This window comes from Diceros bicornis, chromosome 18, assembly GCF_020826845.1.
Source record: "Diceros bicornis minor isolate mBicDic1 chromosome 18, mDicBic1.mat.cur, whole genome shotgun sequence".
Lineage (NCBI taxonomy): Eukaryota > Metazoa > Chordata > Mammalia > Perissodactyla > Rhinocerotidae > Diceros > Diceros bicornis.
In genome coordinates this window covers 49,660,409-49,782,304 of record NC_080757.1, presented here as the reverse complement: position 1 = coordinate 49,782,304, position 121,896 = coordinate 49,660,409, and the positions used below count along the sequence as shown (strand labels likewise).

Here is a 121,896-nt window from a genome sequence, read left to right as displayed (position 1 = left end):
GCTTGATCCCTGGGGATTGCAGACTGCATTTCTTCCTGGCCCTGGACTTGCTCTCATATGGTGGGCAGATGAGTTCCAGCAACAGACTGGTACCTAAAGCCAAACTTGCTGAATTACTGCTTCCCTTTTCTGTCTTAGAACCCATCTCTTCCCTTGGGGATTGGCAGGAGAAATGACCATTGCTTTCAGAGAGATCAAATCTACACTCAGGATATCAGATTCCACACTGCAAGCCCAATATTCATGTGTAAAAATTCACACATACAGTGCAAAGTGGAGAGGGGGCTTAAGAGGACAGGCTTCGTTAGGTGCATGGAGGGGGTGGATCGGGCCAGCCAGGAGACCCTTTCCAATGGGTGATTGCCTAGCCTCTGATGAGGATACTGAGTGAGTGAGATCAGCATCTATGTCTCTGCCTTATGAGACTCCCTTGGAGCCACACCCACCTGAGACTCAAAAATTCTTAAGAGTTGGTAGAGATGGAGAGGAGCATTTGAGAGTAGCGTAGATCTCATCTGCAACATCTTGGGCCATGGCCTCTATGAACACTCCAATGACACCCAGTTCCCTGGTCCATGAGATAACCTATTTAGTTTATGGGACAGTTCTAGTCACTAGAAAGTTTTTCCACTGAGTCCTAAATGTCTTTATGTAAGGATGTCCCAATTCAGGTTTTGCTAATCCTTGGCAATCTTTGGTGCTGCAACATGAATCTAACAGATACAGAAGGACCTCCAACTCCCATCCAGTGACTCTGTGGTCAGCGATGTCACATTAGTAGTATTTACACCACAGAAATCAGCAACGCCACAAATCAGATCTACCCCCTGCCAAAACCAAAACCAAAACCCAGAAACCACTGCTTACAAGCCACTGGCTGCCCATATCCTTGGTGAAACTCATTGATTGGGAGGGGATGTAAGATATGCACCAATTATCACAACCCAAGTCGTAAGTGGAAAATGCCACATGTGTGGCACAAACTCAGTGCCGAAGGAGTGAGGGGGAGGGAGGCACGTCCTCAGAGAGTGCACTTGATTTGGGTTCTGAAGCAGGGGCAGCAGAGATAGGATTTCATTTGTCAAAAATACAGATGAGGGGATTTTCAGCAGAACAACTGGCAAGAGAAAAGACCTGAAGGTGAGAAAATCCACCACATGCTGGAGAAAAAGCAAATTTCAGGCCTAGCTAGAAAAGAGACTTCATGTTAAAGAGGAGTGAAACTATGGCTGAAAAATCAGATTGGGCCAGACTCTGAAAGAATGAACCTTATTAGGAGGAAACTGGGAGCCACTGAAGATATTTGAGAAAGAGAGAGGCATTACAATAGCAATGCCTTTGGAAAATTAATTCTCTGAGTTTGCACTTTGAAAAATTGAGATATAATTCACATACCATAAAATTCACCCTTTTAAAGTGTACAATTCAGCAGTTTTAGTATATTCACAAGGTTATGCAGCCATTGCCACTATCTAATTTGAGAGCATTTTCATTACCCCAAGAAATTTCATACTTATTAGCAGTCACTTCCCATTCCTCATTCCCCTAAAGGTTTGTACTTTTTATAAAACACCAGATTTGGTGTCTGTAAAGTGGCTTGAATTTTGAACCCAGAAGGGCTGTCTACCAAAGATAAAGAGAGAAAGGTAAAGAGCAGAACTAGCTTTTTCCAAGGTTCAAGTGATATAACCAGACATCTCTGTCTCTATGCCTCTGTATCTCTTTATCTATTGAGAGAGAGAGAAGAGAGAGAGGAGAGAAAGCAACATTAGATCCATACACAGGAACAGAGAGAAATGAGCATGGGTGAAGTCGATCTTCAAATGCAACGTTTGAATAAAGTGGAAGTTATGAATGTTAAAAAAAAATTCTTCAAGGGTTAATGTTTTTATTTTCTTTGCATCTCCTGTATCAGCCGTCTTCCTGTACCCTTCCAGACATTGCCATTCCTGGGAAACCAAGGGAAAAAGCAGAAGGGACAGTTACTTTGGAAAATCCCTTGCTTTGGAAAGCCTTCAGCAAGACATGTGCTCTCTGCTGCCCTCTGGGCTCTCCACAAAGGGCTATGATGGCTGCTGGAAGCCGGAGGAGGGGCTGGGAACCCCGGGGCTGTGGTGCCTGAGCCGCCCCACGTAGGCCGGGGAGTGTCTGGGCGTCAGTAGAGGATCCTCAGCTGGCGTGCAGTCTGTTTAAGCATCCTTCGTAGGATGGGCATGTTTGACAAAAGAACAGGACTTCACAAGACTAATACAAATGGGGTACACCAAGTAGTGCATTTTCTTGGGGTCTCTTCTCCTAAGGTGGGTGCTTCTTGCCCCTCACCCCACTCCTGTCTGATCACTGGTGGTGGGAATAGTTGGGCATGTCGACAGGAGTGCTCGGCTCTTTTGAATGTCTGTCACATGGAATCCCATTTTGGGGTGGCTGGTCGAAGTCCAGAGGGGCCTCGCTTTGTCGGGAGCAGAATCCCACTCTGCCAGCCTTCAGGCTGATTGAGCTTTTTATTCTGCTTAGAATACTGAAGTCATATATTTTTAAAATCGGAGAGGACTTTTGAATTCATCAAGTTTGATTCTTTTTTATTACTAGTGAGAAACTAGAGAACCAGAGAGATTAGGTAGCTTGATCAAAGTCACCCCTCCAACTAATCCATGGTGACAGAAAGCAGATCAGTGGTTGCCTGGGGATCACAGGGGGAGGGATCAGAAGGACACAAGGTGGCTTTTGGAGGTGATGGATATGTTCCCTATCTTGATCATGGGTGTAGTTTCACACATATATACACATATCAAAACTTATCAAATTGTACACTTTAAATACGTGCAGTTTAGTATATGTCAATTATACCTCCATAAAGCTGTTAAAAATAGTCACGCATCTGGTCAGAGGCGGAGCAGGGATAGAACACACATCTTGTGCCTTGAGGCCTTCACACTTCCCCTGAACCCCAGCGCTGTCTGAAAACCAAAGCCTATTTCAGTTGTGAAAATGCCTTTTCCCCAATGTGATTTTTTAAAACATCATAGTTCCAAATTTTCTATAATGAAAAATAGTAACACCCTTGACAAAACAGCAGCAGGTGCCATCCAGCAGTTCCACCCTGACCTGGTCCGTAGATAGAGAGAAGTGTACCCCACGGGGTTGGGAGGAGAGTGGGGCAGAGCAGGGTGTGATTTTGTTCCATTTGCCTATGTTTATCTCTGGCAATGCTTATGAAATGTATCATCTCTGGATGCATCCAGACAATTTAGGATAAAAAAGATAAGGATGGGTTTTTATAGGACTGTACTTTGTGGTGTAGCTGGTGGCCCCCACTGGGCCAAAATAATTTCTGAACAATCCCTGGATGAGGAAGAGGAAGGAAACCTTCCAGAAACGTTCTAATTCCTCTTTTTCTCCCTCTCTCCCTGGTCAAACGCAGCCAGGGCCATCAGGTGTGGCCAGCTTCCGAGATTTAAAATAGCTTCTTTGTGGGAAAGGTTAAAGAACAGGGAGAAGGGTGGGTGTACTCCACCCACACTTGGCTTTATTGCCGAACTGGCGCTGACCAATGGGTGCCCAGAGAGAGTCTGTCCAGCCGGCCCAGTGTGCTCACTGCATGGAAAATAAGGCTTCTGGTTTCCCTACCAGAATATGTTTTCACGAGCATTTGCCTCTCTGCAGGAGCTAGGAAGAAACATGCACGCATTTTCCTATTATTTTTTAGAATTGCGAATGTAACACACACTTGTAACAAATTCAAACAACACAGAATCATGTGAAAGGCAAACAGGGGATAGAGCATGAGCAATGAATGGCCCAGGGGGTCAGATGAATTCACCATGATTTCTGTCCATGTCAGGGAGTCAGGGAGACATTAGCGCAGGCGTGGGAGGTGCTGTTACCGAGTTGTCCGAAGTGCCTGGGGATACAGGATCAACTCTGAGAGCTGTCCTCTGGGTGTCCACACTACCAAAGACATTTAACTCACTGTGCAGCTTCCTCACGTTTGCCTCCCCTGAGTCTCCCACCCCGGATCCTTTGCCCTTCTCTGCCTTGCTCTGTGCTCTAGAAGACTGACCCTAACAGATGGCATCACCGGGACTCTATTGCCCTCTGGCACTTGGACGGAAAAATGGGAGGCACCAGAAGGAGAGAGAGTCGGGGTATTTATTCCCCCGGTGTCCTCTCTAACAATGGCTGTGTCCCTTCAAGACGACGGCCCTGTGTGGTAGCCCCTTCACCAGGGCTCCAGCCCTCCATCCCTTTGGGCCTGGGTAATGGCAGTGGCTTCCCACGGTTGCTATTCTCTGGTCATCTCAACATCCCTTAGTGTTCCTTAACCCTGCCCCACCTCTAAGAAGGTCTCTGCTTGGAAGTGGTCTGATGCATCCATCATGTTGCAATTAACTGTTTAAGATTCTTCTCCCCTCCCAGTCTGGGAGGAAGACACAAGAGCTGGGAGTGTGACTCTTTAAGCTCTATCTCCTCAGCACTTAGCACAGGGGACTCAACTAACTGTTGAGCTGCCCAGGGGTTTGGGACATTTTACTGGAAGGTGACTTTAGACCTGGGTTTTAAAGGGCACTGCTGTGTGGATAACCACATCATTGTGCCTGATGAGGTTTATCCTACAGGGGACAAGGTCTAGGCCCACCCAGATCTCATTGTATAGTATCCAGGGCAACATGGCCCTAACAATTTAGGTCCTGAATCACACACTTTTGTTGATGAGGAGGAGGACACTGACGACAATAGTGATGACGATGACGATGACGAAGTCCACTTACCTGAATGAGTCACGGGAGATTTCATTTTAGCACTGTGTCCCTCTGCCATAGTGCAAGATATCTGCTTTTCTGGTCAATCTTTTTACTGAGGTGTAGTTTACAGACAATGTCATGTTCCAATTTGAAGAGTACAGTTGGATGAGTTTTGAGAAACTTATTTACTGTGTAACCACCACTCCCATCAAGATATAAGGCATTTCTATCACTCCAGAAAATTCCCTTATGGCCCTTTTCATTTAATCCCTGATCCAAACTCTCCAAACTCCTCTACCATCAAAGCTAACCACTGTCCGATCCCTCCCCACCTCCCTCTCCCCAATCTCCCACCACCTCGTGTCCAACAAATTCCTTGTTGCCGCTCTCAAACCGTAGTGATCCCCGCCTCTTGTGCTTTTCTCTGTGATGTACCTGCATTTTCCCTTTTCACCGGTTAACTCCCCATCTTCCTTTAAGAATCCTGCTCTAGGAAGTCTCCCTGATCTTCTCTTCTGCTCAGGCTGGATGAGGTGCCCTGCTACAAAGTCCTGTAATGCAGGGACTGGATCTCCACCATATACAGATTGTGCGTCATAACATTTTGTTCAAATGTTCTTCTCCCCTGTAGCCCGTGAGCTCCTGGAGACAGGGACTGGGTCATATTCTGCTTTGAATTCCTGACTCTAGCACAATGCCTGGCATGCAGTATGTCTGTTGTTTAAATGCATAGGGAATGAAGTCAATTATTTTTTTCAGGACGCTAAACTTTTAACACCACGTTATGCATTGATTGCAAGAAACAAAGACTCAAGATATGTGGGAGGATTCGTGAAGATATATGTGCCCTTGGAAAGGCACGGAGCCAGGTTAGCCCCGGGGATGCTCTGTTGGCCTTGTGGCCCCTCGGCTGCTCTCAGCCTGTTTAGTTTGTTTGCTTCTCTTTTCCGATTGGCTTCCTCTGCTCGCCTTTAGTTTCTGCTTCCTCGTGAGTTCACCTTGCATTCGGCCTCAGCTTCCTCCGGTCCCAACTAGACCTCTGCCTGTCTCCAGCTGACACTGTGAAGGTAATAATCCAAGAAGCTCATGCAAGCTTTTCCCATCTATATAATGGTCACATTATGGGCCGGGGACTGGCTGCTGGGTCACATGCTCAGCATCCCTGGTCCAATGAGCTGAGGGGGTCCCACAAAACGTGCTTGCTTGGAGAGCACGGCCTGATAGAAGAAGCAGTGTGGAGGAGAGTGCCAGGCACTCTGGGGGCCCTCCTATCCTATTACCGAGCAAAGTTCCCTGTATTTTTGCCCCTCTTTGCTCCTGAATAATTTAAATTTTCTCATCCTTGATCTTAGGAAAGCCACTTATCTCCTTTCTTCTTAGGTTTTATAGAATTTAAGGAACATTGAAGCTGGAAAGAAGCTCGTAATTCATCTGTTCCAGCATATCCCAGTGTGTGTTCTTTTTTTTTTTTTTTTGTGAGGAAGATCAGCCCTGAGCTAACATCCATGCCAATCCTCCTCTTTTTGCTGAGGGAGACTGGCCCTGGGCTAACATCCGTGCCCATCTTCCTCCACTTTATATGGGACGCTGCCACAGCATGGCCTAACAGGAAGTGCGTCGGTGCGCGCCTGGGATCCGAACCCCGGCCGCCAGCAGCGGAGCGCATGCACTTAGCTGCTATGCCACCAGGCTGGCCCCCCGGTGTGTGTTCTATATAACACTAGGCCCAAAAGATGCTGCATAAAATAAGTCAGGATATTCCAGCACTTTCCTTGGAGCTTAGCTCACACCAGGAACATACTTCTCAGTGGCCTAGTTTGCTTGGCAGGATCTCTGGTCTTCTGCGTGGACGGACCCCTGTAGGGTCCAGCATCCTCTGGATGAGTGAGTGTTGTGTGAATGTGTGTGTGCACACGCACACGTGAGTATGTTTCCTGAGAAAGCATCCATAACTTTCATCAGATTCTTACAGGTATGTATGACCAAAAATATGGATGAGAACCACTCATCTAAAGTGGACATCCATTGACTATGCCTTTCTGAGTCAAAGTCTTCTTTGTTAGCTTCCAATGTAAACTTTTTATCTGCCCCAATTGATAGCCATCCAACTTGTATAAATAGGAAAAGGTGCTTTATATGGCAAAACTGGAAACGTCCTGTTGATTACTTAGGAGGGTCATCCTTTTATTTTCTAGATAGGAAAACACTAAGGACCAGAGAAGTAAAATATAATTGCCTAGACCAGGTAGCTGGCCCAGCAGGGACTACAACTTTCTCCTGTACCTCCTTCCTTTCTTTTATTAACCAACATCTCACCAATTCCACTTATGATTTATTTTCTCTATATATTTCCAAACATTTGTTGAGGGCCAAGCACTGTGTTACACATTTCCCGGTTAAATGATATAACCATTCTTCTGTTGGATATTATTATTCCACTTTTTATTGTCACTTTTCAGACAAGGAAATTGAGGCTTAGGGACTTTAAGGAACTTGCCCGAGGTTGCCCAGCTGGCTAGCGGCAGAGCCGGGATAGGAAAGCCCGTTTTTTCCACCGCGCTAATTAATGAGCGGCTTTGTCTCACTTCTGTGCATAACTCCACCCCGGGTTAAAAGGCTCGCCCTCTGCGACAGATCCTTCACTCACGAGTCCGGGACACGCGGGTCTCACCTGAGGCTCCCAGTCCGGGCGGAGCCGGACGCCGCCCCCTGGCGGCAGGTGGGCGCAAGCGCAGCGCATGCTAATAAGCCCGCGGCGCGGCTCGCTGATTGGCTGGCGCGGATTCCAGCTGCTCTCCGGGGGCGTGTGCCGGGCGGGAGTAAAGGGGGCGCCGACAGCAGCAGCCGCCCCGCCCCGCGCAGCCGGCTCCCCCCGGACGCCAGGGCGTGTGCGGGCTCGCTGGCTCTTGCACTTGGGGGCTTTTCCTTTCCTCTCCCGTCTGTGTTCTGGTTCTGAATTCATCCAGGGTCCAGGATGACAATCCGACACCAGGGCCAGCAGTACAGGCCGAGGATGGCATTTCTCCAGAAGGTGAGCGTGGTCCCCTCCCCGGGACCCTGGGAGGTGCGCAGGGACCCAACTCTGGGAAGTGTCCGAGGAGATGTTGGGAGGCTTGGAGCGTGTGGGCAGCAGTGGAGGAGTGGAGGGCATCCCCTGTGGTCCGTTAGTGCCATTTATGCTATTAAACGACCTATTTGCTGTGTGTGTGTCTTTTAAAGACTATAATGATTAGGTTTCCTTGTAACCTGTTTTTAGTGAAGAACCTGAAGCCAGAGGCGATGGTCTGCTGGAGGCTGAGAACAACCTGTTACTCTGGAGAGGAGGGTGCCAGAAGGCACTTCCGCCGAGGCTGTGTCAGATTTGAGCCAGTCTCCTGATATTGTTATAAGGCACCCAGATGTTAAATTAACATTTTTGCCATTTTTCTGATCCCAAACTGCAGTATTTTAGAGTAAATGTGTGGTGTGGTGAGTGTGTACACATAGACCATGAAAAAATGGTGTGATTTGTGGGATAAAGGGACACCCCACTTCCAGCACCCCCAGATCCCACATTCGAGTATGTGTGTTTGTGTATCTCCGGTGTCTCTGTGTTGGCAGCAGATGTCAGAACCTTTTTCCTTCTGTTGCAAAGGCTTTCTCAGACCTAGTGGCCAGGCACAGGTGTCCTGTGGACATCTGGGAGGTGGAATGCACCTTGTAGGGTGGTGTGTTTGGGGACGAAGTGGCTCATTTTGTTCTGGGCTTTTGAGATAACCAGTGTCGAAAGAGATCGACAGAGGATTAGGTCCCAGGTCACTTGTCTACCCGTCCCTTCACAGCCACTTTTCACAGTGCAGTGTCCACCTTCTTAGGCTTATCCTGTTGAGTAGAATTAGCTCAATGCTTTGTGACGAGCTGAGCCCTGCCCTGGGCCCCTGGGGCTCAGCAAATTGGCTGATTTACCCAGGACTTTCAGTGCTAAAACCTGGACACTCTCAGGCACACTGAGCAGTTGGTCACACTCGGTCCACCTACTTCCAGAAGCTTGTGCTCATATTCCAGGTGGTAGAGGTGTGGGGATCATCCGTAAAATGGAGAGGCGGGGTGTTGTCTCACTCAGAAAGAACCCTTAAAGCCTGTATTGCAGACACCACTTCCTAAGAGCAGAAGAAAGCGCCCAAGCCCAATATCTGCAAGCCGTAAGTCACCTTCCAGGATTTTCTCAGGGTGCTTTCTCTCCCAGGCAGAGCAGCTCGGGCTTGGAGGCTCAGGGAGTGATTGTCTGGAGTCCTTCTGTTTGTTTTCTGAATCTTGGACATTCTTTTCCATCATTTTTCTCTCTTTACCTTGGCCTTCTGACTAGTGTCTTGGTCTCCAGCCTCCCCCTCCCACCCCAGCCTCCCCTCCTCTACCCCAGCCTCCCCTCCTCCACCCCAGCCTCCCCTTCTCCATCCCAGCCTCCCTTCCTCCACCCCAGCCTCTCCTCCTCCACCCCAGCCTCCTCCTCCCACCCCAGCCTCCCTTTCTCCACCCCAGCCTCCTCTCCTCCACCCCAACCTTCCTTCCTGCCCAGCCTCCCCCTCCCACCCCAGCCTCCCTACCTCCATGACATCCTTTATAAGCACACTGGTTTTCTTTCCTAAACCAACGCTTGACCTGAAATCCTCCACTGGCTTCTCATGTTCACAGGATAAAGTCCAACCTTCTCTGCCTGGCCACTCAGGGTCCTGCTCTGACCCCTCTCTCTGGCTTTACCTCCCACTGGCCTTCCACACCTGTCCTCCAGGGAAGTGAAACAAAGCAGCCACAGGCACTCAGTGGGGCTGTTGCTCAACGACCTGCTCACCTTTCTAGGAACCCCACGTCCTTTCATGCTTCAGGCTCCTCTACTGGGAAAGCCCTTTCTCACCTGCCAAGCTCCCACTTTACCTCCTCCCAGCCAGCTCAGCGGCCTCTCCTCTGTGAAGGCTGGTTCTCCCCACCCCCCAGTCCTGCAGAATGACTTCCTTCTCTGCCCCACAGACTCTGCCCGCACCTCCAGGACTGCTCTTTCCCCTTGTCTTGAGGGGAGGGACCCATCTGTCTGTGTATTCCGAGGTCCTCAGTCAAGTCACAGAGCTCCTGAGAGCAGGTCTCAAGCCCATGCCAGGGGGCCTTCACAATGAGCCAGGTGAACTAGATGTCCGGCCTTCTGGAGAAGGACCCAGACCAAAGGAATGTGGACCTGGGTGCAAATGTCCTTCACCACTCAATGAATATTCAATGAATATTTATCAAGTATGCTGTGTCCCCAGTGGGAGCCTTGTGTGCATTATCTCATCTATTCCCTAAGATAGAAGTTATTATCACCATTTTACAGAGAAGGAAACTGAAGCTCAGAGAGGTGTAGTGACTTGCCCCAATCATATGGCCACAAAGCGGTGGAAGCAGGACAAATACAGGACTGACCGTCATCTGTCGCCATGTGTGATACAATGCCATGAGCTCTCCTCTGATGTAGGGTGGAGTGGAGGCTGTGGGATGTACCTGGGGGACCTGGAGCTGAGAACTGAGGGGTAAATGGGGGTTCTAGGCAGAGAGAAAGAGAAGGATGTTCCAGGTAGAGGGAACAGCATGTGCTAAGTGTGTGTGTGGTGACACACAGTGGCCTACCTCCTATGGCTCTGGCACCTGTGGGCTCTTGTTCTAGTGCTGGCCCATCCCCCTCTCTGATTTCCAGATCACTATCCCAGCCACTGCCAGTTGCTGCTGCCCTTGGGATTCCCTACAGGATTGACTTTCTTGGTGCCTCGTGGAGAAGCCTTCTGTTAGACTGATTTGCTGTCTTGTGTGGGTTCTGGCATCTCTTTTTGCTTGGAAGAGGAGTGCAGAGACAGGACTATTAGGAGACCTGGGCAGAGTATGGTGTCTTTTGCTGGTATCATTCTTTCACTCAACACGAATACTTCATCGTGTGCTTATGTGCTCAGCTCTGTGCTGGTGCTGGTGACACTGTAGGCCCCTTCCTCCCGGGGCTTAGAATCTAATAGAGAAAGACATGTATAAATAAGGAGAAAGTGTTCCATAGGTCGTGGCAGACATCGTTAGAGCAGATATATGTAACACAAAGCAGGGAGCGGTCCATTCTACCTGGGCTGGGGGAATCAGGACAGGTTTCACACGCGGGGTTGTCACTGAGGTGAGGTACGAAAAAGTAGTAGTTTTTTTTGCCAGGAGGATGGGAAGTGACATTTTAGGCAAATATAAAACACAGAGGTGTGAAAGAGCATGCTGGTGTGGGCGAGTCCTCAGAGGGCTAGCTGGCCCAGAGTGGGCAGGAGGTTGGTGGACGGAAAGGCTGATGGTTAAGAATGTCCCGGAACTGGGGGCCTTGCATGTGGCGCCGAGGAGTTTGATGCCTTCTGTGTTCAGTGAGAAGCCGTTTGATGTTTTAAAATCAGAGATGAATAAAATGAGCTGGTTTAAATGCTAGAAAGATGATTCAGATTAGAGGGTATGAACGCTTCTCTACCCTGGCTGCACTTTAAAAATATTGGTATCAAGTGCCCATCTTTTTTTTTTTTTTTTTTTGTGAGGAAGATCAGCCTTGAACTCACATCCATGCTAATCCTCCTCTTTTTGCTGAGGAAGACTGGCTCTGAGCTAACATCTATTGCCAATCCTCCTCCTTTTTTTTTCCCCCCAAAGCCCCAGTAGATAGCTGTATGTCGTAGTTGCACATCCTTCTAGTTGCTGTATGTGGGACGCGGCCTCAGCATGGCCGGAGAAACAGTGCGTCGGTGCGCGCCCAGATCCGAACCCCGGCCGCCCGTAACGGAGCGCGCGCACTTAACCGTTAAGCCACGGGGCCAGCCCTCAAGTCCCCATCTTTAAGAGTTTCTGACTGACTTACGAGGTAAAGTCATTAAGTGGGGTGGAGCCCAAGCATTGGCATTTTTAAAAAGCTTCCAGGTGGTTTGAATGTACAGCGAGATGAAAGCCCCTGGGGTATTGGGCAATGTCTGGAGACGTTTTGGGTAGTCACAGCTGGGGAGGGGGTGCTGCTGGCATCGAGTGGGTAGGGGCAAGGATGCTGCTAGATGTCCTACAGTGCAAGGACAGCCAGCCACACCCAAGAATGATGGGTCCCAATGTCAGTAGAGCTGTGGTTGAGACCCCTGGGCTGGAGGACACCCTGGAGGCTGGAGACGTGCCAGTCGAGAGGTGGATGCCAGGGAGGCAGAACGTGACGGTCCAGAAAGGAGGTGAGGTGTTCCCATGAGGCAGGATTTATTGGGTGCATAAGAGATACCTCAGAAACAAAAGCAGAGTCAACAGAAGTTGGCCGCTATTGGCCCGGTCGTCTAGAATGCTCCCTGGGCTTTTGACCGGGGTGGGAAGAGCAGATTTGGGGGAAAGCCTACTAAGGACAGATTAGGGTATGGTGCTCGTGAGGGTCTGCGGGGCGCTGGGTGAGATGGCCGGGAGGTCAGTGGCCGCTGTGTGGCCAGGCTTATTAGGAGGAGCACCTTCTCCTCTGTTGGCAAAATAACCCCATGATTCTGGGTCACTTTCCCCATCTTTGTACAGAAAAGTACTAATTATTATCATCCCCCTGGGAGCCTTCTCCGGCTCACAGGAAAATTCCAGCCCTGGAGATCTTACACAGTGAGTGACAGCTCCTAATGCAGGAGCGGCGTGGGTGTGGAGGGGGTGGGCCTCAAAGCCATGCCTCTGCTCCTTCGTGATGTCGGAGTTCCCCGACACGCCTGCAGTCATGCCACGGCTCGTTGGCATCTGAGAGAGGAAATGTGGGGCTCACACCCATCATCCCCACCCCCAACACAGGGTCCCACGGGGTCCAGTGGCGCCTGGTTACCCGGCATTTGTTTGTTGCCTGGGAATGAGATGTGGTCCTTGGGAGGCGCGGGGAAGCAGAGTCTGGGTAGGAGTGGGCCCTGACATTTGGGGTGGGGATGGCCGTCCTCTCCCTCATCTCTGGAGGGACGCCCATGGGGCACCAGGAGGAGGGTGTGAGGATTGGTAGCAGTTTGGAGCAGAAAGGCAGGGGCTTCTCGCTTTCTGGAGAACTTGGGAAACAGGTCGAATCTCTCCTCTCTGCCATGGGCAAAGGGGTTTTCTGATTGAGGTGAAAGACAGAACCCAGAGGCTGTCTGAGTTTGCTGGGGCTGCCATGACAAAGTACCACACGCTGGTGGCTTAAACAACAGGAGTTTATTACCTCACAACTCTGGAGGCTACAAGTCCAAGAGAAGACAAGGTGTCAGCAAGAGGCCTCTTCTGAGGCCTCTCTCCTTGGCTTCAGTGGCCATCTTCTCCTGTGTCTTCATATGGTCTTCCCTCTGTACGTGTCTGTGTCCTAGTCTCTTCTTATGGGGACACCTGTCCTACTGTATTAGGGCCTACCCTAATGACCTCATTTTAACTTAATTACCACTTTAAAGACCCCGTCTTCAAATACAGTCACATTCTGTGGTGTTGGGGGTTAGAACTTCAACATATGAATTTGTGGAGAGGTGGGGAGAGACACAATTCAGCCCATAACAGTCTCTCCAAATTTCCGTGTTGGGTGAGTGGGAAGACCCCTCAGAGGAATCTATATGAGGAAAGTTCTGAGGCAAATTGATCAGAATCCCAATGGGCCGAGCCCCCTCAAAATGTTCTCAAGGCCCTTGTGATGTTCCCTCCTCCTACCAGCCCTTCCTTTCTGTGAAGAGTGACACACCTGCTAGAAAGAAACCTGACTCCCCTCATTGTGTTTTTAAAATAACTCTCATTATTCCTCCTCTGAAGGTTATTTTCAAACTCTATATGACTAGATTTTTTTTTTTTTTGTTTAATGATTAGAGAAGGAATCAAATTCACTGACTTTCTCTCGAGAAACTCAGGTTTCTAACTTGTAAAGTGGGTGTCTCTTTCTTCTTCAATATATGGGCCCCCTGTTTCCGTGGAACGCTGCTGTTTCATCCAAAAAAAATTTTTTTTAAACGTGGGATTTCAACTGACAGCTAATGAGGGAAAGGGGAGGCCTGGCTCTCACATCAGGAAGTCGGGCACTTCTTGGAGTAGCGTATAAATCCACCGCTCACGGGCAGTTGGGAACTCCGGAAGGAGTGACTCCCGCAGCCCGTGGCTCCCTGGTCCCCTGGCCGGGTCCAGGAGAAGGGGGCCGCCTCCCGGCCCCCCACACCCTGCTGGGGTCGTCTCTGCCCCCTCGCTGCTGCGGCCTCTCGGCTGCCCCAGGGGCCCGAGACGCTGCCGGGCCCTGACGTTTCAGAAGGCCAAGGCCTGCAGCTCCGAGTGGAGAGTTTCTGTTCCAGAACTATTCTGTGAGCCAAGAGAGTGTCGGTGCGGGTGAAGCTCGCGGTCAGTGTGCACGAGGAGCCCCGGCCGGTCTCCCCGTGGGCTGAGCGGCTGGCGCTGGGCCCGGAGCGGCCTCGACCGTGGCTCAGCTGCAAAGGCTGGGTTAGCAGCAGAGGTTGAAAGAGGAATCCCCGCCCTCAGCACTGACTCAAGACATCATCCCTCACCCCTTCTCTCCTTGGAAGGGTGGGAGCCTTCCAGCTTCAGGAGCAGGCTGGCTGAGTGGGAGGTGGCAGGTGGAATTTTCCAAATCACGGCTCCCCTGCATGACCCTTTACCTCCAATGCAGCCAGGTCAATCTGTCTCTCTCTCTCTTTTAGAAATTTTATTTTCTTGTGGTAACACTTAACATGAGACTTAATAACACTTACTGTGAGAATCTCCCATCTTAAATTTTTAAATGTACAAACAATATTGTTAACTCTAGGTACAGTATCATACAGCAGGTCTCTAGAACTTATTCATCTTGCTTAACTGAAACTTTATGCCTGTTGATTAGCAACTCCCCATTTCTCCCTCCTCCCAGCCCCTGGCAACCACCATTCCACTTTGGGATTCTATGACTTTGCCTATTTTAGAACCTCACATAAGTGGACTCATGCAGTCCTTCTGTGACTGGCTTATCTCACTTAGCGTAATATCCTCCAGGTTCGTCTATGTTGTCGTATATTGCAGAATTTCCTTCTTTTTAAAAGCTGAATAATATTCCATTGTCTGTATGTGCCAGATTTTCTTTATCTATTCGTCCCTCGATGGACATTCAGGTTGTTTCCACATCTTGGCTGTTGTGAATAGGGCTGCAGTGAATATGGGAGTGGTTATATCTCTTCCAGATCCCAATTTCAATTCTTTTCAATAAATACCCAGAAGTCGGGTTGCTGGATCATGTGGTAGTTCTATTTTTAATTTTTTGAGGAACCTCCATGCTGTTTTCCATAGCAGCTGCGCCATTTTGCATTCCCACCAACAAAGTACAAGGGGTCCAATTTCAATCTCTTCACTTTCCTGCATAGAGAAGCCCAAGGCCTTCTCATGCCATCCCTCCCCTGGAGGACAGCCCCTTCCTCACTGGCTAGGAAAATCTTCCTCACCCTCTATGCACACTTTTTTTTGGTCATCTCAGCCATCCTCTTCTCCTGGCTCTTATTTCCATCAGTACTTTCCTTATTGTTTGGTGCAGAATTCAGTCTGCAATTGCTATCTAATAAATACTTGGTACGTAGAACGGAACTGAGTGCTTTATTTATTTATTTATTTATAAGAGTCTTTGAAGATTTTATTTATTTATTTATTTTCCCCCAAAGCCCCAGTAGATAGTTGTATGTCATAGCTGCACATACTTCCAGTTGCTGTATGTGGGACGCGGCCTCAGCATGGCCGGAGAAACAGTGCGTCGGTGTGCGCCCGGGATCCGAACCCCGGCCGCCAGCAGCGGAGCGCGCGCACTTAACCGCTAAGCCACGGGGCCAGCCCCGGAACTGAGTGCTTTAAATGGTTAATCTCATTTAATTTTCACAACATCCGGCTGATGATGTAGGTACTATTGTAATCGCTATTTTACAGAGAAATGAGTCTTAGTGAAATTTAGCAATTTACCCAGCTTATGTGCTGGAGCAGGGATTTGAACTGAGTGTTTTCTGCGCTCAGATCCCTAGTGTTTATCTTAGTTAACTTTTTATTTTTGTACAATTGTCTTCCCAGCTCTCCGAGGACTGGGAGTATGTCTTTTACCTTGTTGTGTCCCCCACAGTGCTGGGCACTTAGTATGTGCTCAACAAATACCTATATTTGATTGGTTAGTAGAGCTGGATTTTTATTCCCAGGCATCTAAACACAGCCCTGCATGCAGAGTTTCAAAGGTGCATTAATTGTACAAATGCTACTAATATTAATGATTCTAACAGTAACCACTAATGTATATCTCTCCTTATAAAGTCTGTATCTTTATGCTTATATAACATATATCTGTCCTTATAAACCATTTTTACACAATTACTGAATTAGATTCTAAGAGATTATGAAACTGTATCAATCAGTTGGGCACGTAATGTCACTGTTCCCATTTTATGATAGAGGAAGGGGATTCAGAGAGGTAAGTGAGATCCTACAGTTAGTAGAGAAGGGAGACCCACTGAGGCTGTGAGAACCTTGGGTTCTTTTTCTTTGGACCACAAGCAACTCCACCCTCTAAAAGGACTTCGTAAACTGTAAAGGGCTGTACAGGTGGGGAGTGTTATTTTATTAAATAGCAGGACAGTAACGATGATGTAACCAAGTTAGTCACATCGGGAGGAAACAGGTGGGTCAGTGAGCTCTCTCGGTTTGGGCGGTGGCTAGAACGTGGACAGGTTGGGTCCGAGGTGAGACCCTCATGAGGATATGGCCAGCTGTGCCTAGCCGCCCTGACCTCAGGAGAGGGCTTCCGGCTGGAGACGGACGGGAAAGGTCTGTGTTCCTGCTTGCTCGTTCATGCTCTGTGTTTCTGCTCCTACCGCCCCTTGAGCCTGGAACGCCCTCACCCACCATCCTTTTCCCTTTCTGCTGCCTAATTCCTATTTATCTTTTTAAGATTCTCTCTGAGCATCCCCCCTCCTGACTCCCTCCTGGCACTGTCGTGTTCTCGTGACACCATGGACTCGCCTTCCTCATTGTACTTCCCATATTGTCCTATAATATCCTTGCACCAGACAGTGAGCTCCTTGGGCTCAGAGACCACATCTTCTTTGGTTTCCCAGAGTCAATCATGACTGCATGGTTGTTGAATGACTGACTGACCATTTGCAAGGGAGTCTGGTGGAGTGCAGGGTTTCTCTATCAGTGAGGGGTTTCCTGGGGGAACATGAAGTTTGAAACCTCTGCCTGTGATGCTTTGTCAAAGCCAATCACCAACACTGACAAGAGAAACACTTGGGTTGTCTTTTTATGCCAACCCCTCCAGTTTGTTTTAAAATATCCTTTAGTTGATTTTATTCCCATTTAATTTTTTCATGTGGAAAAACACTGTTTATTAATAAAAATTAAAAAATACTCTAAATACAATCAGGGCTATCCTTGTGGCTGTCTTCCTGCAGTTCAGTCTTCCTTGGGCAGTTCATTGATTCTCTTTGGCTTCAACTCTCTCTTCGATATTCGTGACTTTGATTCATCTCTCTGACCCTTACCTCTTTTGAACTTGGGACATTCATTTCCAGTCAGCTGCCAGGCATTTGTGTACATCTCAGCAGCCCTTCACAGTCAACATTCCAAAGCAGAAGCTTTTGCTTTCAGAAAGTGTTCCTTGTGCATTTTCTATTTTGGTAACTGGCAGCTCTGATCATATAAGTTATAAACTTTGCCACCCTACCTGACCCAGTCAGTCACTTGCAAGTGCAGTTGATTCTAGTTAGCTAGAATTAGAACCAGGGGTCTGGAAACCATGCCTTCTTATCATCTTCCCTGCCGTGGCCTTCATTTATTCATTAATTCAAGCATCAGCTGATGATTGAGTACCACCTGTGTGCCAGGCACTGTTCCAGGCAGGTGAAATACGGCATCAAACAATAACAGACAAAAGACCTGCCCCTGAAGAGTTACTTTCTAGAAGCAAGGGAGACCCACAATAAACAATGTAGTGAATAGGTAAATTATTTCGTATGTTAGAAGGTGAGCACTATAGGAAAAGCGAGTAGGGGATCAGGAATGCCAGGGGTAGAGTTCAAGGTTGCAGCACTAAGTGAGATGGTCAGGGTGGGCCTCCTGAGACTATTAGAAGAGGAAGGAGGGGAGGGAGGGAGCCATGTAGATCTCTTGGGAAGAGTGGTGCAGGCACAGGGAAGGGCCAGAGCAAAGGCCCTGAGGCGGAGGCTGGGAGCGTGCTTGGCGTGGTCAGGGAGCAGCAAGGGGGCCAGTGTGGCTGGATTGGAGGGAGCCAGGTGGGCAGTGGTAGGAGAAGAGTCAGGGAGGAAGGGATCTCAACCACATGGACCAGTAGGGGAACTTTGCCTTTTACTCTGAGTGGAATGGCCCTTGCAGGGTTTTGAGCAGAGGAGTGACACATTCTAAAATAATTGAAAGACTCTGGCTGCTCCACTGAGAACAGACCGAGGGGTAGAAGTGGCAAGGGCGGAAGCCCCAGCATTTCTTGTCTGGTAGGGTGGGAAGTAGCTTTGAACAGATGCCCTGCTTCTCTCTACCGTGGCAAACCTCTTCATACTTCAGTATTCCTCTCTCTGTCGTGGGCCACATTTCCAAAATGCAGGCCAGATTATGCTGTTCTCTAGTAACAGCTGCTGGAACAAAATCCAAACTCTGGGAGTGGCGTTCGAGGCCCGTTGTGATCTGGCTACCACCTGCCCTTCCAGCTTCCCCTCCCACTGTTCTCTGTTCCTCTCACACACCGGGCCCTGTCATCCTCCCATGCCTTTGCTCGTGTTGTTCTCTCACTTTCTATGCAGCAAAATCCTTTTTTGGTTAAGTCCCATCTTCTCTTAAAAGCCTCTGCAGAGCCTCCAAGTCAGAATGAATCTCTGAGCTCGCACACCCAGGGGGGAGGGGGTTTGTGTCTGTGAAGCACACATCTAGTTCTGTTGCACTGTAGTTACTCAGTGCCTCCTAGGTTGTAAGCTCCTGGTTGTAAGCTTCCTGTGTTCATCTTTGCATCTTTGTGCCCTCAGTCTGCAGAAAGGGCCTAACTCAGCTTTGGAAATGGTTCTAATCAACCAGCTTTTTCGGTTCTTTCTTGCAGATTGAGGTGCTAGTGAAGGACATGCAGCACCCAGAGTCGGGGGTCAAAATGCAGAACCAGAAGGTCCTGGTCACCAGCGTCCCTCATGCCATGACAGGTAATGTATCTCATGATTTAGTCTTGGCCTGGAACAGACCACACGCAGGAGTTGGCAAACTATAGCCCATGGGCCAAATTCGGCCCGCAGCCTGTATTTGTAAATAAAGTTTTATTGGAACACATCCACGTCCCCGTTTATGTATTGTCTTTGGCTGTTTTTACACTACAATGTTCAGGAGAGTTCAGGAGTTGTGCAGAGACCGGATTATGGCCCACAAAACCAAAAATATTTGCTTTCTAGCCCTTTACAGAATAAGTTAGCTGGTTCCTGGACCACAGGCTCCTTCTGAGGAAGGGGTCAGAAAGGAAGGAGAAGAGCGCTCAATAGGTCACTTCCTGAAGGCATTCTTCCCAGAAGGTCATTTAAAAAACGTTTACTGTCACTTTTTTTTGTTTGCCTTGTTTGTTTTATTTTCACGAAACTAGGTAGCAGGAAAAAAATACTATTTGGGAGAAAAAAACTGACCTTTGTCTGTTCCACCCTTTCCTACCTTCTAATGTATATTCAGACCCTTCCTAACTGCCCCACGGGGATAGTGCCGATGTCTCCTTTCTCTGGACGTGGGATAGAGAGCTCGTGGAGCATCATTTGAGGATATCAGCAGAAGGGGCTGACCCCAAAATAAGAATACCTTTTGATTAATATGTTGCATATGTTTTATGATTTTGGATTTGTAGTAAAGAGTATATTTCCTTCTGGGGCATATTGTATGCAGTAGCAGACTGCTTCTCAAAGCACAAGCCTGGGACTCACTTTCCTGCTGTGCTCCTTGTGAGCCCTCCCTCTCTACCCTACCCATGACCTGACTATTCATTTTTCCTTCAAGGTGCCCTAGTCTTTGCAGAGGCAACCTGGCTAACAGTCTCCCATTTCCCTTTCTGACTGCGTGCGAGAAGGAGTGCCCTGCCAGCAGTGTGTCACTCAGGTTTCCTTGAGTGCAAGCAATGTGGCTAGTTGGAGCAAAAGAGGAATTGATTGGAATGGAACGGGGTAGCTCACAGAGGAAAAGGAATCTCTGACAAACCAGACTTGGGAAAGGCTAGGAATCAGAGTAGCCTAGAAACCCAAAGAGCAGGGATCGATGGGCAGACTTTCCAGGGTGCCTCTGTTCTCCCCCAGCGTTTCAGATGCAGCTGAGGCAATTCTTCCTGACAGCATCCCTGCCCCTGCCCCCTCTCTGCTCCTGGTTGTCATTAATTCTGGCCTGAATTCTCCACTGGATTGGAGAGCCATCCAGGGGAGATAGCTTGTCTTGCTCTTCTGGGTGACCCCAGTGCTTAGTATAGCTGTGGGTCAGGGTGGAGGTTTAATAAAAGTTTATTGAGGGGGCCGGGCTGGTGGCGCAGCGGTTAAGTGCGCGCGCTCAGCTTCGGTGGCCCGGGGTTCGCCAGTTCGGATCCCGGGCGTGGCCCGATGCGCCGCTTGTCAAGCCATGCTGTGGCAGCATCCCGTGTAAAGTAGAGGAAGATGGGCTCGGATGTTAGCCCAGGGCCAGTCTTCCTGGGCAAAAAACGAGGATTGGCATTGGATGTTAGCTCAGGGCTAATCTTCCTCACAGACAAAAAAAAAAGTTTATTGAATGTGTGACTCAGTCCTGGTCCAGCACTGTGCAGAGGCACTGGACATCGAGTCAGGCACCCTGGGATTGAATCCTTCAGGTCCCTTTTTCTAGCTGTGTCGCCCTGGTCTCAAATTTCTCATTTTAAAAGCAGAAATAGCAATCCCTGTCTAAGAGAATGGTTGCAAGAATTAAATGAGATAGTACTGTGCAAGTTGTCAGCTCTCAGTGATGCTTGATGGGTGGCGATGGTAGCAATTTTCTGCACTGTGTCAGTTGATACCCACAATAAAGTTGGGGATAGGTATGACCGTCCGCTTTTTGCACTTGGGGACATGGAGACACAAAGAGGTTCCGTAACTTGTCCCCATGTCACTAAGCTCACACATAGCTGAGCTTGGAGTTGAATCCAACTTGTGACTCCAGCATCCACGCTCTTGTCCACTGTCTGTATGTGTGAGCTGCTTTCCTTCTCTTTTTTTTTTGGTGAGGAAGATTGGCCCTGAGCTAACATCTGTTGCCAATCTTCCTCTTTTTGCTGAGGAAGATTGTTGCTGAGTTAACATCTGTGCCCATCTTCCTCTACTTTATATATGGGATGCTGCCACAGCATGGCTTAATGAGCAGTGTGTAGGTCTGTGCCCGGGATCTGAACCCGCAAACCCTGGGCTGCCGAAGTGGAGTGCACGAGCTTAACCACTATGCCACCAGGCCCACCCCTGCTTTCCTTCTTTGCACATGGGGCGCACTTGGTTCCTGGATTTGGGCGAGGCTTCCCTCCCCCCACCCCGCCACCCTGCCATGTTTTCCCTTGTTCCTCTTGCGTGGGTGACTTCCACCTGCTGTCAGAACAGAACACAGGGAGAAGCCCTATCCTGTAACATCAGCACTAATAAAAGCAAACTTGGGTAATCACATCCAACTCCTCAGATGGCAGGTGACCCAGGGCTTCTGGGCATGAAGGTGGCTGACATGGGAGCCTGCCATGCTATCAGCACAGACCACATGGTGCAGATGCTGGTGGCCCTGTAATCTCATTTGATCTATTTCAGGAAGCAGTCCAAGTGGATGAGAAAACCCTCGGCTCCTTGGTGGACAGCGCTAATCAGTCCGCCGTCTGCCTGGATCTCGCTTGGTCTGCATTCCACCGCGTAGCACTTAAAGAGAATTGGAGTGGAAAGTCTAAAACACTCAGTTCCAGGGTTTTAAGTAGGATTTTAGATAAAGAGTTTTGCTTTTGAACAGCCAGCCAAGGGCAAATAAAGCTAAGAGCAACAGAGGGGAACGCATTGACAGCAATAATGGTGGGCATGTGGGCACTGAGAGAGATAACGGCTGGACATTTGTGCTCCAGGGTGTGAATAGGAAGGGAAGAGTCACAGGTTGTCCATCCCCAGCCATGCTGTGGGCAGGTAGTTAAGCTCAGATAGCACATGTGTGGGCCATAAGGGCCCTTCCTAGAGGGTACCAGAAGAAATGCCCCTTACTACCTCCGAGGAGGGAAGTATCATTTGCAACAGTCCAGCCACAAGGACACAGGCAGTGGGGTCTCAGACCCTGACCCTCCTGCTTGACGTGTTTTCTGGGCTGGTTCTCATGCAGGCAGAGGACCCAGCTCAGCCTTTGTAAAACAGGCTAAAGTTGCTGGAAAATGTGGTCATTGGTGTTTGCGAGATGGCGTCTGAGTTGGGGTACTTGGTTCCAGGACTTCTCGTCTTTCTTCTGAGATGCTGCTGCCCTCCTCCTACAGGAGCATGTTTAGCCAGAGAGCCCAGGTTGAGGAGGAGGTGCACAGCTTCCTTGGGGTCCTGCAACAGCCCTGGACTTGTTGGTGGAACTTGGCTTGCCTTGGTCCTTAGATAAATCTGAATCCCTAGTGGGTGGGTGGGAGGGGTGCACATTTTCTCCTGATCTTTTCCCCGTCTGCCTCTCCTGCTTTTTCTCATGCCAGTCTTCACTCTGCGTTGTTCCCAGGCCAACCCCTAGGACTTGCCAGGCACAGGGCAAGAGTACAATGGAGCCCACATTCCATTGTCCATACATCAACCTACAAAGTGTTACCAAAATATGTCCCATCCTCCTGCTTTGACACACGTACCTTCACAACGACCTGGAAGGCCAGATTTGATGCAGAATTCACTGACTCCTGAGAGTTCTGTCCGGGAACATGGGGGCGCCCCTCACCTCCTGCCCACCCCCACTTCTCCTCCCATCCAGGCTCTGATTTACTCCCATGGGTCCAGGCTCCATCCAGAGCCCCACAGAGTCCGATTTTTTTCAGTGTTAAGACCTAGTCTGTTTACTTCCTGTCTGATGAATGATAGTCCACACACAAATTATTGCGGATAAGAAAATAAGTATCCAGAGAGAAGTAAAGCCTGAGGGTATGTAGTGGGGTTAAGCTGGACATCTGGCTGGAGTTAGGTCATGGATGGCCCTGAATTATGGGCTGCAGGGTTTGGACTGAACATAGTGCGGAGGGTGGAGGGGAGTCCCTGAAAGTGTTGAGCAGAAGAGGGACCAGATTACAGCTGGGCAGGGAGGAGGAAGTGTAGTGGGAGGCGTGGAGGTCAGAGGATGTGTTAGGAGGCTCTGATGATGGCCAAATACTTCTGGTTTACAGGAAATGATGTTCTACAGTGGATCGTCCAGCGACTTTGGATCTCCAATCCGGGTGAGAGCTCAGGCGGAGCTCAGTTACCAAGGACCACTGTGTGTGCACACCGTGTGAGAGTCTCTGGAGGGGAGAAGCTAAATGGAGGCTTAGCCTGTGTCTCTGAGAAATTGACATTTTAATTGGAAAGACAAGGCCTTCCTGTGTAAAACAATCAGAGTCAAAAGTGAAGGCATGATGATTGGGGGACAAAATTGTTGTTTCATACAAAATATCGAGAGCATGTAAACAACAAGGGTAATTGAGGAGGAGTCGGTCAAGAAAGACTTCTTGGAGGGGGTGATGTGTACACACACCTGGTCTTGAAAGGAGTGATGCTTGTGAATTGTGGAGGGGAGTTTGGAGGGTCTGCCTTCCTGGAAGGGGAAACTAGCAAGAGCAATGCTGTAGAAATGGAATGAACAAGAAATAGAGTGATAATGAGGGGAAATTGGGAGAAATGATTTCAGCTGAGGGTGGAAGGCAATGGAGGGATGGGAGTGCATCTGGCGTATTTGCAGATTCCAAGTTTTATCTGGGAGATAGACAATAGGAAGCCATAGGGGATTTTTGAGCATGGTAGTGTGTACGATAATCATATGTAAGCTAGGATGTTTGACAGCAATTTGAAGGGTGGATTAGAGCAGAAAGGATCTGGGGACCAGACTTCCCACTAGAAAAAAGGCTGTTGGTACAATGAGGTACCAAAAATGATCTGGTCTCTGATGGAGGGAGTGGGACATGAAGAGGGAGGGTTGGAGGGGAAGTCTTCCCAAGCCTTGGAGACCGAGCTATGGGATGAGATGTGGGTTGGATCCTTGGGCAGGGTGGGCCTGGGGGACTGGAGGGATGGAATTCTCTCTTGATGATGGAAAGATGCCTGCTTTCATTGGTGCCTCTGAGAAAGAACCAGGAAGATTTTCCTACAATTAATGCAAATTCAGAAGCAAGGCTATGTTTCCAAACAAACCGGAGGGGTGTGGGAATTAAAGTGAGGTGGGGAGGAGCTGGAGGATCTGGACTTGGGAGGCAGGCAGAGTTGAGCTTGGGATAGAAGTTGATGATAAACATGGCCTCCCTTTCCCTTCTCTCTGAGTGAAGAAGTATCTGTTGGTCAGGCAGAGACATTTTCTTCCTACTTCTGGGGCCGTCTCCAGACCCAAAGGGCCTGAAGACGCTTCTCTAGGATTTCCCCAGCTGTCACCCCCAACGCCTGCTGTGGTCCACCTATGGCATCTGTTAACATTCGGGTTCACTGGCTCTCCTCTGACTTGCTGAGTTGTCATTCCCAGGGGTGGCTGGGGAATCCTCCTGTTAGCATGCTCCCTACTGATAACTGTCCACAGCCAAGTTCAGGAACCACTGTCCTCACTCCTTGGAGGAAGGGCTATTAGGATGGGGGCATCTCTCCTGGAGTTTGGGGTTTTGTGTAGGGGCTGGACAATGAGCTTCTGCCTTTGGCCTCTGCTCCTAACTCCCATGTCTGAATTGCTTCTTTCCAGAGGCACAGAACTTAGGCAACTTTATTGTCAAGTATGGCTACATTTACCCCTTGCAAGACCCCAAGAATCTCGTTCTCAAACCTGACGGCAGCCTCTACCGATTTCAGGTGAGTTTCGGCCTTGACCTTGGGTGTTAATGTGGGGTTATTCTTATCCAAAAGGATAATTGCTTGGCTTCATATCCTCACAGATCAGGACTTTAGAAAGGGTCGAGGGGGCTAAGGTAGTTTCATCTCTTAAGCCACAGGGTTGGGGCTCCAGGGGGTCACAGTGTTTAAGTGTGGTTTCCTGGTTTCTTTTGTAGACGCCGTACTTCTGGCCCACTCAGCAGTGGCCGGCTGAAGACACAGACTATGGTAAACTCCACCCGCCATGCCTTTGGTAGTGCTTAACATGCTGCTTATTTACTCGCTGCATTTTGGTGACATTTGTCTTGCTGTCATCATAACCTTTATGTCAGTTCACATCTGTATTGAGAGTGTTCCCCGGGGAAGGGACCGGGTCTGCTGAGTGTTCTGTTCACCAAGCTGAGCACAGCAGCCTCACACATAGAAAGGCTGCAGATGCCGTTTTGAAATATGATGGCGATAGAAAATGTCATGTTTTCTTTTCCAGCCATCTATCTAGCCAAGCGAAATATCAAGAAGAAAGGGATTTTAGAAGAATATGAAAAGGTACAGAGATACTTTCAAATATAGGTTATTATAATTGAGTGGAATATAGAATATAGTCTTGAGCTGTTTTGTCTTTGTTCCCTCCATTATACATTCATATATACCCTCATCATCCATCCATCCATCCATCCATCCATCCATCCATCCGTCTGTCCACCCACCCATCCACCCCACCATCCATCCATCCATCCATCCATCCATCCATCCATCCATCCACCCATCCATCCGTCCATCCACCCATCCATCCATCCATCCATCCATCCATCCACCCATCCATCCATCCTTCATCCATCCATTCATCTGCCCACCTACCCATCCACCCATTCATCTATCATCCATCCATCTATTTAGAAGCATCTCGCTGAAGTAAGTTCTTCCCCATGTCAAGCTTCAGTTTTTCCTGCTATAATTTAAGTCCTTGCCTCAGTGGCTACTGGGTACACAGTAGCTACCACCTTCCTTTTGCTGTGCCCAAACAATATGACTTAATTAATATGCACGATAATGTATATTACATGATGAACAGATTTGAATTTGCGTTTGTGATGGGAAAACAATAGTATAGACTTTTGTTTTACTTTAGATGAGTCAGATTTCTTGAACAACACATCCTAACCCTCAAAAGGCTAAATTTCTGGGCAGATGGCAACAATCTTGCTGTTTTTATTCATTACAAACATGTTTTTAGAAGTGCCAGCATCACACCAACACGAGGGCTTATCTTTGTGGATTTATGATTTTCTGTTGTTGCATATTGAGTTTCCATATTCTTCCCCACCCTGTGCCCCTCTTCCTAGTCAGATTTGGGATACATTTATTAAAAAAAATATCCAGGCCAAGTTGTGGCCTTTCTTGTGGAGGCTCTTTGAGAAGTTGGTGCTAGTTGAATGAACACCTTTGCAAAGCTGGGGCGGGAGGCTGTTTGACCTTGTCTGTGGTTGCATTAGAGCTAGGGGCAGCCTGAGTGACTTAGGGCTTTCTGCACATGGCACATGTCATGGGGGCAGTGTTCTCACTTTATTTTCCTTCTCTAGGAAAATTACGATTTCTTGAACAAAAAAATTAACTACAAGTGGGACTTTGTCATTATGCAGGCTAAAGAGCAGTACAGGTGAGTGGATGGTCATGTTCGTCCTCTCGTTGTCCTTCCTCCCTCCCTCCTTTCTTTGTTTCCTTTTATTAAAATAAACCTTTATTGGGCATCTCTGTGTCCAACATGGGGCTAGACATAAGGACTACAAAGACACAGTCCAGTGGGTTGGGCAGACGACAAACAGGCCATGGTGCTACGGTGAAATGAGAGCCACAGCAGAAGGAGCTGTGGAAACGACGTTGAACCTAGAGGCTGCGTGGGAGGTATCCAGGCATGGGGTGGTGCTGGTGGATGGAGAGGAGAGGTTGGGTAGAAGGAAGGGTGTTCTGAGCAGACAGAACCAGAGTTTGGAGGCAGGAGAGTGCCCCCTTGAAGCTGGAGCAGAGAGTGCAAGGCCTGGAACTGGCAGAAGTGAGGCTGAGATGTTGGCAGGAGCAGGTTGTGAGAGGGCTTTGTGCTGAGGGCCACGGGGAGCCACAGAAAGATTTTAAGCAGGAGAGAGATATAATCAGATTCACATGTTAGAACCACCCTCAGGCTCTCATTTGCCTGTGTTCACCTCAGAACTGGAGCTGAGAGTCCCCATGAGGGCTCTGCCTGGTCTATGAGAGGCAGATGTAAGTGCTGAGGAGAGTGTCTTGAGTCAGGACGACGTTAGGCTGTCGTAACAAGCAAATGAACCACCAGGTTCATTTCTTACTCATGTTACATGTCCACTGTGGGTCAGCTGGGGCCCTGACATGCTTTGTGTCCACTCCAGGACCCATGCTGAAGGAGCAGCACCATCTGGGCTTTGCCTGTTGCTAGAGCAGGGGGAGAGAGAGCCCATGTGGGTCACAAGTGATGCATGTCACTTCTGCTCACAGTGCATTATCCAGAGCAGCTCATCTGGTTATGGCTTGGAATTGGAGTAGTGGTGGATTAGTTAGGGTTCTCTTGAGAGACAGAATCAATAGCATGCATATATATATATATAACGAATTAGCTCACGCATTTATGAGAAGATCCAAGACCTGCAGTGGGCAAGGTAGAGACCAGGAGAGCTGATCGTGTAGTTCCGGTCTGAAAGCTGGCAAACTCGAGACCCAAGAAAAGCCAATGTTTCAGCTTGAATCTGAAGGCAGGAAAGGACCAATGTCCCAGCTCAAGGCCATCAGGCAGGAGGAATTCCTTCTTATTTGCAGGAAGATCAGCCTTTTTGTTCTGTTCGGGTCTTCAACTGAAAATACCCTCATCCAAAAACACCCTCACAGACACACCCAGAATAATGTTTGACCAAATATCTGGGTACCTCATGGCCCACTCAAGTTGACACATAAAATAACGACATTTCTTGTTGTCTTCTTGTAGTCTCTGGGCCCCTCCATGTGGTCTAGCCTGGGCTTCCTCACAGCATGGCAGCATCAGGGCCGTCAGATTGCTCACAGGTGGTTGGAGGCTTCAAGGGCAAATATTCCAGTGAGGAGGGTGGCAGCTGTTCCGCCTTTTACAGCCTAGCCTCACAAATCACAGTACCATTTCCGATGTACTCTATTGATTGGAACAGTCACAAAAACCCACCTGGTTTCAAGGGGGTGGAGTAGAGGACTTAGATCTACCTCTCAGTAGAAGGAGTGTCAAAGAATCGTAGACCTATTTAAAAACCACTACAGTGGCTCTTCCTGATTCTGCATTATAGTATGTTAAACGTTTACTTGTAGCTCATAATGCAGTCTGTAATTTTATATTTATTTCTTGACTATTTATGTAATGTTTAGACCCAAAGCCACTCAAGGGCAGGGAACATGTCTGTGTATTAGCCAGCTCAGGCTGCCTTAACAAAATACCATAGATGGGGTAACTTAAACAATGGACATTTATTTTCCCACAGTTCTGGAGGCTGGAAAGTACAAGCCCAAGGTTCTGGCAGCGTTTGGTTTCTGGTGAGGACTCTCCTCCTGGCTTGCAGATGGCTGCCTTCTTGTGTCCTCACATGGGGGAGGGAGGGAGAGAGAGAGAAGCTCTCTGGTGTTTCCTATTACTAGGGCACTAATCTCATCATAAGGGCCCCACCTTCATGACCTCATCTGATTACCTCTAAACCCTAATTACCTCTGAAAGCCCCCATCTCCAGATGCCATCACATCTGGTAACACATGAGGTAAGGTCCTCAACATATGAATTTCGAAGGGATACAAACATTCAGTCCATAACAACCTGTTTGGTCCACCAGTATACTCCCAGTGCTTGGAATGTAGTGGGAGATCAATAAATAAATGAATAAATGGATGAATAATTGATTAAGTGATACTGTTGCTAAAAAAATCATAATATGACAAACTAAAATAATTCCTTGTTTACTGGCTCTCTTGGATTCCACTCTTCACAACTCTCCTCCAATAACATCTGTCAGAGAAGCTTAGAAGAGCAAAGCCACAAAGGACCATTAGAGTAGATTAGCCATCAACTCTGTTTACAAGGTGTCCAGCGTTATGGAGATTCCACAGTGCCTCAGGCGTCTGTGGCTCATCATCCTGAGGACGTGGGGCAGTTAACCTAGTGGAAAATCCAGTTAGGTTGGCAAGGGGAAGTTGGAGCGACAGTGTTTATATTTAATTTCCAGAGGTTGGCAATACACCCCAATGGAATGGCGCTCGTCACCCGTCTGGCCCTCTGGATGCTCTGGTGTTACTCACGATACATTAGCTGGCAACTCAATCCACCGACTGTCTTGTGGAGGGCGTGTGCGTCATCCCACGTTGCCTGGGAAAACAAGCACTACTGAGTGCGAGCGCAGGTCGCTGTGGAAATGGCGGTGCCTGGGGCCCATGGCACCATAATTAACGTCGCCTGGCTCCTGTAGGAGGAGAGTGTAGGATCACTTCCTATCCATAATGGGAAAGGGGCAGACTGAGAGACCAGAGGGAAGATAAATAGCCTTTTACAATAATAAGTTGGGCTCAGAAAAAACCCTGACTTGGCACGAACTCTTTGAAGTGACGGAGTGGAACTGACAGGTAGAGAGACATGAGGACTCCCTGAGGCCAGCATTTTCCCTGTCACAAGCTCTGGCATTGCTTGCTGCCTGCTTGTCTAGATGTTGATTATGATGTTTATCAAAGCAGGGAAAAATTAAGAAGCCAAATGGTCAAGTGTTAGCCCAGAATGTGATCCACGGTCACTCCAGGACCGAAGTTGGTGGAGGTGACTCGATTCTAGGGCTGGTCATGGTGGCGTGACTGCATCGCAGCACAGTGCTCTCGGGCAGACCTGGCTCTGGGACCAGACCCCCAGTTTAAGTCCTCCTTCTGCTACTTGCTGACAGTGTGACTCTGGGTGGGGCATTCAACTTCTCTTTGCTTCAGTTCTCTGAACTGTCAAGTGAGAAAAGGACACTGGGAGGATTAAATGAGTTAATACATGTGAAAGAATTTCACAGAGTACCTAGCACATAAGTGTGAGACTAGTGTTTGCTATTTTTATTGTTATTATGGCAAATATAGATTACTTGGGTATATTGAGAGAGTGGTCCAGGTCATCAAGAGTGGACCATCAATGAGCAAAAGATGCAAAGTCTTATTGGCCTTCAACATGGCTTTTGGCTTTTCAGGACTGGAAAGGAAAGGAATAAAGCAGACAGGTATGCATTGGATTGCCAGGAGAAGGCATATTGGCTGGTCCACCGATGCCCTGTGAGTATTATCCTTCCTGGCTTCACTCATCTCTTTTTGTGCCTCCCCACCCCCACCTTGTATTCACCATCCCTTTTGCTGGCTCATCTCCCTCTGGGGCTAGAATTGAACCAGCAGGAGGAGCTGCTCAGTGTTGGGTTAGCATCCAAGTGCCTCTTGGCTGGAAGAGGAAATACGCTGTCTGGATGGGGTCTGCTTGTGGTTCATCTGTTGCTGTCAGGACTAAGTGAAATTACCTAAGGGAGGGACCTGCGTGAGTTTGTCTTTTATGAGGGCTAGGACTTTTTTGGGGGAGTCAGGATATCTTGGGAAAGGAATATAAGAAGAAAAAACTAGAACACAGGCTCCAAAGCAGAAAAATAAAATACTATAGAGAACTGACACTCTGCAGAGCTAAAGCCGTGCCTCATGTCTCTTGCTCCCTCTCGTTTTCCTCTTCTCGATCCAGTCCCCAGTGCTGAGATGGGAGGAGATGAGAAGGAATAAGTGTGTGCTAAGCCTCATTGCTTAGAGCAATTGCTTCTCTGGCTTTGGGACTTAGTGGCCTAGAGAGACAAGCTGTACGGAGTGATGTAACTTGTCACGGCTCGTCATTGGGAAATGATGGCCTCATTCTCCAGCATAGAGAAGCAGGCTGTAACCCTCCCCCCACCGTGGTTAACTCTGCTGCCTCAGTTTCCTCCTGGGTCAGACCCCTGTGCTGCCTACGGATCATGGGAGGTGGGAGATGTGAAAGGGATTCTGGAAAGTGAAGAGTTCAAAACAAATATTCTTCCTCCTCCTCCTTTAGTTTCCTTGCCTGCCAGGTAACCGAATTCTCAGAACCAGAGAGTGAACTGGGTCAGTCATGGTGCCAAAGCTTATGGATTTTTGAACTGCAAACCCATTAGATTTTGGCCATTTTGCTTATTTTCTTTCTACATTCAGAACAGTTTCCTGGGGCCAGCCCCATGGCACAGTAGTTAAGTTTGGCACACTCCGCTTTGGTGGCCCGGGTTCGCAGACCTACACCACTCATCAGCCATGCTGTGGCGGCAACCCCTGTATAAAGTGGAGGAAGATTGACACAGATGTTAGCTCAGGGCTAATCTTCCTCAAGCAAAAAAAAAAGGAGGAAGACTGGCAACAGATGATAGCTCAGGGCTAATCTTCCTCAGCAAAAAAACCCAAAAAAACAAAACAGATTCTTGTAAGGAGTCATCTGTGGGGGCATTGGTTTGGATGACTTCTTGCCAAAGTTAAGGTCCTAAGGTTGATCCCCAAGAAGCTTGTTTTGTTTTGTTTTGTTTTAGCGCTCCTTGTCTAGGTAGGCCAGTTAGCCAATGCTCGACACGGGCCCCTGGGGGCTGGGTGACAGAGTGGATCACTGAGCCCAGGGTCCTGGAGAAACGGAACCAAGCACACGCCTCCCCGTTGGTAGCTCAGGAGTGAGATATTTGTACGAGAAGGGAACTGTACATTGTTTGGCCTGCATTTGGGCATCTGTTCCTAAAGAGTGAGCCTTGGTGAGGATAAGGGCAAATGGCAGATAAGCCACTCATTTGGCAAGATGCCCTGGTGCCCAGTGGCACTGATGACTGAGGGAATCCTGCTCCTCGCAGGGTGGAGAATGGCTTCCATATGACCTGCAGAGACCCCAGGGTGTGAGAATGCCAATTTGAGTGTGTTCCTTGCAAAGTGACATAGACTGGCTGTGCACACGATCTGCCCCGGGTCCCTGTCCTCTTCTCTGTCCATGCAACTGGGAGGCCTATAGGGCACAAAATGAGAAACAGATGTTCTGAGTTCTCCCCAGTTCTCCTGGGGTAAGCTCTCAGCTCTCACACCAGGCAAATGGCTGAGTGGCTCTTCGTGATATGATATAGAAGTACATAAACATGACAACATGTCTCTGTGACCACTACTTCCACCGTCACCACCCCCTTCACCGCCTCCACCTCCCCCACCTACCCCGCTTTTTCCACCTCCATCACCTTCATCACCACCATCACCATCAATGTCATTGTCATCGTCATCATCGTCATCATAATGTCTTCGTGCATTTAAGGCCTTTTTGTAACCTCCTTGGTCATTAGAGCATTGCATGAGTCACTGCTGCTCTAACAAACGTGATGCCAGGGTTCAGATGTGCCTGGTGCCTCTTCAATAGCAGAGTGAGGCTTTGATGTACTCGGAGCAGTTGTAAAACTCCTTGGGCACAAAACTGCTCTTCACATCCACTCTCTCCCACTGCAGCTCCCTAAGTCAAAACTGGACCAGTGAGTCAAAGATGAGGCCAGAGTGCCTCCAGATCCTGCTCTTCTGGACTTTCTTAAAACACTCAGCCTCTTGGACGCCTGAGAGGTTAGGGTTAGGAACGTGTTCCGTTTGAAGAGTGTCCTGTTTGAAGTCTGTCTCAGCCTAGAAATTGAGCAATCTGCTACTGACAAACCCAGGTTTGCTACTGACAAACCGAGGAAGCCCAGGAGCTTAGGGACTGTCAGACTGTCTCCAGGAGACCCAAACAAACTGTCAGTTCAGTGGGAAAAAAGCCAGCCAGGCAGACAGAGCATTTGGCTCTGTGGAGTGTGGAGCAGTCAATATGTGGACTGACTGTAACCCACTGTTGTGTGGGACACAGCTTGCAGCTACTGAACTGATTCATTCCCCTGTTCATTTGACTGTCCATTAATCCACGAAACCTTCATGGGGCCCCGAATCTGTGCCAGCTCAGAGTTAGGTGCTGGGTATAAAATAACAGCTAACAGTCATTGAGCACCTACTGTGTGCCTGTGTTAAGCTCTTGGCATGGATGATCCCATTTACCTGCTGATGCTGTGAAGTAGGGAGTATCATCATCCCCATTATTCAGACGGGGAGATCAAGGCTCAGAGAGGTTCAGTAGCTTGCCCAGCGCTGGGATGTGAATCTGCATTTGTCTGGCATGCTGCTGCTGTGGAAGGTGCATCCACGTGTGGTCTGCTCTCCTAGCTCAAGGAGCTCAAATTTCAAATTGCCAGCACTCTCCCAGACATAAGACCTAAGTGCTGAGGACATGCAGCGAGGGGTGATTGATTAAGAGAGGGGGAGGGATGTCGTGCCAGGTGTTGTATCAGGGATATCATCACAGGCAGGGGCCAAGGTCAGATGTGGGTGGTGGTGGCTGAGGGATGTGACCCCAATCCCCATTCTGAGCCCAAATGCCACGTATCGCTCAGCATCCTGTAAGGAAGGAAAGTGACGGTCCTCTCCCAGGTTTTACCCAAATGGAACAAAGTACAGATCTGAGCAGGATACAAACAATAGTTAATTGTGTAAATAAACAGAGGGAGAAACAGTTCCTTTAGAAAAGTCATTTTGGGGCCTTCTGTGCATCTTTGCTGCGCCATCTGTGACTTCTGTGTCTCCCGAAGACATGGTCCACTGACATGTGGACCATGGATATGTGGAGGATATGGTCCAGGGACAGAGGCTGCCTTTGGCAGTGTGCACTCTAAATCAAGTGGTCACTTGTCTGAATATCAAGATAAGTGGCCTTTGTTTCAACCACAAACGCAGACACTCACCAGAGAAGGAGATGTCTGCTTTCCATTTCCTGTTGAGGTTGGACTAAATGTCCAATGATGGAGAATGGTGAAATAAATTAAGATATATCCACAAGATGGAACACTGTGAAGCTATTAAAATAATATTTTCAAAGGCCATTTATTGACCTAGGCGAATGGTCTGACATATAACGTTACATCAGAAAAATAGGATGGAAAACTCCATATACTCTCATCCAAATTACAAAAAATTTGACGTGTATTTGGTGAATGCCCACTCTGTGCCAGAAGCTGACTAGGCAATGGGAGTATTTGAATTGTGAGCTGGGACAGACGTGGCCCATGCCCTCAAGGAGCTTACAGTCTGGTGGAGAGACAAAGACTAAAGCTGTTGCACAGATGAGTGTGTACTGTACAGAACGCCAGGACAGCTCGTGAGAGCTGGGGGTCCTGCGTCAGACTGGGGGTCTGGGACACCTCTCCGTGGAAGTGACATTCAAGCCACCATCTGCTTGGAGCCAACTTCTCCAGCCTTTGAATCGAAACTCGTCTTCCCGTTTCAGCCTCATCTCTCTCTCTTTCTCCTGTTTTATTTTGTTTATAAAACGATTTGGTATTTACTATTTGTTTTCTATCCCATGCACCAAAAGGGTCTGAACTGATATGTTAGGGAAGAGCATGATGATGAGAGAAAGAAAGGAGAACAAGAGAAGGGACGGGAGGGACACAGTAGAGTGTCCCCAAGAAGTGTACATTGGCTCCGCCTGGCCCTGCTCTGAATGCTGCTTCTGGGAATGTGGCCTCCTCGTGGAGCAGCTGTTGGGGGTACAGAGGTCCTTTTCTAATCTGAATTATGAGGCATTTAGCAAATTGCCTCTTTGGCTTGTGCCCAAGGGATGTTGTCAGGGCATCACACCCTTGCATTCACAGTTCCTTCAGTTGAAGGGGAAGGCCTGGTCGTCCCTGGAGGGCTTCCTGCACGTGGCACTGTGGCTGAATGCGTCTGCATGCCTCCTTATCTGCTGGCAGCCCGCCGCAGGGACGCCGATTGCCCTGTTTTCTGTGCACTGACTGTCAGTTCTGGGTTATCTTCATTCAACCATCCTCTTGAGTGCCAGAAACTGCAGCAGCAGCAGCTCTGGTGACCATCTGGGCACAAAGACTTTATGTACCTGATGAATGAGTGAATGAATGAATGGAGCCTGGAAGTTTCCCAAACCAGCAGACAGAAAGACAGCCCCCTGGGAAGTTTTGAAGGTAGGGCACTGGGATAGGACCACAGTTTGATCCAGAACAGCTGAGACTTACAGAGATGCCAAGAGGCTGCAGGAGCCCAGGCAGCGGGACAGCCAAAGGAGCGCGCCTGGACGTTCTGTAGAGCTGAGGAAAGCCACGAGGGGCTGCCACCGGACAGGCTGGCAGAATAGTAAAGCCCATTGGGTGGCTACAGCTCTGCGAGTCCAAGGCTGTCTGATCTGGGCAGCTGAGGGCAGCCCTGTGCCGATTACCGTTATGCAGGTGTACTGTTGAGCACCAGGGCAGCTGAATTTATTTCAGAGCTGGTTCAAGTTCAAAGGAAAGAGTTGGAGAACTAATTCAAGACTCGAGCAGACAATCGCACTGAGGCTGCTGAGGCAGTGAGCGCCTGTGGAACAGCAGCCAGCCGGTGGTTATAAGGGCACCATGGGCATGGGCTGTGTGTGTGAGTGTGTCAATGTGTGCATGTATGTATGTGAGAGTGTGTATGTGTGAATGTGTAAGTGTGAGACTTGTGAGGGTGCCAATGTGTGAGCATGTGTGCCTGTGTGTGAGAGTGAGTGCATGCTTTTATGAGTGTGAACATGAGTGTGAGTTGTGTGAGGGTGCATGCATGTAAGTCTTTGAGAGTGTGTGAGACAGTGTGTGTGTGTAAGTATGACTGCATGTGAGAGCGAATGTAGAGTGTGAGAGTGTGTAAGTGTGAGTTGTATGAGCGTATATAAGTGCATGTGAGTGTGTATGTGTGTGTGACTGCATGCTTTTATGAGTGTGAACATGTGAGTGTGAGTTGTGTGAGAGTGCATGCATGTGAGTCTGAGAGTATGTGAGATGGTGTGTGTGTGTAAGTGTGACTGCATGTGAGAGTGAATGTAGAGTGTAAGTGTGAGTTGTAAAGTATGAGAGTATAAAAGTGCGTGTGAGTGAGTGTGTATGTGTGTGTGAGGTCTGTCTTCAGTTACCCTGGAGGACTTTCTTTGTACCAGATGGAGGGGCAATTCCTAGAATCCGCTTTAGGCAAAGGCACTGATTCTGATGACCCCGCCCCCCACCCCCATGCTGGGTTAGATCCCATTGAGGGCTTGCTTGGACTCCTCATTGTCCCTTCATAGCACTTGTCACAACTGTAACTTGTTGTTTGTGTGATTAATTCCTGAGTGGCTGCCTTCTCCAAAAAACCGGAAGTCCCTTGAGATGCCTGCTGGAGAGGCCTCGAGGCTGAGGTCTCTGTCACATTCACCAGGGCTGAGCACTAAGTCAGCCATAAATATGTGTTGATTGAGGTCCACATGTAACAACAGGGTGAGGATAGCGCTCCCTTTCCCTGTCCTCCTGTAGACCCAATTTTCTGCTTTTTTCTTTTTTCTCCTCTTTGCCTGGGCTGTATGCCCAGTGTTTGCCCCTATGGTAGCCCACTAAGCTAAGTTGCCAGATTTAGCGAATAAAATAGAGCATGCTATGTTAAATATGAATTTCAGATAAACAGCAAATGATTTGTGTCCCAATATTTTTATACGTGTTGTATATTTATATGAAAAAACATATGGAATATATTTTTATATGAAATTGTATATCAAAATGATGTTTCTCTGAAATTCAGACTTAGCTGGGTGTCATTCATTTTATTTGGCAACCCTGTCTCTGAGCTAAAAATGTGCCTGATCACGTTGACGAGGCTGAATCTGTTGGGGAGAAAGCCCAGTTGCTTCCTGCCTCTGCTGCAGTGTAGTCAGTCTGGTTTATGACATGTGTTGAGCACTTGATGGGTACCTGGCACCCAACTAACAGAGAGGGAAGTGAAAGACCCAAATTGCTGGCCTCAAGGAATTGAGAGAGACAAAGCAAGACTGGCTGGAGAGTTGACTGCCCGATGGAGAAGGGAGCTGACAAAGACTGAGGCCCAGGTTTGAGCCAAGCCTTTACATACATGATCTTAGGATGAATACAAGCCCTTGCTCAGTAATAGCTACCCTCTGATGAGAGCTTCATAGTCTATCTTGTTAAATCCTCACAAGAACCTGACAGGTAGGAAGGATCGTCTCCATTTCTCAGAAGGGGTAGAGAGTGCAGAGAGGAGAAGTAGTTTCCAAGATCTTGCTCATAGCTAGGAACTGGCAGAACCAGGATTAGAACCCAGAGGTGCTTGACTGAAGCCTGGACTCTCTAAAGCACTGCACTGTAGGGTGGGGAAGAGCACTGTGGGAGGAGTTAGGAGTCCCATGTGCTAATCCCAGTGAACTCTTATTGAGTTTGAGTGTCATCCATCCATCCATCCATCCATCCATCCATCCATCCATCCATCCATCCATCCATCAATCCATGCATGCACCTATCCACCCAAACACCCATCCACCCACTCACCCACCCAAACACTCATCCATCCACCCATCCATCCACCCATCCATCCATCCATCCATCCATCCATCCATCCATCCATCCATCCATCCATCCATCCATCCCACTGTGTTAAGTTCTGGGGATGCCATGGTGGCAAAAGAGCCGCATGAAGCTCACCAGCTCTCCCAGAGGGTCTTACATACCCTTGTAGCTCCCTGTGGGCTAGGCCACAGCTTAGTCTCACAGTTGGCAGCTTAGCCAAGACCCAGAGTTAATCAGAAACTGGAGACTCTCCCAGTAGTGGTCCTTATGTTGTTTTTATTCCATTCAGCCAGGAATGAACAACGTGCTGGACTATGGCCTGGACCGAGTGACCAATCCGAATGAAGTTCAGGTAAACCAGGTAAGTCCCTGCTGCATACTTTGGGGAGGGGCTAGGTCAAGTTCTTAGGCTGGGAAGGTGTCCACATGTCTATTATCTATTTGTGTCTGTTAGCACAATGGTATCTCCTCTTTGAGACTACCAAAGAGAGGGCAACTTTGGGCTCTGTGATGTCAGTGTCAGGGAGTGGGGAGGCCATGGCAAGGGTCTTGGGTAGAGAGAATGTAGAGTGCAGGTCATAGAAAATGGGATCTAGATAGTTTCCAGACTTTTCTGAGTCACTCACCCCTTTGAAAATCTGATGAAAGTTATGAACCATTCCACCCAAAGATGCACAGACAGACGTTTTGCACACAATTTCAGCCAGTTCCATGACCCTCACAAGACTATAGTCTCCAGGCTCAAAATCCTTGAATCAACTTTGGGTTTAAACCTTAACCCACATGACAGGAACTGGAAGGCCATCCTTTCTTTTGCATCTTAGTGAGGTGGGATCTTTGCAAAGATTCTCCTATGCTTTTGTTTTAAAAGGACACTTTTCCCAAATAGGCTACCATTTATGATGGATGGCAAATTTCCTGTGATGGCTTTTTATTTAAAGAAATGCAGTTCATAGCTGTGGAAACAGTGAGCATCCAGGTTAGGGTTTCTCAACCGTGGCACTATTATTTGGGCCAAGTGATTCTTTGGGAGGCTGTCTTGTGCACTATAGGTTGTTTAGCAGCATCCTTGGCCTCTACGCACTAGATGCCAGGTAGCTCCATGCCTTTCCCTGCCTGTCAGGACCTTCCCAGTCCTGACCATCAAAAATGTCTTCAGACGTTGTTGAATGTGCCTGTGCCGTCGGGGGGCAAAATTGCCCTGGTTGAGAACCACTGATCCAGGTAACTAGCCTGGAAACCATTTACATTAGTCTTAGATGGTTTCATTGCTTTCTGTCTGGCATTGTCTTTGGGCAGCAAGGGGTCAGGGATCTCGTTAGCTTAGTGTGTCATCTCTCAGCTTTGGCAGTACCTTAGGCCTGAGTGGGAGCTGGGAGGGATATACCGGGAATGAGGAAGAAGGAAGCTGAAGGGGAAGGAGGAAGGAGCAGGAAAAAGGTGGCGAGGCAGCTCTGAGACAATGTGTACTTTTGTCCACTGAGACCTGGAACTCAAGATGGCTATGGGAACCCCCCACCAGTGCGTGAGACAGAGGCCCAAGTTTAGGGATGGAGGCCATGTGGAGAGAGACGCCGAGTCCCCAGAGGGCGTCACCCCGGGGAATCGCTAGGTCCCTTGTCCACAACTCAGAATGACCCTTCCTTTGATATGCATGTGGCACTGTCAGCCTTTAGCGGCCTTTTCTACGGCCTTTTCTACGTTCCCCTAGTCAGATGACAGATAATTGCTGAGGCCTTGTCTGCTTGGTTGCCATGGAAACAGAATCATCAAGGAAAATACTGAACCCGGGTGGAAGATTTGCTTTTTCTATGGATAACAGGCAGCTCTGGCAACCTCTCTGGTGTGGAGGAGGGGAGGGTAGAGGTGGAAAGAACATCGGTCACTCTGACCACAGCCAGCCAGGATGTCGCTCGTGTGTGTGTGTGTGTGTGTGTGTGTGTGTGTGTGTGTGTGTGTGTGTGTGTCTTAGTCAACGGAGGGGGGACCTTTAACTTCAGCTCTGGGAGGACAGCTGAGGAGCCCAGCTGCTCCTTCCTTGGTGCTACTTTGGGGTAGCTTCCAAGGAGTGTGGCCAGAGGCCCCCTCACAGAGAAAGCATCTCAGGCTCACTGGCGGTCAGGCTAGGAGGAGAACGTGCCTTCGGCTTTCAAGTCCATTTCTTGCCAGATGCTGGCAGTGCTCTCAGCCCAGTCAGAGCGCATGAGACCGAGGGCCGTCTCCCCCGTGGTGACGGGTGATGTTGGACATGGAGTGTGCTTCCTCTCTGTTGACCGTTATCTTCTCTGTCTCTCTCTTCCGCCAGCTCTCTTTCTCCTGTCTGCACTCTGGCTGCTGTGGAGCATTGAGAAGAATAAAGAACCGTAATTCCCATGCAGGGGCTCCCCCCAACCCTCCCCTCGGCCAGCCTCAGCTGGTGTGTCAGATCCAGCTGTTAGAGAAATGGAGGCTGGGTGTTTTATCTGTCTGCAGCATTTCCCACAGTTCGACTAAGGGTCCCCCGTTTTTCCATGAGGGGAGAGGAGAGGGTTGCGAGAACGTGAGGTGTCTCCATGAGGCCCTGGGAGTGCAAAGGTTTCAGATTTTTGTCTCCTTTCAGAGAAGAGCTCACAGTGCTGGTTTGAAGAGAGAGGCTATTTCTGAGACTTACTAAATTCTTGAAAAGATATCTGTTTTCCTTAAATGAAGGCAAATAACCCCAAAGAAATAAATACCATCAAGTGTGAGAAAAGAGGCTGTTAGGTTGGCAGATTTCTAGAGCCCTGGGTGACCCACTTCCTCAGGCTGATGGCTGCTGGTCGGTGTGGCTGCCCAGCCCTGGGAGGAACCGACCGGGGGCCAGGGGTCACACCCAGAGAGCGTGTCCTCTCTCAGTTCCCATTCCTTGAGGCATATGGGCGTGCCAAGTATGCAAACCACCACCTTCCCTTTATTTCAGAGAGAGTCTGGCCCTGCAGTGAGGAGACTGAGTGGTGGCGGGGCTCTAGCCTGGCTGTGGGCAGTGGTGTGCCCCGGGCTGCCCCTTCCTCCCTCAACCCCGACAGGGTTACCATGGTCATTTTGTGATGAGAGTCAGTGGGGTGTGCTGAAGAGAGCTTTGACGTCAGAATGAATCCCGGCTCTGCCACTCCCTGGCTGTGTGATCTTGGACAAGATCTTGACCCATTCAAAGCCTCAGGTTCCTCATCTATAAAATGGGCATTGCCGTAGTTCCTTCCTTGGAGGATTAATTGAAATCATGTATGCGAAGTGTCTAGAATGGTATCCAATATGTACAGATGCTCTACAAATAGTAGCTATCATTGCTGTTATCACTGTCACCATGCTGAGAGAGAGAGAATAGACCCTAGACCCCAGACCCCATTTTCGAGGGCTGTTCCTAGCCAGTCTCCTCTTCTGTTCTTACACTTTCTCATACTTCTGCACTGTTTGGAGGGGGAGGGAGGAAGATACACACCAACTCCAGCCTCCCTGCCTCATCCAAACAGCTGCTGAGAACAGCACAGTTTACACAGTTTTGGGTAAAAGACAGGAATGTGGCTTCACCGTATCAAATACCCTGCTCTGCACAGTCCTCAGCCTGGAGCCGTCAGTGAGAGAAAGCCCCCCATATACTCTCACCAACAGGGGACAAACAGCTTTCTTCTTGTGGCTCTTGTGTGACTGGCGCTGGCTAGGAAGGGACGACTCTAATGGCTGACTATTTGCTGACCGCTCTGTATGTGCCAGGCGCGGGGCTAAGAGCTTGACACCCGTCACAGTCCAGTTAAGACTCACCTCACGAGGTAATGAGTATCACTAGCATCTCTATTTCACAGATGAGGAGACGGGCCGGGAGAGTAGAACCTCCTCCAGGACACACGGCTCGAACTGGCGAAGCAGCATTTGAACCTCAGCTGGTGGGCACCCGAGCCCACTCCATATCCTGCCTGATGTGTTCTGTGTCCATTATGTGGCTTCTAGAAGCTTTGCTGGATTTCATTAAATGCTTACAGCAGCTTGGTAAGAGAGGTAGCGTCAGTTCCATATGTCATGTAACGAAACAGGAACAGAGAAATTGAGCCCAATTTGCCCAAGCTGGCCCAGCCGGGATTCACATGTAGGCCTTCCTAGTTCTACAGTTCTTGCTCTTCCTTGATATCACTCTTATCCTCCTCCCCCCTTGCCCCGAACCATGCCGTTGGGTCCTGCACCCAGGGCCAGTTTCTTGGGCAGGTGACCTGTTCACTGGCCCAGGGCTCCACACTCAGCAGGGCCCCACACTTGTTTTCATGTTCCCCTGTCACTGTCTTAAAATTCTTAGTACTTTTTTTTTCACTTTGCACTGGGCCTGCAAATTGTGTGGTCCGTCCTGCCTCCACCTGATTGGGAAGGACGTGGGAGGACAGATGCTCACTTTAGATGGTCACAACCTGGAATTCTCCTCTCCTTGGCCAGCTGGCTGCCTCCTTTCTCTTTTCCTGTCTGCCTTGCGTTAACCCCTTTAGTTCCCGGATTTCCAGGTTTCTGACGTTTGACCCTCTCTCTGCTCTCAGCGCCCCTGTGTTGCCGGATTCCTCATCTTGCATTTCACTCTGGCTTGCCCACCCTCACCTCTATTTCTGCACGGATTCCTGCCTGGCTGCCTGATCCCAGGGTCCTCACTTAACCCTCCTCTGGGCTCCTGCACTCCTGTCTGCAGTAGCCCTAGAGCATGGCCCTGACCCCTCCTGCCCTGTGACAATTGTTTGCAGCCTGCATCTGGGTTTCCGGGTCAACAAGCTGCCCCAGAGCTGTGTAAATAAGCTTTAGATGTGTCCCTATTTGGGCAACTCTGCAAGCGAAAAATAATAAGCTAGAATTCCAAGAATGCAGAGCATTTGAAGATTCCTTAGGCAGAGTATCTTACTTTAGCAAAGTGTGTCACTCAGATGAGGAATAAAGAAGTGATTTCACTCCAGGAGGGCCAGCTGTTGAGAAAGCAGCGGATTTGTGCATGAATTCCAGGGTGAAAAAAATGTGTTTCTTATTTTATCATGAGGTAGTTTTCTTTGAATTGCTTAGAAATGTGCGTGCACGTGCGTGTATTTTTTAATTACTTCACTTTATTTTAAATTAATATTTCTTATGGCCTTGAGCTAAATAATAATAAGATTGATAGGTTTATGAGATTTGGCAAATAAAAATACAGGATGTCCAATTAAATTTGAATTTCAGTATACTGCAAGTAACTTTTTTTAGTGTAAACATGTCCCAAATATTACATGGGCATCCTGTATTTTATCTTGTAATTAGGGCTAAAACTGTAGCATGCATATTCTCAGCAGCAGTATATGAACCCTAATCAATGCCACTGTATGTTGAGTCTCTGCTGTGTGCCAGTCACTTATGTCTATTATCTCATTTAATCCCTTTTTTTTCTATCTCCTTTTATGAATGAGGAAACAGAGGCTTTGAAATGCTAAATAACTCATCCAAAGTCAGGTAGCCAATAAGTGAAAGAACCAGGATTTTGACCTTGGTCTGATCCTAAAGCCGTACCCTTTCCTAAGCCTTTCCCACCCCTCCATCAAATTCTCTCCATCTTTTAGAAGAGTCCAGAACCCTCTCCCCCACAGCTCTAATACACCCCTAAAGGGACAGGGATCCTTGCCTGTCAATCTAGAGGAAGCTGATCCCATGGAAAGCTATTTTTAAAGCTAGAAATAGATGCTAAAATCCATGTGGACAATCCAAGATGGAGATGGAGAAGCCTCAGATTCAGCCAAATCTGCTGTAGTCGTCGGATGATTCTGGGAATCAGACAACCAACAGCAAACCGTACCACCGAGGCAAAGTCCGAAAAGAGGAATAAAATCAAGTGAAGTGAATAAAAATATCAAAAATTTTAAAACCCTGAGGACTGAGATAATGGCCCTAGAAGCAAATATATTAGGCCAAAGTCAGATCGTGCTAAGTAGACTAGAAATGAGTGTGTGTGTGACTGACTTACAGGGCCGGCTCCCCGTGAAGCCCAGAGAACATCAAAGCAGACTGAGAATCTGGCTCATTTTATCTGTGTTCGTCCACTCAGGAGCCCGTGGTCACAGCACAATGGCCAACAGGAAGCTTTATCCTGGGTCCTGGGCATTTTGAAGGAGGGTATTTATGATGCTGGCTCTGAGCCTAGTGCAATTGCGGTCTTTACCTTCATTAGTGTTTTTTTCCCAGCTTTATTGAGAGATCATTGACGTATAACATATGTAAGTTTAAGGTGTACAATGTGATGATTAGATACATATATATATTGCAAAATGATTACCACAATAAGGTTAGTTAACACTTCTATCTCCTCACATAATTACGATTTGTTATGTGTGTGTGTGGTGATAACATTTAAGATCTACTCTCTTAATAAGTTTCAAGTATACAATACAGTATTGCTAATTATAGTCACCATGCTGTGCGTTAGATTCCCAGATCTGATTTATCTTATAGCTGGGAGTTTGTTTTACCATCATTAGTGTTAATTAAAGAGTGTTTCCGGTGTTTGGGTTTCATTTGTGATTGGGCCTCCAGCTCTCCTTTGGTTTTAATTTTAAATTAAATGGTTGGACAGAGTCATTCCATTCTGTAGTGTACTCAGCTTCAGGGCAAGGAAGGAGTTGGTGATGAGAGCAGGCTATTTTCTGTTTCTCTTGGGTCCTTCCTCAGCTTTGCAAAGGGCAGATCTAGGTTTGAATCTTGGCTCAGCCAATTACCAACCAGGAGATGTTGAGAAAATTGCCCGTCACTTCACAGGACCCCGTTTCCTCAACTAAAAATCAGAATAATAAAACCTTCCTCCCTTAAATTTGTAAGGTTCAAAAATGGGTCAATTTGCTTTGCATTAATTACTAAGTGGTCATTGTTATGAAAAAGTCCAGCTTCCGCTTTGAGTAGAGGGCATAGAGCAGTAGATGCTATTCTTAATAATGTACTTCCCCATGACTCTAGCAGAAGACTCTGACTATGTTAGATTTGAATGCAAATCCACTCTGACCCCAGGGTCCTTTTCCGCCTGAAATTGTGTGTTCTAAAACAGTGTCTTGTGGTGGGAGAGAATGGGAACAAATAATCAGTGTGGTTGCCAAAATATTTGAATCATTTGGGGAGTGTTTTCAACTTTTTAAGTGGAAAAATATTCTATTAAGTTTAGACTACATCTCCATTTTCCTAGACCTCTGAGTGCATGGCAAATGCCTTTTTTTTTGATATTTATTGAGCATCTACTCTGTACCACACATCATGCTAGGGAAGATAGACGTAATAGCCCTGCCTAGTGGGTCATATGTATATTAAGCAAAGAGTCACACAAACAAATGTATAATTAGAATTGTAATAAGTGCTATGAATGAGGAAGTCAGGGTGTGTGCGAGTCCAAAACAGAGACCTGGCTGAGCTTAACGTTTCTGAGATAACTCTCCCTGCTCCTCCACCCAGGAAAAAGGATTTTCTGTGAAGAGCAATTGTATAAAAGCAATCTAATGAAGGAGAATGAAAGCCAGCATGGATTAGGAAGGAGAGACGAGTGTGAGACATTTCGGATTGGACGTTCCTTCATTCCTGGTCAATGGACTCTGGGCCAGTACTTATTTTGCTAACTGGAGAAGGGAAATAGCATTTTCCTTGGACTTCTAACTCTATTCCAAGTGAAGACTTGGTAGTGTTAAGCAGCAAGGATATTAGCAGCCAGGAATTAAGATGATCAACTTAAAGTATAAGAGTCGGCACCAAGCAGCCCCTGGACACAACCAAACCTAGGAAAACTGGGACTAGAATCAGCAACTGTGCCAACCTCCAAGAGTTGCATGGGGCAGAAGAGTGACACCAAGGGAGCATATCAGATTGTAGAAGATTTTAGTAGGAGATAGGTCTGAACGATTTCCAGGAGCTTCTAAGAGCCTAAACATGGAGCCCCTCTTGGAGCCATTCTTTCTCTGCTGTAACTCAGCAAGTCCAGAGAGAGGGCGCTCTGTAGCTCATCCCCAGCATGAACTTGCTTCCGTGAGAGGATGAGGCCCATATGATCTTCCACATTACAGCTCAACTCTGGGACTCAGCTTTCAGTGGATACTGGTCTCAAGTCTTTTAATTATGTGCTTGATTTTTGGCAGTGTGGCTCTTTTTTTCCAACTTGTGGTATGGGTCAGGTTGTTACGAATACTGAGGACTGAATCTCACCATTCATTCAGAGCTCTCTTCTGTGAGAAAAGGAGCAAACACTCCAGCTCCACGCTAGTTTCCCCATCTTCATCTCTCAGTCCATATAAGATGGTTCTGTAGGCACAATGGTAGATTGGGATCAATCCCAAACCTAGTCTTTAACACATCTTGGCTTTTAGGAGAACAGCGTAAAGTTGTGGTGGTGAATCATATCCCTTCCCTCACCAAAGCTCTTAGTTGATTTGATTCTCCAGTGGTTGTGTAGAATAGAGTGGAGGTGGTGGTGATGGGGAAATTCTATCTTTTAAATGAGAAAAGATGGACAGTTTCATGGGGAAGGATTTTTATTTTTCAAATGGGTATTTGAACTGTAATGATTTAATGACATCTGTTTAATGGCTTTTGCTTCTTTGTTTTACAGAAACAAACAATCACTGCTGTCAAAAAAGAGGTAATCAGTCCCCCAGTTCCAGGGAAATTTGATTTTAAATTGGCTAACAAATTATATGTGCTTTGGCTTTATGCTCTGCACTCAGAATGAAATGAAAACCATGTGTAATGTTCAAACAATTGTTTCCAAATTAATGGACAGCACGAATGGCAAAGCATCTTTTGTAAGATCTGAATGGGACTGATGCTGCGACTCAGGATCTGAAACAGTCTCAGGAGGCACAGATCTGAGGGATGTGGGAGCTAGTGCTGCAGTGTCTGCGTCCCCACCCTGGCCCTCCTCCTCTAGTTACAGGGCCGTTCAGAATGTGTCCAGGGTGGGGCCTTCCCTGTTTGGCAAATATTGTATCCAGGGCCCTGGAACAGACTGAGCCCGGGGAAGACAGAGCCCTGGGAAGCATTGGCCATTGGGGTTAGACATGCTTTTGGCAGAGGCATGTGAGGGAAAAGCTAAGCATCTATCCCCATGTCTTTGTTTAATGCTTCTTAAAAAATTTTTTTTATCATTTGGTGCCTTTTCTCAGGCTAACACATGATGGGTTAAGGAGGCCCTTTATTTGGAGTTTGGGGTCACTTTCTACAGTGGGCCTGCACCCTGTTGGTACTGAGGTGGCTGGCTTGAGGGAATGGATTGGGGTGCTGTAATGGTTAAATGGCTTCTGGTTCTGGAGGCCTTATGTATGTGTCAGTGTTAGTGACACTCATGGGTGGGGAAGTTGGATATCTTCTAGCAACTGTGTCTCTTGCAGATCATGTATTACCAGCAGGCCTTAATGAGGTCCACGGTGAAGTCTTCGGTGTCCCTTGGAGGGTATGTCCCTGATGTGTTGGTCTTGCTAAGGTTTGAACAGTAGGTTGACAAGAGAAGAACTTCTGCTTGAAGGCAAAGTTGAAGGTCATGACCTGACTTAAGATCCTAAAGGATTCTGAGGGACAAAACCAGTCTCTTGGGGGTTAAGTTCCTAGTTCTTCACTCACCGTGAGTCTCCAGGTCTCATCTTGGGTTAGGCAAAATCAGGGGTGAGTGAGGTTCTGTACAGGTCTGTTGTCTTTCTTGGAATCCACTAACGTATGAACGGGGAAGGTGGGAAGAGTCAAAAGTTCATGGACTAGAGCCTATGGGGATCCGTGATAGCCTGTGTTCCTATCATTACCCACTCAAATTTGTTAGGGATGTGTAGATTATGTTTACTGGTTCAATGTACTGTTAAAATGTCCATCATTAATTTTTGATTTAAAATCCAATTAGGGTAAATTGGAAATTTATGTTTGATTTATTGAACATTCTGGCTACCCTGATCCAGTCCCCCATAAGACATTATTTGGGAGACACAAAAGGGGTTAGTGTCCCCCAAATGTAAGGAGTTATCCTTTTGAAATGTGAAATTCATTTTGGGACCGCCTTACTGACTCTGAGATTTTTCTGCACACATGAAAATGGACTTGGCTGATTCCTGGGGAGGCACAACGTGACAAATCATTTATTCTGACTGTGTGAGACTCGGGGAGTGGTACTGATCAAGATGGAAGATGCTGTGATTTGTCCAGTGCCTTTCTTCCAATGCTGTTAGGAATTAGGCTCTTGTAAAAACCTTCTTATATCTTTTTACATCTTCCCAAATCCCTAGTTTGCAAAAATACTGCCTGCCTGAGATAATGTGCCCGGACCTCACTTGCATTTTTCAACCACTTCTGTCTACTGCTGCTGAGCTGGTCACAGATGAGAGGGCACCATGCACTCAGCAGGCATCCACTTTGGGTTATAATGATACTCATTTTTCTGTGATAATGTAACAACTGCCTACTCTGATGTTCCAGAAACCCAGCTTCGTGAAACCAAACAGAAAGGATAATGAAGGAGACTCAGAGGCTATTGGATGCTTCTTAGACCCACTTTCCAATTTTTATTTGTCTGAGAGCCTCATTACCCATAATTTTGAAATCATTAGTGTTTGGACCTGTGGGCAAGTTTTTTTTTCCTTCTCTTCCGCTTCTCCACTGTAAGGGTCTGATTGAAGAATAAAAGAGTCTTGGGAGAAATTAAGCCAAGGGGCTTGAGTTCTGCACAGAATGCAAACCCAGTGCTCTGGTTTATCTCTAGGGCATCAAAATCCTGTGGCCGTGGGCAGGCTTCATGGCAGATGCATTATGTGTATACCTTGGATGCAATTCCCCACCTATGGGGTGCAGGCCTGGCGGGGTTTTCCAGACTGCCAGACCACCAGGAAACGTGTTGACTCAGAAGGTCTAACTCAAATAGAAGGAATTAGTTCTTGCCCACCTTTGTGAGTGTGGGATTCATACCTCGATGAGACCACAGATTTTGAATAGTGGGTCTAGGTTCCCACACCTAGGCCTTATCCTGACAAAGGGTGCAACCCAGTGAGGCAGCGGAATCTCAGCGAGTCCATGGCAACCTCGTGCTTCCAAGATGGCGCCGAGACACCTGTTTGAAGACGTGCAAACTGTGTTGGCTTTGAATTTTGAAAATTCATGATAAAATGTGAAGAGGCCATATTTTAATGAAATAGGTACAGAGATACTACAAAGGGACTGGGTTGGGAGACAACATTGCATTTCACAAGTAGAGTAGGGACAGATCTTGTCAAATACTCGCCAATCTCAAGGGCCGTTAGAGCATTTTCCTAAGAAGACAGTAATAAGTATGTAACTAAATCGATAAAGGGAAAGGAGGACAGGCTGGTCAATCAACCTGAGTGTTGATTTAGTCTCTTGGGTGTTGAACTTCTAAGAAATCGTTTTCCATTTGCTTTTCAGGATCGTCAAATACAGTGAGCAGTTTTCATCCAATGACGCCATCATGTCAGGCTGCCTCCCCAGCAATCCTTGGATAACAGATGACACCCAGTTCTGGGATTTAAATGCCAAATTGTATGTATTTGATATATTGTTTTTTTAATAGCTTTTTGAGTTATAATTAACGTGCCATACAATTCACCCATTTAAAGTATATAATTCAATGGTTTTTACTATATTCATAGAGTCATGCAACCATCACCACAGTCCATTTTAAAACATTTTCATTACCCAATTAAGAAAGCCCATGCCGTTTAGCTGTCTCCCCCCAATACGCTTCCAGTTCTAGGCAACCACTAAACTACTTTCTGTCTCTATGGATTTGCTGTTCTGGACATCCCATATAAATGGAATCAAACTGGCTTCTTTTGCTTAGTATAATGTTTTCAGGTTCACCCATGCTGTAGCATGTAACAATACTTTGTTCCTTTTTATTGCTGAAGAATATTCCATTGTATGGATAGACCACATTTTGTTTATCCATTCTTCAGTTGATGGACATTTGGGTTGTCTCTGCCTTTTAGCTATTATAAATAATAGTAATTAAGCTGTTATGAACATTCATGTACAGGTTTTTGTATGGACATATGTTTTCATTTCTCTCAGGTGTATACCTGGGAGTGGAATTGCTGGGTCAAATGATAACTGTTTAGCAATATATTGTTTTTGAAAAGAAGATAATCATCTTTATGGCTTTGCATGTTGGTATCTAATTAGAGTCAGGATGAGTTCATGGAGGAAGGGCCCTGAACCTGCCTTGACAATTACACCACTTGCTCCTTGGATCTGTTGGTGAATTTTGAACAGTTACTGCTGCTGACTGGGCCTGCATAAATCTCTTGTTTGGAAGAGGGGCAAAGACAGAAATGCAGAGGGAGAGTCCAAACTAACAAAGGAAGGAAGAAGAGAGGGGCATAGATGTCAAGTCAGAGGGAAAGGTAGAGGAGAGGGAGAGGGGAGAAGGGGCTGGTATGAGGGTATAAGACCACAGCTTAGGTCAATGCCAAGGCCATCACCACCTGAGCCGTGAGGAACATACAGGTAGCACAGATCCAGCCGGGTAAGCAGGGTCCCCTTTCACCTGTCCATGTAGCCTGCTGTGGGCAGCTGAGGGGTTACAGAGGGCACTCCTCTGGGCTTTGGGGTCACTTGTCTACTAGTAACTGCAGAGCTGAAGACTCTGGAACCACCTTCTGGGGAGCCTTCCCTCCCTCTCTTGGGGCTCTAGTTATTAGGATGGCTTTCTGGAGCCTATGCCTGTCTCCCAGTGTGTCAGATAAGAGAGGTGAATCTCCTTGTGGACAAGGTTGGGCCGAGTTTGACTCTCCATGGAGAAGGCAGAGCCACCTGGCTGAGAAAAGGGTTTCCCGGGAGGGCTTGGGAAGAAGATGTGGGCAGCTGCTGGATTTTAAATGAAATGGAGAGCATGGTCTAGACATAAGAGCTGGAGATTTGCTGGTGAAAAGAAGAGGGGTGATGTTTTATGTAGGAGCCATGATCAGAGGGGACTCGGTGGATGCCAAATGAATGCCCCATTCAAAACGGGAAGTCTTCTTAATGGTTTAGATTTTAGAGCAGTATTAAAATTACCTAGGAAGCTTAAAAAAACAAGCAAAAACCAATGTCCAGCCCTTACCCCCAAAGCCTCTTATTTGATTGGCCTGGGTTACTCCCTCACCCCCAGCAGTGGTTTTTAAAAGCTCCCATTGATTTTAATGAGCAGCCAGGGTTCACAAGACCGATTTACTGCTTTGGCCCCAGAGTGGGCCCTGGACCAACAGCATCAGCATCCCCAGGGAACTTGTTAGAAATGCAGATGCCTGGGCCCCACCCTGAATCCAGACCCCTACTGAATCAGAAACTCAGGATGGGACCCAGCAATCTGTGTTTTAATGAGTCTTCCAGGTGATTCTGGTGCACGCTGAAGTTTGCATACCGCTGTTTTACTCCGGGCTCTGCTTCTACTGTGTGAGCCTGGCCAAGTATTTAACCTCTCTGAGCTTTGGTCTTCTCAGACATAAAGTGGGGATGGCAATATCCAGCCCACGGTGTTCTCTTAAGGATCCAATGATGGATGTGTAAAGCATGGTGCCTCACAAATGGTGACACTCTGTAAATGGCAGCTGTTAATGTTACTATGGTTTTCTTATTGTCTTCACGCTGTCATTATGGAAAGTGTAAACTTGCTTGGCTGACGTTAGATCCCATAGACATGAATTGTGTCTGGTCACGGTTCCAGCTTCTATGTCAGTGGGAAACGTGGTGTCACGGACTTGGAAACCTGTGTTTCCAAAGGGCTGTGTTGGGTTACAGAGAATTCCATTAGGAATAGGAGAAAAACTATTTTCCTGATTTTCTGGAATGTTAGACCTCAGCTAGCTGGGCTCGAATGGCCTACCTGGGATCAGGGAGACCTTTCAAAACATGGGAGTGGAGTGGGACTTGCATCTTAGAGGAAGCTCTGGGACAGGGTGCATAGATGACAAATAGCGTCTACTGGGGGCGTATGGCCTGACACAGGTACAGGAGGAACCGCCCGATGCTGGTCTGTCCCATGGGGAGGGGCAGCTGTGCGGTGGGTGACAGGCAGTGGCCACAGCGCCCGTAATCTGTGCTGTCTGGAATTCTCTCCTGGTCTGGTGTGGCAGCCTGACTCAGCTGGCCTGTCTCCACAGGCCTGGAGGAGGTATTCGTGTTCTTTTGCCATGAAGGCTAAGGGAGCGGCCAGAGTGGGAGGCTCTCCTTGTGGGTGTCCTTCTCACCTTTGGGGTGGCCAGCTCCTGATACGAGGCCCAGGGGATTTGTCCGAGGCTGTATTTTCCTAGCAAGTGATGACTTGGGTTGTATGTTTGTGCAGGGATGGGGAGTGGGGGTTGGAGTGGGTTGAGCCCTGGGCTGTGGGATTAATGGAGATTACAGGGGCTAAGGCCCCCACCCCGACCCAGGCCACCGCCCAGCACAGCGCCTCCTCGCATTGAGTGTCTGGTGCATTTACGATTCATCGTCCTTGCAGGGTGGAGATCCCAACCAAGATGCGGGTAGAGCGATGGGCCTTCAACTTCAGTGAATTGATCCGAGACCCCAAGGGTCGACAGAGCTTCCAGTACTTTCTCAAGAAAGAATTCAGTGGTGGGTCTTTGATTTTTTTACTAAAATTTTTACTTTCAGAAACACTCCTGTAATGTCTAGCAGAGGGTTTCGAGGATTGCTCAGCAGATGTTTTCACGCCTTTGCTTGTGTGTGCTCTTAAACAGGCGCTTCTCGGACCCGTCCCTTTCATCGGTTCCAAGAGGTTCCGCAGCCATCTGCTCACCAAATCCACGTTAGCATTATTCCCGTTTCCAAGGGCTCTGTCCCCTCCGGCTGTCCTCGCCTCAGGTCACCAGCCCCAGAGCTCCTGCCTCCCTTGCCGCTAAGGGCAGCTCCTCAGGGAAACTTGACAAGAAGGGAAGCGGAGAAAAGCTTTCTCTTTTTGTCTCACAGCCTGGTTTTCTTCAGCTCGGTGCTTCTCTCCCCTGGCTGCACATTCAGTTCGCTTGGGGATATTTTAAAACACGTTTGCCTGGATCCCATCCCCAGCGGTTCCTTTTTTATTGGTTTGGGGTGGAATCTCCGAAGTTTTGCAAACTCCCCAGGTGATTCTAACATGTGGCCGTGGTTGAGAACCACTGCCCCCGCTCCTGGTCTGCTTCCTTCAGGGTCTTAGGAGTGTGCGGATTTAATGGGTGGGGCCCTGCTTTATATCTCATCTCTGGATGTCTCACCGTGGTAGGCACTTGCAGCTTCTTAAATATGTTGCACTGAGGAACCCGTGGGGAAACCAAGAGGCCAGATTAGAACCAGTTTCATTAGGCTGCGCAATCAGTTGGCTTCCCCACCTCTGTTGAAATGTTTACTCTTATGGGATTTGTTTACTTCCTTACTGAGTCCCCAGCCCTGGGGAGCGTCACATTTGAGTCTCGACACTGCTCACTACATAAGACCCGCTTGTCTGTGGGGTTGCTCCTGAAACTAATCCCACGGCACATGCCATTAGCCCATTTGACTAATGCGGCACATTACATAATAATATGAACTCTTGAAAATCTTTCTCTTTAATCAAGCCTAATTGCCATGATATAATAAAACCCAGAAAAGATGGATGGGAAAGGGAAGTTCTCTTAGCCTGGGGCCAGAAGCAACTGTCAAATGAGTGGATAGGGTGCCACCTAGTGGCAAAGTGACAAACCACACCCTGAGCTTATGGCACCCACACATGACTTAGTAACAGTGAGAATCCATCGAAAAGATTTCCCAGCATTATTAAAATAGCAGTACCGTGATATCCTCATGAGATTCCCGAGGCTTCGGGTATGAACATGGCAGATGAATCATCAGTTGATTTGATTAAAAATTTTTAGTTGAGCTATAATTCACATACCATAAAATTTACTCTTTTAAAATGTACAGTTCAGTGGTTTTCAGTATATTCATACAGTTATGCAACCATCGCTACTATATAATTCCAGAACATTTTCACTATCTCAAAAAGAAACCCCTTACCCATTAGAAGTCATTCTCTATTCCTCTGCTCCCCACTTTCTCCCTCCCCACCAGTCCTAGGCAACACTGATCTACTTTCTATCTTGATAGATATGCCTATTCTGGACATTTCATATAAGTGGAATAGTACAATATATGGGGCTGTTGTCTTCTTTAACTTAGCATAGTATTTTCAAGGGTCATCCATGTGATAGCACGTAACAGCCCTCCATTTTATGGCTGAATAATATTCCATTGTATGGATACACCACATTTTGCCTATCCATTCCTCCGCTGATGGGCGTTTGGGTTGTTTCCACCTTTTGGCTATTGTGAATAATTGCTCATTTAATTTTAACCCTGAGCAATGAACTGTCTTTTGCCATGGGCAAGGTGGTCTACATTGCACTTGATGTAAGATGATTGGCTGTCACTAAGAGCATCGCTGGTCTGTTTACTCCTGCCTGTGATCTCAGTCCTAAGAACATGCTGAGGAGGAAGGACCTGTATAGGGGTAATGGGACAGACCTCAACTAGTTTAGAATTCTGCAGCCTTTTCCCGTCTGAAATACCTGGGAGCTTTCCAGAAAATACTGTGAAAGGAGAGGAGAGGATGCTGTCGTCTATTTCCCCACGTCACGGCATTCCGTGATTTACACACAAACACACGCACGCACGCACACACATACACACACACGCATGCACACACACACGTGCACACACACATATATGCACACACATGCGCATATAGGCTCTTGCTCTCCCACTAGTGTGACCATCTTTATTTTTTCAGGCAAAAATTTCCACCTGGGATGACTGTACCAAGGTATTCACAATATACTTAGGTGCTGGGGAGAACGGGTTAGAGAACTTCAAGTTGGAAGAGAATGAAGGTTTGGGAGGAGTTGGGCTTTCCTTCTGGGCCCAGAGGAGCAGAGTCTCTCTGGCTCAGGTGACCCCCTGTGGCCAGGCCTTCCCTGAGAGTCAGTTCCTCAGCATCGCTGCTCCAGCAGCCTGTCTGTAACCAGCTGGAATATGCCCTGTGAGGGGCATAAAAGATGGGGTCTCTATGCACAAATAAAGCAGGCAGAAGTCATGCACAGTCATTGGACATGAGCAAGATTTAACAGGGGCCTTTGTGAAGAAAACCTATTGCATAGCGGTAGGTGTGTACAAGCCTAATCTATGCGAACTTGTTCAAACGAGATTTGCTACAGCCGAATACCCGGACCAAAAAAACATGACAGACTGGGGGTCAGTAGGAGCTCTGACATGTGTATCGTTGAGGAAAGAGCCGGGTTCACAGCAGACGTGTATGGCTGCGAGCATGGTGGGTACCAGGCTAGTTCATTTCAGAGAACATGTGTGGAGCCATCAGTAGGTTAACAACGCTCTCCTGGGCCCTGGGAGTAAGATGTGGCTCCTTCTCTCAAGGAGTGTTTTGTCCAACCTCACAATGTACCGTGGGTTGTTTTCCAGAAGGGGTGATGTTCACCACGCCGGGGAACTGAGGCTATCCCAGCTGACCCATTTCTTTTCTTTCCCCTTTTCTTCTCCCAACTTGTTTCCTGTCTGTCCTTCGTCTGTGTGGACCCCTCCTCCCCACGCAGGGGAGAATCTGGGATTCTGGGAAGCCTGTGAGGATCTGAAGTATGGAGATCAGTCCAAGGTCAAGGAGAAAGCAGAAGAGATTTACAAGTGAGGATTAGCCAGATTGTTGGGGGCACCTCCCCTTGGGCCCCCACTGGCCACACCACGGCGTTTGAGGTGGGGACGGAACAAGAGGTACCACGTGCCTCATGTCAGCGTCAGTCGCTGCCCCTGTCAGGCTTGGGAAGGCTTGGGGTTCCTCTGAAGAAGGCCTGGTGTGGTGCGTGACGGGATGCCCCTGCTTCTAGGGGATGTGCTTAGGAGTCTAAAAAGCCAGCTGCCCTGAATTACAGCCCAAAGTGCTTTGACTGAACCCCCTTAGGCCTCCTGAGAGAGGGGTGTGTGTGTGTGTGTGTGTGTGTGTGTGTGTGTGTGAGAAAGAGCAGAGAGACAGTAGGTGAGATGGGAAAACCCATTCCCCAGGCCTTCTTAGAGAAGTGAAGACCATGAGGGAAGGGAGGTTCCCCCCAGTGTCAGTGACAGTGAGTCCAGCTTGGGGTACAAATGTGGGCCATCTCTTTTTTCTCACTAAGTGGCTCTAGTCCCCACTTGCTCAGTGTAACAGTAAGTCTGTCCTTCTCCAGGCCTGCCTCTCTTCCAAATTACCCAAGAGCCCAAGGGTTCTGCTTCTAGTGGCCAGGTAGAGGGAAGGGGAGGTGTGATGAGACCACCGGTGTTGCTGAGATGCAGAGCTGCTGTAACCTGCACCCATCCCCGCCCCCGCAGCTGGGAGGGTGCTCTGGTGTTGCTGTGGTGGTATCCTTGCCAGTCCTTCTCTCTGCACCAGCCATAGTGGACACCAGCCTTGGGCTCTGAGGGCCCAGCGCATTTAGTTCATCCTCACATGCTTAGCTGTGGTTCTCGAAGCCCAGCCACCATGCTGGGCTGGAACCAGCCCTCTGCAGCCACCAGACTGTGGTGCTGAGCTTTGGGCAGCAGGCCAGACACACCTCTCACCCCGCCCCCTCCCGGGCACTTATCCTTTTGGACCTCTGGGGTCCGTCCTTCAAATGGACTCAGGATGGACCATCCCACTTTTCAGAGAAGTGCTAACAATCTTGCAGTCTCACTCCTCATACTTAGAGGCTCCTGTACTTTCTCAAAAATTTGCCCACCTCCTCCCACAGTGGGGGACTCTGCACACCAAGAGAAATGAGGGAGAGGGGTCATTGCCGTTCCAGGAGGGTCCCGTGACATCCTTGCCCAGAACGGTGGTGCCCGATGGCTTCGCACACTACGACACACGTGCGACTCCTAATTCCAAAAATCTGCTGCAAGGAAGCTTCCTGCCTCCACCGTTACAGCAGCTTCCTTCCTCCCCAGGCTCCCTGGTTGTGTATTCTTAGTTTGAATTCCACAATTTTAATGTACAGTTAGGAGTGTGGCCAAATATCCACATGAGTATTTCTAACCCCACAACAGCTCAGAATGGGAAATATCAGAGAGCTCCGAGGGCCAGCATCCCAGCTGGAGCTGCAGGACTCAGGCAGTGTGGCCGAGTCAGGTTCTCATGGGGGCCGTTGGTAAGGATGCTCAGGTCATGAAACCTCTGGGTGCTGGGATTATGGGCTGCCTCCCAACTCAGCATTTGAGATTCATCACCCGACACTCTAGACTGAGCCAAGGGAGAGTAGAGGCCCCAGAACACCTGTTTGGAGGTGTCCTAGCCTGGTTCCAGGTGGGCCTCAAAACCTGCTGAATAAGTTGGAGGCTGGATTCGTCACCCTGACGGCTAGGGCCTAACCCAACCTGGGTTACCCCACCCCCCTTTTGCTCTCTCTCCTAGAGGTCGGGAACACCAAAGTTAAATATTAATGTTCCCAATACTGGCTGTTTTCTTGCTTCTAGGAAATGTTGCTTGACAGCCTGTTCAAACTCTTTGGTGTTTCTTAAAAAGGGACCACTTTTATCCTGATGACCTGAGCCATGTCCAGCCCTCCATCCCAAGCAGCTGTGAACTTTTTATTAACTGACTTGGTTTAGCATCTTTCGCTCACATTTTCCTCCCTGGCCCAGGCTATTCCTGGCCCCAGGGGCGAGGCGGTGGATCAACATAGACGGCAAAACCATGGACATCACTGTCAAGGGGCTGAGGCATCCCCACCGCTACGTGCTGGATGCTGCGCAAACCCACATTTACATGCTCATGAAGAAGGTAGGTGGGATCTGTGCCGAGGATACTCGGGCCAGGAAGCCCTTCCCGCCCCCGGTACCTGGAGAGTTCTTTAGATATGGGAAAAAGGAAGATAATACGTGGTTACTGCTTTGCTGGTTTTGGGATGCAGGTCTCTTCCTCCTGTCCTGGGCTGGGACCTCCTTGTGTCCCCAAGCTCACTGGCCAGGAAGGACCACCTGCAGAAGCTGTGTGCATTCTTACAGGCCTCTCCCTCTGCAGTTGTGGTACAGGCAGTAATGATATTGGTCATTGGTACTCAAAGACAACCCATGAGGTTGGCATCAATTCTCCAGAGTCCAGTAGTTTGCCTAGTCTCAAAGAGGTGGAGCTGGGGTTCAAACTCGGGTCTGCCTGAGTCCAAAGCCTGAGCTCTTAGCTGCTACAATAGAGTGGTGGCAGTTCTGGTGGCCCTGGCCCCAAGCAAATGTAACATGTGGGGGGTTCAGTATCTGAAAGAGAAAAATTAGGTGTGATGATGGCAAAACCCTGTGAGAATTCAGATTACCTTCTAGATTGTTAGTAAAAAGTGAACATGGTGAAAATTTTCCGGAAATTGTTAAAAAAAAATAAAGGGAACTTGAAAGAAATGTCTTAAGAAATTAGAATTTGGGCCTCAGAGTTAGCGTTAGAGAGGTTGTCTAGTGTGGCTCCTATGTGGTGCCATCCCCAACAAGACTTTCTTCAGTAGCTTCAACTTCTCAATTACTCCTTTTATGGCAGAGTATCTCTAGAAACTTCATTATTCTGATGTAGGTTTGTGCAAATGGCCAACTTTTATTAGCTTCCTGTTTTTATATTTCTTTTATTTCATCTTTTATGTGTATTTTGTTATAAGAATATATGTATAAATACACTTTTATATGTGTATTTTGTTTTTATGTGTGTTTTGTGTATTTTTACTTTACTTTTAAAATGTGTAATAATTTAGAATTTTCACCAAACCAGATCAGCCATATTTTTTTTTACTATTTATTTTTCATCAGTGGATTTTCTCTGTGTTTACCATATTAGAAAATTCACAGCAAAGTTTCTTTAATAACGGTCTTCCTTAATGTATTTTAAAATACATTTTGATTCTTAAAAATGTGGTTTTCATACACCCTTTTAGGGAGACACTCAGAGAAGCCAGCTACTAGCCAGGACAAAACAGAGTCATGGATAACTTAAGAAAAGAATGGTATATATGTTTATTGGACTCTCTGTCGCTATAGGCCACGTCTGTAAACTCAGCATGACCCAATGGTTCCATAATCCTTATTCCTAGACTGTTTCCTGGTTCTCACTTAGTCTTTAGAATGGTACTGTTTCAATAAATTAAAAATATTCTCAATATGTTGTTGAGAAATTCTCACAGTTGTTGCTGTGGGCTTCATCCCATATTTGTTACAACTAGAGTTTTCGGTTGGCTTAGAAGTAGCCAGTGTTCATGAAGCCACTTCTCTGAACCTGCCCAGGGTCCCAGGAAATATGCACACAAGAGGAGTCTGAGCCTGGGTCTTTTTTTTTTTTTTTGTATTTTCTTGCCTTTGTGCCCAAATTCAGGGCAGAAAGGGATGTTAGTGGGCTTCGAAGTGGGTTCCATGCTCATGGCTGCTCATTTTCCTTGGAAGAAGGTGTGTGGAGGAGGTTGAGCGCAGGTGTCCTCTTCTCCCATGCTTGCTTCACTGGAATCCCAGCTGGATTTTAGTGGGGGGTGCTATAGACCACGGTTCTCTAACCTCAAGTGCAGCAGAATCACTCGGAGGCCTGTTAAGACTCAATTGTCCCACCCCCAGAGTTTCTGATTCGGTAGGACTGGGCTTGGTCCGAGAATGTGCATTTCCAGCAAGTTGCCAGGTGAAATTGATGCTTTTGGTCTGGGGACCACACTTGAGAACCATTGCTTCAGACACACACCGAAACGCCTTTCACACAAGGAGACACATTCTCTTAACTTCGCCATCTGACTGCCAAGAGAGGGCTTGAAAATGGCAAGTGTATTCATTTGTTTTGACACTTTCCCGCTTGTAATTACTGTTTTTCTCTTGTTCCCACTAGGATTCTTATGCTCGCTATTTAAAATCTCCAATCTATAAGGAAATGCTGGCCAAAGCTATTGAACCTCAGGAAACCACCAAGAGAAGGCAAGTGGAATGGCCTGTAATTACTGGTTGCCTGCTGTTTTGTTTACAGAGAAGTGAGGGACTCTTTCAACCAAATGGCTGTCATTGAGATATTTGCTTGATGAAAATATTGGAGACTAGGAAGTATATCTAAGGGTGTGATTGCCTCATTGGCTTCATAATGCCCTGAAATCACCCTAGCAAGATTTCCTTAGTAATTACTGCCAGTAAGTTTTGTTTCCGTAATGCTGATTTGAAAGTGTTTTGATTATCAGACTGATAATTACCCTTATCACAAATGGAAGCATCTCATTGGTGTTTTAATTGTCATACTTCTCCACCTCCAAGCTGATGTATGGGAATTAATTTAGCCACATCCTGGTATCCGTAACATCCTAAGACCTTAGAGAGAATAGCAGATTGCACCCCAAGAGAAAATGGTAGACTGTCTAAGCCCATTTTGAAGTCCTTAGACATTCTAAGGATCCTGCCTTTTAGCAAGTCTGTTAGTTAACTCGCTTCTTCTCATCTTCCTCATTGGAGATATAGATCATCTCATCTGGCTGAGCCCTTGGGCAAAGGATGAGATAATGTTCAGAGAGGTAGTTTGAACTCTTCTTTTGGGGGAAAAAGAAAACTCTGTAGGGATTGAAGATTCAAAAGAGTAACCAAATGACTGCTTGAAAAGGACGTGGGACTTTGGCGGAGGTTTTCCCAGCGCCAGCGCGTGTCCTGTCCAGGCATGGTTAGTAAACGTTCCTGCGCGTGCCAGCTCAGCCCACGCTGGGCTCTTTTCCAGCACCTCCAGTCAATTCAAAAGAGGGTGATTGGACCAGAGCCTTTATCAAAGGAGCTGTAAAAAAACCTCCAACTTGTTTTCATTCTTGAGGATAATGGCCCTGTTATGAAAAGGAGAGAAAGGAGGTCTTTGTGGTGCTGTTCTTCTAGGTTTACCCAGTAAGGAAGAGAGTTGAGTGTCTTGAAAGCTTCTCCTTTAAGCCGCAAGAAAGGGCTGTAATAGCTCCATTGGTTCTGCCAGAAAGTAGGGGAAAGAGAGAGGAGTCTCGTACTCTCTCTCTAGATATTTTATAAGTTGGGGCAGACCTGAGAAATCAGCTGGTATCTTCTCCTGGGCCCCCTGGGTGCTTTGAGTGCTGGGGTGGCACTAGACCATGGAGGCAGTGCTTGGCTGTGGGGTGGGGTGTTGCAGTCTGGCAATGTCACTGATACCGTCAGTGAGAATGCACGTGTGAATGCTTTTCTGAGGTGTGAAGCTCGGCCTGTAAACACGTGGGGATTACAGTGGGTGTGAGTTTGTTACATGACTCACAGATGAAAGACAATGTATAAAATTTAACTTTTCCGGAACAAGTTAAATCGAGCTCCAAGCCTCCCCTTTGGCAGGGCTAGTGGGAGACCCAATATCAGGCATCACCTACTGGTGGGGGAGCCCTCTTCCTCCCTAGGGTGGATACAAGAGTTCTAGGGGCTTATGTTGTCCAGAAATATGGGGAGGTCCTGAGTTTTAAGTCTGCCATTGCTGCTAAAATGCTTGTTTTCCAAGCCTATAGGGGGCTAGGCTGCTCACCATCCCCTGCATCCCTCAGGCGCCTGGAGCTTTGTCCTGACCCCCAAGCCGTGGTAGAGAGAGTTTGGTCCCAGGAATCCACGTTTGGCTTCTATAGAAGGTTCTGACTTGTCTGGCACATGCGTACAGTACCACCAGCTCACCAACCCACTTCAGGCCCCTTCCCCCTTTCTTTGCCCATGGAGCCCTCTTGGGCAGCCCAGTTCTCTCCCTCCTTCTCAGAACCTTCGCTTTTGAAAACAAATGCTGCAACTCTCCCCTGAGGCAGGAACCCTGGGCTTCCAGTATCCAAGCCCTTCTTGCCCCTTCTTTCAGGAAGAGCCTACAGGAAGTTGAGATGACAAATTGATTTCTAAACATTGTAGAAGGTATGTCTGTAATCATCACCATCCAAGCAGTCTTCCTGAGCCTAACCTAAAATCTGATGGCAGTTGGGACTCGCTCTGGTCCCATCCTCCAGGGGGGGAGAAAAGAGCTAAGATTGGACACGCGTCTGAGGACTCCACTTGAGGTTCACAGGAGAATGAGGGGACAAGTCCAGATTCTGGCCTCCAGCCCTACTTCCCACCAGGTGTTAGTGTCATTGTTGGGCAAGCAGTGTGGCTTTCTGCCACACACCAATCCTGTCCTTCCTTCCAGCTCCGGCCTCCCGTTTATGCGGCGTCACCTGCGCTCCAGCCCAAGCCCCGTCATCCTGAGGCAGCTGGAAGAAGAAGCCAAGGCTCGAGAAGCAGCCAACACGGTGGACATCACCCAGGTCATGAGCAAGCTGGACCGTAGGAGCCAACTCAAAAGAGAGCCACCTCCTAAATAAATCTGCAATTCCGGGGTGGGGTGGGGTGGGGGTATGCACTTGGGAGAGGCAAAGAAAGAAAGACAGAGTCAGAGTCTAGAGGATTCCCTTCCCCGTTAGTGGGGTGGTGGGGTAGTCAGGTTCACCCCATATTCCTCTGACCTCCATCGTGGAGGACTTCTCAATACCACAGCAACTAGAGCTAGTCTTCCCTCCAACTCACCAACGGATGGGGTTGGCAATCGTGGGGGGAGGTCACCTGACGCAGTTGCTGTGTGACACCTGTCTTACCTTAGGGAGTTCTTGTGGTGAGAACCAGAGAGAGAACAGGTTGCTTTGGATGCCACCATTTGCTTTGAAAATTAAAAAGAAGGCCTCTCTCCACCCTCAAGGATAGTTCTTTCAGGCATGTTTGTTTAAAACAGCTTAGTGAAGCTGCTCATCCCATCTCTCCAGTTAGACTCTGCTTCTAAAGCAGTCTGAGCTCCTCCAAGGGCTAGTTGCAGGGTTGCCCCAAAGATGTGCTTCCCCAAGACTCCCCTGTCACACCTGCCTGGAAAGGCCCTGCTGAGATGTTTCTGTTCAGCTTGTTCTCAGTCACAGTTATTGAGGGCCGATGGGCTCCCTCCTTCTGTCTTGTCTCCCCATTCACTCATACATGCTAGCGGGATAGGTACTTGTAGGAATGAAGGGCTCAGGCCCGAGGCCTCCAGAGCAGTCAAGGTGAGATGGCCTTCTGAGGAGCATCATTTTGGGTAAAGGAGAAAGGCGCTGATGTCTCATTCACGGAGGAGGGATGGTAGATATCTGCGACATTTTCAAGATGAGTCAGAGTCAAAGATAATACTCTCCGGGATATTTTCTAAATGTTGGTGCTTCCCTCCTCTGTAGCTGTAGAGTAGGCCAGCCCTGTGGTCAAGGGTGGAGGGGAAGACAGTTAGAACTCTGACCTTGGGAGGCCTACAAGGTAATTCTTGAAGTTAGCCTTACCTCATACACCTCTGTAAGAATGCAAAGGAGATGGAACAAGTTGGTGAGCCAGGGACCGACCTTGCAAGAGAAGACTCACTTATTCAACACATTTACTGAGCTCCTCCTATGTGCCAGACATTGGTGAATAAAATAGACATGGTCCCTGGCTCATGGAGCCTATAGTCTAGGACTGACAAAAAATAACAAAGCCAGCTGTGTCAGGTAGCTGTTACTGTGTAACAAATGACCATACAACTAGAGTGGCATACAACAATAAGTGTTTATTGTTCATGCATATAGGGTCATCTCTGTGGCTCTGTTGATCTTGGTGGGGCTCATTCCTATGCCTAGGGGTTGATCTGCAGTGGCCTAGGCTGGGATGAGTGGAAAGATTCTGCTCTGCTTCCCATGTCTCTCATCCTCTAACAGCCTAGCCTAAGCATGAGCCTATGGTGATGGCAGAATTGCAAAGGAGTGAGTAGAAACGCGTAAGATTCTTGAGGGGTAGGCTTGGAACTGGCATGTGGTCTCTTCCACCTCATTTTGTTGACCAAAGCAAGTCACAAAGCCAGCCTAGAATCAAGGGATGGGGAAGTAGACTTTATCTCTTTAGTAATAGAAATTTCAAAATCTCATAGCAGAAGACGTGCAGATAGGGAGGGGTGAAGAATTGGGGCCATCATTGCAATCAACAATATAAGCAAATATGTGATAAAACCTGTAGAATGTGTTATAAAGGAAACGGATGTGGTGCTGTGATAGGGAAGATGGAGGTATGTAGACTAAGGAAGCCTCTTCAAGGTGGTAACAGATAAGAAGAGGTTGAGAGAGAGTTGGCCATACAAAGGATGTGGGCTGGGTGGGGAGAAGTTCCCAAGCAGAGGGGACTGCGTCGGCAAAGGTCCAGCAGTGGGAAATGGCCCAGAGTGAACTGAAAGGGCAGGGGAATGGAGCCTGATGGACAATGGGGAATGGTACAAGAGGAGGTTAGAGAGGTGGGCAGGGCCAGGTCATGGAGGACTTTCTAGGCCATTGTAAGGAGTTTGTGGCTCTTGGTTTCGTGTTAGCAAAATGATTCCATCACTCTTTCCATTTTCCATGCTCATGGACTAGATTATATTCTGAAAGAGCAACTAGAGATACACTCTGTTCATCTCTCTTTTGAAGACTGTTGGAGTCCCCCAACTCAGAGAGGGCACCCCAAGCAGAAATTTCAGGTAATGAACCATTGTAAACTGAGTGACAGGAGGGGAGGGACCATATCTATCTTACTCACCACTTGGAGCCTAATGCCTGAGTCCTAGCAGTCCTAGTCTGCATAAACATGTGTTACATGAATGAATGAACGAATGGATGAATGAATGAATAATTGGAAAGAGCCTTGGATTTAGAGAAGGTCTCTTGGGCTCTGGTCCTGGTTCTACCACTAGCCTTGTGGTCTTGAGCAGGTCACTTCACCTCTCTGTTTCCTGATTTGTGAAATGAGGGATTGGGACCAGATCCAAGCTTCTTAGAACAGATTTTGTGAATTCCAGGAGGGTACCCAGCCTGAAGCATCAATTTTACTTGAAGATTTGGATTGAGAGGAAAGTTAGGTAATTTTTAAAATTTCACATTAAAATAATCATGAATATATTATGAATTAGAATGCAAAATGTACATTAATTTTTTAAGATAAAATTTGAGACATCAAAGATAGTTCATGCTTGGCTGTGGCAGGTTCAGGCGTTGCCCTCAGACTCCGGGGAGAGCATGGTTACCCCAGCTCTCCTACTGTTTGTCCTACTTTTGTGGGAAAGTTTGAGAAGCACGAAACCAGAGATATTTGCTATCCCTTCTAGTTACCTCATATGAGCTGAGATTACACACCTAGCAAAATGGTAGTGAGGATGGTGGGGGTGTGGAATACTTCATGAATTCTCCAGGTTACATACTGTGTCTTGTTCATCTTTGCTCAACCATCCACCATCCCATTCCCCACATGTGAGACATGTCTGCTTCACATGTCTCTCATCCTCCAACAGACTACCAGGTGCTCTGTGTCAGACACATAGTAGGTATGCCACACATATTGACAGAAACCTTCTCAATGTCAGATGCACAAGGATCCCACAATCTAATGAGAGATGCAGGCATGTAAACAAAGTAGGTTGTCATTCTTTATTGGATGAATGAGTAAATAAGTGTTTCAACATTACCCATCTAAAGGGAGGTAGATGATAAATGGCTTCACTCCTGGATGGTGGCTATTTTGTTGCGCAAGTGTATTTTAAACACCTGTTTTGTGTAAGGACCAGTGGTGGGTGCTATGGCAGATATAAAAATGGACAAGATGTTCTCTGCCTTCAAGGGGCTGACAAGGGTGCACAGAAACAAATGGCTGTAACAAGAGGCAGAATGCCATCGAGGCTGGGGGTTGTCCAACATGCTAGAAGAGCACAGAGATGGGAAAGTATGGTTTGGCCTGGGGGATTGAGGGAATCTACCAGGAAATGCTCGTGTTTGGTTGTAAAGGAGCCACAGGTCCTACCCAGTTTTGAGGTTTTGTAAGTGTCTGCTGCTAGACTCCAGCAGGTGGCAGCTGCTCCTGCTGGCTTTGTTTCTGTGCATCAAACATAACAGTAGCCCTGCATGGCCCATTCGAATCTCAAATAGCGTCAAAAATAGTATTTATTTGGACATTATTATTGATACATTTAAATCATTATGATATTCTCTATTATGCCATATACTTAGGCACCATCTTAATTCCTTAATGCCATATTTTAAATAGCTTGAGTTTCTCTACCCATAGTAGTGTATATCTTATGCTAGGATATAAGTTATGCTATAAGGCACCAAGATTTCCTATGTAGAATTTCATTTTCAAGCTTGGCTTTTAGAGAAAGACTGTGTTTGTTGTGAGAGTTGAGTGGAGACACAAGGGCTCGGGACAAAAAAATACAAGTAGAGTGCTTGGGACAATGCCTGGCATATAGTAAGTGCTCAATATATGCCCGCTGCTGTCATCATCACAACCATTATTGCCATCACCATCACCATTACCGTCATCCTCACCATCACCATCATCATCCTCACCACCATCATCACCATCACCACCATCATCCTCACTGTCACCATCACCATCATCATCAGAACCCTCATCAGCAGCAGCACCATCATCACTGTCATCATCACCATCATCATCAACATTTCCTAGTAGTTTCCTGGTCTTAGAGTAAGCTTGTGCTTTCTTGCATCTGTCAGTGTTGTCCAATACAGTAATTGGTTATTATTTATTATGTAAGGCATTATCTGAGATGTATTTAAAGCATTGTTGACATTTTACTTTTTTTCTCAGAGTCTTGTATAGCTCTGAGGGACCCAGGGACCTCCCAGCTCTCCAGGGACCATTAAGAGATATTTCAGGGGAGGAGAATGGGGAGTTAATGTCATGTCCTCTGTCTGCAGCTCCTAAGAGAGGGCTGAGCAGTAACAGTGTAGGGGTTGGTCAGTCCTTTGGTCTGAATTTCATGGCTGCAGTAAGGGTCAGTTCTAACTGGGAAGGTCTTGTACTGGGCTGTGACAAATGAGATGACTGTAGGAGAAATGATGTGTTCACCCACGAGGATTTTTCTCCATGAGGCCAATTTTGCTCATTTGCTTTTGGGAACAGTGGGGAAAGGGAGACTGAGAAGGCACTGGGAGGGGGGACTGTGCACACTGCATGCTGAACATGAATGCAGCCCTTTCCTCACCTGCCTGCTCCCAGGAAGTGGGAGTTCAGGTGGCCACAAGTCCCCTTAAAATTCTCAGCCAGCTTCTGGACAGAAAGTGAGTTGCATCTCTTTGCACCATCTGCTTTGCCTTTCATTGAAAAGCCTGTGACTGTGTCCTCATGTCAATGTACCTGCTCCATTCCGTGCTCCTCTCCCCCTTCCCTTGGTTCCATTGCATAATAAAACAGCAGCACAAAACCAAACCAAACCACGCTCTCCTTCACTGTGTCTCTGCCGTGTCACATTTCTTTGCCATGTGCCTTGCATGCCACTGCTTTGCTGCCTCATGCCAATGGTGGGTGTGCCACAGGCTGGAGGAGCTGGGTCTCCACGCACAAGCCCCTGGAGTCTGTGGGAGGGGCCAGGCTCATGGTGGGAGCAGGTGGAAAAGGCATCCTGCTTAGAGTGTCCATGGCCAGTTGGGCTAATGGGTATTTGCCCAGAAGAAAGGACCTTCTTGGGCAGGTAAGTGAAGTAGGACAGTGACCACCTTCCTCACCTGTCCTGTCGTTTGTCCTGGAAAAGAGCCGGTGCTGGGGGAGGAGTAGGGAGGGGAGGAGGGCACAGAACTGGGTGGGGCTATATGGAGTGGCTTGCCCTGTCGTAAGCGGTATGATCTTGGTCAAGTTATATCATCTCCATGAGCCTCAGTTTTCTTATCTGTAAAGTAGGGATTATAACAGGAGTTTATCACAAATTCTGGGTAACTAGGATTTAAGTTAATGAACCGGTGGTGGGGGTGTCAGTCAATTTGTTGAAGGAGGAGAACTTTGATGCCCCTCTCTCTCTCTTAACAAAGCCTGTTTCCTAGTTTTGGTGTTTCGGCCCACTCTCCAGGACCCCAAGTCCTATCCGAGACCCATAGGCAACAAGATGGCAATATGAATCAGAAGAAAAGCAAGGGCTTTTGGGTTATCCAGACTTGGGATCAGATCCTCACTTAGTCACTGTACTAGTTATCTATTGCCGCGTAACAAATCAGCACAAACAACCACCATTTATTAGCTCCCAGCTGGCCAGGGGAGACGCAGCTGGGTTCTCTGCTCAGGGTCTCACGCTCACGGTGTTGCCGAGCTTTTCACGTTCTTATCTGGAGGCTCTTGGGAACAATCTGCTTCCAAGCTCATTCAAGATGTTGGTAAGACCCACTTATCTTGTTGTGGGACTGACGGCTCCATTCTTTTGCTAGCTGTTAGCAGTGAGCTGCTCTCAGCTTCTGGAAACTGTTCGAATTCCTTGCCATGTGGACTCCCTCCATCTTCAAAGCCAACAATGGGGAATTTCTCCCTCACTGAACTCCTATCGTGCTTCAAACCTCTCTGATTTGTTTCTGGTCTCTAGTCTCAGGTTCATGTGATGAGGTGAGGCTCACCCGCGTAATCCTTTTTTAAAGTCACCTATGCCGTGTGACATAGCCTGACATTCACAGTTCACACCCTCACTGAAGGACAGGGGCAGGAATCTTAGAATTCAATGTACCACAGTCACTGGTTTTGAGAGCCTGGGGAGGGTAATGAACCCCTCTGGACCTCAACGTTCTAATCCTGAAAATGGGGTGGTTATAGATTCGCAGAGTACCTAGCACATAGTAGATGCTTAGTAAATTATAGGCCATACTCTTTGAACCAACAGTTGTCTCCCAAATCTTTAATCAGGGCCCAGCCTTCACCCCTATTATTATTATTATTCTTTGCAGACTGTGTCTAAGTGGAGACACATGTCCTATGGGAAGGGAGGCGTTAGAAGCATCGTGCAGAGCTCCACAAACTTACTGGGTGTAATAACAAAACAACGACCTTGGGTGCTGGTTAGAAGATGCTTTCCCTGAGTCACAGCCCCTGAGAGTCCCCTTCAGTGGGTCTGGGGTGGGGATGGGATCTGCATTTGTAATGGGCACCCTGGGTGATTCTGATGTGCTGATCTACAGGCCTCACTGAGACATCAGCCAGCAGTTACACGTGAGCCCTGTGGAGTCAGCGACCCTGATTTCAAAGCCTGTTCCCCAGTTCCCAGCAGCATGTCCTTGGGGCTCGGCTTCTCAAAGCATTAGTTTCCTCATCTGTAAAATGGGTATAATAATAGCTGCCTTGCCAAGGGGCTTGGGGAAGTAAATGCGATAATCCCTGTAAAGTGCTCAGCCCAGAACCTCACATTTGCTGAGTTCTCACTGCATATTAACAATAATAATAATTATGATTCGTATAATGATGCAGTGGCCCCAGGCCTGGGCCTTGGCTCTGATTTGTCGGTCTGTGGATGTCTGAGCAGGGAAACAGAATCAGTGGCTCCCAGATGCTGTTTCAGAATGGAATCCTGCTTGAACTTCAGGGAGCTGATGGGAGAGAATGAAGACCACTCCCCTGCCCCCACAGCAAAGCCTTCTGTGGCCTCCTGGCCTTTCTTTTCCTCCAAAAGCCATTCTTGGATATGCCTGTCCTTTCCTTGTCAGGTTGGGCCTGGCACACTCAGGTGACCTGAAAACTGGGCCACACTCTGCGGAAGCAAGCGGCCTCCAGCTCAGTGCCCGGAGCTGCCCTCCTTCAGCCCCAGGGCATTGCCCGGGCCCCGGGGGCAGGCAGGTCCCTCTGAGCAGGACGTCCGTGTGGCTGTGGCAGTTTCAAAGAGGGTTTGTTCTTCACTGAAGTCATTTCTGATTCTCTCTTGGAGGCGGTCTTGGTGCCTCTATCCCAGGGAGCCGCCCTCCCTGCCAGGACCAGCATGTCCTCCAGCTCTGCTCATGCTGGGCTTTGATGTGATGCATGGCCACAGCAGGCCTTTAGGAGGCGACACAACAAGCCAGGCCGGTGGGTCCATGCCCTCTGTGAAGGCCTGGTGACAGCAGAGAGCCTTCCTGAAAATTCCCATTTTAACTTTCTCTGTGGGCTCAGACAAAGCTCTCTCGGGCTCCTTGCACTGAAGACATGGCTGACCCTGCGCTCCTGCCCCAGTGCTCCAGGACTCGGGGGCCACGGCGGCCCAGGAGGTTGAGACATGCCCCTGGCTCCACCAGTAAACTCCTTGTCCCGTATTTCCTGTTTCCTCCTCCCGGCTTGTCCCGGTTCCATACTCAGCCTTTCTTCCCGGCCCCTGCTCTGCCCACGGGGGGCCTGGCAAGTGCTGGGGTGAGAGCATCCCCACAACGTGGTCAGTGTGGACATGGGTAGGGGTTCCAGACAAGGTGGGTGGTCTCAGGCCTGGAAGAGTCAGCAAGGCACGAGCTGGGACTTCTGCCACCTCCACTGCTCTGTTAGAAGTGTTTTAAATGCCTCCAGTCCTTAGTGTGGAAACCAAGGACAGAGAAGGGATGAGATGGCATGTGGCGGATACTAACGAGCAATGGTTCATTGGGGGACGGGAGTGGAGGGGCGATTGGAAAGTCAGCCTGACCATACCCCAGCATCCCAGGCCTGGAAAAAGGTCACTCTGTGCCCTAGGATGCAACTGCCCAGCTCTGGGGACTGTGGCTAGGGCTTGGGGACAGGCAGGCCACTTTGCAGGAGGCCTCTGCATGACTGTGCCATCATCATAGGTGGCTTGAGGTATCCTTCCCAACTCCCCAGCAGGCAGCCATACCAGGCCTGTGCCCTGGGCACTGGAAAGGGCCAAGTTAGCAGGGGGTGGCTCACGGGCCTGTGGACTAGCCGCACCACTCACTCTGAGCGTTCTCTTTCCTTCTCTGCAGCCGGGCCAGCACGCTGCTCCCAGCCCCCACCTGGCTGTGTACACCGGGACCTGCGTGCCCCCCTCTCCTTCCAGCCCCTTCTCCCCCTCCTACCGCTCCCCCAAGAGGCCCTTCCCCTCACCAGGCCGCTTCATCCGGCGGCCCAGCAGCACCGTCTGCCCCTCGCCCGTTAGAGTGGCCTTGGAGAGTTCCCCGGGCTCGGAGCAGAAGGCGGAGGCCAGCGGATCCAAGGCCCAAGGTGGGCCTGCCAACACCGAGAGCAGCGAGGCCTCCATCGACCACTCCCAGCCCCGGCCCCCACGCAGGGCCCCTCCCAAGGCCCGCATGGCTCTGTCCTTCAGCAGGTTTCTGAGACGAGGCTGTTTGGCTTCACCAGGCTTTGCCAGGCTCTCACCCAAGTGCCCCCCTGTGTCCCATGGGAAGGTGCAGCCCCTGGGGGACGTGGGCCAGCAGCTGCCCCGGCTGAAACCCAGGAGAGTAGCAAAGTAAGAACCAGAGGGGATTGTGCTGTGTGTGTGTGTTTGTGTGCGTATGTCTCTGTGTGTGCATGTAGTATGTCTGTGGTGTGTGTGCATGCATGTCTCTCTGTGTGCATGTATGTCTGTGGTGTGTGCCTGCATGTCTGTGCACGTATGTCTGTGGTGTGTGCATGCATGTCTCTGTGTGTGCATGTATGTCTGTGTGCGTGTATGTCTGTGGTGTGGACCAAGGCCCTGTGTTGTGAACATGGTCTAGAACCAGGGGCTGGGGAGCTGGGTCACGAGGAGGATTCTGGGCAAGCAGACACCACAAATAGGCCATTTAAACCCCTTGGCCACTAGACCGCTTCCAGAAACTCAGCGTTGTCCTCCCCTCTTCTTGAGAAAGAGGAGAAGGAATGGGTGTCTTTCTTTTCCACCTTGTTTTTCCTTCTATACTCTTCCACCCACCCCGCCCCACCCCCAAGAACATTAGTCTAATGAACCCATTGCCTCGTTCAAGCGCAGGCAAGGTCAGGGGCAGCAGTGGGAGCCAAGGGTGGTGGGAGGCTCGGGGCATGTTCTGGGGGCCCCCTCCCCTGCCTTAGGTGCCCTCGCCTCACCCGCAGCCCTCCTGTGTTCACCCGCACAGACTCTCAGAGGGGCGTGCAGGGTCTTGCTCCCGCAGTGGTTTCTGTGAAAACGACAGTATCCAGTCTCTGCTGGGAGGAGGCCCCTCCACCTCCATTTTGGGTGGGGCTGCAAGCCTGACCTCTGAGAACCCCAGGTGCCCTGAGACAGCTCCTTGGGGCAGAACAAAGGCGCCAGGGGGCACATGGTAACTCCTGGACCAGTGACAGAAAGAGAAGTAGTAGACAATGCAAAACAGAGAATCAACCTCCCGCTTCCTTTGGTTTTTGGGGACACAGTCAAGGGCACCCCTGCACCCATCAACGTGCTCCTGGGTTTGGCCCTGCCTGGTCTTGGAGAAGGAAGGCACCACACGAAGTCTTAGGTTGCCATGGATACCTGAGTATTCACAGGCTCTGCTGTGCAGTGTGCTTGAGGGGACAGCCAGGAGCAGAGTATATGACCCACTCCTGCCTGTGTCAGTTGGGGGAGGAATAGGGGGAGTCAGGATCCAGGGTGAGCATGTCTATTGATTCTTCCCAACTAACCCTGCTCAGGGAATGTTCTAGATTTGCAACCACTGCCATGCCGCACACATGGGCTTTGGGCTTTTAAAAGGCTCTTTTCTCAGGGGCCACCACTTCATCAGAGGCAGTTTAAAAGTGTTGAGGATTAAGTACTGGTATGTCCTATAGGAACATCCCAAATTCATCAAAATCATAAAAATTCAAGCCTCTGAGAAATGAAAATAAAGTGTCTTCTGAATTATCTTACTTCAGCATGAAAATATGAGTCCCCTCTCCACTCCACTAGAAGGGATCTACTGAGCCCATGGCTGCACACACAGCTCTTGGCAAATGCACCTGTGTGTCACTCTTCTCCAGCGACATCAGGGTAAGGTGGGGATGTGCTGTCCCTCTGCCCCCACACATTTGCTTTCCTTTTGTGCCTGAAGCTTTTTCCAGATCAAAATGGACCTGCCTACGGAGAGTGGGACCTGCCTGATGGACTCGGAGGACACTGGGACAGGAGAATCGGGTGACCAGGCCACAGAAAAGGAGGTCGTCTGTCCCTGGGAGATCCCGGCCGAGGGGAAAGCTGGCTGAGCCTGGGGCCTTGGACCAAGAAGATGCTCCTGGCAGATGCCACTGAATGGGGCCTCAGGGCACGCTTGCTCTAGAACCAAAGTGCATTAAGATCATATTTCGGGGCCGGAGAGACAAGATGGGGTGGCTTATGGGGAAGAGTGAGCTAGCTGGTCTCCCAACAGCTGACTCCTTCCCTTCCTCCTGACATTCCCTCCCTTGGGCAGAAGAAAGGCATGTGGACCAGAAGACATTCCTTGCTGCCTTAAAACCGATAAAAGGTTAACTTGTAAGAGTCTCTTGGATTGGAATGTTAGTGTGTGTCTGGTATTATTAGTTATTTATGAGCTATTAATTATGCGTTAAACTCATGTCTTCTTTGGTTTTCTGGGCAAAGGGACATTGAGTTCCAAGAACTCCTTCCCTGTCTAAATTGGTATGTGCATGATATTTTATCAATGGAGCTCCCCAAGGGGATGCCCCAGGGTGTGGCATCAGGCAGGAAGGGGGGAGCTGGGGAAATTCATCTTTCTAGAATGCCAAGTATGTTGTTCAGATCCACCAAGAAGCAGATGCCAAGACGGGATTAGATGGGCAAGGGATTTGTTGGGGGAAACGCCTGTGAAGGATACAGGATGGGAGCTGGCGAAGGGGCAAGTGCTTTCAGACCATGCAGGTGCAGGGCTGACCCCTGGGGAAGGAGGAATGGGCAGGAAGAGTCTCAGATAGCAGCGCAGTTCCAAGAAAGTTTTGGCCACGCTGCTGGGGTGTCCTTGAGCCAAGTCACTATTGGAGGGGTCCTGTGTCTTGTGGGAATGGTTCTGCGTTAGTACCTTCACCACGCAAGGTCATTGTCTGGGAGTGCCTTTGGGAAGCCTGGCCCTGGCATGGACGTGCTGGTGGCCATCAGTCCACATGCTCTTTGCAGCAGGAGATCTGAACTGCATTTTCATGTTTGCTGCACCCAGCCAGTAGGCACCTCTGGAGGTTTGGGCCTCAGTGCACCCCTCCCACCTCTTCTCCAGTTATTCACTAGACAAATATTTATTGAGCCCCTACCATGTGTCAGGCACTGTGCTAGGCCCTGGGGATGCAGCTGTGGGTAAGGCTCTTTGCCTCATGGAATTCATCTAGAGCAGTGGTTCTCAACCAAGGGACACCTTTGCCCCCAGGGGACATGGAACAGTGTTTGGAGACATTTTTGGTTGTCAAGATTGGGGTAGGGAGTGCTACTGGTGTCTAGTGGGTAGAGGCCAGAGGGCTGTCCTCCTGCACAGTGCACAGGACAGCACCCTACCCCTCCACAACACAAGATTATCTGTTTCAAAATATCAGTGCCGCTGCTGAGAAATGCCCTATGCTGCTGGGCATGTGCCCCTTGTCATTGGTTTCTGCCCGAAGTCCTGGAGTGTTGCTCCAAAGGGTCCTGCTGGGATCGTAATTGGATTGGACAGTGGGTTGAGACAAAGGGCTACTTGGTGAATAAAATAGTTCTTAAAAGTTGCATGGAAAGTCCTCATAGGAAAAAAATTCAAATGGTTTGGCAAACCACTCATTATGCCCCTCCCTTTAAGTCTCAGCTTCATCAGAATTCAATTAGTAGATAAGAGCCCCTCATTTGCTTTTAACCTTGGACAACTTACCTTATTAGCCCATAAATACTGGGGCTGCTGAGTCATCTCTGTGCACTTCTCAAGATGAATGGTGGGTAGGTGCATGGCCAAGAGCTGGACTTGCTAACCTGAAGGGAAACACAGCTGCTTCACTACTGAAAGAGCATCTCATTTTCGATTCTACAGAATCCACTCCATTGGGCTCACAAAAGAGTCACTTATCCAGGGGTAAGGAAACTTTTCTCCCAGAGAGTAAGTGAAATAGGCTAGGTCTTTTTTGGAAGGTGAGTGGGCCAATTAATTTGATGTCTTGATTTCCAAAGCTGGTCTAAAATGAGATTAAAGCCAAGGCAATCCAGGCCCTTAGTCTACCAGCAGCCTGTGTGTCTGGAAATAAGAAGAATCTCAACCCTGGACTTGCGTGCTAGTGTTTCTGGGGCTCTACTCCCAAGCTCCCAGGGTCCTAAAGAGAAACCAAGCCCCCGTGGATCCCCAGGATCAATGACTGAGGCTGCAGGACTCACTGGTTGGCTTAGGTAAGGTCCACTCCAAAGTGCAGTAACAAAGAGACCCCAGAAGGAAGAGGTCCGGACATGAAGGAGTTTCTGCCTCTGTCACATAATTGTCCAAAGGCAGGAGGCAGTCCAGGGCAACTGGAGTCCAGAGAGGAGAGAAAATCCAGGAACCAATATTTTTTTATCTCGTTGCTCCACTTAACCTCTAGTCACCAGTATGATGATTCTCCATCTTGTGTGGAGATTAGAATCCACTGGGGAACTTGAAAAATCCCGATGCCCAGGCCACACCTGGTCCAATCATGTCAGAATCTCTGGAGGTAGAGCCCTGGCATCTGGATTTTTTTAGAGTCTTTCCCAGATGATTGCAAGGTTGAGAAACTCTGCCCTGGGGTAGTGATCCAATGTCCAGTCTAGGGTAGTGATTGAAGCTGGTTCACCATCCCCACATCCATGTTCATTCCCAGGGAGACAACAGGAAAAGAAGAAGTGGTGGGAAGGCAGCTTCTTAAGTTCATAACCTGGAAGTAGTTTGTGCCATTTTCACATTGGTCTGCACATGGTCACATGGCCACACCTAGCTGCAAAGGAGGCTGGGAAATGTAGTCTCTAGTTAGGCCAGCTTGTGAATAGTTAAACCTCTGGAGGTTCTAATACTAGGAAGGAAGATGGGGAGCCTGGATATTGGTGGTCACTTTGTCTCTCCCACACTGGAAATATTGCACGGTATTGGCAGGGAATGGAAAGTAGCATGGAAAAAGGGAGAACATAGGAGGCAGGGCAAAAGAAGACAGCAGTGGCTGATTAGTTTTTGTTTGGCCAAATATTTGGTAAATATCTATAAAACGCAGCTATGCTCTATTCCATGGTTGAGTGGCTTTTCATTCATTCAGATTGAATACCTGCTAGTTGCCAAACACTAAGCGAGGTACTGGGAGTAACGCTGATTCCCTCATGGAGTGCTATCATTGCTCAGAAGCAAACTGGGGAAGTTGGATCTATGGGTCACTGGTGGAGCGTAGGGTTGAGGGATGCTCGAGTCCCGCCCTGCCCCTTCCAGCTTGGGACAGCTTCTTGATTTCCTCATCTGGGAACTGGAGGTGACAACTGGACCTTCTTCATAGGGTTGTTTGGAGACACATAAAATGTTTTGTTGTTAGTGCTGTTGAGTCGATTCTGACTCCTAATGGCCCTGTGTACAGCAGAGAGGAACCCTGTCCAGTCTTTTTGTGCTATCCTCTCACTTTCTGGCACTGTATCAGATAGTACTCCACTGCTATTCATAAGATTTTCATGGCCAATTTTTTCGGAATTGGGTGTCCAGGTCCTTCTTCCTAGTCTGTCTTAGTCTGGAAGCTCCACTGAAACCTGTCCACCATGGGTGACCCTGATGGTATTTGAAATACTGGTGGCATAGCTTTCAGCATCACAGCAACATGCAGCCACCACAGTACGACAACAAACAGACAGGTGGTGTGGCTCCCTGACCAGGAAACAAACCTGGGCCTCGGCAGTGAGAATGCTGAATCTCAACCACTAGACCACCAGGGCTGGCTACATAAAATGAGGTGAAACGTATATAACTTTTTGCCTCTTCAGAACTTCATAGGGTGCAAGAAGAAAACAACTTTATTTTTCCCCCCAACTCTCCCTTTACACCTACAGTGTGAGTTATTTCTTTTCCTAATCCTGGATGAAAGCTCTGAGGAGTCCCATTACTTTTCTGGTCGTTGTCAGATAATAAATCCCCCAAGCACTGTCAGTGACAAGAGCAATCTTGATTTAGCTCCGTGCACAGTTCAAATGTTAGTGTAATGAGCAAAACGTGGAACTCCATCCAAAGGTGAAGTTCCTTCCCTCCTCCAGCTTGGACTGTTCCAGGCTGGGACGCCTGTGGTGGCGGGGCTGGGGAGAAGAGGGTCGGCTTCTTCTCTCTTCCCTGCCTTGCACTTCTTGTCTTCCTTCCCTGCTCAAGTAGTCTCTGGCTCCTGGAAGGCTCGGTGGGAGAACCAGGAAGTTCTTAGTTGACTGACACAGAAACCAACCTTCATGGTGCGCGCTGGGATTTCCCTGCTGGCTCTTACTTAGATGGAGGTTTTCCTAGAATCTTGGGGCCTCCTGGCCTCAGCTTCCTTGGTCAGAAGGACCACGAGTCTCCTGCAGCGGCTGCATGAAGATCTGTCTTGGCCCTTGAGCATCCCATGGCCCACATCTTGGTTGTGGTCACATCCCTGGTTGCCTGGGGCAAGATTTAAATGGCTGCAGATCAGCTCCCTTCTGTGCAGCCCCTTCAGACCCTGGCATCCTCAGCCAACAGGGCAGCCCTGTCCTCTTTCTTTCCTCTCTGCTTCATGGCCTCATCTGCCCTCAGCTTCATCCAGTTCTTTCCCGGTCGCTCTGGCAGCAAAAGTCAAGCCCTCTGAATGGCCCTGTGAAACCTCCTCACTTAGCTTAAGAGAGGGCAAAGCACCCTCTTCCCCAACAGGTGGGGTTGCAAGAATGACTTTCAGACCACCACCAAGGCTAGTCCCACCCACATGTCCAGCACCTTATTTTGAACTCGGCAAGTGGTTGGTACCTACTGTTTTATTCTCAGCCTTTGGGGCCACTGCAGAAATGGATATAGAAAGAATCTTATTTTAACATCCCGTTACATCTGTCAAAGTTTCAGGAATGTATTTATTTTCCTTCTCTTGAAAATCTACGAGCAGGGCAATTTCTCCAGGAGTCCTATGGCCATTGTCCCTTTGCCCTCTGGGGCGGGGATGCTTGGTGGCCACTTTGAGGCTGTGAATTCATTGATTCTAAGAGGTGACAGTACTGCCCCTTGCTTATTTGCTAGGAGAGAGAAGAAGAAGGATCTTTAAGGAGTCTGTACTGGCCGAGTACTCCAGGGTCCCTGGGTGCCCAGAAGGTGAGCTGGGGAGGTGAGGGGACATGGGGCCTTGGCTCACCTCAGCCTCAGAGGTCAGCCCTCTGGTCTGGGTACAGTCTCCTCCTCACACTTCACCAGAAGAGGGAGTCCGAGGCTCACCGATCCCCAAAGAGACAGGGCTGGGATTTCCCCTTAGACTTGTACTGGAGAAGAAGAGAGAGAGATTGGTGAGAGGTACTTTCCTGGTTGGAAAGCCAGATTGAGGTGGGGTTGGGGAGCAGCAGAAGGGACTGGGGCTGCCCTTTGTGCTTTGTCCTCCTGTCCTCAGCCCCAGAGCCCCTGGAGCTGGCCGAGGTGGAGGCTGGTGAGAGGGAAGCCTCTTGCTGGGCCTCATGCTCCCTGTGGCCCTTGGCCACTGGGGCCCCTGCAGGGTTCTCCTGGCTGCTGTGCCCTGATGGGGACGAGAGGCCGGTGCTCTCTTCCCAGTGGCTTTGGGTGAGGGTTGAGACTCTCTGCAGAAAAACTCCTGCAGAAAGAAAACTCCCTCCCTCACCTGTAGACCAAGACCAACAGAATTCCACCCTTTGAGGGTCATCTCTTTGTGTCAAGCTCTGACTCCTAGGACTGGAAACCGATTAAGCTTCATTCATCTTCCACTCCTCAGCCTGAGTGATTTGTCAGCTCCTCTGTTGAGCAGGTGAGGCTGGAGGGCTGGGGCATCCAGAGGGTCCAGAATGGGGTGATATACAGGGGGAAAAAATGATATCAGAAAATAGCTTTTCAACTTCTCTGCTGATGGGAGGGACTGGTGTATGGCCATGTGACAGGGAACTGAGGGAGGAGCGGCTTATTTTCTTTTCAAGAAGTGGAACAAGGATATTCAAAAGCCCCTGTGAGTAGGAGGAGTATATTAGGGATGCTGGGTTAGGGTATAGGCAACCGTCTTATCAGCATCAGCCATGTGTAAGGAGGGGAGGGAGCCTGCCCATGTGCATAGAGGTGTGTGTGTACACACACGTGCATACACAAGCACCCAGGACCATGTGTGTACCCCCTGTTCTGCATGTGCAGGGAGTGTCTGTGTGGTGCATGCATGGGATGCTGTGGATGTGGATCTGGTACTGGCTGCAGTGGGGACACAATGGACACCCCGACACAACAGTAAATTGATGGTGAACTTGGAGACCATGATGCATGTGGAAAGCATCACAGGCTGTGTCCTTGAGAAGCCCGATGTTTATGAAGAATGCCTCTGACTCCTTGACCCCACAACGTTTAGGGAGGGATGAGCACAGCATGTTAGACGAGGGTGCTGGGGTGCAGCGAGGTTCAACTGATATGACCATGGCTGTGCTCTGGGCTGGTCCTGGGCAGAATTATAGTAGGTCACTTCTCCGAATCTTTAGAAAGAAATCCTTTTTCATAGTCCATCTTCTAACCAGTTTTGTACCCCCTGTTCCCCCTGTTCAACCAAGTTGTCTTGTCCTGGAGTTCTCAGACAACCACAGCTTATGGGCTTACATTTAAAGAGTCCCTCCATGAATTCCTGCTTGCATTTAATCCTCACCACATTGCTGTGGGGAGACAACATCACTTCCCTCATTTTGCAGGTGTGATCTCCCTACTTAGAACTGGTAGAAACTCTCCAATTGAAGTGTAATGCACTTTATTTTCTTCGTATATATACGTGTCGGTTAGTGAATATTTTAGACCTTGCAAGCTACATTTGGTCTCTGCCACATCTTCTTATTCTTTTTTTAAAAAGAAACATTAAAAATATAAAATCTATCATATATCTGATAAGGGGTTAATATCCAGAAAGTATAAAGAACTCCTACAACTCAACAACATAAAAACGTACAACTCAATTAAAAAATTGGCAAAGGACTTGAATAGATATTTCTCCAAAGAAGATATACAAATAGACAATAAAGCTATGAAAAGATGCTCAACATCACCAAGTGTTAGGTAAATGAAAATCTAAACCACAACGAGATACCATTTCACATCAGTTAGGATGGCTACTATAAAAAAACCCCAGAAAACAAGTGTTGGCGAGGATGTGGAGAAATTGGAACCCTCATGCATTGTTGGTGGGAATGTAAAATAGGCAGCCCCCGTGAAAAACGTATGATTGTTCCCCCAAAATTAAAAACAGAATTACCATACGATCCAGCAGCTCAGTTTCTTAGTATAGACCCAAAAGAACTGAAAGTGGGAACTTGAACAGATATTTGCACACTCGTGTTCATAGCAGCATTATCCACAATAGCCAAAAGGTGGAAACAGCCCAGTGTCCATCAATGGATGAATGGATAAGCAAAATGTGGTATATCCATACAACGGAATAGTAAAAAGGAAAGAAATTCTGTCATATGCTACAACATGGATGAACCTTGAAGACACTATGCTAAGTGAAATGAGCCAATCACAAAGAACAAATACTGTATGATTCCACTTATGTGAGGTCCCTAGAGTAGTCAAATTTATGGAAACAGAAAGTAGAATGGTGGTTGCCGAGGGCTGAGGGGAGAGGGAAATGGGGAATTATTGTTTAAAGGGCATAGAGTTGTGGTTTGGGAAGATGGGAAAAGTTCTGGAGATGGATGGTGGTAATAGTTGGACAACATTGTGAATGTACTCAATGCCACTGAACTGTAGTTTTCAGAATGGTCAAAATGGTAAGTTTTATCTCATGTATATTTTACCAGAATAAAAAAACGTAAAAACCATTCTTACCACAAGGGCCTTATAAAAACAGGCTGCTGACTGGACTTAGTCCAGGGCCAAGGTTTGCTGACCTTTATTCAGTGTTATTATTAGTATCTTTACGGTTTTAAACAAAGGAGTCATTATGATTGTTTTTAGTGTGTGTTATAGTCAATGTTTATTTAACTTCAACTACATGTTTACCCAACTCTCTGCTCACCATTGCTCCTAGGATCCCACTTTCTCCTTCCAGGTACAGTTTTCTTTGTACTGAAGTACGTCCTTTAGTGATTCTTTTATGGATGGCTTTGAGGAGTAAACTGGCTTTTTTGTCTGGAAATGTCTTCCTTTTACCCTCATTATTATTGTACCCTATTACTATTTTCATCATTACTGTTAGATGATTGTTTAGCTGAATAGAGAATGATAGGTGGGAGTAGTTTCCCCTCTGCACTTCAGACATTACTTCGGCATCTTCTGCCCTGTCTTGTGGAGAAGTCCAATTGCTGTTCCTTTTATAGATTTTCTTCCAAGAACTGGCCTTTCTCGAGTGTTCTGCGGTTTCCTTGCAGCATGTCTAGGTGTGGATGTTCTTGTGTGTATCCTGCTTGGGCTGGTGTTCCTTCAACCTGAGGACTCGTGTCTTGTTTCCATTCTCAAACTTCTCATCCATTGCCTCTTTGAATAATGGTCCCCCCTCCTCTCCATTCTCTCTGTTTTCCCTCTTGATAGCTCCTATTATATGTTGGTTATACCTTGGAGAGAAATCTCTCCTTTTTTCTGGGTCCCCCTCTCCTTTCCTGGGCAGCGCTTCAGTTATCGCAACTTGATGGAAGTGTCTGAGGTCTGGTCCTCCAAATCTTTAGGTCCCCAGCCACCTCTTGTTGCTCTCTGCTGGGTCCTGTGTAATTGTTTTCTTCATTCAGTATTATTTCTACATTTTATAACAAAGGGGAGACCATGTTAGCTCAGTTGTCTATTCAGAGCCTTCTTTTCCACCACAACACAGCTGCCTGCCTCTATGTCTCTATATCTATATCTCACATTATCACACACATATATATTCATATGTGAATAAATACTGCTCCAAGTTGTCAAATTATAGTATTTCCCTCTCCCATGGGGTTCCCTTTTAACAGGGACCTCTGGCTCAAGGAAACGCATCTCCAAACTTGGAATTGTAGGCACCACAACAAGCTGTGGATATAATTTGGGGGCAGAGAGATTTACACTCCTTGGTGAACGTCTTATGAGGCTGACTCCGGCTCTGGCCCTGCTGTGAAATGCCTCTTCACTCTCCATCCTAGACACACAAATGAGTCCACACCATCCACCTTCATCATTCCATCCAATCATCCATCCGTCCATCCATCATCTATCCATTCATCCACTCATCCATTCATCTATCCATCTATCTGATTGGATCCACTTGAACCCACCAATGTGGTATGAAGCTTATTTTAAGCTGAAAACATCTGAACAAACAGCAGCCACAGAAAAAAAAAACCTTATCTAAACTTTTGTTGTTTGCTGGCTTAAGTAAAGCCTCTCAAATATACAGCCTCTATAAATCCCCTATCTGGGAGGTTTATAGCCAGAAAGGAGATGGACCACTCACACCTGGATGAGAAATTACATAAACAAAACCTTACCAAAATGTTCTGTATCCTTTGCTTGTTTTCTCCTACTTGTTTCTCATTACTTCTCAACTTTTGATTTCCCTTGAAATCCTAACCCCTCTTCTTAAGATGATAGATAAATCCTTAACTGTAGCTGTTCAAGGAGCCATTTCTTTGTGTGCTTTTATGTAAATGAATAAATTTTGTCTTTTCTCTGTTAATCTGAGAATTAATCTCCATTAATTAATCTGTTAATCTGTCTTTTGTCAGTTAATTTGCAGGCCTCCAAGCACTGAACATAAGTTGGTAGAGGGAAAAGTTTTTTTCTTCCCTTACATGTCCATGCATGCATCCATTCATCCATCCAAGTTTTACGGAAGGCCGACTAGGCGTTGAGTATGTTGTCATGAACGAAATTAGATTCTGCTCTCAAGGATTCATAGTTCAGTTGGGGAGCATACTTTTAAACTAAGAATTAGAATACACTGTATTAGGAGGCGGTGCAGAGCACGACAGCTAAGAGCACATTGCCTGGTGTACACTGCCTCAGATCAGATCTAGGCTCTACCCTCTCCTAGCTGAGTGACCTTGCGCATTTTATGAAAGCTCTCCAAACTTCTCATCCATAAAGTTGGGATCAGAGTAATACCTGCCTCGTAGGAGAGTGTAAATATTATGAGCTAATTTATGTAAAAAGCTCAGATGAGTGCTGGTGAATGCTCGAGAAATATTTGCCATTTTTATATACAAGGTGGTATTGACGCAAAAAGGAGCCTTGAGAAAGTCTTGTTGGCCCCAGAATGTGGCTCTGTGTGTGTGTGTGTGTGTGTGTTGGGCTAGTGTGTGGAAAGCTTTGGTTCCCTTGAGGAACATGTAGTAGGGAAGGCCAGAAACATATGAAAATAATCTCAGAACACTTACCTTCAATAAAACGCAAAAGAACATGGTGAGATATTATCCATATGAAACGAGAAGGCACAGAATGAAGGAGACATCTACCTGTGTGAGGAGCTGACATAAAATATCTTCTGGGATCCAGTTCTGGAGGCCCAGGGAACGAGAAAAGAGCAGATCCTATTTCAGCCAGCAGGGAAACATGGTTCCCTATTCCAGGAGTACAGCAAGCTTCATACCCAGTAGGGCCCAAACACTTGACCCATCATTAGCTTCTATTGTCTGTGTTATTAATTAGATATTTGAAAGACCTAGATTACTGCGTTATCTGCCTTCCTTGCAGAGCCTCCAGCTCTGGTCCTTCCCTGTGTGAAGCCTCCATGTTCTCTCATTCTTCTTTGGCTTTAAGACAAAGAGAATTTGGAGCATCGTAGTAACATGACGCTCCTGAGATTTTCAGCCTAGACTCTGGACTACTGCAGGACAGGCTTCTGTCACACTGTCATCGTTATTGAATCTTATTTGTACAGCTCATTACTCTCATCTCCATAAATTTCAACAATGGGAGCTTCTAAAGTGCAGGAGTCATGTCTACAGCCTCATCTTTGTACAGAGCCCAAGGCCAAGCCACATTCAGTTTGAGGTCTGGAGTCCTGAAGATGTTCTATCACCTATTAAGATAAAAATCACCTGATTATACAGCAAACGTCCAGATACAGTCATGTGTCTCTTAACGACAGGGATACATTCTGAGAAACGCGTCATTAGGCGATTTCGTCATTGTGAAAAAAATCATAGCATGTACTTCCACAAACCTGGATGGTATAGCCCACTACACACCCAGCCTGTATGGTGCTAATCTTATGGGACCACCATCATATATGTGGTCTGTCGTTGATTGAAACGTTATGCGGCACATGACTATATATCACTTTATAAACTGCACTAATATTGTGAATCACAGGCCATTTTATTGCTTGACTTTTACATTTCTCATTAATCTCTAGCATTTTTGTTGGAACGGGGTGAAAAGTCAATGACTTCATAGCAGTTATGGTCTGAATTTTGCAGTGTCTTTTTTTTAAATCGCTAATGGTGATTTTACTGAACTACTTAGTAGTCCTACTGGATTAGAGTGGGCCCTAAACCCAATGACTGGAATCCTTCTAAGAAGAGGAGAGGACACACAGAGACACACAAAGGGAAGAAGGCCGTGTGAAGAGGGGGTCAGAGATCAGAGCGACGAAGCTACAAGCCCAGGAATGCTGAGGGTTGCCGGGGCTACCAGAACTGGAAGAGGAAAGGAAAAATCCTCCCCTAGAGCCTTCAGAGGGAGCATCGCCATGCTGACACCTTGATTTTGGACTTCTGGCCTCCAGAACCAGGAGAGAATAAATTTGCGTTGTTTTAAGTTATCTCAATTGTGGCGCTGTGTTACAGCAGCTCTAGGAAACTAATGGTTTGATTAGATGAACAGTAAGTTGTTTTCAATTCTTCATGTAAACAAACAATGTTGTAATGAATATCCTGGTGCATTCCTCTCTGTGCACATCTACAAGTACCTCCTCAGGACAGAAATAAAAAAGAGGGGTCGCTGAGTTAAAGAGTGTGCGTATTTTTAAGACTAATCCACTGTGTTAAATTGCCTTCTTAAAAGTCTATGCTAATTTAGATTTCTACCAACATGAATGTATGAGAGCAATCGTTTCCTTACATCATAGACAGAACTGATATTGACACAGTTATATAGTCCATGCTAGTGTTTACTCGGCAGTGACACCACCTGGGGTCAACCACATTCCACTAGAGGCCAGGATGTGAGGCCGAATATGCCAGGGCTCCGGTCCACCTCCGCACTCCTAACCCCAGGAGGACGGGACAGTGAGGACAATCACAGAGACTGTTGGGCACGTGCCTCCCTGCCTGTCCTCTGGGCACCCCAGCCTGGCAAAGATGAATCAGCCTTGCTGGAGCTTTGAGTGTTTGCTGGTTTCTTTGGTGCCACCATCGTCAGTGGTCCCAGTGTAGAGCTTAACAGGAAATGAGGGAATCTTTATTATGACCTCAGTTACAAAACGCTTTGTGTCATTTCAATACGTGATTTACCTCCCTGAGAGATGGTGACGTCCTTGGTGGATGCAAATGATACAGAAGAGCCTGGGGTCCTGGAGGGGAGAGAAGTGAGGTGCTGTTTTCAGCCTCCTTGTGGGGGTTCTGCCCTTGAGGCTTCTGGTGCTCCCACGCCTTCCCCAGCAATGCATCCTATCTCTAGAGAGGTGAGTGTGATCCAGCCCCTCCCGTATCAGGCCTCAGAATATCAGCTACTGGGTCGTCCTGACCCCAGAAAATGACTCAGGTCCCTCAGGTGTACCCCAGACCCTCATTGTGGGGAGTCCCATCCTGGAGAGGTTGGATCCAGTGTTGCTGAAATAGAAGAGGCAGGTTCTGCCAATGACTGCTTAAAATTCATGTTGCCATAGCAGCGTGGCATTAGGCCACGGGTGATCCGGCTGCACAGAGCTTTGATCTGGGGGAAAGCAGGGTTTCTTTTGCTCTTGAGCTGGTTCCGAGGGGACACAGCCTTGGGGTCAAGCTTTGGCTTGCTCCTTGGCCTGGGGATTGTCCCAGAAGAGGAAAGCTGGGGACAGGAAGACAGAGGACGAGGCCCTCAGAAGGCGGATAAGCCCTGAGATTGAGTTGGCTTGAAACCCTCAGGGCAAGAGATCTGGGTCTGAAGAGAGAGCAGTGGGATGGGTCTGTAATGAGGGGATGCGTATGCACTGCTTGACTTGAGAGGAAAGCAAAATGAGATGGTTTGTGTGTGTTTTAGCAGCAGAGCTAAGGAAGGGAGTGGCCCAGCTCAGCAAGTCTCAGCAACGTAAATAACATAAGGATTCATCCAATACCTCTTTTTTTTGTGTGTGAGGAAGATCAGCCTTGAGCTAACATCCATGCTAATCCTCCTCTTTTTTTTGCTGAGGAAGACCGGCCCTGAGCCAACATCTATTGCCAATCCTCCTCCTTTTTTTCCCTTTTTCTCCCCAAAGCCCCAGTAGATAGTTGTATGTCATAGCTGCACATCCTTCTAGTTGCTGCATGTGGGATGCCGGCTCAGCATGGCTGGACAAGTGGTGCATCGGTGCGCACCCGGGATCCGAACCCGGGCCGCCAGCAGTGGAGCACGTGCACTTAACCGCTAAGCCACGGGGCCGGCCCCCCATCCAACACCTCTTACGATGACTGACGGTCTGGTTGGTGCTGGGGGGGTGCGAGAATGGCTCGCTCAGCTTCAGTCCTCAAGGACTTTCCAAGTTGTCAGGACACTAAAACGTGCATCGAATAATACAAAACAGAATGTGGCCAATTACCTGGAGAATATGGAGTTTCAGAGGGAGGAGAATCACCCCACTGGTGTCATCGGGCTTTCATAGATGAGTTTAGGTTGAACCTTAAATGACAAGGAGAGGAAAAAGGAAAGCATTCCGGTTGGAGGGAACCACAAAGAGACGGGTGTGGCAAGAGGATGGAGAGAGGATGCATTCAAGAACAACAGGGAGTCTAGTTTATCAAAGGGATAGTAGGAGATAGTCTTGTAAATTTAGGTTGATCCCAGAGCTGAGCTAAGAAGGATAGACTTAATTTGATAGGCAATTGGAGAGCCATGGAGGCTTTTGAGCCTGACAGTGGCTGATCAGAGCCACATTTTAGAAAACTAAATCTGGGGACAGGGTTTGGGTTAGACTGAGAAGTGAAGCAACAGTAAGTTTTTGCAATTTCCAAAGGACTGGAGAAGTGAGGGGACTGCGCTGGGGTGACAGCAATGGGATTGGAAAGGAAAGAAAAGAGGTTGAACAGACCTGGAACATGACCTCAGGGGAAAGGAGAGGGCAAAGTCAAAGATGGCTGAGACTGTGAAACCCGGTGGGTTAGAGAACGAAGCTGCCATTTGACAGGCCCAGGAGATCAAGAGGAAGTGGTTTGGGGAAGATAAATTCATAATATTGAGTTTGAAAATGCTAAATGTGTCCCTGGGAGAGGAGACAGGAATGGGGATGTAGCTTTTGTGGACATCCTCATAGACATAATGAAAATATTGAAGCCCTGGGAATAGATGAGAGCATTGAGGGGCAGAGTAGGGGGAGAGAAGACATGAGACAGAAAAGCAGAATCTGGAGGAGCGTGGGAGTGAAAATAGGCAAGAGGACTGCGGAGGGTTGCCGGGCAGTGCTGAGGACCTGCTGGTGGTTATAGAGCAAGAGTTTCTTGGAGGGTACCAGAGAGGTTGTGAGTTGTGTGGCTGCTCCATGTCACAAGAGTTTTCGTAGGCAAATGCCTCAGCCCCATTACTAACTTATGGGTCCAAATATAAGCCCTTCAGTCTGTTCTTCCTGTAGGCTCACTCTACGTGTTTGACCTCATAAGTCACATTTTTGGTGACTTTCAAACCTTCTCCTTTTTTTCCAAGGCATAGTTGAAATTCCCTGGTAACGTCACTCCTACGTAGTATGTAGAAAAAAAGTTTTATCCTTAAACAACTTTTTCTTTCACATTTCTCCCTACCCGCTTGACCCACCGCGTGTGATGAGGAGCATACAAGTAATAATGTTATTTTCCCTTCCCTCATACATATTTATGATCATTTATGTTCCATCTGTATTTCGGTGGTTCCTAAACTTTGCACCACTAAAGACCTGTTTATTATTCCATTCCACCCACGTTTACCAAGTTTAAAAGGAATTAAGAAATGGAGTTTATTTAGTATTCATATATTTTCCATTTTATTAATTAAAAGTTATGTAGCTCCCAATCAGCTCTTCTCTTCTGATATTTTCATGATGCTGTAAGCTACTCATATGGCCAGAAACTGGCATGAGGGATGGAAGGACCAGGGGTAAAACTAGAGGGGAAGCCAGATTATGAGTATTATTCTAAATATGACACTTTTCTATGAATACGATGGAAAGTCATCAAAAGATTTCAAATCAGGAATGACATGACACGATTTGTACGGTTGAAAGTTCTCTCTAGAAGCAATGTGGAAAATGGATTAGCTCAACTAAGGAAGTGGCAATGAAGGAGAGAAATACAGAGATTTAGGAGATATGTAGGTGGTAGAATCAACAGGACTTGGGGGACCATTTGGATACAAGAGTGTGAAAGTTAAGGATAAGAAAACAGTGTTTGGTGGAATGGGATTCAGATCTGGAAGGTAGCAAAGTAAGGTCATATCAGATTCCAAAGAAGCAGTCTACACAGAGAGGGAGCACTATTTGACAGAAGGAATATACATCTGCAGGGAAATTTATCAGCCAGGGCATAAATTCATTCATTCAAGTATCACTGCCATAAATATTGATTGAACACCACATATATAGGAAACTCTCCCTTCCCTTAAGGAACTGAATATCTCCTTAGGAAGACAGCCATGTAAATAAATAAATGTCAATACAATCTACTAATAAAAATATATACCAAGTTAATTTTGACATATTTCCCTCAAGTTATATTTTTTGCATAAATAACACTTTCTCAAAAATTTTACTAGATCCTTCTGCTGTCCCTACACCAATATCATGATATTTTACTTATTGCAGCTAATTTTGCTATCATCTTTATCATTTTACTCTTCTTAACAATGCAGCCGGTGTTGAGACAGGAGTTGGAAATGTAGGGGAAAAGTGTTATTTGTATATAATATGATTGTAAATATAGAAAACTCAAAAGAATCACCTAAAATTATTTAAATTAATTAAGAATTTAGTAAGAGGGTTAGATCAAAGACAATAATTCGAAATTCAGTAATTTCTGGTTTACCAGTGTGGTAGATTCATTATTTGTGTAAAATTCCTCTTTCCTTCCCATTCTTGCTATGACTTTCCTGAAGTCAGCATATATTTCCCACCCTGTGGGCCACGTGACTTGCTTTGACCAATGGGAATGTGGGACAAAGTGACAATGTGCCACTTCCTAGCTGAGGCCTTAAGATGTACAGCAAGTTTCCAACAGGCTCTCTTGGAGCTCTGCCCTGAGAAGAGTATATCCCAGGTACCAGTGCTCTTTTGGACAGCGTCCAGGAATGAAGACACATGGAGTAAAGCCGACCTCAACTGAAGGCTGGAGTCCAGCCTAGTTCATCTAATCCTGGACAAGATTAGACAAACTGCAGCTGACCTATAGACTATGAGATACACATTAGCAGGTGCAAGCCACTATGATTTTTAGAGTTGTTTGTTATGCAGAATAATCACCCACACACAAAAACTGACTAATACAACCAGCAATAACCAGTTGGAAAATGTAGTAACAGAATAGATTACATTTACAAGAGCTCCCCAATTCCAATTCTTAGGATTAACTGTAATGAGAAAGGCATTTGACTTAAATAAAAAATACCATCAAAATTCACTGAGATTTGTAAAAGAAGACTTGAATGAATTGACTTGAATAAGCTATATCATATTTCTCAATAGAAAGAACTTGATTAATATTAATTCTACCAAAGTTAATATTTTATGCTCTTAATTAAGCGCATCTTAAGCAAGACCTTTAAATTTTTAGGATAAAAACATACACAGTTAAGAATTGTTAAAATAAGTTGAAAAGAAGGAATGGCAATGGAGAAGAGGAGTTGGCACTTCTAGATATTAAAACATACTATAAAATATGTTTATATCATATTACAAACACTGTGGTACTTGCGCAAATTGAACGCTACCATAAATGGCCAAAATATGGCTATAGGAGTAGTTAAGAATTTAAGAAAAAGAGGATTACTCAATAAATGGTGCTAGAATAATTAGTTCTATGTGGAAAAATATATATTTACATACATCTCACACATCAAGTAGCAAATTAAATTCCAGGCCAATTAAGCAGTTAAACATAAAAATTAAATCAAATTAAAATAGAAGAAAATATAGACAAGTTTTAAAAAATTTCAGGATCAGAAAAAACTTTTTCTGGTTAAAACTATATAAGACAAATGGTGCCAGATGAAATAGTTATTTATATGAAAAAAACAAATCTTATTCCCTACCTCACACCATACACAAAATCAATTTAAGATGGGTCATAGGGCCGGCCCCGTGGCTTAGCGGTTAAGTGCACACGCTCCGTTGCTGGCGGCCCGGGTTGGGACCCCGGGCGCGCACCGAGGCACCGCTTCTCCGGCCATGCTGAGGCCGTGTCCCACATACAGCAACTAGAAGGACGTGCAACTATGACGTACAACTATCTACTGGGGCTTTGGTGGGGGAAAAAAAAAAGGAGGAGGATTGGCAATAGATGTTAGCTCAGGGCCGGTCTTCCTCAGCAAAAAGAGGAGGATTAGCATGGATGTTAGCTCAGAGCTGATCTTCCTCACACACACACAAAAAAGATGGGTCATAGCCCCAAACATAAAAGCTAAAATAATAAAGCTACTAAAAGAAAATACAAGAGAATATTTTCATGACTTTGGGGTAAATGATTTCTTATAGAGTTCATAGAAAACATATACCATATAATAAAAAATTGATAAATTGGACTTCATCAAAGTTTAAAACTTCAGCTTATCACAAAAAAAACACAAAAAACAAAACACCAGCAAGAAAATAAATAGGCAGGCCATAAGTTTGGAGAAAATATTTGCAACACATTGTATGTGACAAAGGACTTGCATCCAGAATATATAAACTCAGAATATATAAACTCCTACAACTCAATAATAAAAAGATAAATAATCCAATTAAACATGGGCAAAAGACCTGAATAGACACTTCACAAAATGATATACACAAATAGCCAAGAAGCAAGTTAAAACCACAGTGAGATACCATTGTCTTACCCTAGAACCGCTAAAATGAAAAAGATCGACAACACCAATGTGGAGAGACCGGGGAGCAACTGAAACTCGCATACATTGATCACGGAGTGTAAAATGGTCACACGCTTTGGAAAACTGTTCAGAAGCTTCTTAAGAAGGTAAACATATATCTATCTTATGAGCCAACAACTCCACTCCTAGGTATTTGTCTTAGGGAAATGAAAGCATATATTCTCAGAAAGGCTTATATAGAATGTTCTTAGCATCTTTATTCATAACAGCTCAAATCTAGAAACTACTCTGATGTCCATCAATAGAAGAATGGATAATCAAACTTTGGTATATTCATACAATAGAATACTACTCAGCACATAAAAAGGAATGAACTACTGACTTATGCAATAGCATTTATGAATCTTGATATGAATTTAGAGTTTAAAAAAAGTTCTTAACCAGTAATTCCACATCTAAGAGTGTAGTTGGAGGAAATTATCTGAAATACAGTGTTATTTACTAAAGCAAAAAATCCCCAGCACTCTAAGTTATCAGATATGGAGAACTGGTTAAGTGAATCACGGTACTTCAGCAATGTAGCCATTAAAGTTATTTTTATGAATGGCATTTAATGATGTAAGAAAATTCTGATAATATGGTAAAGAATATAGTAGAATATAAAACGGACTATACAATATACTTTTAGCATTAGAGTAATGCAATTATAAGCTAACTTGTGCAAGGTAGTTCTTTTGGTGGCTTATCTGAAGAGCATGCGTTATTTTTCCCTGTTGAAAAGTGGTTGCAAATTATCAGTCATGAGTTGAATTTGGCCCACAGTCATATTTGTTTGGCCTAGTGGTTTTTTTTTTTAAATTGAGTTAACAGTGGTTTATGACATTATATAAATTTCATGTGTACATCATTATATTTCAACTTCTGTATAGACTACACTGTTCACTACCAAAAGTCTAGTTTCCATCCGTCACCATACAAATGTTCCCCTTTACCCTTTTCACCCTCCCCTCACCCACCTTCCCTTCTGGTAACTACCAATCTGTTCTAGCTATTTATGTGGGTTTTTTTTTTTAATCTTCCATATATGAGTGAAATCATATGCTATTTGTCTTTCTCCATCTGACTTACTTTGCTTATCATAATACCCTCAAGGTCCATCCGTGTTCTTGCAAATGGCAAGGTTTCATCTTTTTTATGGCTGAATAGTATTCTATTGCATAATGTCTTCTTTACTCACTCAGATAAAGTGTTGATGGGCACTTAAGGTGTTTCCACGTCTCGGCTATTGTGAATAATGCTGCAATGAGCATAGGGGTGCATACATCTTTTTGAATTAGTGTTTTTGTATTCTTTGGATAAATACTCAGAAGTGGAATAGCTAGACTATGTGGTAGTTCTATTTTTAATTTTTTGAGCAATATCCATACTGTTTTCCATACTGGCTGCGCCAATTTACGTCACCACCAGCAGTGTACGAGGGTTCTCTTTTCTCTGCATCCTCTCTAACACTTGTTATTTCTTGTTTTTTTAATAATAGCCATTCTGATGGGTGTGAGCTGATAATTCATTGTGGTTTTTATTTGCATTTCCCTGACAATTAATGACATTAAACATCTTTTCATGTGCCTATTGGTCATCTCTGTATCTTCTTTGGAAAAATGTCTGTTCAGATCTTCTGCCCATTTTTTAACAGGGGTGTTTTGTTGTTGTTGTTGAGTTGTGTGAGTTCTTTATATATTTTGGATATTAACCACTTATAGGATATATGTTTTGTAAATACCTTCTCCCAGTTGGCGGGTTGTCTTTTCATTTTGTTGATGGTTTCTGTTGCTGTGCAGAAGCTTTTTAGTTTGATGTAGTCCCATTTGTTTATTTTTTCTTTTGTTTCTCTTGCCTGAGGAAACATATCCAAAAAGATATTACTAAGACCAACTTCAAAGAGCATACTGCCTATGTTTTCTTCTAGAAGTTTTATGATTTTAGGTCTTACATTCAAGTCTTTAATCCATTTTGAGTTAATTTTTGTGTATGGTTTAACATAGTAGTCCAGTTTCATTCTTTTGCATGTGGCCATCCAGTTTCCGCAACACCATTTATTGAAGAGGCTTTACTTTCTCCCTTGTACATTTTTGGCTCCTTTGTTGAACATTAGCTGTCCATAAATGTGTGGGTTTATTTCTGGGCTTTCAATTCTGTTTCATTGATCTGTGTGTCTGTTTTTCTGCCAGTACCATGCTGTTTTGATTACTATAGCTTTGTAGTATACTTTGAAATCAGGGAGTGTGATACCTCCAGCTTTGTTCTTTTTTTTCAGAATTGCTTTGGCTATTTGGGGTCTTTTGTTGTTCCATATAAATTTTAGGAGTCTTTGTTTTATTTCTGTGAAACGTGTCATTGGAATTCTGATTGGGATTGCATTAAGTCTGTAGATTGCTTTAGGTAATATGGATATTTTTAACTATGTCAATTCTTCCAGTCCATGAGCCCAAAATATCTTTCCATTTCTTTGTCTTCTTTGATTGCTTTCAATAACGTCTTATAGTTTTCAGTGTATAAGTATTTCACCTCCTTGGTTAAATTTATTCCTAGGTATTTTATTTTTTTGTTGCAATCATAGATGGGATTGTATTCTCTATTTATCTTTCTGCTAGTTAATTGTTAGTGTATAGAAACACAACTGATTTTTGTATGTTGTTTTTGTACCTTGCAACTTTGCTGTATTTGTTTATTATTTTAATAGTTTTTTGGTGGATTCTTTAGGGTTTCCTATATATAAAATATGTCATCTGCAAATAATGACAGTTTTACTTCTTCCTTTCTAATTTGGATACCTTTTATTTCCTTTTCTTGCCTAATTGCTCTTGCTAGAGCTCCCAACACTATGTTGAATAAGAGTGCCAAGAGTGGGCATCCGTGTCTTGTTCCTGTTCTTAGGGAGATAGCTTTAAGTTTTTCACCATTGAGTATGATGTTAGCTATGGGTTTGTCATATTTGGCCTTTATTATGTTGAGGTATTTTTCTTCTATACCCATTTCATTGAGAGTTTTTATCATAAATGGATGCTGAATCTTGTCAAATGCTCTCTTTGCATCTACTAAGATGATCATATGATTTTTACTCTTCATTTTATTAATGTGGTGTATCATGTTGGTTGATTTGTGGATGTTGAACCATCCTTGTATCCCTGGAATAAATCCTACTTGATTGTGGTGTATGATCCTTTTAGTGTATTGTTGTATTTGATTTGCTAATATTTTGCTGAGGATTTTTGCATCTATAGTCATCAGTTATATTGGCCTGTAATTTTCTTTTCTGTTGTTCTTGTCTGGTTTTGGTAATAGAGTAGTGTTGGCCTCATAAAATAAGTTAGGAAGCATTCCTTCCTTTTCAATTTTTTGGAAGAGTTTGATAAGGATAGGTATTAAATCTTCTTTGAATATTTGGTAGAATTCACCAGGGAAGATGACTGGTCCTGGACTTTTGCTTTTGGGGAGGTTTTTGATTACTGTTTCAATCTTCTTACTAGTGATTGATCTATTCAGATTCTCTATTCTTGATTCAGTTTTAGAAGGTTGTATGATTCTAAGAATTTATCCATTTCTTTCTGGGTTATCCAATTTGTTGGCATATAGCTCTTCATAGTATTATCTAAAAATCCTTTGTATTCCTGTAGCATCTGTTGTAATTTCTCCTCTTTCATTTCTGATTTTATTTATTTGAGCCTTCTCTCTTTTTTTTCTTAGTGAGTCTAGCTAAAGGTTTGTCAATTTTGTTTATCTTTTCGAAGAACCAGCTCTTAGTTTCATCGATCCTTTCTATTGTCCTTTTAGTCACTATTTTACTTATTTCTGCTCTGATTTTATTATTTCCTTCCTTCTTCTGATTTTGGGCTTCATTTCTTCTTCTTTTTTCTAGTTCCTTTAGGTGTAATGTTAGATTGTTTATTTGATATTTTTCTTGTTTATTGAGGTAGGCCTGTACTGCTATAAACTTCACTCTTAGCACTGCTTTTGCTGTATCCCATAGATTTTTGTATGTTGTGTTATCGTTTTCATTTTCATTTGTCTCCAGGTATTTTTTGATTTTTCCTTTGATTTCTTCATTGATCTAATAGTTGTTCAGTAGCATGTTATTTAGTCTAGACATTTTTGTGACTTTTCCAGCTTTCTCCTTGTAGTTGATTTCTAGTTTCATACCATTGTGGTCAGAAAAGATGCTTGATATGGTTTCAATCTTCTTAAATTTATTGAGACTTGTTTTGTTTCCCAACGTATGGTCTATCTTTGAGAATGTCCCATGTGCACTTGAGAAAAATGCATATTCTGCTGCTTTTGGATAGAATGCTCTATATATATCTATTAAATTCATCTAGTCTAATGTTTCATTTAAGGCTGATGTTTCCTCATTGACTTTCTGTCTGGATGATCTATCCGTTGATGTAAGTGGGATATTAATGTCCCCTACTATTACTGTGTTGCTATCAATTTCTCCCTCTAGGTCTGTTCATAATTGCTTTATATACTTTGGTGCTCTTTTGTTAGGTGCATATATATTAATAAATATTATGTATTCTTGATTGTTTGTCCCTTTTATCATTATATAATGTCCATCTTTGTCTCTTGTTATCTTTTTTGACTTAAGTCTATTTTGTCTGATATGAGTATGGCTACATCTGCTTTCTTTTGTTTGCCATTTGCTTGGAGTATCATCTTCCATCCCGTCACTTTGAGCCTATGTTTGTCTTTAGAGCTGAGTTGAGTCTCCTAGAGGCAGCACATTGCTGCGTCTTGTATTTTTAATCCATCCAAGAACTCTGTGTCTTTTGATTGGTGAATTCAGTCCATTTACATTTAGGGAGACTACTAATATATGAGGACTTCATATGGCTATTTTATATTTTGTTTTCTGATTGCTCTATATTTCCTTTGTTTCTTTTTTCTTGTGTTTCTGTCTGCCATTTCAGTTTGGTGGTTTTCTGTGATGTGTTTCTCAGTTTCTTCTTTTTTTTGTGTTTCATGACTCTGCTCTGAATTTTCGTTTTGCGATCACCATGAGGTTTGAATAAAAGGTCTCATAGACAAAATAGTCCTTTTTCTGCTGATAGCATCTTATCTTCATTTGCCTAAGAAGGTTCTGTCCTTTTCTTCTTCTCTGTCTGTTTTTGTTGTCACAAATTATTCCTTTTTGTATTGTGAGTTTGTTACCATATTGAAGTGGCTGTAGTTATTTTTAATGCTTCCTTGCCCTTTAAACTTTGTTATAATTAAGTCTTTATTATCCTATTCTGACACAGAGTTGCAATTTTCTGATTCCGTCTATCTATTTATCATCTTGCTCAAAGCATTGTATACCTTTGCCTTTTTGTATCAGGTAGGAAAGCTCCTTTCAACATTCTTTGTAAGGCAGGTCTAGTGGTGATGAACTCCCTCAGCTTATGTTTGTCTAGTAAAGCCTTTATTTCTCCTTCATATCTAGAAGATGACTTTGCTGGATAGAGTATTCCTGACTGACAGTTTTTATCTTTCAATATTTAGAATATATCTTTCTACTCTCTCCTTGCCTGTAGGGTTTCTGCTGAGAAGTCTACTGATGGGGGTTCCCTTGTAGGTTATTGTCTTTTTCCCCCTGGTTGCTTTTAATATTCTTTTTTATTTTCTTTTTGGTGAGGAAGATTTGCTCTGAGCTAACATCTGGTTCCAATCTCCCTCCTTTTTTGCTTGAGGAAGGTTATCCCTGAGCTAACATCCACTCCATTCTTCCTCTCTTTTGTATGTGGGTCACTGCCACAGCATGGCTTGATGAGTGGTGTAGGTCCATGTCTGGGATCCAAACTCACGAACTCAGGCTGCTAAAATGAAGTGCACCAGACATTACCACTACACCATGGGGCACGCCTCTAATAGTCTTTCTTTGTCATTGATTTTTGAGTTTTATTATCATGTGTCTTGGAGAAGGTCTTTTTATTTTGTGACAATTGGATGTTCTATTAACTTCATGGATTTGTATATCCAGTTCCTTTCCCAGGCTTGGGAAGTTCTCAGCTATTCTTTCTTTCTTTTTTTTGTTGTGGTAACGTTGGTTTATAACATTATATAAATTTCAAATATACATCATTGTATTTCAATTTTGTGTAGACTACATCACGTTTACTACCCAAAGACTAATTCCCATCCATCACTGTACACATATACCCTATTACCCCTTTTGTCCTCCTCCCTCTCTCCTTCCCCTCTGGTAACTACCAATCTAATCTCTGTATCTATGTGTTTGTTTGTTGTTGTTGTTTTTATTTTCCACTTATGAGTGAAACTATATGGTATTTGACTTTCTCCATCTGACTTATTTCCCTTAGCACAATACCTTCAAGGTCCATCCATGTTGCCGCAAATGGCAAGATTTCATCCTTTTATGGCTGAGTAGTGTTTCATTGTGTATATATACCACATCTTCTTTATCCATTCATCTATTGATGGACACTTAGGTTGTTTCTAAGTCTTGGCTATTGTGAATAATGCTGCAATGAACACAAGGGTGCAAATATCTTTTTGAATTCTTGTTTATGAGTTCTTTGGGTAAATACCCAGAAGTAGAATAAGTAGATCATCTGGTAGTTCTATTCTTGATTTTCTGAGGAATATCCATACTGTTTTCCACAGTGTATGCACCAGTTTGCACTCCCACCAGCAGTGTATGAGGGTCCCCTTTTCCCCATATCCTCTCCAACACTAGTCATTTCTTGTCTTATTAATTATAGCCGTTCTGACTGGCATGAGGTGATATCTCATTGTTTTGATTTGCATTTCCCTAATAATTAGTGATGATGTTGAATATCTTTTCATGTGTCTGTTGGCCATCTATATATCTTCTTTGGAAAAATGTCTGTTCAGATCCTTTGCCCATTTTTTAATTGTTTTTTTTGTTGTTGAGTTGTGTGAGTTCTTTATATATTTTAGATATTAACCCGTTATGGGATATAAGATTTGCAAATATCTTCTCCCAATCAGTAGGTTGTCTTTTTATTTTGTTGATGGTTTCTTCTGCTGTGCAGGAGATTTTTAGTTTGATGTAGTCCCATTTGTTTTTTTCTTGTTTCCCTTGCCTAGTGAGACATGATATTCAAAAAGATACTGCTAAGACTGATGTCAAAGAGTGTACTGCCTATGTTTTTCTTCTAGAATTTTTATGGTTTCAGGTCTTACATTCAAGTCTTTAATCCATTTTGAGTTAATTTTTGTGTATGGTATAAGATAATGGTCTATTTTCATTATTTTGCATGTGGCTGTCCAGTCTATTCAATAAATGGTGTTGGGAAAACTGCTCAGCTATTCTTTCTTTAAATAAGCTCCCTGCTCCCTTCTTTTGCTGTTCTCCTTCTGGGATATCCGTTATCCTTATGTTGCCCTTTCTAATGGAATCAGATAATTCTTGTAGAATTTCTACATTTTTTAAAATAAATTTCTACATTTCTTTTAAGATATAGTAATAAAGGAAATTTCTACATTCCTTTTTAAGTCTTAGTTCTCTCTCCTCTTCTACCTGCATCATTTCTATGTTTCTATTTTCAAGCTCACTAATTCTTTCTTCCATATGATCTGCTCTATTTCCAATGCTTTCCAATGCACTCCTTATCTCATTTACTGAGTTCTTCAGCTCCAAAATTTGTTTGGTCCTTTTTTTAGAGTTTCAATCTCTTTGGTAAAGTATTCCTTCTGTTGGTTGATTTTATCCCTGAGCTCATTTCTTGTAGCTCACTGAGTTTCTTCATGGCAGCTATTTTGAATTCTTTATCAGGTAGATCACAATCTTCCACGACTTCACATTTGGTTTCTGGAGAATTGTTGTTTTCTTTTTGTGGTGCCATGTTACCGTGGATTTTTGTGGTGCTTGCTTAGTTATTCCTCTGCTGGTGCATTTGTCATAGCAAACACGTTTCTTATTAGGTATAGCTGTATTTGTTTTGATTCAAAATTTTCAACTGCTTAGAGATTAGAAGCCTTTCTTTTGTTTTTCAGTAGGTGGCTCTACAGCACTAGTTTCTGTTTTTCTCACTTGCACTGCCTCTGGCTATATTTGAAGATCTGCACTCCATCCTCCATCAAGTCTATTTGGGGTGTTGCCAGTACTTTTGTTGTCACTGCCTGTGCCTCTGGGGGTCACTGATGCCTTGCTGTTGCTGGTGTCACTGCAGTTGCCAGCTTCACCACTAGGGGCACAGGGACGGCTGATGCCTCATCCAAGTCCAGGATCATCTGGGTCAGAAGCTCCACCACTGTGGCAGGGGGAGGGAGAGTGGGGAGGGAGCCAGGTTCACAGGGCAATATCTCAGCTGTTGCATTTTACCTTGTGGCTGCAGGTGCCACTGCAGCTGGCTGGCCAGAGTTGCATGTGTACCTCCACTGCTGCTCACTCAGTGTTTTGGGGCCAGCTGCCACAGCCAGGGATCCAGGGTCCTGGGCTCTGCCTTTGCTGTTGCCCTATTTAGCCTCCTCTATGTGCTCCAATCCACCACCTTCATATGTACTGATGTGTGGGTCTCTCTGGTGTCCTGCTGTGTTGGGCAATGTAGCCTGTGATGGGTTATAGATGTTTTATTCACTGTAGATTGAAGGGGAGAGACAAAGGGATTCTCTCACACCAACCTGATGGTAATACCAGACCCAATGTTTTAAAAATAATAAGAATTCATTTCCAGTATTTAAAAAATGAAAAATTTTACATAGAAATTCTGTTTTCCAGGTCCTCTTGAAAATTCCATGTCCTCTTGAAGATCTGGCAACTATGTTCCCACATAGAAACTCCCAATTAGAGCTGAGTAGTGGCTCCCTCAGACAGGAAATGTGCCCTTCAATTAGTTTTTTTCTTACATGGTGCCTCATTTACATTACCCGCCTAGCCCCTGTAGGCATTTTCTTGTGCAATCCCTGATTACATGCTGAATTTAATCCTTGGATTTTGTCAGAGCATCAGAGAGCTCTTTCCCTCAACCACAGGACTTTGGCTCTTTGCTGGCAGCTTATGGAATTTCATTACTACGATTATTGCAGGAAGTTGTTGAGGATGTGGTTCTCTACAATCCACAGGACAAATTTTTCTCTGCACTCAATGTCAGAAATTACCTCTTTTTCTCCCTAGCCATGAATTTTTTAAAATCCCATGGGTGCCATGAATCATGTGGCCAATCATGGCTCTCTCAGCACTGGCTTCTGAGAAGATCAGACCCAAATCTTCCATAAAGCACAATGTATTGGAGCCTCACGATGTGCATTGTCATATAGAGAAAAGAATGGAAGGAGTTGCATTAAAGTATCAACAGCAACATCATAGACAATTTTCCTAAAAGCAGACCCTAAGATGAGGATTCATGTGCAAGTGGTTTATTATGGAAGTGCTTCTGGGTGAAACCAGTCAGGGAGTGAGAGAAGAAGCCAAGTAAGGATGTGATTTCAGTACAACAGAGAGTAGCTTCAGTTTTCTCCCACTTCTTACTCTGGAGTGTAAGTTATGCCCTGCAGGATTTTGTATTCCTGTGCATATAATCAGCCCAGCAACTTCCACCCTCTGTACGTTTGGGCAAAGCAGCTCAAGTATCCTGAATATAGTCCTTCAAAGAGAGTTACAGGTGCTGGTGGTTAGAAGCAAAACCACGTTGAACCCAGTAGAGGAGCTCCAGAAATGGTAAAAGGGATCTGGGGGACTTCATTGGAGCACCAGAGTGCCCACTACCCAGTGATCATTTCTGAGAAGCAAGATTATGTGTGACTGTTATACTTTTTAATACATTTTTGTAATGTTCAGATTTTCTACATAATTGGAATATGCTATTTTATGACCAGAATAAAGACTAAAATAAAATGTTAAACCATCCCTTGACACTATTTTCCTCTACCCACTAGTCTTTCTTTTTTCCCTCTTTGCTAAGTTTCCCTTAAAGAATATTTAAGATAAATTTAAAATAAAATTTATTTATTTTTATTATTCCAAAAGCAATACATACTCATTGTAGAAAATATGGAAAATACAGATAAGTAAAAAATAAAAAATAAAAGCCCCCCAATCCTGCCATGCAGAGATAACCACTGTGATCACCTTCAAGTATATTCTTCTAGGTCTGTGTGTCAAATAAAAATGAGATAGTATAAACACCTGCTTTTTAAAATATTTAGATAAACTTTAAAATTTGAGAATAGTTTTAGATTTACAGAAAAGTCACAAAGATAGTACAGAGTTCCTGTATACCCCTCACTCAGTTTAATACCTGCTTTTTTCACTTAACTTGTCATGAACACTTTCTCATGACAATAAACATTCATCTCAACATCATTTTTAACAATGGGATTGTATTAAATTGTAGGGATATAGCATAATTTGTTTAATTTATCCCATTTTGTTGGCTATTTGGGATATTTTTAATTTTTCACTTCTGTAGGTGTTTCTTACAAAAAGTTCCCAGAAGTAGAATTGCTGGTCAAATGGGAGAAAAATTTTTAAGGCTCTTGATACCTGTTGATCATCTGCCTTCCAGGAGAATACTCTCAGCAGAATATGTGTGCACCCGTTTCACCTACTGGGGTAGTTGACAAGGTAAATATAGTAAGCTAGTACATGTAGTTAATTAGAAAAGTCTAGAAGGCTTAAAGAATATTTCAGTGGTGTGGGTAGTGCCTCTCCTACTTTTATCTGCTTGGGCATGGGCATTCAAACTCTTCTGACTTCCATCCATGATAAGAAATACATTTTATGTGGCCGAGCAGATACTGTTGATGCTCCATCTAGATGCCCTTGGTCTACCCTGAGGTCACTACACACAGTTCCTCTGCGTTCTGACAGCTGCCCCATCTCTCTGTCTGAAGGTGTTCTCTGGCCATGGGGGCATACTTGGTCTATATGGGGGGCATCCTAGAAGTACCAGGGAACTAATGCCCAGCTGAGACTCTGACCAATGGAGGATGGGCGTTTGTGGACCAATGCTCCAGCTCCCTCACCTCTGGTGGGACAACTCTGAGGCATGTTCCACAGAGCCTCTCAGAATGTCCCCAGAAGGACTGAGCTCCAGTGGCTCATATTGGTAGCCCAGTCATTAACACACACTTTATTGGCTTTCCTCCCTTCCTATTGCGTTTACCCTACTACCTCACAGTACTTTCTAGAATCAGTCCCCCATATAAAAGATTCAAAAAGCAATACCTTAATACCTCAAACACACTGATATTTTCTTTTTGTTTTCTAATCTATTCTGCTGGACATGATCCACTAAATTGATTGGGCAACGCACTCACGGGTCTCAGTCTGTAGTTGGAAAATCACCATCCCAGAGGGTGGGTGTGTTAAGGAGAACTGGGCCTTGATCATAAGGGCAATTTGATAGTTGAACACTTCCTTGGGAGGCACAGTGAGCAGCTAAGGTCAGCTGAGAGAGCTCCTAACAGCCTGTGGATGCCTCTACTTTGTCAGATTTCAAACTGACACTTCTTGTCAAGCGGGCTACTTCATCGGCCTCTGCTGACCATTCTGGCATGAAGCCAAACAGAAACAATGCCCCGCTTTTCTCTGAACAGTCTTTCGGGTCACCTCAGAGAAGACCAGGGCTGAGAGTGAGGGTGGGGAGAGCAATTAGGAAGGAGCAGGGGGAGGAGTAGATGTGGATTTTCAAAGGTCAGCTGGAGTATGATTAGTGAACACTTAGAGATTTATTCCAAGTGCCTTTTCTGACTGGAAAAACAACAATAAAAGAAAGAAAGAAAGAAAAAAAAAACCCAAACCCACAAGTGGGGTAGAAGTTGAAGAACACTTTAATTCATAGGGAAAAGGGCTTGAATAATTGATGCTGCCGCCATGCCAAAGATAATTTCAGCTCTCTCTCTATCTCACAAAGACATTTAGCATTGATTGAGATCAAAGGATCTAGAACCCCTGCTGCGGGGCTGAAAGGCAAAACTCGCAGCGGCCTTTCCCCGCTCTGATAATGTCGTCTTTATGTAGTTAATAAACTGCACACTTCAGTCAAACTATATCATTACAGAAGACTTAGGGAGCTAATAATTTAAAAGCAAAGAATTGCCTCTGTTCTTTGCTTTGAACTAAACAACATTCTGTTGAATGAGGTGGACATCAAAGTCTCGTCACTATTACCAGTGTGGATTGAGCAAAGGCCGCACAGAGTGGGTACTTCAGTCATCAATAAAAAAAAAAAAAAACCAGAAAGAAAGAGAAAGATTAAAGATATCGGCTTATCAACCCAAAGGCAGTACCAGGTGTTTTATTATTATTTTTTCTACCAGGCAAGCATCAGGTGGTTTGCTTATGCAATGAGTGTCCTTGTTAAATGGATGTACGTGAACTGGGTCAGACTGTCCGTTTTTCACCTTGGCCCCGTCCTGAACTTGGTCTCAACTACCTTCACGTTCACCTTCAGCCTGCCCGCCCCTCTCGCCACTCCCGGTGCCCCGGGTTCTGTGTTCCTGCTTCCTCAGCCTTTCTTTGTGAAGGGCAGTAAACACCGCATCTCCCTCTCTTAGTGCTGGCTTGTCTGTCATGGCACGGCTTGCCTGCCCTGATTCTGCCTCTGAGACTCCACTGGCTGGCTGGGCGAGGGCATCCTGTGCACAGGGCGTGTTTGGGGAGATGCACCCATTTGGAGCAGGGATGTTCTGGGATCGAGAACCCCATCCCACCAGCACACACACTCATGCTGCCAGGCTCTGTTGTCGGGTAGTTTTAAAGAGTGACACCACATACAGCATCTAACCTCCCACCTCACCACCCCGACCCTCACCCCCATACACTGCTATAGGAAGAGTGTCTCAGGATGGATTCACTAGAAGGGATTCTCAGGCAAGTGATTTACTTATTGAGGGAGGCTCTTAGGAGAAAAACCTTTGAGGAAGTGAAGGAAGCAGGATAGAGGAAGAAGCTCAGCAAAGATGGGGCTCAGCGGAAGTCTGGTCTTAACCTGATCCCATAGGAAGCATAAATGGCACCACAGATTGCCCCACCTTGAGGCAAGGGGGCTGGCCTTTGCACCCTGTATCGGTCAGCCATTGGCTGTGGGCTGCCCTGGGGGGCGGGCTAACATTCCAGGCACTCCCCAGGTAGGAGGCTCCCACAGGCCAAGGGCAATTCTGCAGATAACAGGGCAGTTATGAGCTCTTGGCAGTCAACACGCACGACAGCTGGGAGATGGCCACACCAGCCCGGCAATAGGCTCTGGGTAGGGTACTATGGAGGGTAATTCGAATTATTTATCAGAAGACTTTAGAAAATGTACATATCATTTAACCCAGCAGTTTTGTTTTTAGGTTTTTATCTGGAGGAACATATGGATGTGTCAGAAGTTGTGTTGTTGTCATCATGAGCATCATAATTATCTTCATCATCCCTTGTTGAACACAAGTATTTGCTGAGTACTTTCCATCTTTACATATAGTATCTCATTTAATTTTTTCAACAATTCTGTGTGGTATGGCCAACGTTTTATAAATCAAGAAACCGAGGCTGAGAGAGGTTGTTATCCTTGCCTTAGAACCCACAGCTTGAGAATGGCATGCCCCTGGAATGTTCATTGCAATGTTACGGTAACAAGGACTTAAAAATAATCCACTTCTCCAACACTAGGAACAGTAAGGTAAATTACTGTACTTTCATACAATGGCATAGTATGCAGTCAATAAAAATGCCATAACAATACAGTGATGGGTCCATAATACATTGTTAAGGGGAAGAACTAGATCACAAAGCTGCATTGTGTGTGTATGTACGTGTGTGTGTGTGTGTGTGTGTGTGCATGTGTGTATATGGGCATAGACAATATCTTTAAAACATTAAGGGATATTTTTGTATCTGCATTTCCTCTTACTTTACTGAACCTCCTCCCTAACCACTATCCACGGTATTGAAGTTCAGCTCTTTGGTGTTGATTGCCTCAGGAAAGGGACATGAAATAGAAAGCAGTGGAAAAGGAAAGGAAAGTCAGTTGTCAGGGTTTGAGGCTTAAAAACAGAAAGATCTCAGGGTTGAGACAACAGAAGATGTGAGGGATAAATTTTCCCTCAGCCCCACCTAGAAAAAGATCCTCTGGGGTTAGGGTGAGGAAGGGATGGAGGTATGTTGGGGAGTGGGGAGAGGGAGAGAGGCTGAGAGCTTAGATCTGGAGAAAAAGCCCCGAGCCTTGCCAGTCACTTGGCCGAGGCTGCAGGGGGCTATGCAGAGGTGGAGAGTACTTCAAATACTGCAAGAACCAAGGGGATCTGAGGCCAGTTCCTGAGAGGCCTTTGACCTCAGAGAAGGAATGTTGTGTGGAGAGGATCCTCAGGCAGCCCCTATGGCACACCCTGGCTTGCCACACCCACGAAGCTGAGACACTGGACTCGGGGGGCCTGAGGATGGGAGTGAGGGGCAGTGGGCAGCAAACCGTTTAGGTGGATGCCTGGATCTATGGATCACATGCTTTTGCCCCTGAATCCTCCACCTCCTCGTCTTCTTTCTTCTCCTCTCCTCCACCCTCCATGGGAATTTGGACAAAACTCCAGGGAAAGGAGGGGATTTGAGTTGACGAGATTGAGTCCCTGCCTACAATGGATAGTGAGCTCATAGCAGAAATCAAGTTGAGCTAAAGGAAATAAAGATCTATTTCTTGTCCATCTGAAGCTGTGGATGGGGATTTATGCCCAGGAAAGGAGTAAAAGACAGATCGCAGAATTACAACTCAGTGGTTATTGCTGAGAGATTTCTGTTTCCTTATCGGTGCTTACCTGTGTTTTTCATGTTTTTTTTTTTTGCAATATCGCATTCATTACTTTTGAAATTAGAGAAAAAATGTTATTTCACCTCCTTATCCGACAGCAACGATAGTAGTTTACATTCACTAAGGATCTCAACATGGAGGGCACTGGGCTGGCCACCTTATATTATTCCATTCATTCCTCACAACTGCCCTATGGGGTAGGTACTGTCATGGTCGCATTTTACAGAAATTTGAGACTTGTAGAATTTAAGCAACTTACCCAAAGTGGCAGAAATGTGCTAATAGTACAGGTCTAGCTGACTCCCAGTCCTGTGCTCTTTGCATCTCACCCCGTTGTCTATCAGGGGAACTTTTTCTGCTAAACACAAAACTAGCCAAAACATCGGGGATGGGGTTAGAGATTCCAAGTGAGCACAGGTGCTGAGCAGAGCTGGCCTTGCCAATAAACAGAAGAGTCCATACAAAGGGCTGACCAGCATGGGGCCTGAGGACACAGCTGTCTGTACAGTGTGAAAGGAAAACTTGCCATGATGAATTATATTGATACAACAATGAAAGAATCATTTTTGAAAGAAATGAACTGTTGTTAAAAGACAAAGGCACATGAATCACATCAACATTGATCTACTCAGTGTAATTTCTGAACTAGGCAGTATTTCTTTTTTAAGGTACATTCTCATTGAAGTTTGACCTAAATAGAGAAGCTCACCCAGGAAACCAGGGTACAGCTTGAAGAATTTTCACAAAGTGAGCATGCCCATGTAACCAGCTCCCAGATCAAGAAACAGACATTCCAAGGACCCCAGAAGCCCACCTCCTGCTCTTTTCCAGTTACTTCCTCCTCAATAAAGCTAACAACCGTCCTGACTTCTAACATCTCAGATTAGTTTTGCCTTTTTTTGAAATTTATGTAGACAGAACTTTCTGAACATTATGTATGGATCATACAGTATGTTTATGAGATTTATCCATGATGTTTAAGTAAAGTTTTTTTATTCTCATGGACATATAGTATTCCATATTCCATATTCATATTAGGTAACTATATTTATCGTATGTAAGTATTTGGGTAGAATTTACCCATTCTCCTGCTGAGGGGCATTTGATTGTTTCTATTTTTTTTTCATGTTGTTTGGTGAACATATGTATGAATTTCTTTGGGGCATATACCTAGGAGTGGAATTGATCGGTCGTAGGGTATACGTATGTTCTGCTTTGGTGGATACTATCAAACAGTCTTCCAAAGTTGTACCACGGTGCATACCCACTCAGAGTGGTAAGAGTTTCCAGTTCCTTTACTTCTTTGCCAACATTTGGTATTTTCTATTTTAGGTGTGTGTAATGGTATGTCATTGCCTTAATGAAGTTGAGTACCTGAATACATTTTCATGTATTTATTGGCATTTGGATATCCTTTTATGTGAAGTCCAGTTCAAGTCTTTAGTAGAGAATGCTATCTTAAGGAAGAATTACTATAATCCTTTGTATGTGGTAGAATTCTGATACTATTGGTTAAGTTGGACACTGTGTCTGTGTGGTATGACTTTTGATGTTTCTTTGCTCAAAAGTATATGTACCCACTAGTGTTTTCACTGATGCCGAAATGTCTACATCACTCTTTCTTTTGAATTAAGACATTAGCTACCTAGCCTAAAAATGCACATGTTAGAGGAAGAGGGGTATAGCATATAACAAGTTCTTTTCGGCTGTAAGGAATGGGGGAATGTTCAGGTTTCCATGGACAATGGGGTTTATGATAAGCGAATTTAGAGAGACAGGAATTGTTTCAGCAGTCCCATAGCCAGGCCCCACAAAGAATGGAAACATCTTCTATCATAATAGGAGTCCTGGTATTTCAGTAGCAGCTCCGGTCATCCAGCAGAGTGACCTGATCATATTATTGCCCTCTGAGCAGAAGGCATCAGTTATCAGCCTCTTGGCCAGTAGGTTCCTACGGCCACTGACAAAGCAGCATCAGACTTTCTTTCTTCCCACTGCCCTGATTCTGCCATGTTAAGGCTTCTCCGATCTCAGAGCATCTATGGCATCTAATGTCTTCTCTTCACGTGCCTTTCAATGGCTTCCTCCACTCTATTAATCACATCTCTCTCTGTCTCTTTCTCTGTGGGCCTCATTTTGCAGTGAGAGAATCTGATTTGATGGCCACTGTAGGGCACTCTTGAAGAGCAGAGGTCTTGCACCAAGCTGCCTCAAGGGCCACTGGCTAGCCAAGATGGCTGCTCATGTTAGTCACCTGTGTCAGCATCATGTGGTACAAAACACAGCAACACATGCGCAGGGACCATTTCTGACCACTTTGTTTAGAAGGGGGTGGTGGGTGTAGCAGAAGTGCAGAGGTACATGGACGCCTCTCCAGTAGGTCAAGTCATCATTAGGTATTAATACTTCAGTTCCAATTAGTCAGATCAGCTGGGCTCATAGAGAGAAAGACATGGTGAAAAGAATTTTTGTGAGGCAATTCTATAATTGTTGGAGACATTTCACATATATTTATCTCATTTATAATAACAATTACTAGAAGGGAACAGAGATTGTGTTATTTTCACTTTAAAGAGGAGAAGACTGAATGCCAGAACACTTCAGTGGCTTCTGTAATTTACATCTTGTATATGGCAGACCTGGGGTTTGAATTCATCTCTGTTATCTTCATTCATTCATTGATTCCGCAAATATTTATTGAATTCTTACAATGACTCAGGCACTGTTCCCGACACTTGGGCTAGATACATCAGTGAATGAAGCTGACTTACCAGCTGTCAAAGAACCCCGCACCACTAAGGAGGCCATGCCTCAGCAGGGAGCTGTATTAGTCAGGACTCTTAGCTGCGAGGGACAGAATCCAACTCAAAACAGCTTAAAGGAAAGTGAGTTTTGATTTGAACAGAAAGTAACATGGCAGCTCTGAGGACCTCACACTCATAGGCCCAGGGACTTTGCTCACAGACTCTCGCTCTGCCTCCCGTCTCTGCTTCTCTCTGGGAGCAGGTCCTTTCACTCAGTAAGAGAGTATGGCTACTGGTAGCTCTGGGGTCCCATTCCTTACCATAGGATGGGGTTCTATGATGAGACTGTTCTATCAAACATGTCCCCTCAGCAACCAGGGAATTGAGGTCTTTCATGAGAAGTTGGGGGTAGGGAACAATGCTGAGAAGACAAAAACTATAGTTACCCAGGTGCCTCAGACGGGCGTCCCTAAGTAGCCAGGAGTAGGTAAGAAGTCTGGATTCATAAGGGATGTGGGAAAGGAGGAGCATGGGAGGACTCCAAAGTGAACTTGGTCTTCATTCAGGCAATATTTATTGAGTTCCTTCAAAGTATCAGGCTTTGGATGTGGTGCTGGGAACAGAGGGGTGAGTAAAATACTATTCTTCTCCTCGAAAAACTCAGTCCAGCAGGGAAGACAGTCATATATATAACTAACAATTATATTATGTGATAACAGACAAGAAAAACCCTGTTGTGACCACATTCTTACGACAGGTGGGCCCCTCCCAGTCCCAAGGGATAAATCATGATTGGACCTAGCCAAGTGTAATCTCCACTTTGAGGAATTGGTCTAGGGTGACCAGCGACCAGACCTGGCCAATGAGGCACTAAGGGAGCTCTTCTGGGGAGAGATCTGGCACCATTTTCCTGACTGGAGAATGGTTGTGTATAGATATGGCATTTGGAGAGAAAGTAGCTATACTGGGACAAGACCAAGGATGAAAAGCCAAATGCTGAGTTTCACAATATGGAAACAAAGAAAGAGCCAGATACCCAGAGGGCCTTGTTGAATTGCTGTGCCAACCTTAGAACCACCTACCCCTGGACTTCTTGTTAGGTGAAATAATCAGATCACTTCAGCCACCGTCAGGCACTCTATAAGTGGGAGCAGGGCACATCCCAAAGGACACGCATGTGCACAGGGCTGCAGGAGCATGGAGTCAAGAGGTGGGTATTCAAAGTGGAAAGGATCACAAAAGGCATCTTGTGGAGGAAATTTCTGAGGTGAGTCATGCAAGATAGATAGAAGTGTTAGAGAAAGGGACGGGGAGAGAGAAGAAACATTCCAAAAGAACAAGGCAGAAGTGCATGGCATTTTTATGACTTAGCCTTGGATGTCACGAAGTGTCACTTCTGATGTACTTTACTGGTCAGGCAGCCACCAGGCCCACTCAGGCTCAAGGGGAGATGGAGGGGGAAGGTTCTAGACGAGCATGTGAGAAAGAAGATATTGTTGCAGCTGTCTTTGGAAAACGCAATCTGCCGCGATCCTTTGCCGTGGGCTCCAGAACTACCACAAGTCCTACGGCTTTTATGAAGGTAAGTGTATCCTAGGGAGAAGTGGAGAAAAACATAGTTGCATCCAGAAACAGAATAGTTAAGTCAGTGTAGTAGCCAGGTGGCATTTTTGTGTCCTCCATATCGCTCCCTCTAGACAAAGAACCCACCTCTCCATTTTGCTCGCTGTCAGTCAGCCACCACCATACACGGCCTGACCAATCAGAATATTTATTCTATTTTTCTGGTCACAGCGATTGGTTCAGGAATAGTCACCTGACCCAAGTCAGACCTATCAGAGTTAGCCCTACCTCAGCTAGAACTACTGGGAAAGAATCTCAGTCTTTTCACTGTGACCATTGGCTCTAAGGACCAAGCAAGCTTGGAGCTACTTGGTGTGCAGTATGCTTTTAAGGCTCTATGTCTAAGAGCCTGCTTAAGGATGAAGCCAAAACAGAGGAAAGCAAAGCTGAGAGATGAAGAGAAAGATCTCTGATCATATTTTTATGGACCTATTTCAGCTCTATGAAGAGGTAAATTTCCCTCTGGAGTTTTTATTTACGTATACCAATAAATTCCCTTTGGGGTAAGCCAGGTTGAGTTGAGTTTCTGGCATTTGCAACCAAAAGTGTTCTGATTAACATAGTGAGCTTCCTACATAAATATTAACATGGAGAAATCGAATCAGAAGTTTGCAATATTCTCCATGGAAAAAAGATTCAAGGTTCCAAGGACATCAAATCACCGTGTAAAATATCTCTTCCTCCTCCAGAATGGACAGGTTAGAGGCAAGGCTGGGCCTGAAAGAAATGAACCTATGGCTGGGGCTGACTTATATGGCCAAGAAAAGATGGGCCACATTGGATTGGTTCTGCTGTGTTTCTGACATCTGCTTTTGGCATTTTTTTTTTTTTTTTGTGAGGAAGATCAGCCCTGAGCTGACATCCGATGCCAATCCTCCTCTTTTTGCTGAGGAAGATTGGCCCTGGGCTAACATCCGTGCCCATCTTCCTCTACTTTATATGGGACGCTGCCACAGCATGGCTTGACAAGTGGTGCCTCGTGGGCACCCGGGATCCGAACCTGCAAACCCTTGGGCCTCCGAAGCGGAGCATGTGCACTTAACCGCTGCGCCACCAGGCTGGCCCCTGGTTTTGGTCATTTTTGTTGAAATATTGAACCCTGGGCAGGATAGAAAACATTTGTTAGTCTGATAGAGTTTCCCTCCATCCATTCATCTATTCATCCATCCATCTCCACATTTGTCCATTAATTTTCTATTGAGTTTAAGTAACTGGCACAAGGCCTTCTAAGAGAGAGGGCTTGATGCCCTAGGTCAAGGTCAAATAGCAAGACACTTCTGTACCTGGAGGCCAGGGCTCAGCCAGATACCCTCTTTTTCATCAGAAAATCAGAAAATGTAATTTAGATACTTGCTCACATCCCTTCAAGAGCTATTACTTGATGATTCAAATAATTTTCAAAATGGATGATAACTTAAAGTGTTATGTGGTCCAGTTTTCCCATGTCTGGGATGAGAAAACCCAAACTGGGGGAGCTTGAGGGATTTGTGCACAGATCTGACATCCACTTCACCCGGTCTTGGCTCCATGTCTTGATGATGCTGTGATGGCTGGTGGGCAGGAGAGAAGAGAGACTGTGGGCAGAACACGAAGGTTATGGGGCAGCGGGGCCAGTTAAGAACCAGAAGCAGCTGATGTGATGAGGAGGGTGGAGGGCCAGCCCCACACAGGCACAAAAGTGGAAAAGAGAGCTGGGAGCCACAGAAAAGCTGCCCCTGTGGGTTTTCCCCCCAACCATGGAAACACAGTGCATATCTGCGTAAACTCCTTAAGGAAACAGGTTCAGCAGCCTTGCGGGGTGCCATTTCTGAGCAGTGGCCCCAGGAGCATGTGAAACGTCTGCTCCAGGGAGGCTCACGGTGGGCGCCAGGCGGCCCTGCCCAATAGCTGTGTCTCTGACTTCTCTCCTCCAAAAAGGAAATTGCAGGCATGTTACTGCTTTGCTCAAGACCGGGGATTACGGAGCTTAAATTCTCTCCTCCAAGCCATGTTCAAGTTTTTGACTTAAAAGGGAAATGTTTCATTTTAGGCCAAATGCATCCCCCTCTTTCCCCCTTCCTGGAACGAGAACAAAGCAATTCAAATCAGAAAACAGAGGGAACTCCATGCCCACCGTCCACAGGGACCTGGCTCCCAACTGGATGCGACGGAATTTGATTGAAGTACAACTGAACCCCTCCGCGTTTGTTCAAATGTCATTTAAATAGAAATGTTTCAAATCTCTGCCAAGGCACTGCCCAGGGGGTGGCGTGGAATGGAGTCGGGCCCTCACTGCTCTGCGGGTGGCTTGGGCCGGAGACCACAGGGGCGGGCCCAGGCGAGGCTGACTCAACCCAGCTCAAAGCGGGGAATAAAGTAGTGGGAAAAGAGAGGAGGTGGGAAAGAGGAAGGAAAGAAGAGGGGTGGAGGTGGACTTTCTGGTCAGTTTTTACACTTCAGATACAAGATATAAATGAGACACAAAATGCCTGCATTTTGGCATCCATTTTTACCTTTTTTTTTTTTTTTTTTTGACATAGACAAATTCGAAGCCTGGAAAAATTCATGATCAGGAGAGAGGTGAGTCTTCAAGATTTGGTGAGTCACCCTCTTTGGTGTCATAATGATCCCAATGTAAATGCACCATGCAGCTGCTGTCTTAACTTATCAATTTGGAAAGAGGGCAACTTGTCTGGCTTGCTGGGCTTTGTCAAGACAATTGGGTAGGATTTGGTATGAGGCTAGGGCCTTAGGATGTGAGCCTTGGTTTTCTTACCCTGTGGAGTAAAGGTGGCCATGAGGTCAGGGGTTTGATGCTGTTGGTTTCCAGCCCTGAGAATCTGCAAGCAAAGCCATGGTGGACCCTGATGATGCCCAACGAGAAGGAGTCTGGGTACCCCATCCTCCCCTCAACTGAATGGCTACTCTTTTATGTTTTATATTTTGTAGTTCTGGGTAAAATTTTATAGCAAGAAGACATCTGCTACTACCAGCACTGTTTGAGAACCATTGAAGTAGACATTTCGAAGGGCCCTCTGCTCTGACATTCTGAGGCCAAAATTGGAAAGAGAGTAGAGTGAGGTCATTCCCTCATCCCTGGGGACCCATTAGCATGGGATGGAGTTAATTTACTGCGTTAAGACCTCCTTTCCCAAGACAGTAGGCTTACCTGGCTGTTGGAAAAACCACATTGATGCCAGGATGCACCATAAGCAACTTGCTCAGCATATTTGACTCGAGTCAAACCATCATGACAGGATTACGTCGCATGCCTCTGGTTGTCCTTCAGCCTTTGCTCATGGGAAGGCTACAAAGCAGTGGAGTCCACATTTCTCAGAATGAGGACACCTTTTAAATATCAAAAGGTTCTTGCGGACCCTCATATAGTAGCAGCTAGCCCTTCCTCATCTGTGGACAGAAAACATGTATGACAAAAGAAATCCACTCTGAATTGAATAATCCTTTGAAATAAGCTTGCATTTTATTACTATATCTACTTGTATTTGAAAAAGTCATTGCACATATATGTGTAAGATATCATTTATTCATTCTAGAAATAATGCTCAGTATAAAGACAATTTGAGCGTCTTTACAGTTACTTCAGCGTTCACAGATTGGTGAACATACATATATACAAACTTGCTGTTGTATATAGATGAGGGATGGAAAATATGTGGAATCTATGCCTCCAGGCCCCTATCTGTGCTTACTCCGTCATCCCACTTTTTTCCTGCTGAACCTGAAACTCAGCCTCAGAATCCTTCTCAACAGAGTCCTCTCAGAAATCACTACCAACCTATGGGAGTTGGCACGTGAGGTCACACAAACTTATTTCCTTCCTCTGATATAGACTGAAAGTTTCTAGAGGATAGGGGTCAGGGGATGCTTACTTGGCATTGTTCTGAACCTAAAGACAATAATGAAAGACTTCTAGAACTTGGGAAGGATTCACATGGGCCTAGTTTCACCAGGCTGGTCAGTGGCTTATGCAGATGGTGTTATAAAACTCCAAGAAAGCTCAGTATCGGTGATCCTACAAGATGAGCCTCCCCTGAATTGAAATTATTAACCTAAAGATGTATGAGAAGAGCAGCCCAAGAGCCACTAAAGTGAGGTCTCCCCATCTCTTATAGACATCTGCTCTCTTATCTTAGAGACCCTCCTAAAGCAGCAGGATACGCTCAAACAGAGCACATCCCCTTTCATCACTGTGTTCAGCCAAGAAGTAGCTCTGAGGAGTCCTTTTCAATGAGGATCACCAATGGAGGTGATGGCTCAAGCGACTGAGAACGGACTCGAGATACACAGGGGCTGCTCACTGTAACCCAGCCAATCATTGAAATCATAGAACTTCAGAGCTGAGAGAGCCCTAAGAATCATCTCTGTTTACAGATGAGAAAACTGAGACCCACATCAATGAGGGTTCATCTATAATTAATTGTTGCTTTAATTAATTAACAGTGATCTAATTTGGCACAATCATATTTCCATAACCTTGGTCAAATTTCAGTAACTTTGGTTAACAATCACAGAAGATATGCCATTTAATTTCAAGATGGTGTGCTAAACGCCAAATCAAACTCATTATGCATCTTGACCCTCTTGGTGATGAATTACATTGGATGAAAATCAGTTCATTCCTTTGCAAGTGGCCATAGAATAATGGATAGGCAAATGTAGAATGCTCCCCCATTGGGGTGGCTTGGATGAAACCAAGTGCAGTGTATAATTCAGCTCGTTATTAGCCCGTGAAAGACAATTCATCTGGAAGACAGACGTTGTCCTGTTCCCGTTGTTGATGTGCTAAGAAAGTTCCCTTACCTGCCCACAGCTTTTCTTCCTTTCCTTTTTCAGAGATAAAAGGCCACAGGTTCGAAATCCCAGCTGGCCTTTTTATAGAAATTGGCAAGCTAATCCCAAAATTCATATGGAAATGTAAGCGACCCAGAAGAGCCAAAACAATCTTGAAAAAGAAGAACAAAGATGGAAGACTCATACTTTCTCAGTTTCAAAGTGTACTATAAAGCTAGTAATCAAGACTGTGTGGTCCTGGCATAAGGATAGACTTATGCGTTGACGGAATAGAATTGAGATCCCAGAAATAGACCCATATACTCATGGTCAATTGATTTTTAGACAAATGTGTTAAGACAATTCAATGGGGAAAGAATAGTCTTTTCAACAAATGATGCTGGAACAACTGGATATCCACATGCAAAAGAATGAAGCTGGACCCCTACCTTACATCATAGATAAAAATTACCTCAAAATGGTCAAAGATCTAAATGCAAGAGCTAAGACTTCTAGAAGAAAGCATAGGTGTAAATCTTCGTGACCTTAGATTAGGCAATGGTTTCTTAGATATGACACCAAAGGCAGAAGCAAGCAAAAAAAATTGGACTTCTTCAAAATTAAGTGCTTCAAAGGACACCATCAAGAAAGTTAAAAGACAATCTACAGAACAAGAAATATATCTGCAAATCCTATATCTGATAAGGGTCTAGTATCCAGAGCTCTTGCAAATCAAAAATAAAAAGACAACCAAATTTAAAAAATGGATAAAAGATTTGAATAGACATTTGTCTAAAGAAGATGTACAAATGGCCAATAAGCACATGATACTCAACATCATTAGTCGTTAGAGCAATGCATGTAAAAACCACAATGAGATATTACTTCACATCCACTAGGATGGCTATAACAAAAAAGACAGACAATAATAAATGTTGCTGAAGATGTGGAGAAATTGGAACTTCCATGCATTGCTGGCAGGAATGTAAAATGGTGTAGCCACTTTGGAAAACAGTTTAGCACTTCCCCAAAAAGTTAAACATAGAGTTACCATAAGACCCAGCAATTCTTCTCTTAGGTGTATACCCAAGAGAATCAAAAATAAATGTCCGCACAAAAACTTATACTCAGATGTTCATAATAACATTATTCATAATGGCCAAAAGGTGAAAGAATTCCACATATCCATCAACTGATGAATGGATAAAAAATATTTCTACGATGAAATATTTTTCAGCCATAAAAAAGGAACGGAGTACTGATACAAGCTACAACATGGATGAACTTTGAAAAAGTTATGCTATATGAAAGAAGCCAGACACAACAGGCAACATATTATATGATTCCATTTATATGAATGTCCAAATAGGCAAATCCAAAGAGACAGAAAATAGATTAGGGGTTTGCAAGGGCTGAGGGTTGGGGATGGGGTATGGAATTTCTTTTAGGGGTGATGAAAATATTCTGGAATTATATAGTGGTGATGGTTGAACAACTTTGTGAATATACTAAAAACCACAGAATTGTTCACTTTTAATGGGTGAATTTATGGTATGTGAATTATATCTCAACTTTTTTAAAAGGCCATGAGGATGAATTTGGGGGATGGATTAAGAGAGCTAAGAGGGCAAGTGAAAGCTTAGGAGGCATCAAGACTCATTTCTATTGGCCACACTAGGATTTTCCTTAATCATTAAATGTAAGTGAGGCATGTAAGAGGTCATCTGTCCATAGTGACAGTGGCTCAAACTAGGTGGCTGGAGCATACATGTTTTGGTCTCATTTCTTCCACTGCTGAGTGACTTTAATCTGGTCATTGGACATCTCCTTATGTTTCTTATACCTACAGGGGGCTCAGTACAGAAGAAAAAACATGAGCTTCAGAGCTAGACAGAGTTGTGTTGAATCTTGGTTCTGCCCTCTACTCGTTGGGGGACCTTGGGCAGGTTACTTGGCCCTCAACCTGATTTCCTCATCTGCAACATGGGTTGGTGGGAAGACTCAATGTCAAGTTCCAGGCACCTGGTGCAAACCCCATCAATGTTAATGCCTTGCTTTTCCCTTCTCATCTTCCCAGGGTGGTGAGAGCTCTGTTTCTACATGAGCCAGCATGAGTAGGGGAAGGCTGGGTGAAGAGGCAAATTGCATCCCCGTGTGCTCTCACCCAAGATGTAACAGGAAGGGCATCTGATCACAGCCAAATCCCTCAGGTCTAGATTTTGTCTGAAGGCAACTTCCCATGAGCCCTACAAGAATTCAGCTGGACCATAGGGCTCAGGGCTGGATGAATTTCCCAAATCAGCAAACCACCATTCACCAGATACCTACAATGAATTTCCAGGAACCCAAGCTTCTGTTGCTTCCTCTCCTCCTGTGGAAAAATTCAGATTGCTCACCAGGTTCCTAGGTACCTGCACCATTGCACTGGCTGCCATGATGTCACCGGACTTCCCCTAGTGACCTCCCTGCCACTCCCTCCTTAACATCAGAGAGAGCCCTCAGCAGAGGCAAAAACTAAGTCAGATGGTTCCTTCCGGAAGCCATCCCCTCTCTTCGCTTTCCCTCCACACACTCTGACCTGCAAGCTGGTTTTCATTCTCCCTCTCTCTCAAGCTGCAAAGAGTATCTCTTCCTAACACTTGTCAAAAATTAAGGCGAGACCTGCTTTCAAATGTTCTGTCTGTACTTGCCGGCCAGGAAGGCAAGTCTGTCTCCAAAGAATTTGCATTTACAATTCCAAATATGCACTTGTGCTAAGACGAAAGAATGTCTTCTCGCTTTCAAGCTGGGTTTGGCATGACCTCTAGGTTTTAATATTTTCAACAAAATGTCATTTGATGATTCAACCACATTCGGAAAGAGGAGAAAAGTGAATGTCCTTTCACATACATGCCGACTGGATTGCGAATCAGATGAGAAGACTTAGCCCGGAGCGATCTGCTTATTTTATCTTTTGTTTTCGCTTCTATTTAATTCAAAAAATCTCCACAGAAACATTATTGTTTTCATTTCTAGGTTGTAGCTTCTGTTTTGGTTAAGAAGATCAACAGCACCCTTCTTAAGAAGACCAAGGTGTCTGCGTTTCCCAACACAAAAGCATCAGCCAAGTCATTGATCCTGTCTCTCTCCATCTCTCCCATCCAACCCAGGACCCCATGCACCCTGGCCCCAGCTCCTACAGCAAGGGAGTCTGATCACAGCGATCCCCAAGGTCTAGAGTTTGTCTGAGGGCAACTTCCCACAGATCCTACAAGAATTCTACTGACTGGGCTCTTTCTAGGTCTGCCCCCAACAATGGTGAACAGTCCTGTTTCCAAAGCCAGCTCAGAGTGGTGGGCTCTGGGCCACCCCACGGACAGGGAGCTCTGAAGCTGCCGTGACAGGCGCAGTCCTGCGGGAGGCCAGGAGGGGGTGTCTTGTGCTTCACAAGTCCTGGTTATGGGCCATGGTGCTCCCTGGTTCTTCAGCTCTGTTATTCCTCTTCCCCTTCCCACGCAGAAGGCTCCATCTTGACAAATATGCGGCGGTCACTCCACAGCTCAGCCTGTAGATCAGCTTGTCACAATAATCAGTGCTGCCCCAGGCCATGCCACGGAGCCCCGGCTTCTCTTAGAAGTCGGCTGAACAGTGGGATTTCTCGCGACAGCTTCATTCAACACTCTGACAGGCCTGTGGGCACAGGACGGGGCAGGTTTACACAGATGCTAGCCCCTCTGGCACCCCAAGCAGGTGTCTGATAGCCTCACTCAGACCACCCTCGCAGTCAAGAGACCCCTCGGGCTTGAGGTATGGAGAAGACTTCGGGGGGGAATTCCCTACCTGCCTAGTGCCCATGGGCTGGTTGGGGCAGGACTTGAGCGGACACTGGAGGACGATGACATAGGGTCCAGCACTGGTGGAGCACATGGGTGCTTTGCACAACCCTTCATTGATTCATCATGGCCGCCCCTTGGCATACCCACCTGCCCCATGGCATACGCACTTACCCCCCAGGAAACAGGCTCAGGTCAATGAAGTGCTTTGCCAAAGGTCACAAAATCAGTAGGCTGCAGAGCCAGGGCCTGATTGGAGGCCCTCTGAGCTCTTAGCCCGCCCTTGTCCCACTGCACCACCTGTCAAAACAGACGTGACCCCTCAGAGGCCAAGGAAATAACCAACCATCATCGTGTGCTTTAAACTTGTAAAAGCCTTTTCACATCTACTTCTGTTATCTCCTTTGCTTCTCCCAATAGATCTCTGATGGCGTGGTTGGGGGAATGCCAGACCTGGCGATCGTCTCTCCTCCCTGCTGACTTCTCGCCCAAGGGACCCCACCAGCAGTGTCGCACAGCCTGCTCCCAGGAGTGTGTGGGTGGCCATCCTCTCCCAGGAAGGCTGCCTGGGCCTAAGGCCTTCGTTTGCACCGTGAACCGATGGGACTCCCCTGTACCAAAGAGGAATGCGATTGAATGACTTCCTCAGAGCGCGGGAAAAGCTCTCGCTTGGTGCTGGCTGTGCAGCGCTTCTCGACAGCTTCCATCTATGTGTCCTTAACAGCAGGGGAGAGGGGAGATGTCTGAAAATTTTTTGAAGTGTTATATTTTATCTTAAAAAAAGTTCTTGGAAAATTACTTTTTACTTCACCACATATCTGTTTCTTTCTTTTTTAAAAATTGTAGTAAAATGCACATAACATAAAATTGACCATTTTAACCCCTTTTAAGTGTACAGTTCAGTGGCATTAAGTACATTCACATTGTTGTGCAACCATCACCACCATCCATCCCCAGAACTTTTTCATCTTCCCAAAGTGAACCTCTCTCCCCAGTAAATACTAACTCTCCATTCTCCTTCCCCCTAGCTCCTGACAACCACCATTCTACTTTCTGTCTCTATGAATTTGACTACTCTAAGGACCTCATGTAAGTGGAATCATACAGTGTTTGTCTTTTTATGACTGGCTTTTTCACTTAGCATAATGTCCTCAAGTTTCATCCACATTGTAGCATATGTCAGAATTTCCTTCCTTTTTAAGGCTGAATTATATATCATATATATACATCAAATCTTGTTTATCCATTCTTGTATATCAGTTGCTTTTAAATAAAATGTCTTAAATTACTTATTAGTTAAACGAATTATTCACACCATAATAAGGCCTGACATGTAGGGCCAGTGGTTGACAAACTTTTCCTTAAAGGGCTAGATAGTAAACATTATAGGCTTTACGGGCCATATGGTCTCCGTTGCAATCACACAACTACAAAACTCTGCTGTGGTACTATGGCTGCCATTGACCAGACGTAAATGAATGAGTGTGTCTGTGTTCCAATAAAACTTTATTTACAAAAACAGGCAGTGGCTGGGATTCGGCCTGCAGTCAGTGGTTTGCAGACCCCTGGTCTGGGGGTCAATATAATATATCATTAAGAGCACAGACTTTGGTGTCAGTGGGATGATTCAGTTCAAACAAAACGATGGTTTCCTCCCCAGGAGCTGGGGCCAACACCCAGAAGACGTGCTCTGCCCCAAACTACCCTCAGCCCTGCTCTGCAGGTCCTGTGGCTGAGTCTTGCACCCTCTGGCCATACTCTTTCTCCCAACATGTCTGATTTTCAGATGATCTGAGTCCTTCCCAGCACTACCACCCAAAGTTTGCCAAATATGTCTGAGGATGACTGAACAACGATTGTGTACAAGAAGGTTCTTACCCAGGAGGTCTTCAGCCCCTCTGTAGACCCGGATGGAGATAGACATTGGGGGAATTGGGTGTTGCAACTCTAGATGCCAGTCCAAACAAGAACAAGCACTCTATGTCACTCTCAGTAAAATCATCGTAGTCACTTACAAAGTATCCATGTTCATTTTCCTTTCTTGGAAGAGATTTTACCTGGGACACTTGGCACTTGACCCTGGGCTCCTGGAGGTGCTCTCTCCAAATTGAGAATGCCGAGCTGCATGTCTGATGCCTTCTGCCAATGTCTCAGGAGCAGAACACATGAGCCTGGGCACCAGGTAAATTGTGCAACCTCAAAAACAAGATTTCCAAGTGGAGACTTTCTCCTCTACCTTCTGGAGAGACATTTTTAAAAACAACTTTATTCAGGTATATTTGACATACAATAAGCTGCACGTAAAATGTACAGTTGGGCAGATTTTCACGTATATGTATGTATATATATACCCATGAACCCATCACCACAACCAAGAAAGTGAACGGATCTCTCTCCTAAAGTTTCCTCATGACCCTTATTAATCGCTTCCTCCCCCTCCTCCCCATGCCTTTCTCTCCAAGTAACCACTGATCTGCTTTCTGTCATTATAGATTAGTTTGCATTTTCTAGAGCTTTGGTTCCCTTCTTTTACTAAGCGTAATTGAGATTCATCCATGTCATTGAGTGATTAACAGTTCTTTCTTTTTTGTTGCAGGTAGTATTCCACTGTATGCGTATACCACAATTTGTTTATTTATTCCGTATTGATGGGCATTTGGGTTATCTCCAGTTAATTAGGTCAAGTTGGTGGATAGTGTTGTCCAAGCCTACTATATCTTTGCTGATTTTCTGTCCACGTGGTTTGTCAGTTATTGAGAGAGGAGTGTCGGAAGCTCCAATTACAACTGTAATTTGTCTATTTGTCAATCTGTAATTTTCTTCTTGCACTTCTATCAGATTTTGCTTCATGTATTTTGAAGCTCTGCTATTAGGAGCATAAATGTTCAGGATTGTTATGTCCTCTGGATTAAGTGATCCCTTTATCATTAGGAAATGATCTTGTTTATCCCTGGCCCATGGCTCACAAGGCAACATTTTTGTTGCTTCAGCTTGGTTTCACCAATTAAGACTGTGGGGACGAGGGTATGTCCAATCCATTGTGGGAGGCTAAGTCACACTCATGACTGGCTTACACTGATGGGCTGTGCAATGCACCATCTCCAGTTTCTTTCCCATGTTCTCCACTGGGAGGGGCTTAATGGAAGCCAGATCCAGGGTGGGGTGGGGTTAGGGTTAGGGGTCCATGACCTGGAATATCTTGGTTTATCACTGGGCACACTCCCAATCTGGTGACATATGAAGACCCCGGGGTGACAAGGAGGTCATGCGGACCTTGTCTAGACTGTAAATTTATTTTTAAGAGACAATTTTGTTGGAACCAGGGCCCAGCCTGTTCAGTGTATTCTGAGCTGGTGCTAAAAGGATCTACTGTACAGAGGCAATGTCCTAGGTTTACAGTTTCCTGACTAATTCCACCATAAACTTAATTGCCTTTTCTTTGGCTTTGAAGACCAAAGACTCCCCTTGGCACAGGGCTTCCTCCCACACACACTCCCAGACTCCTGGCAGGAAGCAATGACTGAACATCCAAGTGCCAGGATTCCTTGACTCACTCTCCAAATGGTTACTTCTGCCTGGCCCAGGAGCTGGACTCTCCCTCTTCAGGAGGTGATGTCAGGGAGAAGCCACTTTGCCAACAACACGCTGGAGCATTTGGGAGCTAATGCCAGGAGCTGCCACTTTTAAGCCTTGTCCTGAGTGCTGTCCTGAGCACTAGGGATTCCCACTCATCATCTCATCGGCCAGGGACGAGCCCTCTGCGACGGAGGAGCTCTGCCAACTCTGCCCCACAGTTTACCTGCATTGTCTCAGATCTCATTTCATTCTTACTATAACCCTGGAAGCCAGGTTACAGTGCCCTCATTCCACAAAGGAGGACACTGAGGCCTGGGTGAAAGTAAAGGGGTTGTGTGAGGATACATGGCTGGGAGGTGTAGAGCTACGGCTCAAATTCAAGTCGTCTGATTCTAAATTCAGAGCTCATTCCATTACTCTACATAAATCTGTGTTTGTTTCCTAGGGCCGCCATAATAAATTACAAACTTGGTGGCTTAAAACAACAGGAATTTATTTTTTCTACAGTTCTGGAGGCCAGAAG

General features: G+C 46.0%; 1 protein-coding gene across 2 annotated transcripts; it reads left to right on the top strand.

Moving 5' to 3' along the window:
* The first annotated feature begins 7,640 nt into the window (after positions 1-7,640).
* On the top strand, positions 7,641-72,087 carry RGS9 (regulator of G protein signaling 9). Of its 2 annotated transcripts, none has more exons than XM_058561426.1 (19): positions 7,641-7,773; positions 18,811-18,907; positions 23,092-23,142; positions 24,624-24,730; positions 24,928-24,979; positions 25,239-25,297; positions 26,332-26,408; positions 29,980-30,061; positions 37,511-37,573; positions 45,806-45,835; positions 46,584-46,645; positions 48,613-48,726; positions 51,665-51,780; positions 54,783-54,870; positions 56,839-56,977; positions 59,036-59,121; positions 61,328-61,445; positions 69,894-70,378; positions 71,937-72,087. In XM_058561426.1, the coding sequence occupies exons 1-19, from the start codon at positions 7,717-7,719 to the stop codon at positions 72,085-72,087; spliced, it is 2,034 nt and encodes a 677-aa protein (XP_058417409.1). In that variant the 5' UTR covers positions 7,641-7,716. The 2 variants fall into 2 exon arrangements, with proteins under 2 accessions (XP_058417409.1, XP_058417410.1); XM_058561427.1 differs by having other exon boundaries at positions 37,511-37,582.
* The last annotated feature ends 49,809 nt before the right edge of the window (positions 72,088-121,896 follow it).

Coding starts and splice junctions, on each gene's coding strand:
- RGS9 (XM_058561427.1), top strand. CDS start 7,717: ATGACAATCCGACACCAGGGCCAGCAGTACAGGCCGAGGATGGCATTT. Junction 24,731..24,927: donor GCAGCCTCTACCGATTTCAG/GTGAGTTTCGGC, acceptor TTTCTTTTGTAG/ACGCCGTACTTCTGGCCCAC. Junction 61,446..69,893: donor ACACGGTGGACATCACCCAG/GTCATGAGCAAG, acceptor CCTTCTCTGCAG/CCGGGCCAGCACGCTGCTCC.